Genomic DNA, 144,179 nt, shown 5'->3' with positions numbered 1-144,179 from the left:
TTAACTTTGAAAAGTCCTTTTGTTAGGGTTTGCTGTATCTTGTATATAGTATCTTGTATATAGTTGTGCTATTGGTTGCTTCTGATCTACTTGGTCTAGACTTGAGAGAGTCCACATATCAAATACACAGCCTATATATTAAAAAGACTCAGTCTGTGTTTTAAAAAACTTCGAGACATACAATTAATTTTCCCCCTCTCATACTAATTAACTAGTGATTTATATGACTAAATTTTACTGGGAGTGTACATTTACACCATTCCCACCACCAAAAGACTGTGACCCATCCCTCCCACCCACTCCCACCCCCGAAAATAATGATTATGTAAATAGACTACAAAGTCAATCAATGCAACAGAAGGGGTCTTAGAAGCAGAATTTAGAAGCATACCAACAATCCATGGTGGTTTAGGAAAAAAAAAGACATTCTCATTTAGATTCCTATCAGTTCTGAAGGACAGGTAACCCAGGATGCAGGCCTCTGAAGTATTTCCTTCAGCCTTGCATCTGACAAGATGCCATCCTTTAGGGCAGGCAATGGTACCTCATTTCCCAGCCAGACTGGAGAAACAGTAAAAGAGGAGCAAAGAGGAACACTGCTCACAGTTCCCTGGGGAAAATTCCTCTGATAGATCAGTAGAACTTGTACACAACATCCAACCCCTCCTTTCTCTCTATGTCCTAATTTCAAAAGGTTTCTCTCTGTAATCATCATGGAAAGTCTTCCTATAGAACCTGAGTCTGTGTGAAGGGGGTGATCACATGCCAAGGGCAGGGTTACAGATTTTTTTCTTAATAGCATGGGTTTTAGAGTCAGAACCGGGGCCAAGGTCTAACACCATTATTTCACCACTATGTGACCTTCGGCCTAGTGATGCCATTCTTTTGGATTCCCTCTCTGTAAAATGAGGACTTACTGGGCAGATGACCCCAAAAATATTTCCTGGATCCCAGCTCCCCAGAGCCCCACACCACTAGGGAAAGAGAAAAAGGCTGGAGTATGGATCGAGCTGCCAACTCCCATGTTCAGTGGGGAAGCAGTTACAGAAGCCAGACCTTCCACCTTCTGCACCCCATAATGATCCTAGATCCATACTTCCAGAGGCATAAAGAATAAGGAAGCTATCAGAGGAGGGGATGGGATACCTGAGTTCTGGTAGTGGGCATTGTGTAGAGTTGTACCCCTCTTGCCCTGTGGTTTTTGTCAGTATTTCCTTTTTGATAAATAAAAATTTAAACATCCAACCAAAAAGATATGTGTACACCCATGTTCATAGCAGCACATCTGTAATAGCTAAAACCTGGAAGCAACCCAGGTGCCCAACAACAGATGAATGGCTTAAAAAGCTTTGGTATATATACAAAATGGAATACTACACAGCTATTAAGAACAATGAACCCACCTTCTCTGACCCATCATGGATGAAACTAGAAATAATTATGTTAAGTGAGCTAAGTCAGAAAGACAAAGACGCATATGGGGTGATCCCACTCATAAAAAGAAGTTGAGAAAGAAGAACAGAAAGAGAAACTAAAATCAGAATTTGACTGAGTTTGGAGTAAGGCAAAAAAGTAAAAATCTCTGGGTTGAGGGTGAGGGTGGATGTTCAGCTTTACTGAGGGGGGATGGTGGAATGGGACACAGTCCTTTGGTCGTGGGAATGGTGTTTATGTACAGTCCTATTGACTTGTAGTCATATAAATGATTATTTAATTAATATGAGAGTTGAAAATTGATTGAATGTCTCAAACTTTTTAATGCACAGAACTCATAGGCCGAGTCATTGAAATACTGACTCTCTTTAAAGCTTAGACCAGGGAGAACAGAAGCAACTGGTGGCATTACTCTATAAGACACAGCTATATACAAATCGTGTCAAAGGACATAAATTTTGGTGATTTGTGTATGGTACAGCAAATCCTAACAAAGGAATTTTCAATTAACCCAATTGCAAAATAATTTGATTACAGAGAAAAAACTATCTATTGCCTTCTTAAACTCTAAGACAGCAGGAACTTTCCACTTCCTCTAGGAACCATATATTTCCCCAGTCCTCAAACCTGTAGGGTTGGGCTCATTTTCCTGCATGCTTCTCTCAATTCATACCAAATGATATTGCATCTGCTGATCTGAAGCTAACCAGCTCAATGAGTACCACCTCGGTAAAGTTTCATTTCAGACTGTATCAAGAGACATCAGGTGTGGAATGTTAACCCTTCAGCCTCATTACTTGGGTGAGACATTTAATTTCATAGAATTCTATAATTCTATTTCAGGTGGTTCATTTCCTAACACAGTCCCAAAACCTAGATATAGACCAGGTCCCATGAGATACGGCATATGTTCATGTGTATCCATAAATTAGGGCAAAATATATACCTGAAAGCAAAAGTGTACAATGTCTGCAGTGAGTCAGTATATGCAGCAAGCAAGTAGAAATACCTAAAAAGACACCATAAAGTTCCTAATTGAAATAGTGTGTACTTAAACTTAGATACCCTCCTCACCTTCTTCCTCTTACACTTCCCTCACTCACTCCAAAGCTAACCTTATCAAAATAAGGACAAATTAGGATACAAAGTTAAGCAAAACAAAGTTCCCACCAAGAGTTAACAGTGTGTGGACTGGGTGGTAGCTCAGTGTGTTAAGCGCACATGGCTGGAAGTGTAAAGACCAGCATAAGGATCCAGGTTAGAGCCCCTGGCTCCCCACCTGCAGGGGACTCGCTTTACAAGAGGTGAAGCAGGTCTGTAGGTGTCTATCTTTCTCTCCCTGTCTCTGTCTTCCCCTCCTCTCTCCATTTCTCTCTGTCCTATCCAACAATGATGACATCAACAACAACAATAATAACTACAACAACAATAAAAAACAAGGGCAACAAAAGGGAAAATAAATAATAAAAAAAGAGTTAACAGTGCAACAGAAAGAGATAGAGTGAGTTCTGTAGTATGTTAAAAGGCTGTGTTCTAATTTTAGACACATCAGGATGAAAAGTAATGGGATTGTAATGAAGAGCAGGTTGCACAATTATTTAAGATGATTGAGGTGAGCCTCATTGTGAGAGTTATACTTGAATAATAATGACAACAACAACAACAATAATAATACTAATAATAAACAACTAGATGATGTAATCCACCATACATATAAATAAAGCTGGAGATGCTAGAGTCTCAGATTATAACAGACACAAGAACAATAGCTTTTAATTGGAATGACGTGGGAGCCTTTGGGAGGGTATAGATATAGGATATAACAAGATCTTTGGACTTATTAGTGGAGAATGGTCTGTGGGGACAAGGGTAGAAACAGGAAGCCTGTCAAAAACCTACTGCAGTGACACAAGAATGCTGAAATGGATCAAATGGTAAAAGGAGCTACAATGGATTTTTGTGTGTTTTCCAAAAGCTGAGCATAGAGGCAGGGCCAAAGAAATATTATTACTACAGGCAAGCAGAAGAATTGCCTCAGAAATCCTGGCCAGAAAGGCAGCTATGAGCCAGCCAATGACTACCCACTGGGGCATGGGAAGCTTGACATGTTAGTGTCCTAGAGCCCTTTAATCTAAGGTCAAGTTTCTTTTTTTATTATTATTAGTGATTTATTAATTTAATAATGATTGACAAGACTGTGCTACAAGAGGGGAAAAATTCCATACAATTCCCAACACCAGAGTTCCATATTCCATTCCCTCCATTGGAAGCTTCCCTACTCTTTTATTTGTTTATTTATTTATTTTTATGGGGGGTTAATGGTTTACAGTCAACAGTAAAATATAGTAGTTTGTACATGTGTAACATTTCTCAGTTTTCCACATAACAACTCAACCCTCTCTAGGTCCTCCTCTGCCATCATGTTTCAGGACATGAACCCCACCCCCGCCATCCCAGAGTCACTTACTTTGTTGCAATACACCAAACACAGTTTAAGTTCTGCTTTGTGTTTTCTTATTGATCAGCTTCTATCTTTATTATTATTAGCGATTTAATACTGATTAACAAGATTGTGGGATAAGAAGGGCACAATTCACACAACTCCTGTCACCAGCATGCCATATGCCATCACCTCTACTGGAAGCTTTCCCATTCTTTATCCTTCTGGAATTATGGACCAAATATCTCTATGGGGTGCAGAAGGTCTGGCTTCTGTAATTGCTTTTATGCTGGGCATGGACATTGACAGTTCAATCCATACCCCCAGCTTGTTTCTATCTTAACCTTGTAGAGTAGGGCTCATGGTAGGTATTTTTCTAGGACACATTGGTGAGGTCATCTGCTCAGGGAAGTCAGTTTGGCCTCAATGTAGTATCTGCAACTTGGTGGCTAAAAAAAGTAAGATATAAAGCAGAATAAATTGTTTGATAACTAGGAATTGTAGCAGGTGGCATTTGTGTTCTTCATGTTGGGAGAAGCTAGGAAGTCCATTTTATGTGTATTCCAAGGGGCCCATGACCTTATTAATTTTTGCCTGAGCCCAATAGCTAACATGCAGGTGGGCTAAAGGTATTGTTTGGGAAAATTTTTTCAGAGTTGGGCATAGGACTAAAAATTTGGATTAGGGCATAAAGTAGCTCCCAAATATGAGAAAAGTATATAAATACAATTAACTGTAAATCCCATAGATATGACCTTGGGCCCATGTCTATTCATATTTAGCACAAGAGCCCGTGCAACTTCTGTATCCTTGTAGGTCTAAGCTCACATTCAGTGGGCATAGCTAAGAACATTCTAGGCTGCACTCATTTCAGGACCAGCCTTTCCTGAGTGGCAGAGTATGTTGACCCTACCTTTCTCCTGAGTGGGGCAATTTATACCACTGTTGTTCTACATTGAGGGCAAAATCCTTTAGAGGCCCACAAGAGAGTTTATGATGTTGTTTTTAATGCAATTGATCAGTGATGGTGGAAAGAGGGATCTGGTAGAGGTCTAAGATCATCATATCTATGTGGGAATCCCTGGATCCCCTGACTAAGGTCCCAGAAAATGGGGTAGTCTGGTAGTCACAAAGAGGGCCACTATTAAAGTGTGGTGGTTTCTTGCCCTTACTTTATCTGACAAGGTTAGACATAGAGAGATTGAGGGAAGTGAAACAGAAGTGGATGAGGAGGCTATCTAGGTCTAAGTGGAAAATATTTTATTAAGTACCATATGATGTTCTTTTTAGGTCTTTCTACTTGCTTGCTGTTGGTCTGCTTCTAAATTATGCTTCTAAGACCACTTTTGTTGCATTGCTTGCCACTGTGGTCTATTTACATAATCATTGTTTCCATTGGTTTAATCCCCATTGGTTCTAGCACTTTTTCCTTCTCCCCACCCCCTATCCTACGTACATCCTCTTCTGACCTGACACTTCAGCCTCAGGAGATATATAGGACAGAATTGTGATTAGAGATTAGGTTGTTGAACTACATCCCCGCTCATCAATAAAGATTGAACTGCATTCCCAGATCATCCATGAGTCCCTGGTCATCTCTCTCCCGCCAGCAAAGCTAGACTGGCATCTGGCACCCTGAACAGGGACGTAACCCTCCCATCCACCAGATAAGTAAAGACGTTTGGCTACCTATCCACTATGGATTGCCTTTCTACTTATGAAGAGGTTTCCCAAAGATTTTACTCTTTCTTCATGAGACAGTTTCTCTGTCTCTGGAACATTTTGCTCTGGGCCACACTTTCATTCCCTAACTGGGAACTTTGGTTCCTTATGACTGTGATCATAGAGCTTGTGAGATGCATGGAGATTTCCCCTGGGAATTTCTGGACTCCCTCTCCCATGTTTCCTGAGGAGAAGGACTACATTTTACTCCAGGCCACACTTTGGTTCCTTATGACCAAGATCATAAAGCTTGGGATTGCCTTCTGGCTCTGAGAGTCCCAGAGTATCTCTCCTGCGAAGCTAGCATGGCACGAGTTCCTGATCTATATTTAGATTCTGTGACTTTGTTAGGTGTGCCACCCAAATAGGAACTAAGGAGTCCTATGAGCTAGGAACGGTCTCACTAGAGTATTAGAGTTGGAGGGTTGACATCCCAGGCCTGGTCTCTCTGGACGCAGTTAGAAATGAAACATGGTGCCATGGTGGTACCAGTTGTATTGATTTGGTTGAGATCATCAAATGCAGTATAAAATGGTATGGATCAAGAGAAGCATGAAGTAAAACAAGTAAAGCCTCAGAAGTTTCAGGACTGGGAGAAATATGGGTTTTGTAGCAAATGAAGAAGGTTCCCTGTTGTCTTAGAGGTTAAGAAGGCAATATTATTATTATTATTATTATTATTATTATTATTATTAATTATATCTATGTTATTTGGGAACTTTACTTTGAAAATTCCATGGTTAGAATTTTCTGTACCATACAAGTCCTTATGGAGCTTAAAGGAATTATGTTAAGTGAGATAAACCAGAAAGAAAAAGATGAGTATGGGGTGATCCCACTCACAAACAGAAGTTGAGAAAGAAGAGCAGAAAGGCAAACAGGAGGGTGGAGCCAAGATGGTAACTGGAAAGCAGCTGCTGGCATGAGCTCTGACAACAACTGCTAGAAAGTATTAGGATCCTGGCCTTCAGAGGGACAAGAGGGGGCATTCTAAGAGTGACACCAAGCAGGTGACTATAGCTCAATTTGGGTTAGAAAATAGAGCAAAAAGAAAGGAAATTTTTTGATTATTTCTTTCACCCTCCCCCATAACCAGACCCTGGGGTTAGGGAGCCTATGCTAGCAGGCTCCCCACTGACTTTCTTTCTTTACCAGGATCCCTGCTCACCAGGGGAGCCATTCCAATCCTGCTCCTTTCTAAATACCTTGGCTATTTTTTTTTCTCTGAGTAAGGGACTTAGACCTCATTGACCAAAATTAACTCTTACTATACTTTCCATTGCTAGATGACTAGGTGTCTGACCCATTGTGAGAGGAACTTGTATCACTCTTCATACCTCCTCTATCCACTCTGCCACTTCTCCCTCCTCTTAGCTAATTAAAACACACACACACACACACACACACACACACACACACACACACACACACACACACACACAACTCTCCTTTAACTGATATATATTTTTTACTGTTTTCTTCTTTTCTTTTTTCTTTTCTCTCTTTTCCCCCCATCTTCCTTTCTTCCTTCCTCCTCCCTCTGCTTTCTGAATTCACTGATACTCGTTTGTGAATTATTTCAGGTAAGAAATCTGACTCAGAGTGGACTCTCTTTTTGTGTGTCTCTGCTTTACTTCCATTTTTCTTCTTGCCACCCCTAGAATTTACAGTGGACAGTAGATTTGCATAATTGTCTATTCCTGCTATCCCATTTTTCCTTTATCTTTCTTCTTCATTTGGATTTGGTTGCTATTTTTTCTTGAACTGGAGACATTGTGGGGCTAACTGGTACTGGTTAAACAGCTTCAATACTTGCTTCAGTTACTATTGTAATTTCAAAGGTGGTGATTGCATTTGTCATAAAGGTATTTACTATAGTGTGGCTTGTACACAAAACACAACAACTGAGGAACAACAGAACATAAAAATAAAAAAACACATAATAAAAAATGGGTAGATCAAGAGCAAATAAAACTGCTACTACAATGAATGAAGACAGGAGCCCAGAAGAAACTACAAATCAGCCAGAAGTAACCATAGATAAGAAAAGTATGCATGCAATAATATACATATTCATAACAGAAATGAAAACAACTTTGGAGGAAAGGGCTAGGAGTATTAGGGAAACAACAGAAGAGACCCTCAGGGAAAATACTAACTACCTTGAGGCAATTAGAGAACTGAAAGCTGAAATAGCTGTAATGAAGAAAGAAGCTGAGGCAAGGGAAAGCAGACTAGCAGAAGCAGAAGACAGAATTATTCAGACAGAGGATGGGCTAGAGAAAACTGAGAAAGAGGTAAAAGAGCTCAAAAAGAGATTGAGAGACACTGAAAATAACAGCAGATACATATGGGATGATCTCAAAAGAAGTAACATTCTTATAATTGGCCTGCCAGAGAAATAAACAGAGGAAGGGGAAGCAAACATTCTAGAGGAAATTATAGAAGAAAACTTCTCAGACCTGAACAACAGAAATGACATTAAGATTCAAGAGGCCCAGAGAGTCCCAAACAGAATCAACCCAGACCTAAAGACACCAAGACACAATGTTACAATGAAAAGATGTAAGGATAAAGAAAGGATCCTAAAGGCAGCAAAAGAAAAATAAAAAGTCACATACAGGAGAAAACCCATAAGACTATCAACAGACTTCTCCACTCAAACTCTAAAAGCCAGAAGAACAGGGCAAGATATCTATCGATCCCTGAATGAAAAAGGATTTCAACCAAGGATAATATATCCTGCTAGACTTTCATTCAAACTAGATGGAGGGATCAAAACCTTCTTAGACAAACAACAGTTAAAGGAAGCAACCATCACCAAACTGGCCTTGAAAAAGGTTTTAGAAGACCTCTTATAAACAAGAACATTACTATAATACTTGCCATATATCAGAGCAAATAAAAATTTGTTGAACAATGGCACTACAATACATTAAATCCATAATATCAATAAATATCCATGGCTTAAACTCACCCATCAAAAGGCACAGAATGGGTGGTGGATCAGGAAACAAAACCCAACCATATGCTGTTTTCAAGAATCCCATCAGACCCAACAAGATAAACACAGACTTAAAGTGAAAGGATGGGAAACTATCATACATACAGGCTAACAGAACACCAAAAAGGGCAGGAACAACCATTCTCATCTCTGACACAATAGGTTTTTAATTAAATAAAGTAATAAAAGACAGGCAAGGTCATTACAAAATGATTATATGATCAATCAGCCAAGAAGACTTAATAATTATTAACATATATGCACCCAATGAGGAACCATCTAAATACATCAAGCACCAACACAAAGAACTTCAAAAATACATCAATAGTAATACAATAATAGTGGCAGACTTTAACACTCTACTCTCACACTTAGACAGATCAACAAAGAAACAAGAGAATTAAATGAAAAGATGGACAGACTAGACCTCTTGGACATTTTCAGTGTTCTTCACCCCCCAAAACTGGAATACACATTCTTTACAAATCCACAGAACACATACTCAAGGATAGAGAACACATTGAGTCACTAAGAGAGCATCAACAAATTCAAGAGCACTGAATCCATCCCAAGTATCTTCTCAGACCACAGTGGAGTAAAGCTAACATTTAACAACAAACAGAAAATTATTAAAAGACACAGAATTTGGAAACTAAACAATATACTACTTAAGAACCACTGGGTCAGAGAGACACTCAAGCAAGAAATTCACATGTTCCTGGAAACAAATGAAAATGAAGACACAAGCTATCAAAATATTTGGGACACAGTTAAAGCCGTATTGAAAGGGAAACTCACAGCCATACAATCACATATTAGACAACAAGAAAAACTCAAATAAACGACCTTACTGCACACCTCTAGGACTTAGAGGAAGAGGAAAAAAGGAACCATAAAGCAACCAGAAGGACAGAAATCACTATAATCTAGAGCAGAAATAAACAACATAGAAAATAAGAGAACCATACAAAAGATCAATGAAGGCAAATGTTGGTTTTTGAAAATTTAAACAAGATTGACAAACCCCTATCCAGATTCATGAAACAAAAAAGGGAGAAAACTCAAATTAATAGAATTGTAAATGATAGAGGATATATCAGAAGGACACCACAGAAACCCAAAAAATCATGAGAAGCTTCTATGAAGAACTATACACCACCAAGCTAGAAAATCTGGAAGAAATGGAATAATTCCTAGAATCATATGTCCTTTCAAAACTGAACCAAGAAAAACTACAAAACCTCAATACGCCAATCTCAGACAAAGAAATTGAAACAGTTATTAAGAATCTCCCCAACAACAGAAGTCCTGGACCAGATGGCTTCACAAACGAATTCTACAAAACCTTCAGGAAACAGTTAATACCCATACTTCTTAAGCTTTTCCATAAGATCAAAGAAACCGGAACACTCCCTTCTACCTTCTTTGAAGCTATCACTCTGATACCAAAATCAGATAGAGACACAGCAAAAAAGGAAAACTACAGACCAATATCCTAGATGAACATTGGCCGACCAGATACAGCAGTATATCAAAAAGTTTGTTCATCACAACCAAGTGGGATTTATCCCAGGAATTCAAGGCTGGTTCAACATATGTAAGTCAATCAATGTTATTCACCACATCAATAAAAGCAAATCCAAAAACCACATGATTATCTCAATAGATGCAGATAAGGCATTTGACAATATCTGACACCTGTTCATGCTCAAAACTCTACAAAAAATGGGAATAGACGGGAAATTCCTCAAGATAGTGGAATCCATATATAGCAAACCTACAGTCAACATCATACTCAATGGACAAAAGCTGAAAGCACCCCCCTTCAGATCAGGGACTAGACAGGGCTGACACTATCACCATTACTCTTCAACATAGTATTGGAAGTTCTTGCCATAGCAATCAGGCAAGAGAAAGAAATCAAAGGAATACAGATTGGAAGGGAAGAAGTCAAACTCTCATTATTTGCAGATGATATGATAGTATACATAGAAAAACCTAAAGAATCCAGCAGAAATCTACTGGAAATTATTAGGCAATATAGCAAAATGTCAGGCTACAAAATCAATGTACAAAAATCAGTGGTGTTTCTCTATGCAAACACTAAAACTGAAGAAGAAGACATCCAGAAATCACTCCCATTCACTGTTGCAGCAAAATCAATAAAATACCTTGGAGTAAAGCTGACCAAAGAGGTGAAAGACTTGTATACTGAAAACTATGAGTCACTATTCAAGGAAACAGAATCTGATACCATGAAATGGAAAGACATCCCATGCTCATTCATGGATTGGAAAATAAATATCATCAAAGTAAATATTCACCCCAGAGCCATACACAAATTTAATGCGATACCCATCAAAGTTCCACCAAGTTTCTTTAAGAGAATAGAACAAAAACTACAATCATTTATCTGGAACCAGAAATAACCTAGAATTGCCAAAACCATCTTGAGGAAAAGAAATAGAAATGGAGGTATCACACTCCCACATCTCAAACTATATTATAAGGCCATCATCAGCAAAACAACCTGGTACTGGAACAAAAATAGGCACACAGACCAGTGGAACACAATTTAAAACCCAGATCTAAACCCCTACACCTATGGATATCTAATCTTTGATAAAAAAGCACAAAGTATTAAATGGAAGAAGGAGGCTCTCTTCAATAAATGGTGCTGGGAAAACTGGGTTGAAACATGCAGAAGAATGAAATTGAACTACCTTATCTCACCAGAAACAAAAGTCAACTCAAATGGATCAAGTACCTGGATGTTAGACAGGAAACTATCAAATACCTAGAGGAAAACATTGTTGGAACACTTTCCCACCTAACCCTCAAGGACATCTCTGATGAAACAAACCCAATTGCAAGGAAGACTAAACCCTGGAAGCAACCCAGGTACCCAACAACAGATGAGTAACTGCGAAAGCTGTTATTTTTATACACAATGGAACACTATGCAGCTATTAAGAACTGTGAACCCACCTTCTCTGACCCATCTTGGACAGATCTAGAAGGAATTATTTTAAGTCAGCTAAGTCATAAAGATAAAGATGAGTATGGGATGATTCCGGTCATCAAAAGAAGTTGAGAAAGAAGAAGAGAAAGGGAAACTTAAAGCAGGATCTGATTAAATCAAGATTAGGGCACCAAAGTAAAAACCCTGTGGTGAGGGGGAGGGTAGATATCAGGCTTCCCGTGGTGGTGGGGGTGGGTTGGGGGAGGGGTGGGGGTGGGTGGGATGGGACACAGTCTTTTGTTGGTGGGAATGGTGTTTGTGTACACTCCTATAAAAATGTAATCATATAAACCACTATTTAATTAATATGAGAGGGGAAAATTGATCATATGTCTCGAACTTTCTAAAACACATGCTGAGTCTTTTTAATACATAGGCTGAGTCTTTGATATGTTGACTCTCTCAAAAGCCTAGACCAGGGAGAAAAGAAGCAACCGGTAGCACAGCTATATACAAGATGCTGTGTATTATACAGTACACACTAACAAAGGGTCTTTTCAAAGTTAACCCAATTACCGAATATCAATTACAATTACCAATTACAAAATCTCATAGCTGATAACAATAACTAACCATTGTATTCTTGAACCCTAAGACAACAGGAACCTCACATTTCCACTATAGAGCCTATATTTCCCCCAGTCTTGGAACCTTAGGGCAGGGCCCACTTTCCTGCATGCGTCTCTCAATTCAAGTCAAATAATATTGCATCTGCAGATGGCAACCTAATCAGTGCAGTGAGTGCCACCACCTCAACGTGCTTCACATCAGACTGTGTCCATAGACTTCAAGTGTGGAATGACAACCGTTCAACTTCATCACTCCGGTGAGACCTTTCCTTTCATAGTATTCTCTAATTCCATTCCAGGTGGTCCACTCCCTAATAAAGTCCCCAATCCTAGATATAGTCCAGGTTCCCTGAGATAGAGCATACGTTCACACTTGCCCATATACCAGGGGAAAATATATACCTGAAAGCAGAAATACACAAGAGTCTGCAGGGAGTACCCCCCCAACACTTCATCAGCACTATTCCAGCCTTTAGGTCCATGATTGTTCAACAATTTGTTTGGCTTTGTATGTTGACTCTCTTTTCAGCCACCAGATTCCAGATACCAGCATGATGCCAAGCAGACTTCCCTGGACTGACAACCCCACCAATGTGTCCTGGAGCTCAGCTTCCCCAGAGACCCACCCTACTAGGGAGAGAGGCAGACTGGGAGTATGGATCGGCCAGTCAATGCCCATGTTCAGCGGGGAAGCAATTACAGAAGCCAGACCTTCCACCTTCAGCAACCCACAACTATTCTGGTTCCATACTCCCAGAGAGATAGAGATTGGAAAAGCTATCAGGGGAGGGGATGGGATATGGAGATTGGGTTGTGGTAATTGTGTGGAGCTGTACCCCTCATATCCTAGGTTTTGTTAATGTCTCCTTTTTAAAATAAATAAAAAAGAAGGAAAAATGACAGTCTAGACTAGGGAGATAGCATAATGGTTATGCGGAAATATTTTCAATCTTGAGGCATCAAAGATCCCAGATACACTCCCCAGCAATATTCTCATAGAAATATATTAGTGTAGAAGTTCCCGGAAGATGGAGGACTGAGAAGCTGCTAGTGGCTTGAGCTCTGACCACATCTTCTGGAAACGGTAGAATTTTCTGCCTCTAGTAGGTCAGTCAATAAGGGGTCCTACCGGTGACACCAAGGAGGTGATTATAACTTAATTTGGGTTAAGAAATAGAGTAGAAAAAAAGGGGAAAATTTTTTTCCTTTTAATTATTAAGCATCCCCCTCCCCCCCATACCAGTCCCTGGGGACCAGCTCCTAGCAGGCTCCCCTGCTGAGCTTCTGTCTTTACCAGGGAGTATCATTCATTCTAACTCTATACCCTTCTGAAAACTCTGGCCTTTTTTCTTTCTAAGTAACCAACCCCCCCACCTCACCCTACATATCTAATTAAATAATTAAAAATAAATAAATAAAAAGCTCTTTCCTTTCACTGCTTTTTTATGACTGTTCTTTTTCTTATCTTTTTCATTTCTCTCTCTCTCTTTTTTTTTTCTTTTTCTCATTCTTGTCATCCTTTCTTCCTTAATCCTACAGCTTCCAAAGCCACAGGCCCCAGCCCCCAAACCACCAAACAGTGTGCTTTTTTGAATTCACTGATACACATTTGGGAATTATTTTGGGGAAGAATTCTGACTCAGTGTGGACTCTCACTGCGAGTGTCTCTGCTCAACTTCCCTTCCTATTTTAGCCACCCCTAGAATATACAGTGGATAGAATATTTGCATAATTGTCTATTTCAGCTATCCTTGTCTAGTCCTGAAGTTTTTTTTTCCTCATTCTTAACAACCAGCTGCCTCTGATTATGAGGTTTGACGTAATCTGGGAAAGGGTTTTTTTTTAACCTGCTCTATTTTATTATTAATATTATATAAAGGCATATATCTTCCCCCCTTTAGGTTGATGAGAATTAACTCTTTTTTTATATTTATTTATTTATTCACTTTTGTTGCCCTTGTTGTTTTATTGTTGTAGTTATTATTGTTGTTGTCGTTGTTGGATAGGACAGAGAGAAATGGAGAGAGGGAGGGGAATACAGAGAGGAGGAGAGAAAGATAGACACCTGCAGACCTGCTTCACCACCTGTGAAGCGACTCCCCTGCAGGTGGGGAGCCAGGGTTTGAACCAGGATCCTTATGCCAGTCCTTGTGCTTTGCGCCACCTGTGTTTAGCCTGCTGCACAACAGCCCAACTCCCCAGAATTGTCATAAAGGTATTTAGTACAGTGTTACTTGTACTCAAGACACAACAGCTGAGGAACAACAGACCATAAAAAAAGAAACACAAAAATAAAAAAAATGGGTAGATCAAAAACAAATAAAACTGCTACTCCAATGAATGAAGACAAGAGCCCAGATGAAACTACAAATCAGCCAGAAGTAACCATAGATAAGAAAAATATGCAAGCAATAATAAACTTATTAATCACAGAAATGAAAACAACATTGGAGGAAAGGAATGTCAGTATTAGGGAAACAACAGTTGAGACCCCCAAGGAAAATACTGATTATCTTGAGGCAATTAGAGAACTGAAAGCTGAAATAGCTGTAATGAAGAAAGAGGCAAGGGAAAGCAGACTAAGAGAAGCAGAAAACAGAATTAGTCAGACAGAGGATGAGTTAGAGAAAACTAAGAAAGAGGTGAAAGAGCTTACAAAGAGATTGAGAGACACTGAAAACAACAACAGAGACATATGGGATGATCTCAAAAGAAGTAACATTCAGCAGGGGAGACAGCATAATGGTTATGCAAACAGACTCTCATGCCTGAGGCTCCTAAGTCCTAGGTTCAATCCCCCGCACCACCATAAGCCTGAGCTGAGCAGTGCTCTGGTGTTTCTCTCTCTCTCCTCTCTTCATCTCTCTCAAAAATAAAATTAATTTAAAAAAATTTAAAAAAAGAAGTAACATTCATATAATTGGCCTGCCAGAGGAAGAGAGGAAGGGGAAGCAAACATTCTAGAGGAAATAATAGAAGAAAACTTCCCAGACCTGAATAACAGAAAGGACATCAAGATTCAAGAGGCCCAGAGAGTGCCAAACAGAATCAACCCAGACCTGAAGACACCAAGACACATCATAGTCACAATGAGAAGAAGTAAGGATAAAGAAAGGATCCTAAAGGCTGCAAGAGAGAAACAAAAAGTCACATACAAGGGAAAGCCCATAAGATTATCTGCAGACTTCACTCAAACTCTAAAAGCCAGAAGAGAATGGCAAGATATCTATCAAGCCCTGAATAAAAAAGGGTTTCAACCAAGGATAATATATCCTTCTAGACTTTCATTCAAACTAGATGGATGGATCAAAACATTCTTAGACAAATAACAGTTAAAGGAGGAAACCATCACCAAACCGGCCCTGAAAGAGGTTCTAAAAGACCTCTTATAAACAAGAACATCACTGGAAATATATAAGAGCAAACAAAAAAATTTTTTTTTGAACAATGACACTACAATACATTAAATCCATAATATCAATAAATGTCAATGGCTTAAATTCACCCATCAAAAGGCACAGAGTTGGGGGATGGATCAGAAAACATAATCCAACCGTATGCTGCTTTCAAGAATCCCATCTGACCCAACAAGATAAACACAGACTTAAAGTGAAAGGATGGAAAACTATCATACAGGCTAATGGACCACAAAAAAGGGCAGGAACAGCCATTCTCATCTCAGACATGATAGATTTTTAATTAAATAAAGTAATAAAAGATAGGCAATGACATTACATAATGATTAGAGGATCAATCAGCCAAGAAGACTTAACAATCAATAACATTTATGCACCCAATGAGGCACCATATAATATGTCAAGCTCTTACTGAAAGAATTTCAAAAATACATCAATAGTAATACAATAATAGTGGGAGACTTCAATACCCCACTCTCACACTTAGACAGATCAACAAAGCAGAGAACCAACGAAGATAGAAGAGAATTAAATGAAGAGATTGAAAGACTAGACCTCCTGGACATTTTCAGAGTCCTTCACCCTAAAAACTGGAATACACCTTCTTTTCAAATCCACATAACACATACTCAAGGATAGACCACATGTTAGGCCACAAAGACAACATCAATAAATTCAAGAACACTGAAATCATCCCAAGTATCTTTTCAGACCACAGTGGAGTAAAACTAACATTTAAAAACAAACAGACAATTATTAAAAGTCACAGAATTTGGAAACTAAACAACATATTCCTTAAGAACGACTGGGTCAGAGACTCACTCAAGCAGGAAATTGAAATGTTCCTGGAAATAAATGAAAATGAAGACACAAGCTATCAAAATATTTGGGACACAGCTAAAGCAGTACTGAGAGGGAAACTTATAGCCCTACAATCACATATTAAACACCAAGAAGAAGCTCAAATGAACGACCTTACCGCACACCTCAAGGACTTAGAGGAAGAGGAACAAAGGAACCCTACAGCATCCAGAAGGACAGAAATCACTAAAGTTAGAGTAGAAATAAACAACATCGAAAATAAAAGAACCATACAAAAGATCAGTGAAGCCAAATGTTGGTTCTTTGAAAGATTAAACAAAATTGACAAACCCCTAGCCAGACTCACAAAACAAAAAAGAGAGAAGACTCAAATTAATAGAATTGTAAACAATGCAGGAGATATCACAACTGACACGACAGCAATCCAGAGAATCCAGCGAAACTTCTATAAAGAACTATACACCACCAAGCTAGAGAATCTGGAAGAAATGGAACAATTCCTAGAAGCATATGCCCTTCCAAAACTGAACCAAGAACAACTACAAAATCTAAATGCACCAATCACAGACAAAGAAATTGAAGCCGTTATTAAGAATCTCCCTAACAACAAAAGTCCTGGACCAGATGGCTTCACAAACGAATTCTACAAAACTTTCAGGAAACAGTTAATACCCATACTTCTTAAGCTTTTCCATAAGATTGAAGAACAGGAATACTCCCTTCCACCTTCTATGAAGCCAACATCACACTGATACCAAAAGCTGATAGGGACAGAACAAAAAAGGAAAACTACAGACCAATATCTCTGATGAACATAGATGCCAAAATATTAAACAAGATCTGGGCCAACCGGATACAGTAATATAGCAGAAAGATTATTCATCATGACCAAGTGGGATTCATCCCAGGAATCCAAGGCTGGTTATACATCCATAAGTCAATCAATGTCATTCACCACATCAATAAAAGCAAAGTCAAAAACCACATGATTATCTCAATAGACGCAGAGAAAGCCTTTGACAAAATCCAACACCCATTCATGCTCAAAACTCTACAAAAATGGGAATAGATGGGAAATTCCTCAAGATAGTAGAGTCTATGTATAGCAAACCTACAGCCAACATCATACTCAATAGACAGAAGCTGAAAGCACTCTCCCTCAGATTGGGGACTAGACAGGGCTGTCCACTGTCACCGTTACTATTCAACATAGTATTGGAAGTTCTTGCCATAGAAATCAGGCAAGAGAAAGAAATCAAAGGTATACAGATTGCAAGGGAAGAAGTCACGCTCTCACTATTTGCAGATGATATGATAGTATACGTAGAAAAACCTAAAGAATCCAGCAGAAAACTACTGGAAGTTATTAGGCAATATAGTAAGGTATCAGTCTACAAAATCAATGTACAAAAATCAGTGGCATTTTTTTATGCAAACACTAAATCTGAAGAAGAAGACATCCAGAAATCACTCCCATTTACTATTTCAGCAAAATCAATCAAATACCTAGGAATAAAGTTGACCAAAGAAGTGAAAGACTTATATACTGAAAACTATGAGTCGCTACTCAAGGAAATAGAAACTGATACCAAGAAATGGAAAGATAGCCCATGCTCATGGATTGGAAGAATAAATATCATCAAAATGAATATTCTCCCCAGAGCCATATATAAATTTAGCATAATACCCATCAAAGTTCCACCAAGCTTCTTTAAGAGAATAGAACAAACACTACAATCATTTATCTGGAAAATGAAAACACCTAGAATTGCCAAAACCATCTTAAGGATAAGAAACAGAAATGGAGGCATCACACTCCCAGACCTTAAACTATATTATAAAGCCATCATCATCAAAACAGCATGGTACTGGAACAAAAATAGGCACACAGACCAGTGGAACAGAATTGAAAGCCCAGAAATAAATCCCCACACCTATGGACATCTAATCTTTGATAAGTTTGCCCAAAGGATTAAATGGAAAAAGGAGGCTTTCTTCAATAAATGGTACTGGGAAAACTGGGTTGCAACATGCAGAAGAATGAAATTGAACCACTTTATCTCACCAGAAACAAAAATCAACTCCAAATGGATCAAAGACCTAGATGTCAGACCAGAAACAATCAAATACTTAGAGGAAAAAATTGGTATAACAGTTTCCCACCTACACCTCAAGGATATCTTTGTTGAATCAAACCCATTTGCAAGGAAGACTAAAGCAGAAACAAACCAATGGGACTACATCAAATTTAAAAGCTTCTGCACATCCAAAGAAACTATTAAACAAACAAAGAGACCCCTCACAGAATGGGAGAAGATCTTCACATGCCATACATCAGACAAGAAACTAATCACCAAAATATATAAAGAGCTCAGCAAACTTAGCACCAAAAAAGCAAATGACCCCATTCAAAAATGGGCAGAGGATATGAACAAAACATTCACTACAGAGGAGATCCAAAAGGCTAACAAACATATGAAAAACTGCTCCTGGTCACTGATTGTCAGAGAAATGCAAATTAAGACAACACTAAGATACCACCTCACTCCTGTAAGAATGGCATACATCAAAAAGGACAGCAGCAACAAATGCTGGAGAGGTTGTGGGGACAGAGGAACCCTTTAACATTGCTGGTGGGAATGTAAATTGGTACAGCCTCTGTGGAGAGCAGTCTGGAAAACTCTCACAAGGCTAGACATGGACCTTCCATATAATCCAGTAATTCCTCTCCTGGGGTTATACCCCAAGGACTCCATAACACCCAACCAAAAAGAGGTGTGTTCTCCTATGTTCATAGCAACACAATTCATAATAGCTAAAACCTGGAAGCAACTCAGGTGCCCAACAACAGATGAGTGGCTGAGAAAGCTGTGGTATATATACACAATGGAACACTATGCAGCTATCAATAACAATGAACCCACCTTCTCTGACCCATCTTGGACAGAGATAGAAGGAATTATGTTAAGTCAGCTAAGTCAGAAAGATAAAGATGAGAATGGGATGATCCCACTCATCAACAGATGTTGAGGAAGAAGATCTGAAAGGGAAACTAAAAGCAGGACCTGACCAAATTGTAAATAGGGCACCAAAGTAAAAACCTTGTGGTGAGGGGTAGACATGTAGCTTCCTGGGACAGTGGGGGGTGGGAGTCGGTGTGAGGGATGGGTCAGTCTTTTGGTGGTGGGAATCATGTTAATGTACACTCCTATTAAAATGCAGTGATACAAATCACTAGTTAATTATTATGAGAGGGGTAAAATTAATTGTATGTCTCGAAGTTTTTCAAAACACAAACTGAACCTTTTCAGTATATAGACTGTGTAATTGATATGCAGACTCTCTCAAAAGCCTAGACCAAGTAGATCAGAAGCAACCAATAGCACAAGATACTTTGTACTGTACAGCAAACCCTAACAAAAGGACTTTTCAAAGTTAACCCAATTTCCAAATAATGTGATGATAACATTAACTATCAATTGTCTTTTTGAACCCTAAGACAGCAGGAACCTCACATCTCCACTATAGAGCCTCTACTTCCCCCAGTCCTGGAACCCTTGGATAGGGCCCACTTTCCTGTATGCTTCTCCCAATCCATATCAAATAATATTGCATCTGCTGATCACAACCTAACCAACACAACGATTGCCACCTCAACATGCTTCACTTCAGACTGTGTCCAGAGACTTCACGTGTGGAATGACAACCCTTCGGCTTCATTACTCGGGTGAGACCTTTCCTTTCATAGTATACTCTAATTCCATCTCAGGTGGTTCACTTTCTAACAAAGTCCCAAAACCTAGATATACACCAGTTTCTGTGAGAGAGAGCATATGTTCACATGTATCCATAAACTACTGCAAAATATATACCTGTAAGTAGAAGTACACTAGAGTTTGCAGTGAGTACCCCTCTAACACTTCCTCTCTACTATTCCAAGCTTTGGGTCCATGATTGCTTAACAATTTGTTTGGCTTCACATGTTAAGTCTCTTTTCAGTCACCAGGTTCCAGATGTCATCAGGATGCCGGCCAGGCTTCCCTAGACTGAAGACCCCACCAATGTGTCCTGGAGCTCTGCTTCCCCAGAGACCCACCCTACTAGGGAAAGAGAGAGGCAGACTGGGAGTATGAACTGACCAGTCAACGCCCATGTTCAGCGGGGAAGCATTTACAGAAGCCAGATCCTCTACCTTCTGCAACCCTCAATGACCCTGGGTCCATGCTCCCAGAGGGATAGAGAACGGGAAAGCTATTAGGGGAGGAGGTGAGATATGGAGACTGGGTTGTGGGAATTGTGTGGAATTGTACCCCTCCTACCCTATGGTTTTGTTAATTAATCCTTTCTTAAATAAAAAATTTAAAAAATTAAAAAAAGAAATATATAAGTGTAAATAAAATATACAAAATTTAAAAAAAGAAAGACAAACAGAAGGCAGAATTTGACTGAATTTGGTGTATTGTACTAAAGTAAAAAAAAACTCTGGAGGTGGAAGGTAAATTTTCAGATCAAATGTATGGAGGGGCGTGGGGGTGGGGACACATACCTGTGGTGGCAGAAATGTTGTTAATATACATTCCTATTAACTTATGCTCTTATAAATAACCATTTAGTCAATATGAAAAGAGAAAATAGACTGGATATATTGAGCTTTTTAATGCATGGACTTCAGTTCTGAGTATATATTCTTTTCCCTGTAGGCTATGGGAGCCTGAGGACTTTTAAACTGTAAGTGGGCTACTTAGCTTAATCCCTCACTCAGGTGATTTGGTAGTTTCCTGAAGTCTTTCTAGTCCTGCCTTGTTGTGGTCCAGATGAACTCCTTTGGTATTCCTAGTTGACCGGTGAGAGGAGAGAAACACAGCTGCTGCTGCTCTGTAGCCCTGCCTCTGGAAGTCCATAATCTTTCAATTAAGCACTTAAAGTTTCAAATTAGTAAACTGGTTGAATTTTAAACCTGGACTTACATTTTTAATGAGTTTCTAATAGTAGCTTTTCTCAAGTTTCAAATCACCTATAATCTTAGACCAAGGAGACCAGAAACAAGACTGGTCTTGTAAGCATATAAGATATAGTTATTTGTAAATAGCATCAAATGACACAAAGTAAAGTTTCTAGCTCCATCCTAGGTTCAGAATCTAACTGGTAGTTCTGGGTCAGGTAAAGGATAAATACACACGTTCATCACTATAGTTTAGAAAATCCTAACGAAGTCACTATCTCATAGTCTTGTGCAGTAGATACTCATATCCCCAACTTAATGTGGCAACAATAGCTGGTACTTGCACATAAAGCAGATATACTCAAAATTTGATCTGCGTCAAGTTATTTGATCATTATGACTGTCTTAGTGCTCATGTTGTACAGTACACCTGACTCATAGCTGAGCCGCACTTGATATGCCTCATATTTTTATCCCTTCTTCCATTCTTTCCTTCCTTCCTTCCTTCCTTCCTTCCTTCCTTCCTTCCTTCCTTCCTTCCTTCTTGTTTTCTATCTTTCTTTTTCTTCTCTTCTCTTCTCTTCTCTTCTCTTCTCTTCTCTTCTCTTCTCTTCTCTTCTCTTCTCTTTTCTCTCTCCCTCCCTTTCTCTCTCTCTCTCTCACTCTCTCTCTCTCTCTTTCCCTTTGTTGTCACTGGACTTCACTGCTCCAGCTCTACTTTTTCAGATAGAATGACAGAGACAGAGAGACAGAGTGAAAGACACTACAACACCAACGATTCCTTCAGTGCACTGGGGGCTAAATTTGAACCTGGGTTGTGCTCATAACAAAATGAATGCACTACTCAAATGCCAGCCTGACATACTACATATTGCATGCAACTTTGTACCCTAACACTCCAAGATCATGAAGATTCTGAAAGCCAACTGTTGTCTTTGGATTTCATTTTAAATGTATTCTTCTGCTTTACCCTTTCGTCAATTATTATATTTCTAGGTATACAATAGAAGTACTCATATAAGCCCATGCTTTGAATGGCAGAGGACTGGAAAGAAGGATTTCCACCAAGTGAATGATACTTACTGGAGGCATGTTTTCATTATGTAGGTGTCTTCCTTTCCCAAAGACTAAAGGGGAGACCTGAGGGAGGAATCTTGTGGACCAGGCTGGAACAACTCTTCCCAAGTCTCCATGGGCATTATATTCCTGTTTGAGAGTGCTCACACAAGCATGTAGCTGTGTTTTCACATGAATGCCTGGATGGACAAGGGTGAGTACAGTATGAATAGATGGGCATTTTCCTCTCTGAATTTCCAACTACTCCACTGCAACCCAGTCTATAAGCATTTTTTTCTCGTTTAGCCAGAAGAATGTTTATAGAAAGTTTAAGATTAACCAAAAATATTGAATAATGGGAAAATTGCTTGTCAAAATTGAAATTTTCTGCTCCTCTTGAAAATTTCAGAAATGCTGGCGGCACTGGGCTTGCATTCCAACTTGGCAACAACCAACTATATTAGAGAAGTTATTGCTCCTGGAGATAGGACATGTGACTTCCTCTTTGCCACTGGGAGTCCCTAGTACTCCCTGTTACTTTCCTATTGTCACCCCTCAATCTCCTTATTCTGTGTCTTCTTATCATTTTTTGATCCTCATTTAAAATCCTATTTGAGCTGAATTGACATCTGACCATTGTCATCTGAGACAGTATGTGAGACCAAGGGAAGCTCTGGAGGATAAAAAAAATGGTCTACCTATATGAGCTTTGTAATACTATCTGTGTATATGTAAGTGAGCAGAGAATCAAAGGTTGATTGATCAAAGTCTCATGATAGATTGAAAGAGCTGTAATTACCCTCCAAATAAATTTAATTACCTCAGAAAGAATGAGGGGTGTAGTGTCTTAGAAGACTTTGGGCAAGGAAAATAGTTAGACATGTCATGCCTTCTGGTAGCCAGGTGGGCCAGGGATATGGGAAAAATCTGATATATTTTCTACCTCATACTCCCCCTCCCCCAATTAACTTGTCCAGTCTGTCAGCTCTAGCTCCTAGTCCTCCACTTCACTGCCTTGCCCAAAATCCAAGCTCTATATCCTTCTCCTCTGGACCACAGTAGCAGTCATCTCAAATCACATTTCCCCTTTGTTCTTATTCACTCTTTATTGCAATCAAAGTCATTTTTTCAAAAAGGCAGAGACAACTATCACCCCAACACATGTCTACTCTTTAGTAGTGTATGTACTTTATAGGGTGTGCTACCACCAAGCCCCAAATAAACCCACAGTTTCATTCTGAACTCTCCAAACAACCCCCTATTGCCTGAAGGGTCTCCCACTCTTTCAGTTGCTGGCATACTTCTTGTGTCCTTTAAGACTCAATTCAGTTATAACTTCTTCCTGGAGACTTGCCCTGAATTTCCACTTTATCCTCTGTCTGAGTTAAATGCTTCTCCCCTAGACTTCCAGTGCCTTCTGGGATATTTTCTAACATGACCCTTCCCAGTGCAGCCTTTAATAAAAACACCCTCTTACTTGTTCTCCAACAAGACTGGGCATTCCTCCTAGCAGGACTGTTAGCTAGTTGAGTACAGTAGTTAACAATACCAGTTCTGGACTTAGACTGCCCAACATTTAACACTTCCAATACAATTTAATAGATACATACACTTGAATAAAAGTATTTGATTTCTTATTCCACAGCTTCTGTTTTCTTCTATAAAATGTGACTATAATAGCCCCAACCTGTCAGATGACTTTTGTATGAAAGTGAGTCCATGTTAAGCACTGAACAGCTTGTGACTCACAGTAAATGTTCAATAAATGCCATTACCATTTCTCCTTGCTGTATTTCCACAGGGATACAGATGATGTTTGGTGATTGAATAAGGGACCTGGAGTACCCTAGTTCAGGAATGATTAATCTTTGTGAGGGAAACCTAGGTGTAAGCTGATTCCCATACTATGTGACTCAGAAAAGGTCAAAGAACATGTGACCTGCAGTGGGTTACTTCAGAGTTAATGGCTGCTGCATTTAGTGGTTCCTTTCTGGTCCAGTTGCCAGCTTGCCCCATCAATATGGTTCTATTAGTCAGCTGACATCTCATTAGCCTAAGTCCAGACCCAATTTTGTTGCAGAGCAGTGAGCATGTAAGCCACTGGGGGGCCAGAGTCTTATTAGTGCCAGGACTTGGCCAGGGCCAGAAGGCCCACAACATGATACCAGCTCAGGACCCAGTTAATGTGTTTTCAATCAACAATTAGTCTCTCATTAATGAGGCTATAAATGATTGTTCTCTAGTCTGAATGGCTGACATGGGCAGGGAGCTAGCAGGAATGGTCATCTGGGGAGTGTTAAGCTGGAGTTACAAGAGGAGGAATAAAGAAAGAAACCAAACACCCCAATCTGGGTCAAAATCATGGCCCTGGGCAAGATATATGGCTCCCACCCCAGCAGCAAATGAAAACCAGGCCTGGGTTTCTAGTGGCACCTGTTCTTGTCCAAGCTCCAATGTCCTCAGTGGCTCAGAGGATGACTAAGAGGATAAACCCTTATCAGTTTCCCTAGGTACACCTTGATGAGTTTCCTAGTGTGTCTCTAAAGGTCTCAAAGTTTTGGTGTTCAAGCAGACTTTCCTAAATTTACATGAGTCAATAGGAAAGTTAGTCCTCAGTCATACTCTCTGACACCCCAGTGAGGTCTCATCTCTAAAATAGTGATCATCACTTATATTTCATAAGCTTGTTGTAGTGGAAGGCCTTTCTGTAAATTGATAAGTGCTCTGTGGGCCCCTGGAACCTGAGTCTGGGAAGTAATCCATCAGCTGCTGGAGGTTCCTGTCCCTGAATAAATCTAAGCTTTTTTTTTCATATCTTCTGCTTTCACTCCCCAGAGCAGTGGAAGCTAATGATGGTGGAACTCACCGTGTCATTTGAATAGCTTGATCACTTGTCTACTGCATTATTTAATCATATCTTCATTAAAACACTCTGGGTGGGGTTGCTTTAATTATCCCCATCTTTCAGAAGAGGAACCTGTACTATTGAGCAGATTATTTACTGTGTGTGAAAACTAAACCTGAAGTGCCCTCACTGGGGAACCCATGCTCTTAACCAGTAAACAAGGACTTATGACTCTTTATTTTTATTTATTTTATTTGATATGAGAAACACACACACACACACACACACACATACAGAGAGAGAGAGAGAGAGAGAGAGAGAGAGAGAGAGAGAGAGAGAACTCTGGGAAATGTGGTGTCAGTGACCAAACTCAGAATCTCATGCTTGTAAGTTTAGAATTCAACCACTGTACAATCACTTGGTTCAGCTTCTCTTAATTTTGGCAGATCTCATTTTTAACATCATTTGACACCCTTCCACAATATCTAGAACTACAGGCAAATACCGCCAACCCTGGCTAAGCAACATTTCTAAGGTATGAATAAAGAGTCTGAAACACAGGAAAAGTCAGGGAAGTATCCAGGATCATACAGGAAATTCCTGGAAATTTTGGACCTAAATCTAAGCTACTGTCTCCTAGATCAGCTGAATTGGAACAAAATTTCATTCTCTTGGTATCTCCTTTCTACCTTGTCCCTATTCTATTGATTCTACCTCTTACATATATTAGGGATTTATCAGTACCACTCTATCTCCTCCATGCCTGCTAAAAGTCAATTTCTCTCTTATTGCCCTTGGTGCTGCTGCCTCAGTCCCCCTCAGTGACTTCCAGATGAATCTTCTAAGTGGATACCTTAATCTTGGATACTAATTGGATACTAATTTAAAACCCCTCAGTAGCTCATTATGGCTTTGTGAATGCACAAACTCATCCTAACATTCAAGATCTTATATCTAAAGTTTTAGAATATATTTTTCAGCTTTAATATTAATTTTCCAGTAAAATCTATAGGCTTCAACAAAACTGAAGTCATCAAAGATTGGCTTACCACTGGTGGAAAAGTTGTAAGGATCTAGGTAAAGCTCTTGAAACAGTGCCTGGTATAGAGTGAGGGCCATATTAGTGTTCCTCACAGAAATAAAAATGAACGTGTGGATATGCCTTCCTTATATCAACCTCCAGGTTTCTTTGCTCATTAGTTTCTCTCTAGTTGTATTTCCCTTTTTGCTACTTTCTACCTGAAAAGTCATATCGAGCTGTGCTATCTTCTCCAGGAAGACGTTATTGATGTTTTCTGTCTTGAATCACATGACATTTTCTTTGTCTTCTCCTTTGATAACTATATTTTTATTGTGTGTGTGTGTGTGTGTGTGTGTGTGTTACTGTATAACCTTAAACTCTTTGAGGTGATGTAGGTATGAAAAAGAGCACAGTAATGGACACTAGAATGACAGGAAATTGAATTCCAGCCCTGTCAGATCAACTGTGTGTATGGTCTTAAACATAACTCTCAGTGTCTTCTGCAGTAGAACAGTTATATATTTTTTCATCCAGAGTTAGCACCAGGGCTTCATACCTGCACAACTAACTAAACCATTTTTTCTTTTCTTTTCTCTTTTTTCCTTTTATTTCTTAGGCTTAACAATTCAATATTTACTTCAATTGGATGTTACCCTATTTAATATAATAGAAACATAGCTATTGAACCTTTTATTTATTTATTTATTTAAAAAAGAGACATTAACAAAATCATAGGATAAGAGGGGTAGAACCCCACACAATTCCCACCAGCATAACTCTGTATCCCATTCCCTCCCTTGTCAGCTTTCCTATTCTTTATCCCTCTGGGACAATGGACCCAAGGTTATTGTGGGATAGGTCTGGCTTCTGTAATTGCTTCCCCACTGAACATGGGTGTTGACTGATCAATACATACTCCCAGCCTGCCTCTCTATTTCCCTAGTAGGTTTGGGCTCTGGGGAAGTGGAACTCCAGGACACACTGGTAGAGTCATCTGTTCAGGGAAGTCTGGTTGGCATCTTGCTAGCATCTGGAACCCGGTGGCTGAAAAGATACAAAGCCAAACAAATAATTGAGCAGTAATGGACCTAAAGGCTAGAAGAGTGCAGATGAAGTGTTGGGGGTACCCACTGCAGACTATTGTGTACTTTTGCTTTCAGGTATGTATTTTGCCCTAGTTTATGGGTACATGTGAACATATGCTCTATCTCACGGGACCTGGTCTATATCTAGGTTTTAAGGCTTTGTTAGGAAGTGAACCGCCTGGAATGGAATTAGAATACTATGAAAGGAAAGGTCTCACTTGAGTAATAAAGCTGGAGAGTTGTTATGCCACAGGTGAAGTCTCTGGACACAGTCTGAAGTGAAGCATGCTGAGGTGGTACTCGTTGTGTGGAGTAGGTTGGGATCAGTGGATGCAATATTATTTGGTATGAATAAAGAGAAGCATGCAGGAAAATGTGCCCCACCCTAAGGTTCCAGGACTGGCAGAAATATAGGCTCTATAGTGGAAATGTGATGTTTCTGCTGTCTTAGGGTTCAAGAAGACAATAGATAGTTATTGTCATAATCACATTATTTGGTGATTGGGCTAACTTTGAAAAATCCCTTTCTTAGGACTTGCTGTATAATACTCAACATCACCATAATTTATGTCCTTTGACATTATTTGTATATAGCTGTGCCACCAGTTGCTTCTGTTCTCCCTGGTCTAGGCTTTTGAGAGAGTCAACATATCAAAGACTCAAGATATGCATTGAAAAGACTCAGTCTGTGCTTTAAAAAGTTTGAGACATACTTGTCTCAAAATGGAAATGGTTCCCCTCTCATATTAATTAGTGATGTATATGGCTACAAATGAATAGGAGTGTACATAAACACCATTCCTACTACCAAAAGACTGTGTCCCATCCTACCTCCCACCCCCTTCAAGCCCCCACCCCGCCTCCCTGGGAAGCCAAATATCCACCCTCACCCTCACCCCAGCATTTTTACTTTGGTGAACTACTCCAGATTTAGTCAAATCCTGCTTTTAGTTTCCCTTTCTGTTCTTCTTTTTCAACTTCTATTGATGCGTGTGATCCTCCCATACTTATCTTTATCTTTCTGACTTAGCTGACTTAACATAATTCCTTCTAGCTCTGTCCAAGATGGGTCAGAGAAGGTGGGTTCACTGTTCCTGATTATCTGTGCCGGACTAGCTTCGTGGGTGGGAGACAGACGACCAGGGAATCATGGCTGAGCTGGGCAGTATCTCTTTATTCATGTAGAACACAGCACAATCTAAGCCATCTAAAACTAAACTAAACTAAACCCATCATCACAATCCTGAACTTATATATATACTGGCCAAGTAGGGTGTAAACAGGATATGACATAGAGAGGGTGGAGCGAAAACAGAGTGGTGCAAAGTGGTGCAAATCAGGGTGTACTACGAGAGGGGGCAGAGCAAAAAGACATCATCAACCAATGGGGATTAAACCAATGCCCTGCAGGCAGGCCAGTGCTTAGTTAACAGTGGTTATGTAAATAGAATACAGTGTTAAGCAGGGGGGATTAAACCAATGAAACAGAAGGGGTTTTTAGAAGCAGAATTAGAAGCAGCTACATTGTAGTCCAGTGTGTATATGTACCACAACTTTCTCAGCCACTCATCTGTTGTTGGGCACCTGGGTTGCTTCCAGGTTTTAGCTATTATGAATTGTGCTGCTATGAACATAGGTGTAAAAATATCTTTTTGATTGGGTGTTATGGAATCCTTGGGTAATATTCCCAGGAGAGGAATTACTGGGTCATATGGAAGGTCCATGTCCAGCCTTGTGAGAGTTCTCCAGACTGCTCTTCACAGAGGCTGGACCAGTTTACATTACCACCAGCAGTGCAGAAGGGTTCCTCTGTCCCCACAACCTCTCCAGCATTCATTGCTGCTGCCATTTTTGATGTATTCCATTCTCACAGGGGTGAGGTGGTATCTCAATGTTGTCTTTATTTGCATTTCTATAACAATCATCTACCTGGAGCAGTTTTTCATGTGTTTGTTAGCCTTTTGGATCTCTTCTGTAGTGAATATTCTGTTCATATCCTCTGCCCATTTTTGGATGGAGTCATTTGCTTTTTTGTTGCTAAGTTTGCTGAGATCTTTGTATATTTTTGTGCTTAGTCTCTTGTCTGATGTATGGCATATGAAGATCTTCTCCCATTCTGTGAAGGGTCTCCTTATTTATGACAGTTTCTTTGGTTGTGCAGAAGCTTTTCAATTTGATGTAGTCCCATTGGTTTGTTTCTGCTTTAGTAGTTCTTGCAATTGGGTTTGTTTCATCAGAGGTGTCCTTGAGGTTTAGTTCGTAAAGTGTTCCAATTTTTTCCTCTAAGTATTTGATACTTTCTGGTCTAATATCCATGTCCTTGATCCATTTGAAGTTGATTTTTGTTTCTGGTGAGATAAGATGGTGAACTTTTTTTTATAGATAATATTACAGGTAGGTGGAGATTAAAAAAGATTATATAATGCTATAATCAACTTATTTAGAAGATGGGGTGCATTAGCCTTGGTGTTGAGGAGGTAAGTAGAATCTTTTGTGGTTTTAAACTTACTGTTACTCAACCCACTGCATTTATTTATTTATTTTATTGTGAATAATAACACTATGTCTCCTATTGTTTATTCTTAGTAATCCAGTCACCAAAGGTTTGTGACCCCACCTCAATTTATAAACATTATAGTTCTACCACAGTCTTAGGTATAGTTTGACATTATATTTCACATTCATGTGTTCAATTTTCTATATTCTGAATATGAGTGAAACCTTTCTGTAGTTGACCTTTACCTTCTTAGTTGCTTCACTAAGCACCATATTAATCAGTTCTATCCACTTTATTTCAAATGACACAATATCATCTCTTAATTGCTGAGTATATATCCATTGCGCATATATCTCATAACTTTTTATACAGTCATTTATTGAAGGACATTTTGTTTTTTTTCAAGTTTTAAATATTATAAATAAATCCATTGTGAACATAAGGGTGCATATATCACTTTTCATCAATGTTATTATAATTTTTTGGGTAAATGCCTAGGAGTGAAATTAATGGATCATAAAATATTTCCATTTGTATCTATTTAAGAATTCTTCATACTATTCTTCATAGTGACTGTACCAATTTGCACTCTTACCAGCAGAGTAGTAGGTCTTCTCTCTCCACATCTTTTCCAACATTTATGTTCTCTTGTTTTATTGATGGAGTGTGTGAGGTGGAATCTTAATGAGGTTCTAATTTGCATTTCTCTGGCAATGAGTGAATTGGGGAATTTCTGCCTATGTCTGTGGGCAATGTGTATCTCCACTTTAGGGAACCATCTATTCTTATCTACTGCCCACTTTATTTTTATTTTTATTTATTTATAAAAAGTAAACACTGACAAAACCATAATATGAGGGGTACAACTGCACACAATTCTCACCACCAAAACTCCATATCCCAACCCTCCCTTGATAATTTACCTATTCTTTAATCCTCTGGGAGTGTGGACTCAAGGTCATTGTGGGATGCAGAATGTGGAAGCATTGGCTTCTGTAATTGCTTCCCCACTGAACATGGGCATTGACAGGTTGATCCATAATCCCAGCCTACCTCTCTCTTTCCCTAGTGGGGATAATTTTTTGGATAGGGACAGCCATAAATCAAGAAAGAAGGGCGTGGTAGAGAGGAAAAGTGGCAGAGAGTCACATATAGCACTGCTTCACCACTTGTAAAGCTTTCCCCCTGATGGTGGGGAGTGGGAGCTCAAACCCAGGCCCTTGAGCATTGTAACATGTGCACTCAACCAGGGGTGTTGTTTTCTCTGGGCTGGCTTCATGGGCGGAAGACAGAGACTACCAGAAACTCATGGCTGAGCTGAGAATGCAGGTTAATCTTTATTCATAAGCGGACAAGCAGTCCAACAACCTAATCGCAACACAATGGTCTCCTCCATCTCTCTCCTCTGGCGGCAGAGTCTGGAACCAAGGAAGTACATAGGATAGGGGGTGGGGAGAAGCAAGAAGCACGAAAAGGCAAAGACTAAACCAAAATCTTCCAGAGGCAGGGGGAGTGAGACCAAACCAATGTAACAGAATGTCCACAACATCAAGCAACGTAACAGATGGAATCCCAAAGCAGAACTAGAAGCATACCGACAGTCCCCCTTTTCTTTTTAACTAATTGACCCTAGTATCAGGAGTGTGGGGTGAACAGAAACCTATATTGTACAGGCATTTTAAAAAAAAAAACTGGCACAAACATGGAGGAACAAGTAAGCGAGCAACAAGAACAAGTGTGATGCCAAGGGAAGGCCTAAGGGGGGTGTTTCTTGCCTCTGTGTGCAAGGCTTATCAGCTAAAGAACATTTCCTGCCTCTGTGGGCTTCTCTTGCCTCTGGGGTGTTTTTTGCCTTGACGGGCGTTTCCTACCTCTGTGGGCATTACCAAGCAAGGAGGGGGAATACTGCCTATAGAGTTCCAAGGCAGCTGGCTGCAGTCGGTCTTTGAGAAACCCAGCAGCATAAAGGGAAGCTACTGTAGAGTTGTGTAGCAGTAAGTCCTATAGAAGTGCCAGTCCAAAGCAGGTGTCCACGGAAGAATGCCAGGGGGTGGAACGTTGCATGAGGAAGGTCAGCTGCTGGAATTCCACTTTTCTGTAGAGAACTTGACAGCTGCAATTTACTTACTTGTGAAAAAAATTAAACCTGTAACAAGTTAGGAGTTTACTATAATTGATAACTCGATGATTATAATTGGTTTAAGTATCTTTATAAATTTGGAAGGTCTTTCTCATTTCATTTTAAGGCTGCGTAACCAATTTAAGTGCAATAAGATGTGGTAAGGCAAAGAACCACTGCTAGAGCCTCAGGCATAAGAATAATTAGCATAACCATTGTGCAATCCACCATTTCGAATTGAGAAGTTATTTGAGAGCTTCACATATCAACAACGTCTTTTTTTTTTTTACCCTTTGTTACACCCATACAAGACGGAGACACACCCTAGGTGTGCACAGGTTTTTTAGACCAACTTAGTTAAAATATATAGATTTTTAACTAATTTTTACCTCAGACTTTAAATGTAAGTTAATTTTACCTTTTTGAGAATTATGTTGAAAAGCTTTTTCATTTAACTTTGCCTGGTAAGAATGTAGCCTTAAAGTTACATTTTTAACCTTAAAGTTAATGTTTACCAAACTTCAAACACACACATAAACATGGTCTTCAATACACAAGGAGAAAAACTTGTTACAAAGACATTTCATTTTAAACATGAATTTAGATCTGTACTGTCTTAGTTGTTCGGGGGGGGGGGGTGTGTTGTCCAGCAGCTGCGTATTCTAGCTCCTCTGCCTTCAGAGCCAATCTGGGGATCTCGGCCAAGGGGCCCAGTCCCAGCAGGAAGCCCACAGTCTCTGGGTGGTCTGGGATCAGCCCAGACTTCATAGCAGGAGGGTGTGTGGGCTGGCCTTGCAGAAGGCGTGGGCCGAGGCACCCTGTGGTGGGGGCCGGGATGGGCTGCAGCCCTTCCCGCCATGTCTGCCGCCTTGCTCCTGGCAGCCGAGCAGCACAAAGGGAGCCCGTGGCCAATGCCCCGTGTCCCGCAGTGGTGAGTAGGCTCTGACGGGCCAGCGATGGGTGGAAACCAAAGTGTGGCCCAGATCAAAATGTTCCAGAGACAGAGAAACTGTCTCATGAAGAAAGAGTAGAGGCTTTTAGAAACCTCTCAAAAAAGTAGAAAGGCAGGCCATTGTGGCTTTACTTATCTGATCTTCTTTGGTCTGCTGCATGTGTGTGGAGCCGAGATTCTTGTCCCTGTTCAGGGGCCAGCCACTATGTTGTTATCTCTGGGCTGGCTTCACAGGTGGGAGACCAGAAACTCATGGCTGAGTTGAGAACACAGTTTAATCTTTATTCACGAGCGGAAAAGCAGTCCAACAACCTAATCACAACACAATGGTCTCCTCCATCTCTCTCCTCCAGCGGCAGAGTCCGGAACCAAGGAAGTCCGTAGGATAGGGGGTGAGGAGAAGCAAGAAACGCGAAAAGGCAAAGACTAAACCAAAATCTTCCAGAGGCAGGGGGAGTGAGACCAAACCAATGTAACAGAATGATCATGTCAATATACCACAACGTCAAGCACTGTAACAGAAGGGATCCCAGAAGCAGAACTAGAAGCATATCAACACAGGGGCACCACCACCTGGCCCCTTTAATCATTTTCGTTATTCAGGGGATTAGTGGTTTACAGTCAACAGTAAAATACAGTAGTTTGTACATGTGTAACATTTCTTAGTTTCCCACATAACAATGTAATCCCTTCTAGGTTCTCCTCTATCATCATGTTTCAGCACTTGAACCACCCACCCCCACTCCAGAATCTTTTACTTTGGTGCAATACACCAAATTCAGTTTAAGTTCTGCTTTGTGTTTTCTTATTTTTTCACCTTCTTCTTGTTTATTATTATTAATGACTCAATAGTAATCAACAAGATTGTAGGATAATAAGGGTATAATTCATACAACTCCCACACCATCATGCTATCCCTTCCAATGGAAGCTTCCCTATTCTTTATCTCTCTGGGAATGTGTATCAAAGATATCTATGAGATGCAGAAGGTGGGAAGCCTGACTTATGTAATTGCTTCTCCATTCTGCCCAATTTTTTTTTATCTGAGTGTTCTTTTTCTTTTTGTTGAGCTGTATGAGTTCTTTATAGATCTTTGATATCCACTGCTTGTCTGAAGTGTAGTGTGATAACATATTTTCCCATTTTGGGGTTTCATGTTTATCCTTATGGAATTTACTTTTGATGGGTAGAAACCTTTCAATTTGATATAGCCCTATTTTTCATAATTGATTTTGTTTCCCTTGCTCATGGGGTGGAGTCTACAAATATGCCTGTACTGTTAAAGTCTTCAAATATTTCACCTGTGTATTCTTCTATGTATTATAGTTTTGGGTCTAATCCAGATCTCTGATCCATTTTGAGCTAATTTTGGTGCATGGTTTTAGGTGGTGGTCTGTCTCATTTTTCTACATGTGGGTGTCCAATTTACACTATTAGTTAAACTAACTAGTGTTAACTAGTTAGCTAGTGTTAACTAGTTAGTTAACTAGTGTTAACTAGTTAAATAGTGTTATAGTTAACACTATTAGTTAAAGAGACTTCCTTTTCCCCATTGGACAGTTTTGGCCCCTTTAGCAAATGTAGTGCATTTGAACATGTCTAAGTTTAGTTCTGGATTCTCAACATTTTCCATTATCCACAGATCCATTTTTGTCCCAGAACCAGTGTTTTAATTATTATCACTTTGTAGTATAACCTGAAGTTGAATATTATGATGCCACTGTTTTCTAATTTTTCTTAAGGAGTGCATTTTCTGTTCATGCTTTTTAATAGTTTCACACAATTTTTTAAAATAAGTTGTTCAATTTTCTTGAAATATATAGAGACTTTTTTATTTGTAGAAAAGAAACACTGACAAAACCATAGGATAAGAGGGGTACAACTCCACACAGTTCCCACCACCAGCTCTCTGTATACCATACCCTCCCCTGAAAGCTTTCCTATTCTTTATCCCTCTGGAAGTATGAACCCCAGGACATTGTGGGATGCAGAAGGTGGAAGGTCTAGCTTCTGTAATTGCTTTCCCACTGAACATGGGCCTTCACTGGTCAATCCATACTCCCAGCCTGCCTCACTCTTTCCCTAGTAGTGTGGGCCTCTGGGTAAGTGGAGCTCCAGGACACATTGGTGGGGTCGACTGTCCAGGGGTATCTGGTTGGCATCTTGCTAGCATCTGGAACCTGATGGCTGAAAAGATAGTTAACATTGAAAGCCAAACAAACTGTTGAACAATTATTGACCTAAAGGCTGTAATAGTGCAGATGAAAAGTTGGGGGTCCTCCATTTTGTAGATAGTTAGTAGGCATATTTTAGTTATATTCCAAAGGGCCTATACTAGTTTTTTTGTTTTTGGGCTTTTTCCCTGAGCCTGAAATCTGATATACAGGTCCATACAAGTTATTGTCTTGTGAGATGATGTCATGGCTGGAAAAGGAACAGAAAGCTGGATCAGGGAAGAGAGTAGCTCCCTAATATGGAAAAGGGGTATGAATATTGTTGATTGTAAACCCCATAAATTTTATTTCATCTGGGTCATATATTCATCTTAACAGCCTATGTGACCTCTGCATCCCTGTAAATCCGACCTCACATTCTGTGGTCATGAGTAGGAACATTCCAAGATGCCCCAACATAGACCCATCATCCTCAGGTGTAGCATAGAGTATGTTGTCTATCTTCCATTGAGAGAATGGAACATTTTCTACCCTTGATGATCCAAGTTGAGGGTAAGGTCCTATGGGGGTCCACAAAGGGGTCTATTTTGTTGTTCCTGATAGAGATGACCGGTCATAATGGAGAGAGGGACTTATTTGAGGTCTAGGCCCATCATGACTGCTTGGGAGTCTCAGGACACCCTGAATAGGGCCCCAACTGATGGAGTGCATGATAGTGACTAAAGAGTCATCATTAAAGTATGACAGTCTCTTGCCGTTATTCAACTTTTGCAGTCCTTGCTTTTCTAAGGTTAGCTTTGGACTGAGTTGGAGAATTGTAATAGGAAGTAGGTGAGGAAGGTATCTAGGTTTAATTAGATACTATTTCATTAGTAACTTTATACTGACTCACTGCAGACTATTGTGTACTTTTACTTTCATGTATATATTTTGCCCTAGTTTATGGATACATGTGAACATATGCTTTATGTCATGGGACCTAGTCTATATCTAGGTTTTGGAACTTTGTTAGGAAGTGAACCATCTGGAATAGAATTAGAGAATATTATGAAAGGAAAGGTCTCACCTGAGTAATGAAGCTGAAGGGTTGATATTCCACACCTGAAGTCTCTGGACACAGTCTGAAGTGAAGCATGATGGGGTGTTACTTGTTGCATTGATTAGGTTGGGATAAGCGGATGCAGTATTATTTGGTATGAATTGACACATGCAGAAAAGTAAGCCCCAACCTAAAGGTTGCAGGACTGTGGGAAATATAGGCTCTATGGAGGAAATGGGAGGTTCCTGCTGTCTTAGGCTTAGAAGACAATAGTTATTGTTATAATCACATTATTTGGTAGTTGGGTTAACTTTGAAAAATCCCTTTGATAGGATTTGCTGTATCATACCCATCATCACCATAATTTATGTCCTTTGACATTATTTGTATATAGCTGTGCCACCAGTTGCTTCTGTTCTCCCTGGTCTAGGCTTCTGAGAGAGTCAACATATCAAAGTTTTAGCCTATGTATTAAAAAGAATCAGTCTGTGTTTTAAAAAGTTTGAAACATATAATCAATTTTTCCCCTCTCACGTTAATTAAATAGTGATTTATATGACTAAAATTGTTATGAGTGTACAAAAACACCATTCCCACCACCAAAAGAGTGTGTCGCATCCCACCCACACCCCATACCTCCCCCCCATGCCCCAGGAAACCAAATATGCACCCTTACCCTCACTCCAGGGTTTTTACTTTGGTTCCCTAACCCAAATTCACTCATATCCTGCTTTTAGTTTCCCTTTATGCTCTTGTTTCTTAACTTCTTTTTATGAGTGGGATCATCTCATAGGCATCTTTATCTTTCTGACTTAGCTCACTTAAGATAATTCCTTCTAGCTCTGTCCAAGATGGGTCACAGAATGGGGATTCATTGCTTTTAATAGCTGCATAGTATTCCATTGTGTATATATACCACAGCTTTCTCAGCCACTCATCTGTGTTGGTCACCTGGGTTGCTTCCAGGTTTTAGCTATTATGAATTGTGCTGCTATGAACATAGGTGTAAAAATATCTTTTTGATTGGGTGTTATGGAGTCCTTGGGGAATATTCCTAGGAGAGGAATTACTGGATCATATGGAAGGTCCATGTCTAGCCTTCTGAGAGTTTTCCAGACTGCTCTCCACAGAGGCTGTACCAATTTACATTCACACCAGCAATGTAAAAGGGTTCTTCTGTCCCCACAGCCTATCCAGCATTTGTGGCTGCTGTCATTTTTGATGTATGCCATTTTCACAGGGGTGAGGTTGTTGGTATGCTTCTAAATTCTGCTTCTAAGACCCCTTCTGTTTCATTGGCTTAATCCCCCTTCTTAACACTGTATTCTATTTACATAACCACTGTTAACTAAGCACCACACTGCCTCCAGGGCATTGGTTTAATCCTCACTGTTTTGCATCCTTTTTCCTTCTCCCTACCCCTATCCTACATACATCCTCTTCAGACCTGACTCTTCTGCCTCAGGAGATATAAGGACAAGATTGTGATTAGAGATAGCTTAGATTGCTCTGCTTTCCACATGAATAAAGACTGAACTGCATACCACTCAGCCATGAGTCCCTGGTTGTCTCTCTTTCCTGCCCACGAAGCTAGTGCAACATAATGGTGCCCGAACAGGGACCGGCACCAATGTGGGACCTAACCCGCCCATCCCCCAGATAAATAAACTTGGCTACCCATCTGCAACCCATGGCCTTTCTACTTATGAAGAGGTTTCCCAAAGCTTCTACTCTTTCTTTATGAGACAGTTTCTCTGTCTCTGGAACATTTTGCTCTGGGCCACACTTTGGTTCCCTGACCGGAATCATGGTTCTTATGACCATGATTGTAGAGCTTAGCAGATGCACGGAGATTTCTCCTTGGACTTTCTGGACTTCCTCTTCCATGTTTCCCACAGAGAAGGACTACTCTAACTTGACGAGTATTCTCCAGTACCCTGGCCTTCCCCCAAAATGGAGACACATGGTTAATTCTACCCTCCTAATTCAATTATTTCTTTGATGGGAAGTGTTGGGACCATGTGTAAGCCTGATAGAGCTTAGGGAGAACCACCCCGTCTTTGGATGGAGGTCTGAGAAGATAACCTCTTGGTAAGTCTCTCAACCAAGGTGAGCATAAGGGGGGAAACTCAGACTTGGTTCTTTCCTTCTCGACTCTCAGGCCCACAGAAACCCCAATACTTCCCTCCATTAACTGCAGGCCACATGGCCACAGATTCACTTATTCAAAGTCACCTTCTGATTACAGAAGAACATACCTTATCACACACTTCACCACACACCTCAGATCCCAGACAAGAGAAATTCCAAACTATATGGCTTTTTTATATCCATCTTCTTTCTGTCTCACCCTATGGGTTTAACCCCTATGCTTCTCTCAAATACCTTTGGATAATTAAGTTGCTTGTGTCATGGAGAACAACTGTCTTGTATCTCATCAATTCCTGTGATACCAGCCCCCTACCTTAGGGGCATGCTGACCATTAAGAAACCTGTAATTTCTGTCATATTTCAACAATAATTAACTTCATTGCTTTTCTATTTAACTCATGTCCACTTTGCTAATAAACAGACTCTAGGATTCTGGGATTCTAGGACTCAGATTCTAGGCATGCTAAGAGTCCCCTGGTGTCTTTTACTTCATGCCATCCCTGTCGTGAGCGAGAAAGAACCAGTCCGTTTCCTTTCCCCTAGAGACCACCCTGCCTGAGAGGGAGAGAGATACCCCGAAAGGGAAGATGTTTTTAAAGATGGGTGCCTGCAGCAATCCAGAAGGAACTGTCAGAAGCACCCTACATGTAATTTCAAAGAGTTTTTTGGACTAGGGTACCCTCTGGGGACTCATGATGCTACATGGTGATATCTGGATAATCTGGTTCATGGTGAAAGAAGCAAAAGCTCCCTATGGCTTTTCTCTCGATTCCCCCCCCCCCATTGTTTTCTCTGAATATCTTAAGTTTGCTGTCTGCTTTCAGTTACATTTCGTAAGAGACTGATTTGAATGACTAAATGTATGACATTGACTTTACAAAAAAAATGCTGGACGCAGCCATGATTTCTAGAGACATCCCAAAACAATCCAAAAATTGTTTTTTTCTCTTTTGATTTTTTTTTTTACATCTTGGCATAAATGTGAAATGTTTAATCCTAAAAACTGTATGAATATGGGTGGGGTAGATAGCATAATGGTTATGCTAATGATTGTCATGCATGAGGATTCTAACCATGGTTCTTATATTGAGCTTATGCTGTTTAAACAACCTTAAAAAGTTTTGTTTCACAAGTAAATGAATTACAGTTGTCGTCTTCACATGAAAAAACATCTGCTCAAATGGAACCACCAAAAATCCATTTGCACCCCTGCATTCCCCACAAGATGGAATGACTACAGCAGCCCTCCCAAAACCAATGATGTGACCTGGCACGACTTGAAGAAACTGATTCACAGACTCCAAAGCTCACTCTTGATAGAAAAGCAGAATTACAATGGTTGACCTTCCCCATTGAGACAGACATGCAGCGTTTCATCCCCTGGCATTTCATCTGTGGTCATCTGCTTTAAACTGGCACTTCCATTGGACTTACTATTACACCTCTTGGACACTTTACAGAACTTTATAGCAGTTACCCTTTATGCTGCTGGGTTTCTCAAAGACTGACTGTAGCCAGCTGCCTTGGGAATCTATAGGCCACACCCCCTCACCTGCAGGCTCTGCCCACAGAGTCAGGAAATGCCCTTTGAGGCATGAAACACCCCCAGTGGAAAGATGCCCACAGAAGCAAAAAATTCCCTTTTTCCTGATAGGCCTTGCCCTTGAGGCAAGAAACACCCCCTCAGGCCTCCCCTTGGCATCACACTAGTTCTTGCTGCTCTCTTACTTGTTCTTCCATGTCTTCTGCCAGTACTTTGGAAAATGCCTGTATGATATAGGTTTCTGTTCACCCCACATTCCTGATACTATGGCCATTAGTTAAAAAGAAAGGGGGAATTAGTTAAAAAGAAAGGGGGAATTGTTGGTATACTTCTAAATTCTGCTTCTAAGACCCTTTCTGTTTAATTGGTTTAATCCCCCCTGCTTAACACTGTATTATATTTACATAACCACTGTTAACTAAGCACCCCTGCCTCCAGGGCATTGGTTTAATTCTCACTGCTTTGCACTCTTTTTCCTTCTCCCACCCCCTATCCTACATACATCCTCTTCAGATCTAACTCTTCCGCCTCAGGAGATATAAGGACAAGATTGTGATTAGGGATAGCTTAGATTGTGTTGAGTTCCACATGAATAAAGACTGAACTGTGTACCACTCAGCCATGAGTACCTGGTCATCTCTCTCTCCCACCCATGAAGCTAGCCCAAATCAATTTATATCTCAACAGCAGTGCATAAGGGTTCCTCTGTCCCCACAGCCTCGCCAGCATTTGTGGCTGCTGTCTTTTTTGATATATGCCATTTTCACAGGGGTGAGGTGGTATCTCAATGTTGTCTTTATTTGCATTTCTCTGACAATAAGCGACCTGGAACAATGTTTCATGTGTTTGTTAGCTTTGTGGATCTCTTCTGTAGTGAATGTTCTGTTCATATTCTCTGCCCATTTTTGGATGGGGCCATTTGCTTTTTTGTTGCTAAGTTTGCTGAGCTCTTTGTATATTTTGGTGATTAGTCTCTTGTCTGATGTATGGCATGTGAAGATCTTCTCCCATTCTGTGAGGGGTCTCCTTATTTATGATAGTTTCTTTGGCTGTGCAGAAGCTTTTCAATTTGATGCAGTCCCATTGATTTGTTTCTGCTTTAGTTTTCTGTCACTTGCAGAGGCAGGACGCAGAAAAAGGAGGTTTGGAGCAGAAAGAGAACTCAATCCTTTATTTGTGCTGTCACCTAAGAATTGGGTGAGAGAGCAGCAGTTTGAGCCATGTGGAGGTAGCAAAAATGGTGGCCTTGCACAGCAACCTTCCTTGCGTCTAATCACCAAAGTGAAAGATGGGCAAGAGAAAAAGGGGCGGAAGAAGGAGGGATTTTATGGGAATAGCTCTCACGAGAATGGGAAGGGGGAGGAGTAACCATAGCACTCCAGGGTAGGATAATAACTGTCATGAGAATGGGAAGGGGGAGGAGTAACCAAAGAACTTCAACTATGGTGGGGAATTGACAGTGCCCTGAGGGCACAACATGGCAGATGTGACTGCATCTGCACAATTTCCCAACAGTCTTCCTTGCAGTTGGGTTTGTATCATCAAAGATGTCTTTGAGGTTTAGGTGGTAAAGTGTTCCGTCAATGTTTTTCTCTAAGTATTTGATATTTTCTGCTGTAACATCCAGGTCTTTGGTCAGTTTGTAGTTGATTTTTGATTCTGGTGAGATAAAGTGGTTTAGTTTAATTCTTCTGCATGGTTCGACCCAGTTTTTCTAGCACCATTTACTGAACAGAGTTTCCTTTCTACATTTAATACTTGGTCCCCCTTATCAAAGATTAGATGTCCATAGATATGGGGGTGTAGTTCTGGGCTTTAAATTCTGTTCCACTGTTCTGTGTGCCAATTTTTGTTTCAATACCAGGCTGTTTTGATGATGATAGCCTTATAATACAGTTTGAGATCTGGGAGTGTGATGCCTCCATTTCTGTTTCCTTTCCTCAAGATGGTTTTCGCAATTCTAGGTGTTTTCTTACTTCACCTTCTTCTCTTTGTTCCTCTGCTAGGACAATGATACAAATGTTACTTCTTTTGATATCATCCCATATGTCTCTGTTGTTGTTTTCAGTGTCTCTCAGTCTCTTTTTGAGATCTTTTACCTTTTTCTTAGTTTTCTCTAGCTCACTCTCTGTCTAGCTAATTCTGTTTTCTGCTTCTGCTAATCTGCTTTCCCTTCCCTCTATTCCTTCTTCAGTTCAGTTACAGTATTATCTTGTTCTGCTAGTTGGCCTTTTATCTCATCTATTTCAGCTTTCAGTTCTCTAGGTAGCTTGTATTTTATTTGAGGGTCTCATGTGTTGTTTTCCTAATTCTGATAGCTCTTTCCTCCATAGTTGTCTTCATTTTTTGTGATTATTGGGTTTATTATTGCTTGCATGCTTTTCTTATCTATGGTTACTTCTGACTGACTTGGAGTTTCTTCTGGGATCCTGTCTTGATTCATTGTGGTAGCAGTTTATTTGCTCTTGATTTAACTATTTTTAATTGATGTGGTTTTTATTTTTCTGTTCTGTCATTCTTCAGCTGTTGTGTTTTGAGTATAAGCCACGGTATACTAAATACCTTTATGATAAATGCAGTCAGAAACCTCAGAAATTACAATAGCAACTGAAGCAAGGATTGATGCAGTTCCACCAATACCAGTTATCCAAACAACATCTCCAGTTCCAGAAAAAAGCAAGCAATCAAAGGAAACAGAAAGAGACAGGAAAAAAGTGAAAGAAAAAATACACAATTATGCAAGTCTACTGTATACTATATATTCTAGAGATAGAAAGGGGAGAAAGGGAAGAGGAGAATACACACACACACACACACACACAGAGTCCACTCTGAGTCAGATTTCTTCCCCCAAATAATTCACAAGTGTATCAGTGAACTCATAAAAAAACAGAAGTAGGAGGAAGGAAGAAAAGAATAAAAAAATGGAAGGAAGGAAGAAAGAAAAAAAGAGCAATGAAAGGAAAGAGTTTTTTTTTTTTTGATTAGTTAGGAGGAGGGGAAAAGGAGAGTGGAGGGAAGAGGCAGAGAGAAACAAGTTCCTCTCACAGTGGATAGGACACCCAATCACCTAGCAATGGATAAAACAACAGTTAATTTTGATCAACCTGAAGAAGGTGGATGTAAAAGGGACACTTATATATAATAATAGTAATAATAAAATAAAATGGAGTATAAAACCCCTAAGAGTCAGTGTGCAGCTTGGACCGCTCCAGCACCCTGAGCAAAGACATTCAATTGTAAGAAATATGCAAAAAAAAAAAGTCCAGAGACTTCAGGTGTGGAATGACAACCCTTCAGCTTCATTACTCGGGTGAGACCTTTTCTTTCATAGTATTCTCTAATTACATTCCAGCCGGTTCACTTCCTAACAAAGTCCCTAAACCTAGATATAGACCAATCCTGTGAGATAGAGCATATGTTCACATGTATCCATAAACTAGGGCAAAATATATACCTGAAAGCAAATGTACACAATAGTCTGCAGTGAGTAACCTCCAACACTTAATATGCACTATTCCAGCCTTTAGGTCCATAATTGTTCAACAATTTGTTTGGCTTTGTATGTTAACTTTCTTTTCAGCCACCAGGTTCCAGATGTCAGCATGACGCCAAACAGATTTCCCTGGACATAGGACCTCAACAATGTGTTTGGAGCTCTGATTCCCCAGGGCCCCACCCTACTAGGGAAAGAGAAAGGCAGGCTGGGAGTATGGATCAACCAGTCAAGGCCCATGTTCAATGGGAACACAATTAGAGAAGCTAGACCTTCCACCTTCCGCATCCCACAATGACCTTGGGTCCATACTCCCAGAGGGATAAAGAATAGGAAAGCTATCAGAGGAGGGGATGGGATATGAAGATCTGGTGGTTGGAATTGTGTGGAATTTTACCCCTCTTGTCCTATGGTTTTATTAATGTCTCCTTTTTAAAATAAATAAAGTAGTTAATTAAAAAAAGGGAAAAAAAAAACCTCCAAAGCTCCAACTACTTAAAAAAAGAGAAGTAAAAGGAAGAAGCTTGGAATGACAACCCTGGTGAGCCAGACATCTTGGTAAAGAAAATAGTTCAGCGGGAAGCTTGCTCAAAGCAGCTGTCCAGTGGCTTGTTTTGGGGTGGGGGGTGAGCTCAGAAAAATCAAAAGATTTTCCTTTGTCCCCTGGCCTCTGTTTGTTAGTCCAAGAACTAGTTTTGTGACTGTATTTTGGGTGTCACTCCGACCAGCCCTTGTTCACCCTCCTACAGACAGCCCAGTATCCTACCCTATCCAGAGAATCCCAGGATGCAAGCTGCTGCCTCTTGGAGCTCATGGAAGCAGCAGCTCCAAAGTCATGATCTTGGCTCTTGTCCCGAATGAATGTCCATAGTTGGGATTTTAATATGATTGAATAGTATTGAATCTATAGATTGCATCACACCACCTCATCATCTGGGGTCCTATTCAGGGAATCCTTGGATTCCTACACAAATATGATGTGCCTAGACCACTAAGGGTTCCCTCTCTCCACCACTACTGCTTACTTTCATAAGGAATATCATCATAATCCCTCTTGTAGGCCTTCCCAGGATCTTTCCCTCACCATAAATCAGCAGTGGTAGGGACTACTCAAATTCCAAAGGGAGGCTGCTCTGCCACTGAAGAAAGATTCATCCTGAAATAAGTGCAGTTTGCAGTGTTCCCATGATCTGTGAGCTCAGTCCTTCTTAGGGAGGAAGTAGATAGCATAATGGCTATGCAAAAAAACTTTCATGTCTGATACTCCAAAGTCCCAGGTTCCGTCCCCTGCACCACTATATGCCAGAGTTGATCAGTGCTCTGGTAAAAAAAAAATCCTTCACTTCTTTACTTCCTTTGTTAGATTTATTCCTAAGTATTTTATCTTTTGGGGTTTGATTGTGCATGGGATTGCTTCTTTCAGTTCCCTTTCCTCTGGCCCATCTTTTGTATAAATAAATGCCACAGATTTATGAGTATTGATTTTCTAACCTACTACTTTAGTAAATTTATTGATGATCTGCAGTAGTTTTTTAGTTAGTTTGGGGGGTCCTTTACATTCATCAACACATCATCCACAAATAGTGATATTTTAACTTCATCGTTTCTTTATTTTACATTTTTTATCTCCAGAGTTATTGCTGGGGCTTAGTGCCTTCACTACAAATTCACTGCTCCTGGAAGCATTTTTCACCCTTTTTTGCCCTTGTTGTTTATTGTTGTTGTTATTATTGTTATTTTTGTTGGATAGGACAGAGAGAAATAGAGGAGAGGAAGAAAGAGAGAGGGAGAGAAAGATGGACACTTGCATACCTACTTCATCACGTGTGAAGTGACCCTCCAATGCAAGTGGGGAGCCAGGGGCTCAAACAGGGATCCTTATGCCTGGTCCTTGCACTTTGCACTATGTGCACTTAACCCACTGCGCTACCACCCAGCCCCCAACTCCATCATTTCTGATTAGGATTTCTTTGATATCTCTTTCTTGCCTGACTGCCATGTTAAGGACTTCTAGGGCTATGCAGAACAGAAGTGGTGAGAGTGGGCATCCTTGCCTTTTTCCTAATTTTAGAGAGGAAGCTCTCATTTTCCTCCCACTGGTTATGTTAGCCATGGGCTTGTCATATTACAGTGAGGAATTTTATTTTCCCACCCAATTTCTTGAGGGCCATTATTATTAATGGGCTTTGGGATATATCAAATGCATTTTGTGCATAAATTGGCAAGATCATGTGATTTTTATCTTTCTTTTTGTTGATATGGTAGGTTACTGTGGATTGACTGTGGATGTTGACTGTGGATGTTGAACTGTTCCTGTTTCCCAGGGATGAATCTCACTTGGTATTGATGACTGAGTCTCATAATATGTTGTTGGAATAGATTAGCCAAGATTTCGTCGAGGATCCTTGCATCAGTGTTCATCAGAGATATAGCTGTATAGTTTTCTTTTTTGGTGGATCCTTTTCCTGCTTTGGGGATCACAGTGATATTAGCCTGATAGGATGTGTTTGACAGTGTGCCCTTTTCTAGTTTCTAGAAGAGTTCTAAGAGAATGGGTGTTAGTTCTGCTTTAGATGTTTTATAAAATGCATTAGTATAGCCATCTGGACCATGGTTTTTGTTTTGGGGGTTATTATTATTATTATTACTATATCAAGTTATTTACTAGTGATTCATCTGTTAAGTTTGTTTACTTCCTCTTGTGGCAATGTTGGCAGTTGGTATGATTCTAAGAATGTGTTCATTTCTTCTAAGTTGTAGATCCTATCCTCTCCTCTCTTCTCCTCTCCTCCCCTTTCCTTTCCTTTCTTTTTTTCTTCCCTTCCCTTCTTTCTCCTTTCCTTTTCTTTCCTTTCCTTTCCTTTTCTTTCCCATTTCTCCTTCCTTCCTTCCTTCCTTCCTTCCTTCCTTCCTTCCTTCTTTCCTTCCTTCCTTCCTTCTTCCTTTTCTTTCTTCTACTTTCTTTTCAATAGAAGATACAAAAAGAGATAGGTAGAGGTGGAAGAAAGAGACACAGAAAAGTACATACACCTACATTACTTCCTAACCATTAATGAAACTTTCCTCTTATAGGTGAAGACCTGGGACTTGAACCTGAGTCCTTGCACTTGTGTTCTGCTAATTGTGCCACTATCTGGCAACAAAAAACAGTTCTTAACTAAAATGGTTTTAAAAGGTTTGTCTTGAGAGTATTTTAACTCTATAGGAAATACTGAGGTCATTTACCTCATACTCTTTTGTAACAAGGAGTTTGAAAAAAAATGACAGTTATGATCTGACCATTTTGGGCCTGGGAATTATATCATAAATGACTTTATTGCTTCCTGTGTTTTGAAGCCCTGATGGCAGTGTCCTTTCACAGTCTTTTGCTGGTCTGGCCTGCAGAACTTACAGCATTGTCTGAGTTGGGTAGGAAAAAGCCCCGTGTGATTCTTAAAATGAAATAACTCATTGAATGAGGAAGGATGGTCACTCTGAGTCAGTGTCTTTCAGCAATTTCCTTTCAGTAACCACCATGGGAATCAGAGGACCAAACTTTAGGAATTTAGTGTGGGTCCTATGCTGCTTGCCAACTCTCCATGACCTTGTCTATGCTGTTTCCTCAGTCAGACTGTAGGCCAGTCTCATTCCCATTTCCTGCCTTGAAAATGACTCTATGTCTGACCTTACCTACAGAAAAGGGTATATTTGGGGCAGCCAAAGTTGCCTGGAAAAGTAAGAAGCCTGGTTATGCTTTATATACTACCAATAACTGACTATGAATCCAGGGACAAGTCTCTTTCCCTGTATAGCTTCAGATTTTTGATTTTTTAAATGATAGAATAGGTTTTCATTATCTCTCTCCTGGATAACTCAACTATCCTTGATTTACCATTTCACTTTCACTTCTATGCTCTTCAGGCTCTTCTCAATACACAAGCTAGAAGGATATTGTTTATAAAAATACACTATATCGTGGTGTGTCTCTTTCAGAATCCTTTTGAGTTCGTAGTAACCAAAGTCAGTGCCAAAAAAAAACTGCAATGGTATATAAGACACCACAGCATAGATTTCACAACTTGAGTATATACCATAGTCATATAGGGGGATTAAAATAATACTAATATCTGGGTATCTCTCAGAGGTCTTGGTTTTAAAAGTCTTAGATGCAACAATATTTATATACCTTTCCCATATTTAGGAGCTACTCTTTTCCCTGATCCAGCTTTCTGGTCATTTTTCCATCCATGATAACATCATATCATCTCCCCAGACAATAACATGGGTCTATCTTCATATCAGATGTCAGGCTCAGAAAAAAAACAAAACACTAGTATAACCATTGGCCCTTTGGAATATAGCTAAAATAGTCCTAGTAACTATCTACAAAATGGAGACCCCCAAATCTTCATCTACACTATCCCAGCATTTAGGTTCATTATTAGTCAACAATTTATTTGGCTTTATATGTTAACTCTTCTTTAAGCCACCAGGTTCCAGATGCTACCATGATGCTAACCAGACTCTCCTGGGAAGATGACCCCACTGATGTGTCCTGTAGCCACTCTTCCTCAGAGCCCCAATTCACTAGGGAAAGAGAGAGACAGGCTTAGAGTATGGATTGACCTTCCAATACCTATATTCAGTGGGGAAACAATTACAGAAGCCAGACCTTCCACCTTCTGCACCCTATAATGATCCTGGGTCCATATTCCCAGAGGGATAAATAAGAAAGATATCAGGGAAGGGGATGGGATACAGAGTTCAAGTGTGAAGGTTGTACACATTTTATCCTATGGTTTTTGTCAGTGAAGTTATAGATAAGAAAAATATCCAAACAAGAAGTGACCTATTAATCACTTTGAGGACAACTATTGAGGAGAAGGATATAAGAAATAGGGAAACAACAGATCATCCCCACCCAAGTTAAAATACCAGTTACCTTGAGGTAATTAGAGAGCTGAAAGCAGAAATAGCTGAGCTAAAAGGCCAGCTAGCAGAACAAGTTAATATTGTAACTGAACTGAAGAAGGAATCTGAGGGAAGGTAAAGCAGATTAACAGAAGCAGAAAATAGAGTTAGCCAAACAGAGGATGAGCTAGAGAAAACTAAGAAAGAGGCAACAGCTAAAACTTAAAAATTTAACTGAGAGACACTGAAAATAACAGCAGAGATGTATGGGATAGTCTCAAGAGAAGTAACATTCACATAATTGGCCTACTAGAAGAAGACAGAGAGAAAGAGGAAATAAACATCCTAGAGGAAATGATAGAAGAAAACTTTCCAGCTCTAAACAACAGAAAGGACATTAAGATTCAAGAGGCCCAAAAGTCCCAAACAAAATCAATCCATAATCAAGGACCAGAGTAAGGATCCCGGTTCGAGTCCCCGGCTCCCCACCTGCTGGGGAGTCGCTTCACAAATGGTAAAGCAGATCTGCAGGTGTCTATCTTTCTCTCCCCCTTTATGTCTTCCCCTCCTTTCTCCATTTCTCTCTGTCCTATTCAACAATGACGACAACAACAATAATAACTACAACAATAAAAAAAGACCAAGGGCAACAAAAGGGAATAAACAAATATAAAAAATTTAAAAAGAGAGAATTTGATTTTCATAGATGCCATATTACATCTTTTAAAATCTTCAGTTTTAAGCACAATGAAATTAAACTTGCAAAGTAGCAAGATAATGTGATATATACATAGGGAAATATTAGTCCATACAAACTATCCATAAGGGAGTTCAGACATTGGATTTACTAGATGAAAGCCTTTATAGTAACTTCAAATAACCAAAAGAAACTAAGTCTAAATGTTTAAATAAAATATATTAAAGTGCACACCAAATATATAATATAAAAATAGGTTATACATATGTATATATATTATTGTAAATTACAAAAACTGAAAATTTGATAGTTACAAGGGATATCCATATAAAATTTGAACAAAAAGTTCAAAAAAATTTTTGGAGAAAACAGTTTTGAAGTCTGGACAATTACAATGATTCAGTCTAAAAACCAAAAAGAAGAGAGAATGTTAAGTAATTAAAAAGACAAAAGAGACCTGAAGGAAACCAACTAACAAACCAACATGCTCATGGTGGAAATCTTAAAAGGAACAGATAAAAGGAAAGAAGTGGTAAAAATGGCTGAAGAAATAATGACTGAAATCTTTCTTAATTTGAAGGAAGAAATAATCTATATAGCCATGAAGATCAATAAGTTACAAGTATGATACACTTACTGATCTACACACCTAGACACTTAGTACTCAGTGTCAAATGTCACAGAACTAATGTTTCAGAAACAGCAAGAGAAAAGTGATTCATCACAAAATAAGAATTCCCAATAAAATAATAGTTAATACAACAGTAGAAGCAACACAGTAACATATTCAAAATGCTAAAATAATAATATTGTCAACCAATAATTCTATATCAAGCAAAATAATGCTTAAAAATTTAAAATGCTCTCACATATATATACACATGCACTTGAACACAAACACATATACATGAGAATCCATCACTATTAGACCTTACTATAAAAAATAGTAAGGAGTATAATTCAGGTACAAATGAAAGGGCACTAGAAAGTAGCTTGAATTCATAAGAATAAACTAAAGAATACCAGTACTTTATATTTTTAGGCCTTTTCTCTATCTTTTATAAAGGACAATTGAATAAAACAATAATAATAGATCTGTGCTGATGGACATATAATGTATGATGTAGCAATTTACATGACAATGCAACATAAGGATGGGAGAGGGAATGAAACTACAAAGAAGTAAGGTTTTGTATAATATTAAAACTATTTTTGCATTAATCTTAACTTGATATAACCTAAGTTACTAATTATCATCCCCAAGGGAAACAAATAGGAAAATGAATTTTAAAAGATAGTACAATAATTAAAGAATTGAAACAACAAAGCAGAAAATGCCTGTTTATCACACAAAAAAGCAATAGAGAAATAGAATAAAAATGACAACAAAAAGGCAGTATACTTCAGAGACAAATGTCAGTATCAGATATAAATCCTGTTATTAATTAAAATAAAGAAAATGCATTAAAATTATAATTAAAGGAGAGAGAATGCTACCAGAAACTTAACATCATTATCCAATTGCATAAACTGAACCAAAGAGAAGCACTTTAAATTCAGACAGTAACAGGTTGAATATAAAAGGATGAAGAGTTGTGTATCATGTAGATAATAATTAAAAGAGCCAGAATGGATATTCTGCTGTATAACAAAACAGATTTTAAAGCAAGACTTGTTGTTATATAGTCTTATATTGCATCATAATTCAAAAGTCAAACCATCAAGAAAACATAACAATTATAAACATATACATCTAAAAACAAAGCCTCAAAACACCTGAATCAAAACCAAAAGAATTTAATGAAAAATAATAGAGGGGGTCTTCAATACCTTATTTCATATAAAGGATAAAATAAGACAGAAGATAAAGATAGAAATATAGCATATAAATAGCATTCTAAAGTAACTAGACTTAAAGATATATAGAGAACTTTTTTTTCCCTAACAACATGAAATACATTCTGCTCTAGTACCCACAAGCAAATACCAGGTAAACTATATATTGGATAAATAGAATACCTCAATAAATTTAACAAAATTTAACTAATTCAAAGTATATTCTACAACCACAGTGATATGAAATTAGAGATCATAGAAAAATTGCAATATCACAAATATGTGGATATTAACAGTTCATTATTAAAAAACCAATAGGCAAAAAAAGAAATCACAGGAGAAATGAGAAACTATCTCATGATTAATGAAAAACACAACCCATTAAAACTCATGAAGTGCAGCCAACACAATGTTCAAAGAAATATTTAGGATCTGGGTAGCAGTGCAGCTGATATAGTACACACATTATACTGTGTAAGGACTGAGATTCAAGCCCCAAGTCCCCACTTGCAGGGGAGAAGCTTCACAAGTGGTGAAACATTACTGTAGGTTTCTTTCTCTTGCTCTCTCTCCTCTCAATTTCTCTCAGTCTCCATTCAAAATAAATAAATTAAAATGCTTTTTTAGGGGGTCGGGTGGTAGAGCACTGGGCTAAGTGCAAGTGGCAAGGACGACCAGAAGGATCCTGGTTGGAGCCTCGGCTCTCCCATCTGCAGGGGAGTCACTTCACAGGTGGTGAAGCAGGTTTGCAGGTGTCTATCTTTCTCTCCTCCTCTCTGTCTTCCCCTCCTCTCTCCATTTCTCTCTGCCCTATCCAACAACAACGACACCAGTAACAACGCTAATAATAACCACAAGAATGGTAAAACAACCAGGGTAACAAAAGGGAAAAAATGGCCTCCAGGAGCAGTGGATTCATGGTGCAGGCACCAAGTCTGGCAATAACCCTGGAGGCAAAAAAAAAAAGTTTTTTTTAAAACTTGGAGGAGTAGGCACAGAACATTGGTGGTATTTTAAATCATATAATTTTGTAAACCATTATTATATGGCTAATATATTTATAATAAAATGTAGCTAGGAACTGGTAAGATATCTCAACTAAAAGAGTATTTTCTTTTTCATGAACACAGTCCAGGATGTAGCCCAATCTGAGCTGCCTTTATCTCTTTTCCACTGTCTCTCTTTCTCTTTGAAAAATTTGGGCCAGAGTTGTGAATTTCCAGAGACTGAAAAAAATGGAATTTTTTTAAAGTAAAGATTTAAAGTCAATAAACTAATTTTCAATCTGAAACATCAAAAAGACAGAAAACTAAACACAATGTAAAAACAAAGAGAAACAAACATTAAAAGTGAGAAATGAATGAATGAATGAATGAGCAGAGAAATTGTAGAAAATGTTTAGAAAACAAAATACTTTGCAAAGATCAACAAAGTTCAAAGTTGTCCAACCTTTTCTTGGACTAACCAAGAAATAATGATGGAAACCTCGGATTATTAAAATCAGCAATCGGGAGTCGGGCGGTGGCGCAGTGGGTTAAGCGCACGTGGCGCAAAGCACAGGGACCGGCGTAAGGATCCCGGTTCGAGCCCCCGGCTCCCCACCTGCAGGGGAGTCGCTTCACGGGCGGTGAAGCAGGTCTGCAGGTGTCTTTCTCTCCCCTCTCTCTGTCTTCCCCTCCTCTCTCCATTTCTCTCTGTCCTATCCAACAGCAAAGCAACGTCAACAATGGCAATAATAACCGCAACGAAGCTGCAACAACTAGGGCAACAAAAAGGGGGAAAAATGGCCTCCAGGAGCGGTGGATTCATGGTGCAGGCACCGAGCCCAGCAATAACCCTGGAGGGGAAAAAAAAAATCAGCAATCAAAGAGGCTATGTTACTACCAATAAGCAGAAATAAAAATTATTGTGGAGAAGTACCATGAAAATTTTTTTTAAATATTTATTTTATTTATTTATTCCCTTTTGTTGCCCTTGTTGTTTTATTGTTGTAGTTATTATTGTTGTTGTCGTTGTTGGATAGGACAGAGAGAAATGGAGAGAGGAGGGGAAGACAGAGAGGAGGAGAGAAAGATAGACACCTGCAGACCTGCTTAACTGCCTGTGAAGGGACTCCCCTGCAGGTGGGGAGCCGGGGTTCGAACCGGGATCCTTATGCTGGTCCTTGTGCTTTGCGCCACCTGCACTTAACCCGCTGCGCTACAGCCCGACTCCCCCATGAAAAATTTTTATACTGTTAATTTTCCTGATTTTTCTTTTAACTTACTCAAGACCCTGTGGTCTTTGCAGTTCTAAACAACAGTACCAAGCTCCCTGCTTAAAGCCACTCAGCTGCTGAGCAGCTATGCAGATTCTTTAAGACTCAGAATGTTCCTACTGATGACCACAGAATGCAAGTTCAAACCTACAGGGATGTAGAAGTTACATGCTGAATATGGGCCCCAGATCAGCTCAAATAGATGGGGTTTACAGTCAATAATATTTATACACTTTTCCCATATTTAGGAGCTACTGTTTGCCCTGATACAAATTTCTAGCCTCTTTTCTAGCCATGACATCATCTCCCCAGACAATAACTTGCACCCACCTGCATATTAGATGTCAGGCTCAGGCAAAAACTATTAAAGTCATGGCCCTTTGGAATATACCTAAAATAGACCTACTAGCTATTTCCAAAATGTAGACACCAAATCTTCAGCTACAGTATTCCTTCACTGTTCAGTAAATGCCTTTAGGTTCATGATTAATCAACAATTTGTATGGCTTTATATGTTAATTCTTTTTCAGCCACCAGGTTCCAGATGCTACCATGATGCCAACAGGACTTCCCTGGACAGATGACCTCACCAATGTGTTCTGGAGCGCTGCCTCCCACAGATACGTGCCTCACTAGGGAAAGAGAGACAGACTGGGAGTATGGATTAACCTGTCAGTGCCCATGTTCAGCGGGGAAGCAATTGCAGGAGCCAGGCCTTCCACCTTCTGCACCCATGGTGACCCTGGGTCCATACTACCATGGGTTAAAAAATAGGAAAGCTATCAGGAGTCAGGCAGTAGCGCAATGGGTTAAGCGCACTTGGCGCAAAGCACAAGGACCAGCATAAGGATCCCGGTTCCAGCCCCTGGCTCCCCATCTGCAGGGAAGTCGCTTCACAGGCGGTGACGCACGTCTGCAGGTGTCTGTCTTTCTCTTCCCCTCTCTGTCTCCCCTCCTTTCTTCATTTCTCTCTGTCCTATCTAACAACAATGACATCAGTAATAACAACAATATTCACTACAACAACAATAAAAAATAAGGGCAACAAAAGGGAAAATAAATAAATATTAAAAAATTTAAAAAGAATAGGAAAGCTATCAAGGGAGGGGATGGTATATGGAGCTTTGATGGTGGGAATTGTACCCCTGTTATCCTAAAGTCTTGTCAGTGTTACCACTTTATAAATAAATAAATTTAAAAAGAGAAATGCATTTCATTTTCATTAATAAGACTTAATATTGCCAATAACCAGTACATTGTTCTATAAACTTAATTAAAGCCTTATGAAAATCCTGGCTATCTTTTTGTTTTAAAGAAATTAACAGTTCTGAAATACAAATAGAAATACAAGGTTAACACTAGCCAAAAGAATGTGATGTGTGAATCTGACTGGGCCATGGAATGCCCTCATAGCTGTCAAACATTTTTTTCCGATTATGTCTATGAAGATAATTCTGGAACATAATATTAGCATTTAAATTGATGGAGTTTGTGAACAGTTGTCTGCAATGTGATTGGGAATCATCTAGTCTTCTGAAAGCACAAATAGGATAAAAAGGTAAAGAAAGATTGAATTATTCTTCCTGTCTGCTGAACTGGAACAACAATCCCCTGCTCATTTTAAAAATATATATTTTACAAACTTTATTTATTAATTGGATAGAGACGGTCAGAAATTGAGAGAGAATGGGGTGATAGAGAGGAAGAAGGACTGAAAGACACCTGCAGCCCTGCTTCACCACATGTGAAGCTTTCCGCCTTCAGGTGGGGACTGGAACCTCTAACCAAGGCCCTTGTGCACGGTAATGTATGTGCTCAACCAGGTATGCTACCGTCTGGCCCCATAAGCATTTATTTTTATTTTTATTTAAGTTAATTAATTAATTAATTAATTAATTAATTTTTGCTTCTAGGGTTATTGCTGGGGCTCGGTGCCTGCACTACATATCGACTGCTCCTGGAGGCCATTTTTTCACTTTTGTTACTCTTTTTTTGTTGTTGTTGTTGCCGTTGTTGCTGTTGTTATTGTTGCTGTTATTGCTGTAGTTGTTGTTGGATAGGATAGAGAAAAATGAGAGAGGAGGGGAAGACAAAGAGGGAAAGAGAAAGAGAGACACCTGCAGACCTGCTTCACCACTTGTGAAGCAACCATCCTGCAGGTGGGGAGCTGGGGGCTCAAACCAGGATCCTTATGTTGGTCCTTGAGCTTTGAGCCATGTGCTCTATTTTTATTTTTTAAATGTCATTTTATTTTGTTTGAACAGAGAGAAATTGAGATGGGGGAGATAGAGAGGGAAAGAGACAGAGAGACACCTGCAGTATTGCTTTACCACTTGTGAAGCTTTTCCCTTGCAAGTGGGGACCAGAGGATTGAATCTAGGTCCTTGTGTATGCTAATACATGCACTTAAACAGGTGTGCCACTGCCTGGCCCCAACAATCTCCTGTCCTTGGTGTTCTTGGTTCTTAGACCTTCAGACTGAACTGGAATCTATAGCAATAATATCTCTAGCTTTCAAATATCAGACTAAACCAGAGGTTTCTACTGGATACCAGTCTTAAAATGGTGGGTTGTAGGACTTCTTAAGTGTGTTTGTAAAGCAGTATCTTAGATTATGGAGGAAAGATATATACTAAGTAAAAGACAATTATTGTACCTATGACAACCTTTATTAGAATCATCTAAGCAAGTAATTACAAAAAACTTCAGGTTAAGTTAGACATCAGTAAAAACTTAAGTCTTGAGGGGGCAGGGCCAAGATGGCACCTTTGAAGCCACTGCTGCCTTGTGCTTCAAGAGGCAGCAGCCTGCAACCTGGAATCCACTGGATCTGGTAGGATATTGGGCTGTCTGTAGGAGGGTGAACATAGGCTGGTCAGAGTGACACCAAAATACAGTACTATAATGCTCTCTTGGGCTTACAAACGGAGGTCAGGGGAACAAAGGAAAATCCTTTGGTTATTTCTGAGCTCATCCCACCCACCCCAATACCAGCCAGCAGGGGCAGCTCAGCCACTCCTAACAGGCTCCCTGCTGAGCTATTTTCTTTAAAAAGATTCCTGGCTCATCAGGGGTGTCATTCCAACCCTCTTCCTTTAACTACTCACTTTTTAAAAAAGATGCTGGATCTCTATTTGAGTGACAAAATACCTGACCAATCAGCCTCATCCCTTTGCCTTTGGTTTTTGGATTCCTCTCACAATTGGCTGTCGTTCTCCAGGCTGTCTGCAGCCAATCAAGCAGTCAAAGCTACAGACTGAATGTTAGGGCTTTTCTACTTTATTTTATTTTATTTTATTACTGCTATTATTATATACAGGTATCCCTTTTCCATCCACCTTCTTCAGGTTGACCAGAATTAATCCTTGTTATTTTTTCCATTGCTAGGCAACTGGGTGTCCTGTCTATTGTGAGAGGAACTTGTTTCTCTCTACCTCTTCTCTCTACTCTCTTTTTTTCCTCCTACTAGCTAATTAAAAAAAAAAAAACTCTTTCCTTTCACTTGTCTTTCTTTCTTCCTTACTTAAAAAAATTTATTCTTTTCTTACTTCCTACTTCTTTTGTTTTCTGAATTCACTGATACTCGCTTATGAATTATTTAGGGAAAGAAATCTGACTGGGAGTGAACTCTGTGTGTGTGGGTCTTCTCTAATTACCTTTCTCCCCTTTATATCCATAGAATTTATAATGGACAGTAGATCTGCATAATTGTCTATTCTTGATCCCCCTTTTCTCGAGTCTCTTTATTTTTCCTTTGGTTGTTATTTTTTCCTGGACTGGAGGTATTTTTTGGCTAAATGGTATTGGTTGAACTCCATCAATCCTTGCCTCAGTTACTATTGCTGTAATTTCTGAGGTTGGTGACTGCACTTGTCATAAAGGTCTTTAGTATAGTGTGGCTTATACTCAAAACACAACTAAAGAAAGACAGAACAGAAAAATAAAAACCACATCAATTAAAAATGGTTAAATCAAGATCAAATAAAATTGCTGTCACAAGGAATCAGGACTGGAGCCCAGAAGAAATTCCAAATCAGTCAGAAGTAATCATAGATAAGAAAAGTATACAAGCAATAGTAAACCCAATAATCACAGAAATGAAGACTACTATGGAGTAAAGGGATATCAGAATTAGGGAAACAAAAGAGGATAATCTCAAAGAATATATTAGCTACCTCAAGGTAATTAGAGAACTGAAAGCAGAAATAGCTGAACTAAAAGGCCAATTTACAGAACAAGGTAATGCTATAACTGAAATGAAGAAAGAAGCTGAGGGAAGGGAAAGAAAATTAACAGAAGCAGTAAACAGAATTAGGCAGAGGATGAGCTAAAGAAAACTAAGAAAGAGGTAAAATAGCTCAAAAAGAGATTTAGAGACACTGAAAACAATAACAGAGACATATGAGATGATCTCAAAAGAAGTAACATTAGTATAATTGGCCTACCAGAGGAAGAAAGACAGGAAGTGGAAGTAAATATTCTAGAGGAAATAATGGAAGAAAACTTCCATGACCTAAACAACAGAAAGGATATTAAGATTCAAGAAGCCCAGTGAGTTTCAAACAAAGTCAACCCATACCTGAAGACACCAAGACACTCACAATGAGAAGAAGAAAGGATAAAGAAAGGATCCTAAAGACTTCAAAAGAAAACCAAAAGTCACAGGAGAAAACCCATAAGACTGTCAGCAAACTTCTCCACTCAAACTCTAAAATCCAGAAGAGAATGGCAAGATATCTATCGAGCCCTGAATGAAAAAGAGTTTCAACCAAGGATACTATATACTGCTAGACTTTCATTCAAAGTGGGTGAAGGGAATAAAAACTCTCAGACATACAACAGTTAAAGGAGGCAACCATCATCAAGCCTTCCCTGAAAGAGGTTCTAAAAGACCTCTTATACACAAGAACATCAATATAATACTTGCCATATATCAGAGCAAATAAAGAATTGTTGAATAATGGCACTAAAATACATTCAATTCATAATATAAATAAATGTCAATAGATTAAATTCACCCATTAAAAGGTAGAGTGGAAGGATGGATTAGAAAACACAACCCAACCACATGCTGCTTGCAAGAATCCCACCTGAGCCAACAAGAGAAGCATAGACTTCAAGTGAAAGGATGGAAACCTATCATACACACTTATGGAACACAAAAAAGGCAGGAACAGCCATTCTCATCTCTGACACCATAGACTTTAAATTAAATAAAGTAATAAAAGATAGGCAAGGCCATTACATAGTGATTAGAAGATTAATCAGCCAAGAAGATTTAACAATTATTAACATCTATGCACCCAATGAGAGACCATCTAAATACATCAAGCAGCTACTGAAAGAACCACAAAAATACACCAATAGTAATACAATGATAGTGGGAGACATCAACACCCTACTTAGAAAGATCAACGAAACAGAGAATCAACAAAGAAACAAGAGTTAATTGAAGAGATGGACAGACTAGACCTCCTGAATATTTTCAGAGTCCTTCACCCCAGAAAAAACTGGAATACACATTCTTTTCAAATTCACACAGAACATCCTCAATGATAGACCACATATTAGGCCAAAAAGACAGTATTAACAAATTCAAGAGCATTGAACCCATCCCAAGTATCTTCTCAGACCACATTGGAGTAAAGCTGACATTCAACAAACAGAAAATTATTAAAAGTCACAGAATTTAGAAACTCAAAAACATACTGCTTAAACAACCGCTGGGTCAGAGAGGCACTCAAGCAAGAAATTCAAATGTTCCTGGAAACAAATGAAAACAAAGACACAAATTATCAAAATATTTGGGACACAGCTAAAGCAGTACTGAGAGGGAAACTCATAGCCATACAATCACATATTAAACAACAAGAAAAACTCAAATAAATGACCTTACTGTACACCTTAAAGATTTAGAGGAAAAGGAACAAAGGAACCCTAACTCAACTATGTTGGTATGCTTCTGGATTCTGATTGTGAAGCCTTCTGTTTTTTATCATCACATTGGGTTCTCTTGTGTTGCTTGCTATGTGTTTTGTTTGCATGTCCACTGTTGGCTGGGCACCCCCCTGCCTCCGGGATATTGGTTTGGTCTTCCCCCCCGCCTCTGGGCCATTTGGTTTAGTCATCACTGGTTCGTGCTTCTTTCTTCTTCCCACCTACTATCCTATGTACTTCCTTGTTCCTGACACTTCTGTATGAGGAGGGAGGTAGGAGAGTTACAGGACAGAATTGTGTTGTGATTAGGTTGTTGGACTGCATCCCCACTCATGAATGACTCACTGAACTGTGTCTCTTGAAACTTTACATCAGGCTCAACCTGACGCTGTTGACTGGCTACGGAAGAAGGGCAAACGCTAGAAGAAAGCTCAGCCATGAGTCCTTGGTTGTCTCTCCCACCTGCAAAGCTAATCTGGAAAAATGGTGCCCGAACAGGGACTATCACCAACATGGGACCTAACCCGCCCATCATGGCCCCCACCCCGGGACACCTCGGCCTGCGCCTTCTACACTGCTGGTCCACCTGCCTTCCTGCTATGATGTCTGGGCAGATCCCCAGCCCCCCAGTGACCGCAGGCTCCCTGCAGGGACTGGGCCCCCTGGCTGAGATAACCAGCTCGGCTCTGATGCCAGAGGAGCTAGAATATGCAGACATCCGTGAAGTGATCGCACCCCTGCACTTCCTAGAGGTGAAGTTGGGCAAGAGGCCACCACCAGACAATGCACCCCCCGAAACCAATGATGTCACCTGATGTGATCTGAAGAACCTGATTCACAGACTCCGAGGACAGAACTTTCTTACTGCCTGTCTGCCTTTCCTGCTTCTGCTTTGCCTCTGTTTTGGTGGTTTCAGCTCACTCTCTACAGAAAAACAGAATTCCAGTGGCTGACCTTCCTGATGGAGATAGACATACATCATTTCACCCCTTGGCATTTCTTCCATAGTCATCTACTTTGGACTGGCACTTCTATTGGATTTACTGGTACACAACTCTACAGCAGCTTCCCTTTATGATGCTGGGTTTCTCAAAGACTGACTGAAGCCAGCTGCCTTGGGACTCTATAGGCAATAACCCCCCCTCCTTGCTAGGTAATGTCCAGAGAGGCAGGAAACGCCTGTTGAGGCATAAAATGTCCTCAGAGACAAGAGATGCCCACAGAGGCAGGAAACGCCCGTTGAGGCATGAAGTGCCCCCAAAGGCAAGAGATGCCCATAGAGGCAGGAAATGTCCTTTAACCTGATAAGCATTGCACTTTGAGGCAAGAAACACCTCCCTCAGACCTTCCCTTGGCATCACACTGGTTCTTTCTGCTCTCTTACTTGTTCCTCCATGTCTTGTGCCAGTTTTTTTTTCTTTTGAAAATGCCTGTACGATATAGGTTTCTGTTCACCCCACACTCCTGATACTATGGCCATTAGTTAAAAAGAAAAGGGAGAATTGTTGGTATGCTTCTGGATTCTGATTGTGAAGCCTTCTGTTTTTTATCATCACAATGAGTTCTCTTGTGTTGCTTACTATGTGTTCTGTTTGCACGTCCACTGTTGGATGGGCACCCCCCTGCCTCCAGGATATTGGCTTGGTCTTCCCCCTCACCTCTGGGCCATTTGGTTTAGTCATTGCTGGTTCATGCTTCTTTCTTCTCCCCGCCCCCTATCCTATGTACTTCCTTGTTCCTGACACTTCTGCCTAAGGAGGGAGGTAGGAGAGATACAGGACAGAATTGTGTTGTGATTAGGTTGTGGGACTGCATCCCCACTCATGAATAAAGATTGAACTGCATTCTCAGCTCAGCCATGAATCCCTGGTCATCTCTCTCTCCCACCCGTGAAGTTAATTCGGCACAGCTAGAAGGACAGAAATCATTAAAATTAGAGCAGAAATAAACAACATCGAAAAAAAGAGAACCATACAAAAGATCAATGAAGCCAAAGGCTGGTTCTTTGAAAAATTAAACAAGATTGCCAAACCCCTAGCCAAACTCACTAAAAAAGAGAAGTCTCAAATTAATAGAATTAACTGAATTGTAAATGATAGAGGAGATATCACAACTGACACCACAGAAATCCATAAAATCATGAGAAATTTCTATGAAGAACTATACACCATCAAGCTAGAAAATCTGGAAGAAATGGAAGGATTCCTACAAACATATGCCCTTCCAAAACTGAACCAAGAAGAACTACAAAACCTAAATGCACAAATCACAGACAAAGAAATCAAAACATTTATTAAGAATCTCCTCAACAACGAAAGTCCTGGACCACATGGTTTTACAAACGAATTCTACAAAACCTTCAAGAAACAGTTAATAACTATATTTCTAAAGTTTTTCCATCATCAACAAAACAGCCTGGTGCTGGAACCAAAACAGGCACACAGAACAATGGAACAGAATTGAAAGCTCAAAAGTAAACCTCCTCACCTATGGGTATCTGATCTTTGATAAAGGGGCACAAAGTATTAAATGGAGGAAAGAGGGTCTCTTCAATACATGGTGCTAGGAAAACTGGGTTGTAACATGCAGAAGAATGAAAATGAACCACCTTATCTCACCAGAAACAAAAAACAACTTCAAATGGATCAAGGACCTGGATATTAGACCAGAAACTCAAATACTTAGAGGAAAACACTGGTGGTACACTTTTCCACCCAAACCTCAAGGACAACTTTGATGATACAAACCCAATTGTAAGGAAGAATAAAGCAGAAACAAAGCAATGGGACTACATCAAATAGAAAAGTTTCTGAACAGCCAAAGAAACAATTACACAAACAAGGAGACCCTTCACAGAGTGGGAGAAGATCTTCACATGCCATAAATCAGGGAGAATACTAATCACCAAAATATACAAAGAGCTCAGAAAACTTAGCAACAACAACAACAGAACAAATGATCCCATCCAAAAATTAGCAGAGTATATGAACAGAACATTCACTACAGAAGAGATCAAAAAGGTTAACAAACATATGAAAAATTTCTCCAGGTCACTGATTGTCAGAAAAATGCAAATAAGGCAACACTGAGATACAAATTCACCCCTGTGAAAATGGCATACATCAAAAAAGACAGCAGCAACAAATGCTGGAGAGGCTGTGGGGACAGAGGAATACTTCTGTACTGCTGGTGGGAATGTAAACTGTCCAGCCTCTGTGGAGAGTAGTCTGGAGAACTCTCACATGGCTAGACATGGACCTACCATATGATCCAGCAATTCCTCTCTTGGGGATATACCCTAAGGACTCCATAACACCCAACCAAAAAGACATTTGTACCCCTATGTTCATAGCAGCACAATTTGTAATAGCTAAACCCTGGAAGCTACCCAGGTGCTCAACAAAGATGAATGGCTGAGAAAGCTGTGATATAAAAACACAATGGAATACTATACAGATATTAAGAACAATGAACCATTCTCTGACCCATCTTGGACAGAGCTAGAAGGAATTATGTTAAGTGACCTAAGTCAGAAAGATAAAGATGAGCATGGGATGATTCCACTCATCAACAGAAGTTGAGAAAGAAGAACAGAAAAGAAAACTAAAAGCAGGATTTGACTAAATCTGGAGTAGTTCACCAAAGTAAAAACTCTGGGGTGAGGATGAGGGTGGATATTTGGCTTCATGGGGAGGCAGGGGTGGGTTGGGCGGGAGGTGGGATGGGACAAAGTCTTTTGGTGGTGTGAATGGTGTTTATGTACACTCGTATTAATTTGTAGTCATATAAATATCTCTTTAATTAATATGAGAGGGGAAACTTGATTGTATGTCTCAAGCTTTTTAAAACACAGACTGAGTCTTTTTAATACAAAGGCTGAGTCTTTGATATGTTCACTCTCTCAAAAGCCTAGACCTGGGAGAACAGAAGCAACTCAGTGGCACAGCTATGTACAGATAATATCAAAAGACATAAATTATGGTCATGTTGGGTATTATACAGAAAATCCAACAAAGAAATTTTTCAAAGTTAACCCAATTACCAAATAATGTGACTATGACAATAACTATCTTCTTGAGCCTTAAGTCAGCAGGAACACCACATTTCCCCTATAGAGCCTATATTCCCGCCAGTCCTGGAACCTTAGGGTGGGGCACATTTTCCCACATGCTTCTTTTAATTCATACCAAATAATATTGCATCCCTCGATCAGAACTTAATCAACACAACGAGTACCACCTCTGCATGCTTCAGTTCAGACTGTGTCCAGAGACTTCAGCTGTGGCATGACAACCCTTCAGCTTCATTACTCGGGTGAGACCTTTCCTTTCATAGTATTCTAACTCCATTCTAGGCAGTTCACTTCCTAACAAAGTCCTGAAACCTAGATATAGACCAGGTCCCATGAGATAGAGCATATGTTTACATGTATCCATAAACTAGGGCAAAATAATACCTGAAAGCAAAAGTACACAATAGTCTGCAGTGAGTACCCCCAACACTTCATCTGCACTATTCCAGCCTTTAGGTCCATTACTGCTCAATAATTTGTTTAGTTTTGTATGTTAACTCTCTTTTAAGCCACCAGATTCCATATGCTAACAAGATGCCAACCAGACTTCCCTGGACAGATGACCTCACTAATGTGTCCTGGAGCTCCACTTCCCCAGAATGCCACCCTACTAGAGAGGCAGGCTAGGAGTATGGATCAACCAGTCAACCCCCATGTTCAGTGGGGAAGCATTTACAGAAGCTAGACCTTCCACCTTCTGCATCCCACAATGACCTTGGGTCCATACTCCCAGTGGGATAAAGAATAGGAAATCTATCAGGGGATAGGATGGGATATGGAGATCTGGTGGTTGGAACTGTGTGGAATTGTATCCCTCTTGTCCTATGGTTTTGTTAATGTCTCCTTTTTTAAATAAATAAATAAAAGTCTTTTGCCTCCCTAATTCAAGGCCTGATTATGTTGGTTTTTATTAATATTTTTTTCATTTTTATTACCTGTATCTGTTGGATAGAGGCAGCCAAAAATTGAGAGAGAACAAGGTGATGAAGACGGAGACACCTACAGCACTCTTTCACCACTCACAAAGCTGTCCCCCTGTAGTTGGGTACTGGGAGCTCGAATTTGGGTCCTTGTGCACTGTAATATGTGTAGTCAACCAGTTGCACCACCAACAATCCCCCTGATTCTTTAAATCAAGTACTAGCATGGATACATCAAATGGAATTCAAGGCCTGCCAGGCTGAGCTTCACAGGTGGGAGACAGAGACGACCAGGGACTCATGGCTGAGTGGTATGCAGTTCAGTCTTTATTCATGTGGAACGCAGTGCAATCTAAGCTATCTATAATCACAATCTTGTCCTTATCTCTCCTGAGGTAGAAGAGTCAGGTCTGAAAAGGATGTATGTAGAATATAGGGTGGAGAGAAAGAAAAAGCTCGAACCAGTGAGGATTAAACCAATGTCCTGGAGGCAGGGGGTGCTCTGTCAACAGTAGCTATGCAAATAGAATACAGTGTTAAGCAGGGGGGATCAAACAAATGAAACAGAAGGGGTCTTAGAAGCAGAATCCAGAAGCATACCAACAATTCCCCCTTTCTTTTTGACTAATGGCCATAGTATCAGGAGTGTGGGGTGAACAGAAACCTTTATTGTACAGGCATTTTCAAAAGAACTGGCAGAAGACATGGAGGAACAAGTAAGAGAGCGGCAAGAACCAGTGTGATGCCAAGGGGAGTCCTGAGGGGGGTGTTTCTTGCCTCAAAGGGCAAGGCCTATCAGGCTAAGAGATGCCTCTGTGGGAATCTCTTGCCTCTGGGGGTGTTTCATGCCTCAACAGGAATTTCCTGCCTCTGTGGGCATCTCTTGCCTCTGGGGGTGTTTCCTACCTTTGTGGGGAGGACCTAGCAAGGAGGGAGGTGTGTGGCCTATAGAGTCCCCAAGGCTGCTGGCTGCAAAGTCCATGGACTACTGTGGTTATTCTATGAAAAACCAGCAGCATGAAGGGAAGGAAGCAGCTGTAAAATTGTGTAGTGTCCAAAGGGTACACCAGCAAGTCCAATAGAAGTGTCAGTCCAAAGTAGGCAACTAGGGGAAGAAATGCCAGGGGATGAAATGCTGCACGTCTATCTCCATCAGGAAGGTCAGACACTGGAATTCCACTTTTTCTGTAGAGAGTGAGCTGGAACCTGTGAATCTGTTTCTTTAAGTCGTGCCAGGTCACGTCATTGGTTTTGGGAGGTGTGTTGTAGTCATGCCATCTTGTGGGTGATGTCAGAGAACAGAGGTCCAAATGGATTTTCAGGGATTCCATTTGAGCAGATGCTTTTTAAGGTGAAGACTTGACAGCTGTAATTCACTTACTTGTGAAACAAAACTTGTAGCAGGTTAGAAGTTTACCACAATTGATAAATCTATGATTATAATTGGTTTAAGTATGTTTATAAATTTAGAAGGTCTTTATCATTTCATTTTAAGGCTGCTTAACCAATTTAAGCACAATAAAATGTGGTAAGGCAAAGAACCATTGCAAGAGCCTCAGGCATGAGAATCATTAGCATAACCATTGTGCAATCTATCGTTCACCTGGGTTGGTTCTACCTCTAATTGAGAAGGTATTTGAGAACTTTACATATCAATAATGTCTTTTTTCTTTTGTTACACCCATACAAGATGGAGACACACCCTAGGTGTGCGCAGGATTTTCAGACCAAATTTAGTTAAAATATATTGATTTTTAACTTATTTTTACCTCAGACTTTAAATGTAAGTTAATTTTACCTTTATGAGAATTATATTGAAAACTTTTTCATTTAACTTTGACTGGTAAGAATGTAGCCTTAAAGTTACCTTTCTAACATTAACATTAAAGTTAATGTTTACCAAACTTCAAACACACACATAAACATGGTCTTCAATACACAAGGAGAAAAACTTTTGTTATGAAGACATGTCATTTTAAACACGAATTTAGATCTGTACTGTCTTAGTTGAACCGGTTTTACTCACACGGTTTAAGACTACTGAAAGCATAGAGGTTAGACAGAAGCAGGCTTAAGGTATTTAGAGAGAACAAGGGGGGGATTGAGAGAAAAGCCGTAGGCAGCTTTTGCTTCTTTAACCTTGAACCACATTATCCAGATCTCACCATGTAGCATCATGAGTCCCCGGAGGGCGTCCTAGTTCAAAAAGCTCCTCGCAATTCCATTTATGGTGCTTCTGACGATTTCTGCTGCATTGCTGCAGGAACTCATCTTTAAAAATGTCTTCCCGTCGAAGAAATCATCGAATCAGGATGGTAGAACTAACCACGTATCTCCATTCTTGGGGACTGCCAGGGTAATGGAGAATGCTCTTCAAGTTAGAGTAGTCTTTCTCTGCAGGAAACATGTGAGAGGGAGTCCAGAAAGTCCCAGGGGAAATCTCTGTGCATCTCCCAAGCTCTACTATTACGGTCATAAGGAACCAAAGTTTCCAGGCCAGGGAACCAAAGTGTGGCCCAGAGTCACGCCATAGAGGAGGCAGTGGGACCCGTGTTCTCATGGACTCCATGGCCCGTGGCAGCCCACGGGTCAGGCAGTGGCTTCAGCAGTGATGCTGAAAGCTGGGAGGGAAGAGACACAGAGAGCGAGAGAGTAGCAGGACTGTGTGCCACACCCGCCTCGCCAACTGCAGCCCATAGTGGATAGGTAGCCAAACGGCTTTACTTATCTGGTGGATGGGCTGGTTAGGTCCCACATTGGTGCCTGTCCCTGTTCAGGCACCATTATGCCAGGCTGAGCTTCACAGGCGGGAGACAGTCGACCAGGGACTCATGGCTGAGTAGTACATAGTTAAGTCTTTATTCATGTGGAACGCAGCGCAATCTAAGCTATCTCTAATCGCAATCTTGTCCTTAATCTCTCCTGAGGCGGAAGAGTCGGGTCCGAAAAGGATGTACATAGGATAGGGAACGGGGAGAAAGAAAAAGCTCGAACCAGTGAGGATTAAACCAATGTCCTGGAGGCAGGGGGTGCTCAGTCAACAGTGGCTATGCAAATAGAATACAGTGTTCAGCAGGGGGCATCAAACCAATGAACCAGAAGGGGTCTTAGAAGCAGAATCCAGAAGCATACCAACAAAGGCCTTAACAATGGGCAATTGAACTTTGTCAAAAAAAAAAAAAAGGACAACAAAAATGGAAAACAATAAGAGATTGCCTCACTTAGTGCTGGCTATTTTGGCCAGTACCAGGCCACTTCATCTCCTGGCTTACAGTCAAGGAATTCTAGGATCACCCCATAGATACTATAGGCCAGGACCTCTAACATATTCCTATCTTTACCACCACTGGTCATCTTAGTCATTTTGTAGGCCTCTAAAAAATCTTACCTTCACTAAAAGGTTCCAAAGGTAAAGAATCAGGGGGCTTGTTGGTGGTGCACTGGTTGACCACACATATTACAGGGCACAAGGACCGAGGTTCAAGCCCCCAGTCCCCAACTACAGGGGGATAGCTTTGTGAGTGGTGAAACAGTGCTGTTGGTGTCTCCTCTTGATCACCTTGTCCTCTCTCAATTTTTGGCTGCCTATATGCTGACTGTGATCTCATGTGATGAAGTGGCCTGGTATGGGCAAAACAGCCAGCATTATGTAAGGCAATTTCTTATTGCTTTCCAGTTTTTGTAGTCTCTTTTTGTTTGACTAGGTTAAATTTCCTGTTGTTAAGACCTTGAATGCCATTTGTTGTATCCATGCCAGTACTGGATTTACAGAATAAGACCTCGAGTTGGAGAGGTAATAGATTTAAGATTTTTACTGGTTAACTTAACTTAAAGTTTTTTGTAATTACTTGTTTGATTATTCTGATAAGGGTTGTCATAGGAACAATAATTGCCTTTTATTTTACACACACACACACACACACACACACACACACACACACACACACATATAATTTCCAGAATCTAAGATACAATTTTACATCCACTGGAATGGTTGGAATCAAAATAATGAAAAATATTTGTGATGGCCAATAGGTGTTAACAGTGTCACATTTTGCTAGTGAGAATGTAAAATGATGCAGCTTCATTGGAAAACTATTCCTCAAAAATTTAAACACAATTTATCATACAACTGAACCATTCCAATCCTATTATAATTAACTAAGGATATTGGAAATATATGTCCACACACAAAGTTATACATGGATGTTCATGATAATATTACTCATAATAGGCCAAATTTGGATACCTATACATAAACCAACCAATGAATGAATAGAAATAAACCTGATATATAAATAAAAGGGAATAATATCTAGTTATAAAAATAAATTATTGATAATTACCATAGTAAAAAATTTAAAATAATATAGTAAGTGAAAGAAAATATTCAAGAGGACCACAGATTATATTATTATATTTGTAAGAAATATTTAACACAGACACATCCTTAGAGACAAAAGGTAGCAATTCTCAGGATCTGGGGAGTTTAGAAATAAATAAGGAGAGACTGTTGTGGTACTTGTTGAGTTTCCACTTGAGGTAATGAAAATGTTCTGGAATTATATGTTGGTGATGTATGTGTAATACTGTGAATATAAAAAATTGCTAAAATGTACACATTTTAGTCATCCCTAGGGCTTCAATTCTCTAGGAAACTTTTTTCAGAGGCAGAGAGAGGGAAGGAAACCCCAATGTCAAAACTTACTCTAATGTAATGGAGAGTAGGCTTGAACCTAGATCAAACATATTGAAAAGCAGCATACTGTCCATGTGAGCTGTTTTGCTGGTTTTAAACTGTATAATTTTATTTATTTTAAGTGTGAATATTATGGTACATGAATCATATCTCAATTAAATTTGTATAAATTATAAGACATAAAAAGGGTTCCAAGCTACCTCAATTTCAGAACCCATCTTCCTCAGGAGGAACATAGAGTATGTTGTCCAGCCTCCCTTTGGAGTATGGAACATTCTCTACCATTGTTAATCCACTTTGAGGGCAAGTTCCTATGGTGCCCCCCAAAGGGGACTATTGTGTTGTCTATTATATTCTGTTGTTCCTGATAGAGATAGCCAGTAACAATGGAGAAAGGGATTTTTTTGAGGTCTAGGCCAGACATGTCTGTTTGGGAATCTCAGGACTCCCGAATAGGGCCTCAGCAGATGGGGTGGCCTAATGGTGACTAAAGAGTCATCGTTAAAATATGTCAGTCCCTTACCCTTAATCAGATTTTGCAGTCCTTACTTTGATAAGATTAACTTTGGAATTACTGAAGGAAGTGTAATAAGAAGTGAGGAGGGTATCTAAAGTGTAAGTAGACGCTATTTCATTAGGAACTTTATCGTGTCCTTTTAGGTCTTTCTACTTGCTTGCCGCATATACTGACTCACTGCAAACAATTGTGCACTTTTGCTTTCAGGTATATATTTTGTCCTAATTTATGGATACATGTGAACATATGCCCTATCTTATGGGACCCGGTTTATATCTAGGTTTTGAGATTTTGTTAGGAACTGAAACACTTGAAATGGAATTAGAGAATCCTATGGAAGGAAAGTTTTCACCTGAGTAATGAGGCTGACGTCTCTGGACACAATCTGAAGTGAAGCATGCTGAGGTGGTACTTACTGAGTTGATAAGGTTGGCTATTGTTTTATCTGGGCTGGCTTCACGGGTGGGTAACAGAGATGACCAGAGACACATGGCTGGGCTGAGAATGCAGTTTAATCTTTATTCACGAATGGGCAAATCACCACACCATGTGCTTTTCTCCATCATCCTCTCTCTGCCACTGCTGCTGGGACTCTGCCCATCCTTAGCATAGGGGGCAGGGAGAAAGCGGGGCGCAAAACTAGCAAAGGGCAAACCAATTCTTCTCAGAGGTTGGGGGGAAGGGAACATACCAACAATTCCCCCTTCTGTTTTTAACTAAATGACCACAGTATCAGGGGTGTGGGGTGAACAGAAACCTATATCGTACAGGCATTTTCAAAAAAGAAACTGGCACAAACATGGAGAAACATGTAAGCAAGTAACAAGAACCAGTGTGCTGCCAAGGGAGGGCCTGAGGGGGCCATTTTTTTGCCTCTGTGGGCAAAACTTTATCAGCTTAAAAAAACATTTCCTGCCTCTGGGGGGCGTACTTGCCTCGACGGGCATTTTATAGCATGGGGGCGGGGAACGGCCTAGAGTCCCAAAGGCAGCTGGCTGCAGTCAGTGTTTGAGAAATATAGCAGCACTTTTGCACTTTTGTGCAAAGTGTCTAAGGGTGTACCAGTGAGTTCAATAGGAGTGCCAGTCGAAAGCAGACATCCATGGAAGAATGCCAGGGGGTGGAGCATTGTATGAGGAAGGTCCGCTGCCGGAATTCTGCTTTTCTGTAGAGAACTTGACAGCTGCAATTTGCTTACTATGAAACAAACTTGTAGCAAGTTAGAAGTTTATCACAATTGATAACTATTACAATTAGAAGTCTTTTTAAGAATGATTTTAAGGTTGGTTAAAGTTTAAACAATAGAATGTGAAAAGGTAAACATGAGAATCAAGGAAAGAAAACCTCAGGCATGAGTATCATTAGCATAGCCATTGTGTAATCTACCATTTCTAATAGGGAAGGTAATCGAGAGTTTTACATATCAACAAGTCTATTTAACCTTTTGTTACACCCATTTAAGATGGAGACACACCCTAGGTGTGCGCAGGTTTTGTTTAGACCAACTTAGTTAAAATATATTGATTGTTAACTGATTTTTACCTCAGACTTTAAATGTAAGTTAATTTTATCTTTATGAGAATTACATTGAAAACCTTTTTCATTTAACTTTCCTGGTAAGAATTTAGCCTTAAAGTTATATTCTTAACCTTAAAGTTAATGTACCAAACTTTAAACACACACATACACATGGTCTTCAATATACAAGGAGAGAAACTTTTGTTACGAAGACATGTCATTTTAAACATGAATTTAGATCTATACTGTCTTAGCCGTTCTGGGAGTGCGTTGTCCAGTGGTGGCCTCTTGGGCAGCTTCACTTCTAGGAATTGCAGGTTGTGATCTCTGGACTAATCTCTGCATATTTTAGCTCGTCTGCCTTCAGACCCAAGCTGGAGATCTTGGCCAGGGGGCCCAGTTTTGGCAGGGAGCCCACGGTCTCCAGGTGGTCCGGGATCTGTCCAGACTTCATAGTATGAGGGCGGGCGGGCCAGCCATGCAGAAGGTGAGGGCCAAGATTCCCCGGGGTGGCGGCCATGATATGCTGCCGTGGCCCTGCCCCATGGCCCTGCCATGTCTGCTGCTCTGCTCCCAGCGGCCAAGCAGCGTGGAGGGAGCCCATGCCCAGTGCCCTGTGCCACGTGGTGGAAAGCCGGCTCCTGCGGGCTGGCATTGGGCTCCTGCGGGCTGGCGTTGGGCAGAAGCCACAGAGTGGTCCAGAGATATATGTTCCAGAAACAGCAAAACAGTCTCGTGAAGAAAGGGCAGACGCCTTTGGAGATCTCTTCACAAGCAGAAGAGAAGGCCATAGTGCATAGGTAGCCATATTGTCTTCACTTATCTGAGAGATGTGCAGGTCCGGCCCCATGTTGGGTGCCATATGTTGTTTTGTCCAGGCTGGCTTCATGGGTGGGTAACAGAGACGACCAGAGACACATGGCTGGGCTGAGAATGCAGTTTAATCTTTATTCACGAATGGGCAAATCACCACACCATGTGCTTTTCTCCATCATCCTCTCTCCGCCCCTGCTGCTGGGACTCTGCCCGTCCTTAGCATAGGGGATGAGGAGAAAGCGGGGTGCAAAACTAGCAAGGGGCAAACCAATTCTTCTCAGAGGTTGGGGGGAAGGGAACATACCAACAGTTGGCATCAGCAGATGCAATATAATTTTGTATGAAATGAGAGAAGCATGCAGGAAAGTGAGACCCACTCTAGAAGTTCCAGGACTGGGGGAAATATAGGATCTCTAGAGGAAGCAGGAGGTTCCTGCTGTCTTAGGGTTTAAGAAGACAGTAGATAGTTATTGCTGCGATAAAATTATTTGGCAATTGGGTTAACTTTGAAAATCTATTTGTTAGGATTTGCTGTAGCATACACAGCATCACCATAATATATGTGCTTTGATATTATTTGTATATAGCTGTGTCTTATAGAGTAATGCCACTGGTTGCTTCTGTTCTCCCTGGTCTAAGCTTTTAAGAGAGTCAACATTTTCAAAGACTCAGCCTATGGTATGTGCATTAAGAAGTTTGAGCTATTCAATCAATTTTCCCCTCTCATATTAATTTAATAGTGATTTCTTTGACTACAAGTTGGAACTTTCCTGCTCATGGCCACATAATGTGAGCTCAGATCTACAGGGATGCAGAGATCACAAATTCTCCTAACCTAAATGTGGATCCCAGATCAGATCAAATTGATGGTGTTTACAGGGAGTAATATTTGTACATACTTCCCATATTTAGGAGCTATTCTCTTCCCTGATCCAGCTTTCTGGTACTTTTTCCATCCATGACATCATCTTCCCAGACAATAACTTGAATCCACCTGCATATCAGATGTCAGGCTCAGGAAAAAAAAATCTAGTATAGTCATGGGCTCTTTGGAATATAACTAAAATAGGACTAATAACTACAAAATGGAGATTCCCCCAACTCTTCATCTGAACTATTCTAGCCTTTTGGTTCATTATTTGTTAACAATTTGGCTCTATATGTTAACACTTTTTTCAGCTACCCAATACTAACATGATGCCAACTGGACTTCCCTGGGCAGACGACCCCACCAATGTATCCTAGAGCCATGCTTCCCCAGAACCCTGCCCCACTAGGGAAAGAGAGAGACAGGGTGAAGATATGGATCATCCTGTCAATGCCCATGTTCAGCAGGGAAGCAATTACAGAAGCCAGACATTCTACCTTCTGTACCCCATAATGACCCTGGGTCCATACTCCCAGAGGGATAAAGAATAAGAAAGATATCAGGGGAGGGCATAGGATACAGAGTTCAGGTGGTGGGAATTGTGTGAGTTTGTACCCCTCTTATCCTATGGTTTTTGTCAGTGTTTCCTTTTTCTAAATAACTTTTTTTTTTTTTTAGCCTCTAGCATTATTTCTTGGGCTTGGTGCCTGCACTGCAAATCTACTGCTTCTGGAAGCCATTTTTCCCTTGTGTTTTCTTTGTTGTTTATAGTTGTAGTTGTTATTTCTCTCATTGTTGTTGGATAAGACAGAGACAAATTGAGAGAAAGGGTGGGAAGACAGAGGGGGGAGAGAAAGATAGATACCTGCAGACCTGCCTCATCACCTGTGAAGTGACCCTTCTGCAGGTGGGGAACCGGTGGCTCAAACAGGGATCCTTATGCTGGTCATTGTGATTTGTGCCATATGAACTTAACCCGTTACACTACCACCTGGCCCCCTAAACAAAAATTTTATAAAAGGGTTCCATGTATATAAATACAACTAACTGCTTATTACATCAATCTGACCTGGTGCTCTTATATATTCATATTTAGCACAGGAGCCTTATAACCTTTGAGTCCTTGTCAGTCTGACTTCATAGTCTATGATCACAGCTGCAAACCTTCTAGTTGCAGTCATTTCAGGACCAGTATTTAAGTGTCAGAGTAGGATAACCCAACCTCCCTTCAGAGAATGGAGCAGCCCCTACCATTGCTAGTTCATATTGAGGGTACAGTTCTAAAGAAGAACACAGATGGGCTTATAATGACATTCCTGATGTAAGTGAATAGTGATGGTGGAGGGAGGGGCCAATTAGATAGCTACATCCATTGTATCTATGGGGTACCCCAAGGATTCCACTACTAGAGCCCCAGGTGATGTGGTTCCCTGGCAGTGACCAAAAAAGCCATTTATTAGGTGAATCAATCTATTCTCCTCTAGCTTTTGTAGTTCCTTCTTTATCTGACCAGTTTAGCCTTTTTTCCCAGTTGTTAAGGATTTGAGTGTCATTTATTACATCCAAATAGTGTTAGGTTTATGTAATCTGGCCTCAAGTTAGGTAAGAACTACACCTAGGATTTTTATTGCATTTTAATTTTTATTGAGTTTTATTGCATTTACTTGTTTGGTGATTCAAATAAAAGTTGTCATAGAGACAACTTTAGTTAATAAATATTTTTGCCCATGCAATTCTTGGCCAATTATATACAGTAATCCTTCTCAATATTAAAAGGTGCTACAATAATGCTGTTGCTGTCAGAAGAGATTAAGAGATTTATCTTCCATGCCTTTCTTTTGTGTAATTGAGTAGAAGTGAATTAGGGGGTAATAGAGGAGGGATCTAAGCCTGAGTAATAAATATTTGATTAGAAGTTTATAGTTGGGAGTCAGGCAGCAGGGCGATGTGTTAAGTGCATGTGGTGCAAAGCACAAGGACCAGTGGAAGGACCCCGGTTCTAGTCCTCAGCTCCCCATCTGCAGGGGAGTCACTTTACAGGTGGTGAAGTAGGTCTGCAGGTGTCTATCTTTCTCTCCACCTCTCTGTCTTCCCTCCTATTTCCATTTCTCTCTGTTCTATTCAAAAATGATGACATCAATAACAAAAACAATAACTACAACTATAAAAAAACAAGTGCAACAAAAAGGGAAAATAAATAAATATACATATAAAAATTTAAGAAATTAATAAATTTTATAGTTATTTCTTTAGGTCTTTCTACTAGATTGCTGAGCTACTTAGTTCCAAATCTAATCAGAGAGGACCATTAAAGCACTGTTGGTTTGAGGTATATAGTTGCTCCTAATTTACGGATATGTGTATACATATACCAAGTCCCCTAGGCCATAGCCTTTATCTAGGATCTGTCACTTTGATAGAGAAAGCACCATCTGAAGGGGAACTAAGTAGTTCCATGTGGTAGGAAAGGTCTCACCAGATTATTGGAGTTGGAAGGTTGCCATTTCTGGTCTGGCATCTCTGGATATATTCTGAAGCAAAAAGACAGTGGGATGGTGTCACTCGTTAGCATTGGTTTAATTGGGGTAGGCGAAACAGTACAATGGGGTATGGGATCTAGAGGCAGGCACCAAGAAATACAGGTAGTATATATTCCTACCACCAAAAGGTCTGTGTCTTGACCCCCATTCCCCAAAGTAAAGCTGAAGATCTACCCTTCCCCTGCAGGGTTTTTAACTTTGGTGCAACACTTCAAACTCAATCAAATTCTGCTTTATAATTCCTTTTCTATTCTTCTTTTTCAACTTCTGTTTATGAGTGGGATCATCCCATATTCATTTATGTCTTTCTGACTTATCTCACTTAACATAATTTCTTCTAGATCCATCTAACATGGGTCAGAGAGGTGGGTTCATTATTCTTAATAGCTGAGTAGTATTTCATTGTGTGTATATACCACAAATTTCTCAGCCATTCATCTGTGGTGGACACCTGGGTTGCTCCCAGGTTTTGGCTATTACAAATTGTGCTGCTATGAACATAGGTGTACACATATCTTTAGGATGGGTTTGATTGAGTCCTTAGGATATATTCCCAGGAGAGGTATTACTGGGTCATATGGTAGGTCCATGTCTAATCTTGTGAAGCTTCTCCAGACTGCTATCCACAGAGATTGGATCAATTTACATTCCCACCTGCAGTGTAGGAGGGTTCCTTTGTCCCCACAACCTCTCCAGCATTTGTTGCTGTTGTCATTTTTGATGTATGACATTCTCACAGGAGTGAATTGGTATCTCATTATTATCTTTATTTGCATTTCTATAACAATCAGTGTCCAGGAGAAACTTTTCATGTTTGTTGGCCTTTTGGATCTCTTCTGTAGTGAATGTTCTTGTTTATATCCTCTCCCTACTTTTGGATTGAGTCTTTTTTTTAAATTTTTTGGTGCTGAGTTTGTTGCACTCTTTCTGTATTTTGGTTATTAGTTTCTTGTCTGATGTATGGCATGTTTAGATCTTCTCATCTTCTGTGAGGGGTCTCTTTGGGTGATGGTTTCTTTTGCTGTGCAGAAGCTTTTTAATTTGATGTAGACTCATTGATTTGTTTTAGGTTTAGTTTTCCTTGCAATTGGGTTTGTGTCATCAAAGATGCCCTTTAGGTTTAGAAGTGACAGTGTCCCACCAATATTTTCCTCTAAATATTTGAAGTTTCTGGTCTAACATTCAGGTCTTTGATCCATTCAGAGTCTTTTGTTTCTGGTGAGATAATGTGGTTCAAGTTCATTCTTCTGCATGTTTCAATCCAGTTTTCCCAGCACCATTTATTGAAGAGAGCCTCCTTCCTCCGATGAAAAATTTGGGCTCCTTTATCAAATATTAGATGTTCACAGGTCTGAGGGTTCATTTCTGGGCTTTTAATTCTGTTACACTAGTCTGTGTATCTACTTTTGTTCCAGAACAAGGCTGTTTTGATTATGATGGCCATATAGTATAGTTTGAGAACTGGGATTGTGATGCCTCCATTTCTATTTCGTTTCCTCCAGATTGTTTTGACGATTCTAAGTGTTTTCTGGTTCTAGATAAATGACCTTAATTTTTTTTTAAATTTTTTATTTAAGAAAGGATTAATGAAAAAAAACATAAGGTAGGAGGGGTACAACTCCACACAATTCCCACCACCCAATCCCCATAACCCACCCCCTCCCATGATAGCTTTCCCATTCTCTAGCCCTCTGGGAGCAAGGACCAGGGTCGTTGAGGGTTGCAGAAGGTAGAAGACCTGGCTTCTGTAATTGCTTCCCCGCTGAACATGGGCATTGACTGGTCGGTCCATACTCCCAGTCTGCCTCTCTCTTTCCCTAGTAAGGTGTGTCTCTGGGGAAGCTGAGCTACAGGACACATTGGTGGGGTCTTCAATCCAGGGAAGCCTGGCCAGCACCCTGGTGGCATCTGGAACAGGTGATTGAAAAGAGAGTTAACATACGAAGCGAAACAATTTGTTGAGCAATCATGGATCCCAAGCTTGGAATAGTGGAGAGGAAGTGTTAGGGAGGTACTCACTGCAAACTCTAGTGTACTTCTGCTTTCAGGTATATATTTTGCCGTGGTTTATGGATACGTGTGTACATAAGCTCTCTCTCACAGAAACTGGTGTATATCTAGGTTATGGGACTTTGTTAGAAAGTGAACCACCTGAGATGAAATTAGAGTGTACTATAAAAGGAAAGGTCTCACCCGAGTAATGAAGCTGAAGGGTTGTAATTACACACGTGAAGTCTCTGGATACAGTCTGAGGTGAAGCATGTTGAGGTGGCAATCGTTGCGTTGGTTAGGTTGTGATCGGCAGATGCAATATTATTTGGTTTGGATTGGGAGATGCATACGGGAAAGTGGGCCCTATCCAAGGGTTCCAGGACTGGGGTAAGTAGGGGCTCTATAGTGGAGATGTGAGGTTCCTGCTGTCTTAGGGTTCAAAAAGACAATCGATAGTTAATATTATCATCACATTATTTGTCAATTAACTTTGAAAAGTCCCTTTGTTATGGTTTGCTGTACAGTATCCAGTATCTTGTATATAGATGTGCTATTGGATGCTTCTAATCTACTTGGTCTAGGCTTTTGAGAGAATCCGCATATCAAATACATAGCCTATATATTAAAAAGATTCAGTTTGTCTTTTGAGAAACTTTGAGACATACAACTGATTTTCCCCCTCTCATATTAATTAACTACTGATTTATATGTCTACATTTTGCTAGGAGTGTACATAAACACCATTCCCACCACCAAAAGACTGTGACCCATCCCTCCCACCCACTCCCACCCCCCACTGGCCCAGGAAGCTGCATGTCTACCCCTCACCACTGGGTTTTTACTTTGGTGCCGTACTTACAATTTGATCAGGTCCTGCTTTTAGTTTCCCTTTCAGATCTTCTTAGTCAGCTTCTGTTGATGAGTGGGATCATCCCATACTCATCTTTATCTTTCTGATTTAGTTCACTTAACATAATTCCTTCTAGCTCTGTCCAAGATGGGTCAGAGAAGGTGGGTTCAGTGTTCTTGATAGCTGCATAGTATTCCATTGTGTATATATACCACAGCTTTCTCAGCCACTCATCTGTTGTTGGGCACCTGGGTTGCTTCCAGGTTTTAGCTATTATGAATTGTGCTGCTATGAACATAGGAGTACACACCTCTTTTTGGTTGTGTGTTATGGAGTCCTTGGGGTATAACCCCAGGAGAGGAATTACTGGATCATATGAAAGGTCCATGTCTAGCCTTCTGAGAGTTTTCCAGACTGCTCTCCACAGAGGCTGTACCAATTTACATTCCCACCAAAATGTAAAAGGGTTCCTCTGTCCCCACATCCTCTCCAGCATTTGTTGCTGCTGTCCTTTTTGATGTATGCCATTCTTACAGGAGTGAGGTGGTATCTTAGTGTTGTCTTAATTTGCATTTCTCTGACAATCAGTGACCTAGAGCACTTTTTCATATGTTTGTTAGCCTTTTGGATCTCCTCTGAGGTGAATGTTTTGTTCATTTCCTCTGCCCATTTTTGGATGGGGTCATTTGCTTTTTTGGTACTAAGTTTGCTGAGCTCTTTATATATTTTGGTGATTAGTTTCTTGTCTGATGTCTGGCATGTGAAGATCTTCTCCCATTCTGTAAGGGGTCTCTCTGTTTGTTTAATAGTTTCTTTGGATGTGCGGAAGCTTTTCAATTTGATGTAGTCCCATTGGTTTGTTTCTGAGATGTCCTTGAGGTGTAGGTGGGAAAGTGTTTCTGAGATGTCCTTGAGGTGTAGGTGGGAAAGTGTTTTACCAATGTTTTCCTCTAAGTATTTGAGGTGTAGGTGGGAAAGTGTTTTACCAATGTTTTCCTCTAAGTATTTGATTGTTTCTGGTCTGACATCTAGGTCTTTGATCCATTTGGAGTTGATTTTTGTTTCTGGTGAGATAAAGTGGTTCAATTTCATTCTTCTGCATGTTTCAACCCAGTTTTCACAGCACCATTTATTGGAGAGAGCCTCCTTTTTCCATTTAATCCTTTGGGCCCCCTTATCAATGATTAGATGCCCATAGGTGTTGGGATTTACTTCTGGGCTTTCAGTTCTGTTCCACTGGTCTGTGTGCCTATTTTTGTTCCAGTATCATGCTGTTTTGATGATGATGGCTTTATAATATAGTTTAAGGTCTGGGAGTGTGATGCCTCCATTTCTGTTTCTTTTCCTTAAGATGGTTTTGGCAATTCTAGGTGTTTTCAGGTTCCAGATAAATGACTGTAGTGTTTGTTCTATTCTCTTAAAGAAGCTTGGTAGAACTTTGATGGGTTTTGCATTAAATTTGTATATGGTTCTGGGGAGAATATTCATTATGATGATATTTATTCTTCCAGTCCATGAGCATGGGATATCTTTCCATTTCTTGGTATCAGTTTCTATCTCCTTGAGTAGCTACTCATAGTTTTCAGTATACAAGTCTTTCACTTCTTTGGTCAACTTTATTCCTAGGTATTTGATTGATTTTGCTGAAACAGTAAATGGGAGTGATTTCTGGATGTCTTCTTCTTCAGATTTAGTGTTTGCATAAAGAAATGCCACTGATTTTTGTACATTGATTTTGTAGCCTGATACCTTGCTATATTGCCTAATAACTTCCAGTAATTTTGTACTGGATTCTTTAGGTCTTTCTATGTATACTATCATATCATCTGCAAATAGTGAGAGCTTGACTTCTTCCCTTCCAATCTGTATTCCTTTGATTTCTTTCTCTTGCCTGATTGCTATGGCAAGAACTTCCAATACTATGTTGAAGAGTAACGGTGACAGTGGACACCCCTGTCTAGTCCCCGATCTGAGGGGGAATGCTTTCAGCTTCTGTCCATTGAGTATGATGTTGCCTGTAGGTTTGCTATATATGGATTCCACTATCTTGAGGAATTTTTCATCTATTTCCATTTTTTGTAGAGTTTTGAGCATGAATGGGTGTTGGATTTTGTCAAAGGCTTTCTCTGCATCTATCGAGATAATCATGTGGTTTTTGGCTTTGCTTTTATTGATGTGGTGAATGACATTGATTGACTTACAGATGTTGAACCAGTCTTGCATTCCTGGGATGAATCCCACTTGGTCATGATGAACAATCTTTTTGATGTGTTGCTGTATCCGGTTGGCCAAGATCTTGTTTAATATTTTGGCATCTATGTTCATCAGAGATATTGGTCTGTAGTTTTCCTTTTTTGTTGTGTCCCTATCAGCTTTTGGTATCAGGGTGATGTTGGCTTCATAAAGGTGGAAGGGAGTATTCCTGTTTCTTTAATCTTATGGAATAGCTTAAGAAGTATTGGTATTAACTGTTTCCTGAAAGCTTTGTAGAATTCGTTTATGAAGCCATCTGGTCCAGGACTTTTGTTGTTGGGGAGATTCTTAATAACGGTTTCAATTTCTTTGTCTGTGATTGGTACATTTAGATTTTGTAGTTCTTCTTGGTTCAGTTTCGGAAGTGCATAGGTTTCTAGGAATTGTTCCATTTCTTCCAGATTCTCTAGCTTGGTGGCATATAGTTCTTTATAGAAGTTTTGCAGGATTCTCTGGATTTCTGTGGTGTCAGTTGTGATATCTCCTCCATCGTTTACAATTCTATTAATTTGAGTCTTCTCTCTTTTTGTTTGGTGAGTCTGGCTAGGGGTTTGTCAATTTTGTTTAATCTTTCAAAGAACCAACATTTGGCTTCATTGATCTTTTGTATGGTTCTCTTATTTTTGATGTTGTTTATTTCTGCTCTAACTTTAGTGATTTCTGTCCTTCTGGTTGCTTTAGGGTTCCTTTGTTCCTCTTCCTCTAAGGCGTTGAGGTGTGCAGTAAGGTCGTTCATTTGACCTTTTTCTTGGTGTTTAATATGTGATTGTATGGCTATAAGTTTCCCTCTCAGTACTGCTTTAGCTGTGTCCCAAATATTTTGATAGGTTGTGTCTTCATTTTCACTAGTTTCCATGAACATTTGAATTTCCTATTTGAGTGAGTCTCTAACCCAGTGGTTCTTAAGGAGCATGCTGTTTAGTTTCCAAATTCTATGTCTTTTAATAATTTTCCGTTTGTTGTTAAATGTTAGTTTTACTCAACTGTGGTCTGAGAAGATACTTGGGATGATTTCAATGCTCTTGAATTTATTGATGCTGTCTTTGTGGCCTAACATGTGGTCTATCCTTGAGTATGTGTTATGTGGATTTGAAAAGAAGATGTATTCCAGTTTTTTGGGGTGGAGGAGTCTGAAAATGTCCAAGAGGTCTATTCTGTCGATCTCTTCATTCAATTCTCTTGTATCTTTATTGGTTCTCTGCTTTGTTGATCTGTCTAAGTGTGAGAGTGGGGTATTGAAGTCTCCCACTATTATTGTATTACTATTGATGTATTTTTGAAATTCTTTCAGTAGATGCTTAATGTATTTAGATGCTCCCTCGTTGGGTGCATACATGTTAATAATAGTTAAGTCTTCTTGGCTGATTGATCCTCTAATCATTATGTAATGTCCTTGCCTATCTTTTATTACTTTATTTAATTAAAATCTATCGTGTCTGAGAAGAGAAAGGCTGTTCCTGCCCTTTTTTGTGGACTATAAAGCTGTATGATAGTTTTCCATCCTTTCACTTTAAGTCTGTGTTTATCTTGTTGTGACAGATGGGATTCTTGCAAGCAGCATATGGTTGGGTTATGTTTTCTGATCCATCCCCCCCCCCGTGCCTTTTGATGGGTGAGTCTAAGCCATTGACATTTATTGATATTATGGATTTAATGCATTGTAGTGCCATTGTTCTAAAAATAATTTTGTTTACTCTGATATATTGCAAGTCTTATAGTGATGTTCTTGTTTATAAGAGGTCTTTTAGTACCTCTTTCAGGGCTGGCTTGGTGATGGTTGCCTCCTTTAACTGTTGTTTGTCTAATAAGGTTTTGATCCCTCTATCTAGCTTGAATGAAAGTCTAGCAGGATATATTATCCTTGGTTGAAACCCTTTTTCATTCAGGGCTCGATAGATATCTTGCTACTCCCTTCTGGCTTTTATAGTTTGAGTGGAGAAGTCTGCAGATTATCTTATGGGTTTTCCCTTGCATATGACTTTTTTTTTCTCTCTTGCAGCCTTTAGGATCCTTTCTTTATCCTTACTTCTTCTCATTGTGACTATGATGTGTCTTGGTGTCTTCCGGTCTGGGTTGATTCTGTTTGGTACTCTCTGGGCCTCTTAAACCTTGATATCCTTTCTGTTATTCAGGTCTGAGAAGTTTTCTTGTATTATTTCCTCTAGAATGTTTGCTTCTTCTTCCTCTCTTTCTTCCTCTGGCAGGCCAATTATATGAATGTTACTTCTTTTGAGATCATCCCATATGTCTCTGTTGTTGTTTTCAGTGTCTCTCAATCTCTTTTTAAGCTCTTTCACCTCTTTCTTAGTTTTCTTTAACTCATCCTCTGTCTAATTCTGTTTTGTGCTTCTGTTAGTCTGCTTTCCCTTGCCTCAGCTTCTTTCTTCATTACAGCTATTTCAGCTTTCAGTTCTCTAATTGCCTCAAGATAATCAGTATTTTCCTTGGGGGTCTCAACTGTTGTTTCCCTAATACTGCCATTCCTTTCCTCCAATGTTGTTTTCATTTCTGTGATTAATAAGTTTGTTATTGCTTGCATACTTTTCTTATCTATGGTTACTTCTGGCTGATTTGTAGTTTCTTCTGGGCTCTTGTCTTCATTCATTGGAGGAGCAGTTTTATTTGTTTTTAATCTACCAATTTTTTAATTTATGTGTTTCTCTTTTATTATGCTCTGTTGTTCCTCAGTTGCTGTGTCTTGAGTACAAGTAACACTGTACTAAATACCTTTATGACAATTGCACTCACCAACCTCAGGAATTACAGTAGCAACTGAAGTAAGTATTGAAGTAGTTTAATCGTTACCAGTTAGCCAAACAATTTCTCCAGTCCGTGAAAAAATAGTAACCAAATCCCAGTGAAGAAAGAGAGGATAGCAAGAATAGACAGTTATGCAAATCTACTATCCACTGTATATTCTAGGGGTAACAAGAGGGGAAAGGGAACTAGAGTAGAGATACACACATAGAGAGTCCACTCTGAGTCAGATTTCTTCCCCAAAGTAATTCACAAATTCAGAAAGGCAAAGAAGAAAGAAGAAGTGTATGACAAGATTAAAAAAAAGAGAGAGAGAGACAAGAGAGAGAAAAGGGAGAATATAAGAAAAAGAGTTGTAATTAAAGAGCAGTGCAATTACTTCCCAAATGTGTATCAGTGAATTAAAAAAAAAAAAAACACCCTGTTTGGTGGTATGGGGTATCCTGCTAGGAGCAGGTCCCCAGGGACTGCTTATGGGGGGGGCTGGAAGGATGTATGCTTGAAAATTAAAAGGAAGAAAAAAGAATTTTTCCCCCTATTCTAGTTCTTAACCCAAATTAAGTTATAGTCATCTCTTTGTCACCGCTATGACACCTTATTGGCTGGCCTGCTAAAGGCAGAAAATCCTATTGTTTCCAGGAGATGTGTCCGGAGCTCAGAGGTTAGCAGCTTCTCAGTCCGCCATCTTCCAGGAAACCCCCTCCCCAGACTTTTTTAAAGGATTTCTCGAAAATGAAAACTATCTCCAAGTCCTTTGATTCAATGAGAGCTATACTCAAGAAGTCTTTGGATCCGCCCTCAGGGTCACGGTGGTCCCTGGAGACTCCCAAGAGAAAGCCCCCGAGCTAAAGTGCTCTCTCCAGGTCCTCTGCCCACTGCCCAGCAGCGCTCTGCAACCGGCGGAGGAGCCGCCTTCCTGGGCGGAGGATAATGCCCGGTGCACTCGCCTTTCCCAGTGCCGGCGCCGCCTGGGAAGTCTGGAGCCCCGCTAGTCCGTGTCACCTTTACTCTAATTCTTAACCCAAATTAAATTATAATCACCTCTTTGGTGTCACCCCTTATCGACAGGCCTGCTAAAGGCAGAAAATCCTACCGTTTCCAGAAGATGTGATCAGAGAACACGCTGTTAGCAGCTTCCCAGTCCGCCATCTTCCGGCTTCCTCTGAACTTGTATTTCTAAGTCCCTGAAGAGCAAGGTCCTTATGATCTTATTCTGTGCCGCATCTCAAAACATTGCACATTGTCCAAACAATCGCTCGTTTTCAATATTCAAAAATGGAAAAGCATGACCTTAATTTTTATTCTATTATCTTAAATTAATTTGGTGGGGCTTTGATGGCTATTACTCTGATGATCATCTTTGATGGCTATTATTATCAGCTTTGATGGCTATTAAATTTGTATATGGCTCTGGGTTGAATATTAATTTTGATTATATTATTTCTTCCAATCCATGAGCATGGGGCATTTTTCCATTTATTTATATCATTTTGTATTTCCTTGAAAAGCTCAGTCTTCTTCTTCTAGCGTTTGCCCTTCTTCCATAGCCAGTCTACAGTGTCAGGTTGAGCCTGATGTAAAGTTTCGAGACCTCCTTTGAATCTGGAGAGGTGGCAGTCATTGACTATGTGGGTCATAGTCTGTCTGTAGCCGCAGGGGCAGTTCGGGTCGTCTCTGGCTCCCCAGCAATGGAACATAGCGGTGCACCGGCCATGGCCTGTTCAATAGCTGAGGAGGGCCCAATCATAACGTGCTAGGTATGAGAGGGGAAAACAGATTGTGTATCTAAAACTTTTTGACGCACAGACCCTAGTTATATGTACATATTCCTTTAATCTAAACATGTATGTCGTCAAATTAATAACCTGATTGAATTTTAATTGTGGACTAACATTGTTAATACATTCATAATAATAATTTAAAAAATATTAAATCACCTATAGTCTTACCCAGAGAGACCAAAAGTAACTAGCAGTATCAGTATATTAGATACAGCTATGTGTAAATAGCATTAAATGACATAAATCATGGTCAGTTATTATGATATAAAAAATCCTAACAATGGGATTTTCAAAGTCATCCAAATTTCCAAATAACTTGGCTCTAATAAAAACTATATATTTCCTTCTTAAACCCTCTCCATTGTCTATAAAACCCATATTTCTCTCAGTCGTGAAACCTCTGGGGTGTGGTTTATTTTTCAGCAGGATGCTCTGGACCCATACCAATTGGTACTGTATCTGCTGTTCTCAACCTAATCAATGCAACCAGTGTATACATGTATGCAACCAGTATACATGTTTCACTTTGGACTGTGTCCACAGTCAACAGGCCTGCAATGTCAACCCTTCACTTCTAGTACTCTAGTGAGACTGTTCCTAGCTCATAAGACTCATTAATTCTATTTTATGTAGTGTACTTTCTAACAAAGCCCTAACACCTAGATATGAACTAGGGCCCAACAGAGCACATGTACACAAGTATCCACAAGTTAGAGGAAAATATATACCTTAAAGCAAAAGTACACAATATTTTGCAGTAACCCAGTAAGTGCAGCAAGCTAGTAGAAAGACCTAAAAAAAAGCAACATAAAATACTTAGTCAAATATGTTCTACTTAGACCTAGATATCCTCCTCATCTACTCCCTTCAATCACTTCAAGGCCAACCTTATCAGACAAAGAACTACAAAATCTGGATAAGTGCAAGAGACCAGCATACTTTAATGATGGTTCTTTTGCTTGCTATGAGACCATCTCATTTCCCAGGGCCCTAGTCAGGGAATCCTTGGATTCCCACATAGACAGAATGGGCCTAGATATCTTACAGATCTCTCTCTTCCCTGCCACTGGTCATCTACATCAGGAACAGCATAATGGACCCCTTTGTGGGCCCCTACAGGACATTTTCCTCAATGTGAACCAACAATGGTAGGGACTGCCATATTCTCAGAAGACAGGTTTGGCCAAAATCCTCTACCACTCCAGGAAGATGTGTCTCATAATGGGTGCAGCCTAGAACTTTCCTAGCTATGACCACAGACTTTGAACTTAGACCTATAGGGATACAAAGGTTACACAAGCTCCTGCACTGAATATAGGCTCCAGATCAAATTGATGGTGTTTACAGTTAAAGGTATACAGTTAAAGGTTTACAGTTAAAGGTTTACAGTTAAAGGTATACAGTTAAAGGTATACAGTTAAAGGTTTACAGTTAAAGCTACATATTTGAGATCTTTCCTGATCCAGCTTTCTAGCCCTATTTCCAACTCTGACAACATTTCCCCAGATAATACCTTTGGTTCACCTGAAAATTAGCAATCAGGAAAAGTAAAGTCATGGGCTCCTTGGTGTATATCTAAAATGACTTATTCTGCTTTATATCTTAATGATTTTTTTAGCCATCAAGTTGCAGATGCTACCATGATGCCAACCTGACTTCCCTGGGTAGGTGACCTCACCACTGTATCCTGGAATCCCACCTCCCTAGAGCCCTGCCCCACTTGTGAAAGGAAGGGACAGGCTGGAAATATGGATTGACCTGCCAACACCCATGTTCAGCAGAGAAGCAATTATAGAAGCCAGACCTTGCACTTTCTGCACCTCATGATGTCCCTGGGTTCATGTTCCCAGAGGGATAAAGAACAGGGAAGCTTTTAAAGGAGTGAATGGGATATGGAACTCTGGTAGTGGGAACTGTGTAGAATTGTACCCCTCTAATCCTATGGTCTTGTCAATATTTTTTATTTTATAAATTAATTAAAAAAGAATAATCTTCTTCAGTCCCATCCATTTTGTCCTGAAGAATAAAATATCATATTTTAATTGCTTTTAACTAGATAAATATAAATTCAAAACACAGTGAGATGACACCTCAATCCTATAGGAATGGCCTACATAAAAAAAAGTGTTGGTGAAAATGTGGAGAAAAAGGTCTTCTGTTACAGTGTTGGTGGGAATGAAAACAGATTTATTATTGTTGTTACTGATGTCATTGTTGTTGGATAGGACAGAGAGAAATGGAGAGAGGAAGGGAAGACAGAAAGGGGGAGAGGAAGATAGACACTTGCAGACCTACTTCACAGCTTATGAAGCAGCTCCCCTGCAGGTGGGGAGCTGGTGGCTCAAACCAGGATTCTTAAGGCAGTCCTTGCACTTTGTGCCACCTTCGCTTTACCCACTGTTCTACTGATCGACTCCCGAAAACTCCAGTTTTATGGCTTATTTTTTCTCTTTCTCGTTGAATGATAAAAAAATATTGTGCATGTGCAAGGTCCCAGCTTCACAAAAGAAATACATGAATGTTGTAGAGCCAGATGTTGTAGTGCACGTGCCGCAGAGAAGAGAGAGAGAGGGTCCGGAGTGAAGAGGAAACACAAATCTTTATTCGCGCTGGCACCTCAGAGTTGGGTGTTAGAGAAGCAGGTTGGGCCACGTGGAGGTAGAGAAAATGGCCGCCTCATGCAGTAACCTTTCCTGCGTCTGAACACCAGAGTGGAGCGCCGGCAAGAGAGTGAGGTGCAGAAAATGAAGGGTTTTTATAGGAGTAGCTTTCACGAGAATGGGAAGGGGGAGGAGTAACCATAGCACTCCAGATATCGCGGGGATATAGACAATGTCCTGAGGGCACAACATGGCTGAACAGGCACTCCGAGAATGTCCCAACTCTCCAGGGAACTAGCAGTAGCCTGAGGGGACAACATGGCAGATGTGACTGCATTGGCACAATTTCCCAGCATCTCCCCCTTTCTTTTTATCTAATGCCCAGGGCAACAATGTGTAAAGTCTATGAACTACTCAGGGTCAGTCTATGAAAAACCAGCAACGTGAAGGGAAGGAAGCTGCTGATAGAAGTCTCAGTCCAAAGTAGGCGACTAGGGGGAGAAATGGCAGGGGATGAAATGTTGCATGAGGAAGGTCAGCCTCTGGAATTCTGCTTTTCTGTAGATTGTGAGCTGGAACCGCCAAAACATGACATGTCAAAGCAAAAGCAGGAAAGGCAGACAGGCAGTAAAAAGGTTCTGTCCTTGGAGTCTGAGAATCAGATTTTTCAGATTGCGTCAGGTGACATCTAGGGTTTCGGGGGGTGTGCCACTGTAGTCGTGCCATCTAGTGGGTGATGTCAGGGTGTGTAGGGGTCCAGATGTTTTTTTTTTTCTGGGGTTCCTGTGGAAGAAACATAAACAATCTGCTTCTCGTGGTTAGCAGGGCATCTGATTTGAATGCTTTACAGAAAAAGAGGTTTGGTGCCTTGAGCAACTGAGTATTGGGGGATGTATCTTTCCTATTCATTTATGATTATATTTTATATTATTTGTCATGGTAGTCAGCCATTTATCTGGAAGGTCCTGGGTGATTCATGGGGAAAAAGACCTTATATTTTAACAAAGATTCTAAGGTGTAGGGAAGCGGGAACTATCTTGTCCCTTTTTTTTTTTTTGTATCTTGCCTTTTGTTGCCCTAGTTGTTCTTGTTGTAATTATATTGTTGTTATTGCTGATATTGTGGTTGTTGGATAGAACAGAGAGAAATGGAGAGAGGAGGGAAAGACAGAGGGAGAGAAAGATACCTGTAGACCTGCTTCACCGCCTGTGAAGTGATTCCCCTGCAGGTGAGGAGCCGGGGGCTCAAACTGGGATCCTCAAGTCAGTTCTTGCACTTAGCGCCACCTGCGCTAAACCCACTGCGCCACCACCCGATTCCCAGGAACTATCTTTTAACATAAACTCTATGGCCATGTCAATAGCAACCTTGAGGGCACATGTGACTCCCCACTTGTCCCCCTGTCTTATATCATGTTTTGATGTTTGGCGGACTTTGTTTTGTGGAAGGGTGGACTGTGCCTGTCTTAGGTTTGGGATCAGCCTTCCGTTTTACTCGTCATTGGAACACCTGGTCATTTTTGCCCAGTAGTACCAGATGCCCTGTCTTAGGTTGACTGGATAGCACTAGTTTCCTCTTACCCATCATTGGCTAGCCAGCCCTCTACATGGTGGATGTTCTGATGGAGGGGTGCAAATCCTCCACAGCAACTTAATATTCTGTCATGTCCAGCCTATGATAGTGAGTTTGTATAGGTTGCATCTTTATGGCATCAATCTGTTGCCGCAAAAGGCCATGAGCTTGTTAAGAATTATAGGACTGTGGTCCAGGAGGTGGTGCAGTGACTAAAGCCTTGGACTCTTAAGCATGAGGTCCTGAGTTTGATCCCTGGCAGCACATGTACCAGAGTGAGTCTGGTTCTTTCTCTCTTTCTCATTAATAAATAAATTTAAAATGTTGAAAAAAAGAATTATAGGACCTATTGTGAGCAGAAGAAGTAAAACAAGCTAGGGTCCCACAACTTAATTATTTTGTATTTTACATTTTACTTATTTATTGAATAGACACAGAGATAAATTGAGTGATAAAAGGAGATATGGCAGGAGAAAAAATTTAGACACTGCAGCACAGCTCATTGATCTTCTCCCATGGAAGTGGGGACCAGGGACTTAAAGACTGGGCCCCTGTGTACTTTAATGTGTATGCTCAACCAGGTGTGCCACTGCATGGTCCCATTATTGATCTCTTTAAGAAACAACTTTCTATTCACTGTTTTTTTTCCTACTCCTTTTTCTTTTGTCATTAAATTTACTGTTGGGGCTCTGTTTATGTTTATTCTACTATTCCTGCCTTCTCTTTCTTTCTTTCTTTCTTTCTTTCTTCTCCAGGTTTATCACTGCGGCTTGGTGCCTGCACCATAAATCCACTGCTCCTGGAGGCTATTTTTCCCTGCCATTGACCTTGTTGTTTATTGTTGTTGTTGCCATTATTGCTGTCATTGTTGGATAGGACAGAGAGAAATGGAGAGGAGAAGAAGACAGAGAGGTAAAGAGACATAGAGACATCTTCAGACCTGCTTCACCACTTGTGAAGCAACCCCCCTGCAGGTGGGGAGCTGGGCCCCAACTGGGATCCTTATGTTGGTCCTTTAGCTTTGTGCCATGTGAGCAATTTTTATTTTTTAAACGTCATTTTATTTTGTTTGAACAGAGAGAAATTGAGATAGGGGAGATAGAGAGGGAAAGAGACAGAGAGACACTTACAGACCTGCTTCATCGCTTGTGAAACCACCCCCTTGCAGGTGGGGATCCGGGGATCGAATTGGGATCCTTATGCTCTTCTGTGCGTTTTGAGCCATGTACGCTTAACCCACTGCGCTACCGACTGAGCTCATAGTCCACAATCACAGCTGGTAACAGACCCCACTAAAATCCTAGGTCTATTTTCTCCCTAACTTGAGACCACATCACATAAACCTACTAATGAGTTGGATACAACAAATGCTACTCATCAATTTAATAACTGGGAGAAAGTCTAACTTTTTAAGTTAAAGAAGTGACTATAAAAGCTGGATAGAGGCAAAAGACTGGCTCACTTTAATGAAGGCCTTTTTGGTCAATTTCATGCTACCTCATCATCTGGGGCTCTAGTCAGGGAATCCTTGGGTTACCAATAGATATGATAGGTCTAGACCTCTTAATATACCCCTCTCCCCACCATCACTGGTCACTTCCATCAGAAACATAAGGCCTCCTGTGGGCCTCTCCATGACCTTGCCCTCACTGTAGAGCAGCAATGGTAGGGACTACCCAACTCCAAAAGGAGGCTACTCTACCACACAAGGAAGACTAGGCCTGAAATGAGTGCTGCTTAGATTGACAGGCATGCAGAGGTTACACATGCTACTATGCTAAATATGAATAAACATGGGCCCTAGGTCAGATTAATGGGGTTAATAGTTAATGATATTTATATAGTATCCTCATATTTTGGAGATACTTTCTGCCCCAGTCCAGTTTCCTAGTCCTATTCTCAACTCTGACATCATCTTACCAGATAATACTTTTAGCCAAGATGCGTGTTAGCTGTTGGGCTCAGAAAAAATTAATAGTCATAAGCCCCTTGTAATATACCCCAGATAGACTTCCTAGCTTCTTCCCACATGAAGACCTCTAATTTCATCTGTTTGATTCATACCTTTGTGTTTCTGTTTATTAAACAATTTGCCCTTCTTTATATCTTACTGCCTTTCAGTCACCAAGTTGTAGATGCTACTAGGATTTCATTCTTACTTCCCTGTCCAGACAACCTCACTGATGTGTCCCAGAAACTCACTTTTCCAGAACCTTACCCACTAGGGAAAGATGAAAACAGACTGGGGGGTTGGATCTGGATCAATCTACCAAAGTTACAGAAGCCATAACTTCCACCTTCTGCTCTCCATAAAGAATTTTGCTCCATGCTCCCAGAGGGATAAAGAATAGGGAAGCTTCCAAGGGAGGGGATAGGACACAGAACTCTTGTGGTGGGAACTGTCAGGGATTATACCCCTGTTATCTTACTCTCTTGTTAATAATTATTAAATCACTAGTATTTTTTAAAGATGGCCTTTTGGGGCACTATCAGATCACCCTCCCCCTAGAATCCTAGATAGGGAAACCTTGGATCCCCCCATAGGTACAATGGGGCTAAACCTTCAATAGATGCCTCTATCATTACTAGCCACATCTATTGGGAATGTCATCATAAGCCCTTCTATGGGAGGACCATATCTTCATTATGAAGTAGCGATGGTAAGGCCTGCCCCACTCTCCAAAGTGAGGATGGTTCATCCCACTCTGACACCTGAGGAAGACTGGTTCTGAAGAAGGATTGGACATTTCCATCAATGTTTCTGTTTACTGGCCTCTTCAACATTTGAGGGTCTCACTGCCATATTGTTCCATTGAGTCCCAGATTCCTTAAGTACTTTTCTTTCTTTCAGACTTAGTTTCTTCTTAACACACACACACACACACACACACACACACACACACACACGCACACACCACCTCACATCACATTGTTAGATATAATTTAGCAGAATTAATCAAGAAAACGTTGTCTACTTCACTTAAATGGAACAAGTACACCCTCCTTAGCTACCTTTTTCTTCCAACTAAGAAAGACAATAAGAAGAATGATGGATCTACTAGAATTAGTTTTTATAAAAAGAAAATACAGGAATTAATTTAAAAGTTTCATTCTTTAACTATAATTAGTGAGTAACAAATAGTTGAACATACCCAGAATTACTTGATGATGAGTTTATGAAGGAAGGATGATTGGGTGAAGTGATTTATTTTCAATACCTGTCAAAATCACCCTATCTCACATTCTTAAGTTGCTATAACATTTCATTATACCCATTCCTACTGCATTTCTGGTTGAGGAAAATCTTAGAAATGGACCTAATTCCCCTGACTACTGTGACCTCTAAATATGGGCATAGGAGGCAGATGATAAAGTTGAGGTCTAATACATCTTTCTTGACCCTAGGCTACTGCAATAGACTCCCACAACCAGAGGTTTTAACTCTTGGGAGAGTCACTCTTTTCCCTTTCAGTATTTTATTTTATTTTCAATGTTTTACATTATTTTATTTTTCTCTTGTCATAGTTTAATTCTCAGCTTGATCCTTCCCTGAAGGACTCCCCAACCCACCCCCCCCCAATACTATCTGCTTCATAATGGCTCAAGGAAGCACATTACACACTTTTTTGGGGCTGAGTCCAGTGAAATGGTGGCTGCTATTCAAGAATGCAGGGTGTGTGTGTGTGTGTGTGTGTGTGTGTGTGTGTGTGTGTGTGTGTGTGTGTGTGTTTAGGACCTGCCTGCCTCATGGATCTGAAACAGAGATTGAGAGGGGTTTCCAAAAGTGTCACAGTTTTCAGAGATGTTGGAACAGCTGGTGGTTGAAATTCAAGAGAGGGCAGCAGTATGTGGCATCTCTAGTCCTAGTCTGAGAGTGCAGAGGTTTATTCTCTTTCTACGTCAGTCCTAGAATTACAAAGACTACTGCACTCTCCTTGTAGAATACTTAGCTAATGCCTACCATGGGGCATTTTGATTCAATTCAGTGAGACCAATTCTCTTTTCATTGTGGTCTGTTTTTACATTAGAACACTGGAGAAAATATAAGAAATTTCATGTTTTAGTTTCTAGTGATTCTTTAGAGACTATATAAAACCCCCAATTATTAGAAGTTCTGATGGCACTTTGGCTTGATAAAAAACTATTCTTGTAACTGTGCATAAAATATAAGCAATGTTGTGCTGGGGAGATAGCACCTGTGACTCTGATGTCTCAGGTGCTGTCCTAAATGCCACCACCAGCCAGAGCTTATTAGTGCTCTGGAATTTATCTATCATCTATTTATATCTATCTATCATCATCTAGTTTATCTATACACCTATCTTACATTAAGATAAAAAGATAAGGATTTTTTATTTAATTCTAAGTACTGTTGGTTTTTAAAATGCCTTATCAATCTGCCATAGAACAGATACTTTTGAACACTCAAACATGATATCAGAGTGACAACTGAGCATGTTGAAAGAGAGAACTTACATGCCTGAAAACCCAGAAGGCTCAGATTCAGTCCCTGGTTCAATTCCATCTTATGCCAGAGTTTAGCAGCAGTACTCTGGTATTGCTATTTTTTCTATCCATTTTATAATAAATATATCTACTTTCAAAAGCTTCCCTCACCTTTGTAACTAATACATCAATTAGTGTTTGGATATTGTATTCATTCATTAAAAAACTTATTTTAGGAAAGAAGCCGGAAGATGGCGGACTGAGAAGCTGCTAGTAGCTTGAGCTCTGATCACATCTTCTGGAAACGGTAGGATTTTCTGCATTTAGTAGGCCAGTCAATAAGGGGTCCAAGTGGTGACACCAAGGAGGTGACTATAACTTAATTTGGGTCAAGAATTAAAGTAGAGGTGGTGCGGACTAAAGGGCGGGCTGATCCAGACTTCCCAGGTGGCGACAGGCAAGGTGGGTGCGCCGGCACTCTCCTCGGCCTGGGAAGGCGGCTCCTCCGCCGGTTGCAGGGCACTGCTGGGCGGCCAGCAGAGGAATGGGGGGGAGCACTGTAGCGGGGGCTTTCTCTTGGGAGTCTCCAGGGACCACCGCGACCCTGAGGGCGGATCCAAGGAAATCCTTGAGTACAGCTCTCATTGGATTGAAAGGACTTGGAGCTAGTTTTCATTTTTGAGAAATCCTTTAAAAAAGCTTCGGGTGGGGGGTTTCCCAGAAGATGGTGGACTGAGAAGCTGCTAGTGGCTGAGCTCTGACCACATTTCCTGGAAACAGTAGGATTTTCTGCCTTTAGCAGGCCAGCCAATAAGGGGTAACAGCGGTGACACCAAGTAGGTAACTGTAACTTAATTTGGGTTAAGAATTAGAGTAGGGAAAAAAGGGGGAAAATATTTTTTTTCTTCCTTTTAATTTTCAAGCATACCTCCTTCCCGGTCCCCCCAACCCCCATAACCAGTCCCTGGGGACTGGCAGCTCCTAGCAGGGGAGGGGAGCTCCTTTTCTTTACCAAATTCCTGCCCCACCAGGGAGTATCATTAATTCTAAGTCTATACCCTTCTGACACCTCTGGCCTTTTTTCTTTTTAAGTAGCCAACCCCCCCACCTCACCCATCATAGCTAATTAAATAATTAAACATAAATACAAAAAAACCCTTTCCTTTCACTGCCCTTTTGACTGTTCTTTTTCTTATCTTTTTCTTTTTTTCTCTCTCTTTTTTCTTTTTTCTTTTTCTCATTCTTGTCATCCCTTCTTCCTTAATCCTACAGCTTCCAAAGTCACAGCCCCCAGCCCCCACACCACAGTGTGCTTTTTTGAATTCACTGATACACATTTGGGAATTTCCTTTCACTGCTCTTTAATTACAGATCTTTTTCTTATCTTTTTCCTTTTCTCTCTCTCTCGTCTCTCTCTCTCTTTTTTTTAAATCTTGTCATACACTTCTTCCTTCTTCTTTGCCTTTCTGAATTTGTGAATTATTTTAGGGAAGAAATCTGACTCAGAGTGGACTCTCTATGTGTGTATCTCTGCTCTAGTTCCCTTTGCCCTCTTGTTACCCCTAGAATATACAGTGGATAGTAGATTTGCATAACTGTCTATTCTTGCTATCCTCTCTTTCTTCACTGGGATTTGGTTACTATTTTTTCACGAACTGGAGAAACTGTTTGGCTAACTGGTAACGATTAAACTACTTCAATACTTGCTTCAGTTGCTACTGTAATTCCTGAGGTTGGTGAGTGCAACTGTCATAAAGGTATTTAGTACAGTGTTACTTGTACTAAAGACACAACAACTGAGGATCAACAGAGCATAAAAAAAGAAACACATAAATAAAAAAATGGGTAGATCAAAAACAAATAAAACTGCTACCACAATGAGTGAAGACAAGAGCCCAGAAGAAACTACAAATCAGCCAGAAGTAACCATAAGAAAAGTATGCAAGCAATAATAAACTTATTAATCACAGAAATGAAAACAACATTGGAGGAAAGGAATGGCAGTATTAGGGAAACAACAGTTGAGACCCCCAAGGAAAATACTGATTATCTTGAGGCAATTAGAGAACTAAAAGCTGAAATAGCTGTAATGAAGAAAGAAGCTGAGGCAAGGGAAAGCAGACTAACAGAAGCACAAAACAGAATTAGTCAGACAGAGGATGAGTTAGAGAAAACAAAGAAAGAGACATATGGGATGATTTCAAAAGAAGTAACATTCGTATAAATGGCCTGCCAGAGGATGAGTTAGAGAAAACTAAGAGGTGAAAGAGCTTAAAAAGAGATTGAGAGACACTGAAAACAACAACAGAGACATATGGGATGATCTCAAAAGAAGTAACATTCGTATAATTGGCCTGCCAGAGGAAGAAAGAGAGGAAGAAGAAGCAAACATTCTAGAGGAAATAATACAAGAAAACTTCTCAGACCTGAATAACAGAAAGGATATCAAGGTTCAAGAGGCCCAGAAAGTACCAAACAGAATCAACCCAGACCGGAAGACACCAAGACACATCATAGTCACAATGAGAAGAAGTAAGGATAAAGAAAGGATCCTAAAGGCTGCAAGAGAGAAACAAAAAGTCACATACAAGGAAAAACCTATAAGATTATCTGCAGACTTCTCCAGTCAAACTCTAAAAGCCAGAAGGGAGTGGCAAGATATCTATCGAGCCCTGAATGAAAAAGGGTTTCAACCAAGGATAATATATCCTGCTAGACTTTCATTCAAACTAGATGGAGGGATCAAAACCTTCTTAGACAGACAACAGTTAAAGAAGGCAACCATCACCAAGCCGGCCCTGAAAGAGGTACTAAAAGACCTCTTATAAACCAAAACATCACTATAATACTTGCAATATATCAGAGCAAACAAATTTTTTTAGAACAATGGCACTACAATACATTAAATCCATAATATCAATAAATGTCAATGGCTTAAACTCACCCATCAAAAGGCACAGGGTGGGGGGATGGATCAGAAAACATAACCCAACCATATGCTGCTTGCAAGAATCCCATCTGTCACAACAAGATAAACACAGACTTAAAGTGAAAGGATGGAAAACTATCATACAGGCTAACGGACCACAAAAAAGGGCAGAAACAGCCATTCTCATCTCAGATACAATAGATTTTAAATTAAATAAGGTAATAAAAGATAGGCAAGGACATTACATAATGATTAGAGGATCAATCAGCCAAGAAGACTTAACAATTATTAACATGTATGCACCCAACGAGGGAGCATCTAAATACATTAAGCATCTACTGAAAGAATTTCAAAAATACATCAATAGTAATACAATAATAGTGGGAGACTTCAATACCCCACTCTCACACTTAGACAGATCAACAAAGCAGAGAACCAATAAAGATACAAGAGAATTGAATGAAGAGATCGACAGAATAGACCTCTTGGACATTTTCAGACTCCTCCACCCCAAAAAACTGGAATACATCTTCTTTTCAAATCCACATAACACATACTCAAGGATAGACCACATGTTAGGCCACAAAGACAGCATCAATAAATTCAAGAGCATTGAAATCATCCCAAGTATCTTCTTAGACCACAGTAGAGTAAAGCTAATATTTAACAACAAACAGAAAATTATTAAAAGACACAGAATTTGGAAACTAAACAGCATGCTCCTTAAGAACCACTGGGTTAGAGATTCACTCAAGCAGGAAATCCAAATGTTCCTGGAAATTAATGAAAATGAAGACACAACCTATCAAAATATTTGGGACACAGCTAAAGCAGTACTGAGAGGGAAACTTATAGCCATACAATCACATATTAAACACCAAGAAGAAGCTCAAATGAACGACCTTACTGCACACCTCAAGGACTTAGAGGAAGAGGAACAAAGGAACCCTAAAGCAACCAGAAGGACAGAAATCACTAAAGTTCGAGCAGAAATAAACAACATCGAAAATAAGAGAACCATACAAAAGATCAATGAAGCCAAATGTTGGTTCTTTGAAAGATTAAACAAAATTGACAAATCCCTAGCCAGACTCACCAAACAAAAGAGAGAGAAGACTCAAATTAATAGAATTTTAAACGATGCAGGAGATATCACAACTGACACCACAGAAATCCAGAGAATCCTGCGAAACTTCTATAAAGAACTATATGCCACCAAGCTAGAGAATCTGGAAGAAATGGAACAATTCCTAGAAACCTATGGACTTCCAAAACTGAACCAAGAAGAACTACAAAATCTAAATGCACGAATCACAGACAAAGAAATTGAAACCGTTATTAAGTATCTCCCCAACAGCAGTGTGGAAAACTCTCAGAAGGCTAGACATGGACCTTCCATATGATCCAGTAATTCCTCTCATGGGGTTATACCCCAAGGACTCCATAACACCCAACCAAAAAGAGGTGTGTACTCCTATGTTCATAGCAGCACAATTCATATTAGCTAAAACCTGGAAGCAACCCAGATGCCCAACAACAGATGAGTGGCTGAGAAAGCTGTGGTATATATACACAATGGAATACTATGCAGCTATCAAGAACAATGAACCCACCTTCTCTGAGCCATCTTGGACAGAGCTAGAAGGAATTATGTTAAGTGAACTAAGTCAGAAAGATAAAGATGAGTATGGGATGATCCCACTCATCAACAGAAGCTGACTAAGAAGATCTGAAAGGGAAACTAAAAGCAGGACCTGATCAAATTGTAAGTACAGCACCAAAGTAAAAACCCTGTGGTGAGGGGTAGACATGCATCTTCCTGGGCCAGTGGGGGGTGGGAGTGGGTGGGAGGGATGGGTCACAGTCTTTTGGTGGTGGGAATGGTGTTTATGTACACTCCTAGCAAAATGTAGACTTATAAATCAGTAGTTAATTAATATGAGAGGAGGAAAATCAGTTGTATATCTCAAAGTTTCTCAAAACACAAACTGAATCTTTTTAATATATAGGCTGTGTATTTGATATGCGGACTCTCTCAAAAGCCTAGACCAGGTAGATTAGAAGCATCCAATAGCACAGCTATCTACAAGATACTGGATACTGTACAGCAAACCATAACAAAGGGACTTTTCAAAGTTAACCCAATTAACAAATAATGTGATGATAACATTAACTATCGATTGTCTTTTTGAACCCTAAGACAGCAGGAACCTCACATCTCCACTATAGAGCCCTACTTCTCTCAGTCCTGGAACCATTGGACAGGGCCCACTTTCCCATATGCGTCTCCCAATCCAAACCAAAAAATATTGCATCCGCCGATCACAACCTATCCATCGCAACAATTGCCAACTCAACATGCTTCACCTCAGACTGCATCCAGAGACTTCACATGTGGAATAACAACCCTTCGGCTTCATTACTCGGGTGAGACCTTTCCTTTTATAGTACACTCTAATTTCATCTCAGGTAGTTCACTTTCTAACAAAGTCCCATAACCTAGATATACACCAGTTTCTGTGAGAGAGAGCTTATGTTCACACGTATCCATAAACTACTGCAAAATATATACCGGAAAGCAGAAGTACATTAGAGTTTGCAGTGAGTACCTCCCTAACACTTCCTCTCCACTATTCCAAGCTTGGGATTTATGATTGCTCAACAAATTGTTTGGCTTCATATGTTAACTATCTTTTCAATCACCAGGTTCCAGATGCCACCAGGATGCTGGCCAGGCTTCCCTGGATTGAAGACCCCACCAATGTGTCCTGGAGTTCTGCTTCCCCAGAGACACGCCTTACTAGGGAAAGAGAGATGAGGACTGGGAGTATGGACCGACCAGTCAACGCCCATGTTCAGCAGGGAAGCAATTACAGAAGCCAGACCTTCTACCTTCTGCAACCCTCAATGACCCTGGGTCCATGCTCCCAGAGGGCTAGAGAATGGGAAAGCTATAATGGGAGGGGGTGGGTTATGGAGATTGGGTGGTGGGAATTGTGTGGAGTTGTACCCCTCCTACCTTATGTTTTTGTTCATTAATCCTTTCTTAAATAAAAAATTTAAAAAAAAAGAATCTCCCTAACAACAAAAGTCCTGTACCAGATGGCTTCACAAACAAATTCTACAAAACTTTCAGGAAACAGTTAATACCCTTACTTATTAAGCTATTCCATAAGATTAAAGAAACAGGAATACTCCCTTCCACCTTCTATGAAGCCAACATCACCCTGATACCAAAAGCTGATAGGGACACAACAAAAAAGGAAACCTACAGACCAATATCTCTGATGAACATAGATGCCAAAATATTAAACAAGATCTTGGCCAACTGGATACATGAACATATCAAACAGATTGTTCATCACGACCAAGTGGGTCCCAGTAATACAAGGCTGGTTCAGCATCTGTAAGTCAATCAATGTCATTCACCACATCAATAAAAGCAAAGCCAAAAACCACATGATTATCTCGATAGATGCAGAGAAAGCCTTTGACAAAATCCAACACCCATTAATGCTCAAAACTCTACAAAAATGGGAATAGACAGGAAATTCCTCAAGATAGTGGAGTCTATATATAGCAAACCTACAGCCAACATCATACTCAATGGACAGAAGCTGAAAGCATTCCCCCTCACATCGTGGACTAGACAGGGCTGTCCACTGTCACCGTTACTCTTCAACATAGTATTGGAAGTTCTTGCCATAGCAATCAGGCAAGAGAAAGAAATCAAAGGGATACAGATTGGAAGGGAAGAAGTCAAGCTCTCACTATTTGCAGATGATATGATAGTATACATAGAAAGACATAAAGAATCCAGCAGAAAATTACTGGAAGGTCTTTGGCAATATAGCAAGGTATCAGGCTACAAAATCAATGTACAAAAATCAGTGGCATTTCTTTATGCAAACACTAAATCTGAAGAAAAAGATATCCAGAAATCACTCCCACTTACTGTTTCAGCAAAAGCAATCAAATACCTAGGAATAAAGTTGACCAAAGAAGTGAAAGACTTGTAGGCTGAAAACTATGAGTCGCTACTCATGGAAATAGAAACTGATACCTAGAAATGGAAAGATATCCCATGCTCATGGATTGGAGGAATAAATATAATCAAAATGAATATTCTTACCAGAGCCATATACAAATTTAATGCAATACCCATCAAAGTTCCACCAAGCTTCTTTAAGAGAATAGAACAAACACTAAAATCATTTATCTGGAACCTGAAAACACCTAGAATTGCCAAAACCGTCTTAAGGAAAAGAAACAGAAATGGAGGCATCACACTCCCAGACCTTAAACTATATTATAAAGCCATCATCATCAAAACAGCATGGTACTGGAACAAAAATAGGCACACAGACCAGTGGAACAGAACTGAAAGCCCAGAAGTAAATCCCGACACCTATGGGCATCTAATCTTTGATAAGGGGACCCAAAGGATTAAATGGAAAAAGGAGGCTCTCTTCAATAAATGGTGCTGGGAAAACTGGGTTGAAACATGCAGAAGAATGAAATTGAACCACTTTATCTCACCAGAAACAAAAATCAACTCCAAATGGATCAAAGACCTAGATGTCAGACCAGAAACAATCAAATACATAGAGGAAAACATTGGTAAAACACTTTCCCACCTATACCTCAAGGACATCTTTGATGAATTAAACCCAATTGCAAGGGAGACTAAAGCAGAAACAAACCAATGGGACTACATCAAATTGAAAAGCTTCTGCACATCCAAAGAAACTATTAAACAAACAGAGAGACCCCTCACAGAATGGGAGAATATCCTCACATGCCAGACATCAGACAAGAAACTAATCACCAAAATATATAAAGAGCTCAGCAAACTTAGCACCAAAAAAGCAAATGACCCCATCCAAAAATGGGCAGAGGATATGAACAAAACATTCACTACAGAGGAGATCCAAAAGGCTAACAAAAATATGAAAAAGTGCTCTAGGTCACTGATTGTCAGAGAAATGCAAATTAAGACAACACTAAGATACCACCTCACTCCTGTAAGAATGGCATACATCAAAAAGGACAGCAGCAACAAATGCTGGAGAGGATGTGGGGACAGAGGAACCCTTTTACATTGCTGGTGGGAATGTAAATTGGTACAGCCTCTGTGGAGAGTAGTCTGGAAAACTCTCAGAAAGCTAGACATGGACCTTTCATATGATCCAGCAATTTCTCTCCTGGGGTTATACCCCAAGGACTCCATAACACCCAACCAAAAAGAGGTGTGTACTCCTATGTTCATAGCAGCACAATTCATATTAGCTAAAACCTGGAAGCAACCCAGGTGCCCAATAACAGATGAATGGCTGAGAAAGCTGTGGTATGTATACACAATGGAATACTATGCAGCTATCAAGAACAATGAACCCACCTTCTCTGAGCCATCTTGGACAGAGCTAGAAGGAATTATGTTAAGTGAACTAAGTCAGAAAGATAAAGATGAGTATAGGATAATCCCACTCATCAACAGAAGTTGAGTAAGAATATCTGAAAGGGAAACTAAAAGCAGGACCTGATCAAATTGTTAGTAGGGCACCAAACTAAAAACCCAGTGGTGAGGGGTAGACATGCAGCTTCCTGGGCCAGTGAGGTGTGGGAGTGGGTGGGAGGGATGGGTCACAGTCTTTTGGTGGTGGGAATGGTGTTTATGTACACTCCTAGCAAAATGTAGACATGTAAATCAGTAGTTAATTAATATGAGAGGGGGAAATCAGTTGTATGTCTCAAAGTTTCTCAAAACACAAACTGAATCTTTTTAATATATAGGCTGTGTATTTAATATGCGGACTCTCTCAAAAGCCTAGACCAAGTAGATTAGAATCATCCAATAGCACAGCTATCTACAAGATACTGGATACTGTACAGCAAACTATAACAAAGGGACTTTTCAAAGTTAACCCAATTAACAAATAATGTGATGATAATATTAACTATCGATTGTCTTTTTGAACCCTAAGACAGCAGGAACCTCACATCTCCACTATAGAGGCCCTACTTCCCCCAGTCCTGGAACCCTTGGATAGGGCCCACTTTCCCATATGCATCTCCCAATCCATACCAAAGGATGTTGCATCTGCCGATCACAACCTAACCAACTCAACGATTGCCACCTCAACATGCTTCACCTCAGACTGTGTCCAGAGACTTCACGTGTGGAATTACAACCCTTCAGTTTCATTACTCAGGTGAGACTTTTCCTTTTATAGTACACTCTAATTTCATCTCAGGTGGTTCACTTTCTAACAAAATCCCATAACCTAGATATACACCAGTTTATGTGAGAGAGAGCTTATGTTCACATGTATCCATAAACTACTGCAAAATATATACCTGAAAGCAGAAGTACACTAGAGTTTGCAGTGACTAACACTTCCTCTCCACTATTCCAAGCTTTGGGGCCATGATTGCTCAACAATTTGTTTGGCTTCGTATGTTAACTCTCTTTTCAATCACCAGGTTCCAGATGCCACCAGGATGCTGGCCAGGCTTCCCTGGATTGAAGACCCCACCAATGTGTCCTGGAGCTCAGCTTCCCCAGAGACACACCCTACTAGGGAAAGAGAGAGGCAGACTGGCAGTATGGACCGACCAGTCAACGCCCATGTTCAGCGGGGAATCAATTACAGAAGCCAGACCGTCTACCTTCTGCAACCCTCAATGACCCTGGGTCCATGCTCCCAGAGGGATAGAGAATGGGAAAGCTATCAGGGGTGGGGGTGGGTTATGGTGATTGGGTGGTGGGAATTGTGTGGAGTTATACCCCTCCTACTTTATGGTTTTGTTAATTAATCCTTTCTTAAATAAAAAAAAGTTAAAAAAACTTATTTTAACATTTATTTATTCCCTTTTGTTGCCCTTGTTGTTGTTATTACTGTAGTTGTCATTGTTGGCTAGGACAGAGAGAAATGGAGAGAGGAGGGAAGACAGAGAGAGGGAGAGAAATTAAACACCTGAAGACTTGCTTCACTGCCTGTGAAGTGACTCCCCTGCAGGTGGGAAGAGGGGGCTCTAACAGGGATCCTTATGCTGGTCCTTGCACTTTGTGCCATATGCACTTAACCTGTTGTGCTACAGCCCGACTCCCTTGTATTCATTCTTATGTGCTTCTAACTTTTGGAGGATATTATCTTTTTTTTTTTTCTGGTTCATTCCTCCAATGTTGCTTCTTGGTTTAACATTGTATGTGGTGTGTTATAAGGTCTCTTTCTCAGTACTTTTCAATTCACGAATCACAGTAGCCTGGATTTACTTCTGTCTAAATAAGGTACTTAGTAGTTCACAGTTGTAGTATATATACCACAGCTTTCTCAGCCACTCATCTGTTGTTGGGCACCTGGGTTGCTTCCAGGTTTTAGCTATTACGAATTGTGCTTCTATGAACATAAGTGTACACATATCTTTTTGGTTGGGTGTTATGGAGTCCTTGGAGTATATCCCTAGAAGCAATTACTGGGTCATATTGAAGGTCCATGTCTAGCCTTGTGAGAGTTCTCCAGACGGCTTTACACAGAGCTTGGATCAATTTACATTCCCACCATCAGTACAGAAGGGTTCCTCTATTCCTACAGCCTCTCCAGCATTTGTTGTTGCCGTCCATTTTGATGTATGCCATTCTCACAAGGGTGAGGTGGTGTCTTCATTTGCATTTCTCTGACAATCAGTGACATGGAGCAACTTTTCATGTGTTTATTAGCTTTTGGATCTTTTCTGGAGTGGATTTTTTGTTCATATCCTCTGCCTACTTTTGGATGGGGTCATTTGCTTTTTTGTTGCTAAATTTGCTGAGCTCTTTGTATATTTTGGTTATTAGTCTCTTGTCTGATATATGGCATGTGAAGATCTTTTCTCATTCTGTGAGGGGTCTCCTTGTTTGTGTGATAGTTTCTTTGGCTGTGCAGAAGCTTTTCAATTTGATGCAGTCCCACTGATTTGTTTCTGCTTTAGTCTTCATTGCAATTGGGTTTAATTCATCAAAGATATCCTTAAGGTTTAGGTGGTAGAGTGTTCCACCAATGTTTTCCTCTGAGTATCTGATATTTTTTGGTCTAACATCCAGTTCCTTATTTCATTTGGAGTTTATTTTTGTTTTTGGTAAGATAAAGTGGTTCAGTTTCATTCTTCTGCATGTTTCAACCCAGTTTTCCAAACGCCATTTATTGAAGAGAGCCTCTTTCTTCCATCTGATATTTTGGGCCACTTTATCAAAGATTAGTTGCCTATAGGTGTGGGGGTTTAGTTCTGGGCTTTCAATTCTTTTGCACTGGTATGTGCGCCTATTTTTGTTCCAGTACCATACTGTTTTGATGATTATGGCCTTATAGTATAGTCAGATCTAGGAGTGTGATACCACCATTTCTGTTTCTTTTCCTTAAGATTGTTCTGGCGATTCTAGGTGTTTTCTGGTTCCAGATAGATTATTGCAGTTTTTGGTCTATTCTCTGAAAAAGCTTGGCGGAACTTTGATGGCTATCACATTAAGTTTGTGTATGACTGTGGGGAGAATATACATTTTAATTATATTAATTCTTCAAATCCATACTATGAAGCTCTTAATATCAATGAACCCACCTTCTCTGACCCATCTTGGATGGAACTAGAAGGAGTTAGGTTAAGTGAGCTAAGTCAGAAAGATAAAGGCAAATATGGGATGATCCCACTCATAAACAGAAGTTGAGAAAGGAGAACAGAGAGGGAAACTCAGAGAAGGATTTGACTGAATTTGGAGTAGGGCATCAAAGTAAAAATCTCTGGGTTGTGGGTGAGGGTGGATGTTCGGCTTCATGGAGTGAGAGACAGCAAGGAAGAAGGATGGGATGGGAAGCAGTCTTCTGGTGGTGGGAATGGTGTTTATATATACCCTTCTTAATTTGTAGTAATATAAATAACTATTTAATTAATATGAGGGGGGAAATTTATTGAATCTCAAACTTTTTAATGCACAGATAATAGACTGAGTCTTTGATAGGCTGACTCTCTTAAAAGTTTATACTACGGAGAACAGAAGCAACCTGTGGAACAGCTATATACAAATAATGTCAAAGTATATAAATTATGGTGATGTTGTGTATGATACAGCAAATCCTAACAAAGGGATTTTTCTTTTCTTTTCTTTTCTTTTCTTTTCTTTTCTTTTCTTTTCTTTTTCTTTTATTCTTTTTTATTTCTTTATTGGGGAATTGTTTTACATTCAACAATAAATACAATAGTTTTATTTTTAAAAGTTAACCCAATTGCCAAATAATGTGATTATAGCAATAACAATCTATCGCCTTCTTAAACCCTAAGACAGCCAGAACCTTCTGTTTCCACTGTAGAGCCTATATTTACCCCAGTCCTAGAACCTCTAGTGTGGGGCTCACTTTCCTGCATGCTTCTCTCAATTCATACCAAATGACATTTCATTTAATGATCCCAACCCAAGCAACACAACGAGTACCACCTTGGTATGCTTCACTTCAGACTGTGTCCAAAGACTTCATATGTGGAATGTCAACCCATCAGCATCATTACTCAGGTGAAACTTTTCATTTCATAAGATGCTCTAACTCCGTTCCAGGTGGTTCACTTCCTAACAAAGTCCCAAAACCTAGATATAGACCAGGTGCCATGATACAGGGAATATGTTCATATATATACATAAATTTGGGCAAATTATATACCTCAAAGCAAAAGTACACAATAGTCTGCAGTGAGTCAGTATAAACTTCATAATGAAATAGTTTCTACTTAGACATAGATACCCTCCTCACCTATTTACTATAATACTTCCTTCACTCGGTCCCAAGCTATCTTTATCAAAGCAAGGAATGCAAAAGCTGAATAAGGGCAAGAGACTGGCATACTCTAATGATGACTCTTTAGTCACTATCAGGGCACCCCATCAGCTGGGGCCCTATTTGGGGAGTCCTGAGATTCCCAAATGGACATGATGGGCCTCTACCTCAAGTAAACCCCTCTGTCCATTATTGCTGGTCATCTTTATCAGGAACAACAAAACAGACCCCTTTGTGGGCTCCCATAGGACCGTGCTCTCAACTTGGATCACCAACAGTAGAGAATGTTCTATCCTCAGAAGGGAGGATGGATAACATACTCTATGCTACACCTGAGCAAGGTGGGTCCTGATATTGGGTCAGCCTCGAGCATTTCTACTGATGACCACAGAATGTGAGCTCAGATCTATCAGGATGCAGAGGTCACATAGGCTGCTATACTGAATATGGGCTCCAGATCACATCAAATCGATTTGGTTTACAGTCAACTATATTTATACACCTTTCCCATATTTAGGAGATACTCTCTTCCCTGATCCAGCTTTCTGGTCCTTTTTCCAGCCATGACATCATCTCCCAAGACAATAATTTGGGTCCACCTGCATATCAGATTTCAAGCTCAGGGGAAAAAATCTAGTATATCCAGAGGCCCATTGGAATATAACTAAAATATGCCTACTAGCTATCTACAAAACAGAGACCCCTCAAACTCTTCACCTGCACTACCCCAGCCTTTAAGTTCATGATTAGTAAACAACTTGTTCAGCTGTGTATGGTAACTCTTTTTTCAGCTATCAGGTTCCAGATGCTACCATGATGTCAACCAGACTTCCCTGGACAGACAACCACACCAATGTGTCTTGGAGCTCTGATTCCCCAGATCCCTGCCCCACTAGAGAAAGAGAGAGGCAGGCTGGGAATATTGGTAGACCTGTCAATGCCCATGTTCAGCGTGGAAGCAATTACAGAAGCCAGACCTTAGATATTCTGCATCCCAAAATGACCTTGGGTCCATACTCCCAGAGGGTTAAAGAATAGGAACACTATAGAGAGTTGGGGGGTAGTGCAGTGGGTTAAGCACATGTGATGCAAATCACAAAGATAGGCATAAGGATCCTGGTTCGAGAACCCTGCTCCTGACCTGCGGGGGTCACTTCACAGGCATTGAAGCAGGTCCGCAGGTGTCTTTCTCTCTCTCTCTCTGTCTTCCCCACCTCTGTATATTTCTCTCTGTCCTATCCAACAATTATGACATCAACAACAACAATAACTATAACAATAAAACAACAAGGTCAACAAAAGGGAATAAATTAAAAAAAATTTAAAAAGAATAGGAAAGCTATCAAGGGAGGAGATGGGATATGGAATTCTGGTGGTGGGAATTGTGTAGAGTTGTACCACTCTTATCCTATGGTTTTGTCAGTGTTTCCTTTTTATAAATAAAATAAAAGAGGTCACAGTTGTGAAAATTAACAGTTGTTTCAATGTCATGTCAATCCCCGTGGCTTGTTGGGTTCCTAGAGTGATGTTAGTCTTATCTTTTTTCATTCTCAGGATCACCTGATATTTGATATTTCTAGTTCATGGGGAGAGAAAAATGCATCTTCTGGTATTTCTTAGCCACAAATATATCTTTATAAGAAAAAAAAATCACAAACATCTTATCACACATTTTTCCATGCCTTGATTTTTAAACCTGTGCATGGGACATTTCAAGGTTCCATGGTTCACTGGACCACCCCTGGAGGATATAAGTCCCATATGAAGTCCGTGTGTTGTTCTTAGAAACTGAGGTGGAATTGGGGTAAGTGACTTGGTAAGGGTGTTGTTCTCAGGCTAAAAAGTGAGTCGTATTGGCAAAAAATAGGTAAGAATGTTAGCAGTTTCTAGGCCTACTCAGATTAACCTACTGGGAAATGGTCTGGGTAGCTTTGACTAGAGGTCATACTTGGAATAGAAGGAAATGACAACAGAGGATGAAGACCCTAGTCTCTTCATGTTTAAAGGCGGACCTAAGGGTGAGAAAATTTAAGATGAAAACCTAACACCCCAATCCTTGTAACCTGTGGTACAAATACCCCCAAATCAGAATTGTGGATCGGACTAAAGAAAAGATCTGAGTCAGTATTTTCCAGTCTTTGGGAAAAGTTATTCCATTTCTCCTGTCTTCAAAGAAGTATCGATCCATTTATTCACTCACCAGCAATTTACCCTTATGAATCATGTGTTGAACCTTGGGTTAAAAACCCAGGGTAAAGCTGTTAGTTAAGCAGAATCAGCCTCAAGGGACTTATCATTTAGTGCATAAGGCAGGTAAACACAGAAAAGTCTGGCCAGAGAGCAATGGGAACTTAAATGGAAGTACCAAACCCAGATGCAGGGTACAGGAGGATTCCAGGAAGAGGTGAAAATTGAATTTAAAACTGAAAGATAAGATAGAATTAGCCAAAGAAAAATGCATTCAGGCAAGAATGGTCTCAGCAGAAGGATCAGACTTTACAAAGCCTAGAATCTACAGAAAGCATTACTGATCACAGATGTACATATGGCACTGTTTCAGCATGCCTTATCCTCTGGTCTTTGGGTTACCTTTCAGGGATTTTAGAGCCTATAGCCAGTCTTGATTGAACCTGACTCCACAGTATAATGACAATGACACTTAACAGGACCAAGGAACCTTGGAGATGAGAGGGGAAAGGGACTTCTGGGTGGCATGTCTTAGAGAAGGAAGGTCAAAGCTTTTATGATAACACTTGATTGGTGAGGAAGTGGGTTAAGCAATTGGTTGGGAGAAAGTGGCATTACTTGTAGTGGTCCAGTGCCATTTCTTGGCATGGTATTGTTCCATGTGCAAGGGCTACAGCCAGCATTGTCTTTAAAACCTACAGTGGTCCTGGAGGATTCACCTAAACCATGACTGAAAGAGCATGGGGAAGAACTATGAGAGCTCGTTTGGAGGTTCTAGCAGGGGAGTACAGCTACTTGTATTCCCTTGACTGAAGACTGGTCCGTCTCTATTCAGGAAAGGCTGTCTCTTCTATTGAGCAAAAAGCTTTGTGAGGGATGCACATGGAGTGATGAGGGATGAAGGGAATACCCACCTAGCCAGCCCTATGTGCCGAATCATCCCTAGTGATCAATGGGATGACAGGTGTTGCAGCCAGATTTCTCTCATATCCAGGGAAGAACTTGAGATGAAATATACAACAACTGTTTAGGCTTCTCCAGAAAGAAGTGGTGGGACTGGACTTGCCCCAAGCCTTCCTGAGTTACTCAAAATCATGGTTGGTACATTTGAGGAGCTCAGGAACAAGATGTGAGCATGTTGTTTTTATAAGGCTTCTGGAGGAACATTCCAGCTGCCTCTGGAAGCTGCAAAAAAAAAAAAAAGTACCTAAACCCTTCTAAACCCTTTCTTGTGCACTGGGAAGAGGGAGGCCCAGAGAACAGAAATAGCTTACTCATGGTTATACTACAAGCCCACATCGGAGACTGAGTTGTGTTTCTGTTTCTTGGGTTAAATAGTTAACTATGGGTTACAGATGTGAGATATCAGTTGATCCTGATTAGACAGCAGCCTGTTAGGCAGACAACTTCAACTCAATCCCTGGCTTGGGTTCCCCTTAAGTGTGTAATTTGAACTTCAGTTTTCTACTCTAATAATAATAATAATAATAATAATAATAATAATAATAATAATAATAATAATATAAACAGAACTAAAATTCTAAGGCCATGAGGTTCAAATATGACAAATGACAGGAACTATGTTAAGAAATATAGTGCCTCACTTTAATTATGGCCCTTTTGGTCACTACCAGGCTACCCCATCATCCAGGGCCCTAGTCAGGGAATTCTGGGTTTCTCACATAGATATGATGGACCTAGACATCTAACAGATCCCTCTCTCCACCATCGCTGGCTCCCTCCATCAGAAACATCATAAACCCTCCTGTGGGCCTCTATAATACCTTGCTTTCAATGTAGAACAACGATAAGGACTGTTCCACTCTCCAAAGTGTGGATGTGTCAACATACTCTGCTATTCAAGGAAGATGGGTCCTGAAATGAGTGCAGCCTAGAATGTCCCCAGTTATGACAATGGAATGTGAGCTCAGACCTACAGGAATGCAGAGGTTACATAAGCACCAGCAATGAGTATGAATAGACATGGGCCCCAGATCAGATTGATGAGGTCTACAGTTATCAGAATTTATATATATTTTTTCTACATTTGGGAGCTACTCTCTGCTCTGATCTAGATTTCTAGTCCTATTCCCAATTCTGGCACCATCTCCCAGTTAATAACTTTAGTCCACCTGCACGTTAGTTGTTGAACTCAGGCAAAAATTAGTCATGGTCCCCTTAGAATATACCTCCTATCCTACGGTTTTGTTAATGTCTCCATTCTTAAATAAATAAAAAAAGAATATACCTAAAATAGATTTCCTAGTTTTTTCCAAAATGGAGACCCCAAATCTCATCTACTATATTCTTATCTTTAGTTTCATAATTATTAAACAATTTGTTCTGCTTTATATTTTAATACTTTCCTGACACCAAGTTGCAGATGCTACCACGACACCAACCTACCTTCTCTGGGCAGATGACCTTATCAATGTGTCCTAGAACCCCACCTCTCCAGAGCACTATTCCACTAGGGAATGATAGACTGGGAGTATGGATAAACCTACCAACACCCATGTCCAGTGGAGAAGTAATTACAGAAGCCAGATCTCCCACCTTCTGCACTCCATAATGATCCTGGGCCCGTACTGCAAGAGGGCTAAAGAATAGGGAAACTTCTAATGAAAGGGATGAAATATGGAATTCTGGTAGTGGGAACTGTATGGAACTGTACCCCTCTTTTACTACAATCTTGTCAATTATTATTAAATGAATAAAATTTAAAAAAGAAATATAGTGCCTGACATAATAGATGGTTAATACACTGAGCTGTCATTATGATTCTCCATACCTCCATTTCTCTACATCACCCTCACCCTATTTGGACCAGCATAGACACAAAACCTCTATGCCAATCCAGGTGACTCTCTGGCTTCACAGAGAATAAAGGGGTGAAAGGAGGGCCCATTCACAGGGGGCTGATAGAGGACTGCAGGAATCTTGCCATCCTGCTCTTGTTCATACTGGTCTGGGGTCACTGAGTTAGACACTAGGACTTGAGTACGAGGAACAGTTAGTGTGGTCTGGACTCTGGATGAGTGTGGCTGGGGTCCTGAGGCCTGGATGCCAGCCTCAGATTTAATATTTGCCCTTAAACAAATAGTGCTGGGAGCTGAGGGATGAATATACCAGTGGCCTTTGAGATCCCTCCCAGTTTGCCACGTTGTTTGTATGAACACATGGTAGAAAATGTTCTGAGGGAGCAGAAATTTCTAGATTTGACTCTCCAGCAGGGGACAACATAACCAGAGCTTGGTTCCATACTCTATAGGGCAGAAACTACCACGGTAGCATAGCAAGTAGGACAAAGGTTGTATGTATCAGAGCAGGAGCCCAGGGAAAACAATGACAGATGTCTCTTCTGTGCCTCCTTCCAGAATATATTTTCTTTGCAGGAGTAAGAATCTGCAGAAAATCTGATGCATGTAGAGGTTTCTAGGACCAAAATGTGCTCCTGTGAACTCTAGTATAGTCTAAGCAACTACTGAGCACACTTGCATCCACCTTTGCACTTCTTCCTCCTGAAGTGCAAGGGAAAGCCACAATGGTTTCTGTCCCTGTTCTTGTGTCACACTTCTTTCTAGTCCATGCACACAAGGCCCAAACTTTTCCCTCTCTGAATCTTTCATCAACACAAGAAAGCTGGTTTCTTCTGGTGTTGTTGGACTGGCTGACTACACTCTAGGACTGCTGACCCAGATTTGTTCTTGTTTCCACTGGGTCTCATTTCCTCATCAAAAACTTGATAATAGTAAGAGGATCACTTGAGAAAGCAACAAGATAGGGCTAGGGTTACTTTGGGAACCATCCAAGCCAGGGGTGAGTTCAAACAAACACATGTGGCTCATTGACAGAGAGGGGAATAAGGAGAGATTCCTGGGGCTAAAAGCCCATACCTACTTGGGAGTTGCTCATACCAGTCTGGCAGTTTTCCAGATTATGCACAACCTCCTATCTGAGTATTATCAACAAAAAGAGTGCTGAAGGCAGGAGAAATTCACCTAAACCTCACCAATGTATAACTGTGGGTCTCCATCACTGTTGCCCCTCAGGGGCTGGAATAGCAGCAGGGAAGCCCTATATTTACATGTGGGGCTACAGAGAACTGGCTGGGTGACTCAGGACAAAATCTACATTCCTGGTGGCCACAGGTGTGACTATATCGACTATATAGACTACATAGACTTTTTTCATTCTTCTCCAGATAAATTAGGAAAAAGTATGAATAATCCCTTCAGGAATCAGGATTTATTGAGAAACGGGCAACAGAGCACTGGTTGGCTCAGCTCTGGCTGGCGGTAGACTGGGAATTGGGTCCAGTACTTCTTACCCTCTGGGTGTTGGAGTATCTTTGCATAAACATTGTGCTCCTACCCTCCTTTTTTATCTCTTGATAACAAGTGAGTGACTAAGGTAAAAAATAGATTTAAAGTTAAAAAGTCCTCAGTCTCCCATAGCCTGCAGGGAAGATAAAAGCATAAGAAGATTTAAAAGCAACTGTACTTCACCTCAGGGACTGAGATAACATTGAAAAAACTGTTAATTTTCACAACTGTGAACTCTTAAGTATCTTACTAAGACACGATTCAATCCAGGCAAGTGTGATTAGTGGATTGGAAAGTACTGAGAGAAGGCCCTCATAAGACACTGGATATAATGGTTAAACCCAGAAGAAACATTGGAAAAATGAACAAGAACAAATGCCAGGTAATCCTCCAAAAGGTAGAAGAAGCATATAAGGATAAGGACAACCTCCAAACACTAATTGATGCAATGGTTACAGGAGTGAAGAAAGCTTTTGAAAGTAATATCATCAAAAATAGGGAAACAATAAATGAAACTCCAAAAGAAAATGTTAATTTTCTCAAGGTTTTTAGAGAACTGAAAGCTGAAATAGCTGAACTATGATCACAAATAACTGAGCAAGCTAATACAGTATTGGAACAGGGTAACAAAGTAGTTGAGCTAAATAAAACAACAGAGGGGAGAGAGAACAAAATAACTGAGACAGAAAACAGAAGACACAATAAAGTACCTAATGAAATAGTTTCTACTTAGACCTATATATCCTCCTCACATACTTTCTATTTCTTTCCTCAGTCACTCCAAAGCTAATCTTATCAAAGTAAGGACTACAAAAGCTGAATAAGGGCAAGATACCAGCATAGTTTAATGATGACTCTTTAGTCACTATCAGGCCACCCCATCAACTGGGGCCTTAGTCGGGGAGTCCTGGAATTTCCATATAGACACAATGTGCTTTGACCTCAAACAGATCATTCTCTCTATTGTTACTAGTCATCTCCACCAGGAACAACAAAATGGACCCCTTTGGGGGGCCCCCATAGGACCTTTCCCTCAATGTGGATCGATGTTCCATCCTACAAAGGGTGGCTGGACAACATATTCTATGCTACAACTGAAGAAGATGGGTCCTGAAATTGGTGAAACTCAAAATGTTCCTACTCATGACCACAGAATGCAAGTTTGTACCTACAGGAAGGTAGAGGTCACATAGACTCCTATGCTGAATATGGCCCTCCGGATAAGATCAAACAGATGGGGTTTATAGTCATTTATACAATTTTCCCATATTTGGGAGCTACTCTCTTCCCTGATCCAGCTTTATAGCCTTTTTTCAGCCATGACATCATCTCCTCAGACAATAACTTGGGTCCACCTGCATATCAGATGTCAGGCTCAGGCAAAAACTAATAAAGTCATAGGCCCTTTATAAAATGCCTAAAATAAACCTACTAGCTTTTTCCAAAATGGAGAGCCAAATATTCATCTGCAATTTTCTTGCCTTTAGGTTCATGATTAGTCAACAATTTATATGACTTTATATGTTAACTCTTTTTCAGCCAACAGGTTCCATATGCTAACATCATTCCAACTGAACTTCCCTGGACACACGACCTCATCAATGTGTCCTGGAGCTCTGATTCTCCAGAGCCCTGCCCCACTAGGAAAAGAGAGAGACAAGCTGGAAGTATGGATCGTCCTGTCAACACCCATGTTCAGCAATTACAGAAGCCAGACCTTCCACCTTCTGCAACCCATAATGGCCTTGGGTCCATACTCCCAGAGGGTTAAAGAATAGGAAAGCTATCAGAGTAGGGGACAGGATACAGAGTTCTGGTATTGGGAATTGGACCCCTCTTATCCTTTGGTTTTTGTTAGTGTTTCCATTTTATTAATTAATTTTAAAAAGTAAACAACAAGATAGAGGATGAATTAGAGAAAACTAAGACAGAAGTAAGATAACACACAAAGAAGTAGAATGACATTCCATGGTCATGGGTTGGAAGAATTAACATCATCAGAATGAATATACTACCCAGAGCTATATACAAATTTAATGCAATCCCCATCAAGATCCCAACCACATTTTAAAAAATAAAATAAAAGCTACAAAGGTTTATATGGAACCAAAAAAAATCTAGAATTGCCAAAAAATTCTTGAGAAGAAAGAATAGTACTGGAGATAACACGTTCTCAGATCTCTAATTATATTATAGGGCCATTGTAATCAAAACTGCTTGGTACTGGAACATGAATAGACACACTGACCAGTAAACAGAGTTGAGAGCCCAGAAGTAAGCTCCAACCCCTATGGACATCTAATCTTTGAAAAGGATGTCCAGAATATAAATGGGGGAAGGGGAGCCTTTTGAAAAAATGGTGTTCAAAAAAGTTGGTTGATACATGAAGTAAAATGAAACTGAATCATTATATTTCACCAAACACAAAAGTAAATTACAAATAACCAAGGACCTGTATGTTAGACTAAAAAATATCAAATGCTAAGAGGAAATTTTTGGCAGAAATCTTTTCCATCTAAATTTTGAAGGCATCATCCATGAAACAAATGCAATTACAAAGAAGACTAAAACAAAATAAAACAAGTGGTACTACATCAAATTAAATAGCTTCTGCACAACAAAAGAAACCACCACCCAAAGAGACCCTTTACAGAATGGGAGAAATGTTTAAATGTCATACATCAGACAAGATGCTAATAACAATAATATAGAAAGAGTTCACCAAACTCAGCAACAAAAACAAAAACAAAAAATTACCCCATCAAAAAATGGGAAGAACATATGAACAGAATATTCATCAGAGAGGAGATACAAAAGGCCAACAAACAAATGAAAACTAAAAAAAACACTCCAGGTCATTGATTGTCAGAGAAATGCAAATCAAGATAACAATGAGATACCACCTCATTCCTGTGAGAATGTCATACATAAGAAAAGGTAGCAGCAACAAATGATGGAGAGCTTGTTGGGCAAAAGAACCCTCCTCCACTGCTGGTGGGAATGTCAATTATTCCAACCCCTGTGGGGAGCAGTCTGGAGAACTCTCAGGCTAGAAGTGAACCTACCCTGTGACCTTGCAATTCCTTTCCTAGGGATATATCCTAAGGAACCAAACACACTCAACCAAACAGATGTGTATATACCTATAACAGCATCATTTGTAATAACCAAACCTGGAAGCAAATCAGGTGTCTAACAACAGATGATTGGCTAAAAATGTTATGGTATATATATATACACAATGGAATACATCTCAGCAATTAACAATGGTGAAGTCACCTTCTTCACCTCATCTACGATGGAGCTTGAAGGAATTGTGTTAAGTGAGATAAGTCAGAAAGAGAAGAATGAATTTGGGATGATCTCACTCATAAAAGTTGATATACAAGAACATAATGGGAAGTACAAAGCAGAGTTTGCACTGTATTTGGTATATTGCACCAAAATAAAATAATCTGGGGTCGGAGGGGAGTGTTCAGGCACTGAGACATGATTGCAGAGGAGGACCTAGTAGGGGTTGAATTGTTAGGTGGAAAACTGAGAAATGTTTTACATATATATATATATATATATGTATACATATATATGTATTATAATATTTTACTGTCAACTGTAAACTATTAAACCCCCAAAAGAAACTTTAAAAATAGAAAAATGAAACAAAATAGAACAAACAAACAAAAAACATGTTGAGAGGTGATCCTGGTGCACTCCAAGGGCACTTCCAATTGTAATACTCCAGGAGTTGGGATTATATTTCATATTCTTTCCTATTTTTGCTCACTTTCTTAGGAGAAAACTGATTCTGAACTGCCTTCTAAGTTCCTTGCTTCTGGGCTGAGCATTCTAGTTAGCAGCATTCACTTCCCTAGAAGAGTTCTCCTCCGCTATGTGGATTCAAAACTTTCCTTGTGTTTTTCAAACTTCTTCCACTTCTGGGGTAAATTAGATCTCTTGCACGTGTGTGTGTGTGTGTGTGTGTGTGTGTGTGTGTGTGTGTTAGTGTTTATACAAGTACTTATACACCTATAGACACCTCTCTTTCTAACCATATCTGTACCTGTAAATTAAGAAGCAAAGCCATATTTTGACTCCTTTTTTCCCATATGTTTGTTCAAAGCTTGTGAACACATCCCCATGGCAGAAATTCTTGACTATTAGACTAACTACACAAGGACCTTAGCATTTCTTAGCCTCAGTTTCCCCATCTGTAGAAATCCCCACTTCAGTGGGTTTCATTTAGCAGGTATGGAACATTTTCTGTGGGCCAGCTATATAGCAATCTTTATGGGAGTTAGATAAGTCTATAAAGTACTGTAAAGTACAGATGAGACAAGACTGTAAAGTAAAGGCAGAGGTGGATGGCACAATGGTTACACAAAGAGACTTTCATGCCTGAGGCTCCAGCATCCTAGCTTCAATTCCCGTTGCCACCATAAACCAGAGCTTAACACTGGTAGAAAAACAAAATTAAAAAAAAGTGATAAGTAAATGACAAGAGCCCAGTCTACAGACATATTTTTCTTTAATTTTTTTTAGAAACAACTAACTTCTATGGATTATCTACTATGTTCCATGGACTACCCTGAGTACTTTTACTTGTATTACAGTTACAACAATAACCTAAACAGGATTTTTTTTTTTATCACTCCTATACTGCAGGCAAGGAAACTGAGGCTAAGAAAAAGCAGTTATTTGGCTCATGGGCATGTAGCTAGTAAAATGGCAGCATGGCTAAAAATCCACACCCTTGGCCACTCTAGCATACTGCCTCTGAATAGAGCTGACAGCTTTTGAAATTAGGGCTAAACTTATATTCATACAGCTACAATATAAATAGTGTGTTTGCACATGCATACATTTGTGCTGAGTATACTAATGCTTATGTTTGGTAACCTAGGCCTTATGCAAGCCCCACATATGTGAGAATGCACACATTCTAGATATATTTGCAGTGCCTCCTCCACACCATACTCCAAATGTACAGCCTCTACCACACATGACTGACCCATCACTGCTGGATACATAAACATGTGTGTAAATACATACACACACACACACACACACACACCTCAGCTTTCATGATCATGGTGACAAGGGTGAAAAGAAAAGGAATGTTATGCAATTTGAGTCTTTGTTATGGGTTCAGCTTTGGTAAGCAAGGTCAGAAGGCAGGTAGTTAAGGAGGATTTCTTTGACTAGAAAAAAGGGAGGAGGCAGTGGCAGTAGGAGGAGAAGGATAAGGAGGAAGGGGTACCAATGTCTTGATAAAGCATGGAATGTTGAGAGGGGTTATGCAGGACTGAGCTTTGCAAGAACCTTCTCAACCCATAAATTTTCCCTGTCCGCCTAAAGCCTGGGACCTGGAGGCCAGAGGCCAGAAAGCTGAAAAATTTCCGAGAGAACCAAACTCTGGAGCAATAGGATTGAGGCCCAGTCCCATGGGAGGAGAAGAACAGTGCTGCTTAGCCTTCTGGGCTCTAGTCTGTGCTCTCAAAAGGCATATAAAGGTGACATCCTGCTCTGTAGTCTCTACACTGTATTTTCCAGATTATTTTAGAGTGCTAGATGCAGTGGACTGGCATAGTGGTTTAAGAACACACAGTTTGGAGTCAGGTAGAATGAGTGCCCAAGTTTTACTCCCCAGATTACATGCTCTATGACCTTGGGCATATTAGACACTCTCTCTGACACTGTTTCCTCATGTATAAATGGAGATCATTGGAGTGGTCTTAAGCAGTTGCAAGAGTGAAGTGATAGACATGGACCTTCCATATTAACCAACAATTCCTCTCCTAGGGATGTACTCCACAGACTCCATAACACCCTTCCCCTCCAAAAAAGATATGTGTACACCTATGTTCATAGCACAATCCGTAATAGCTAAAACCTGGAAGCTACCCAGGTGCCCAAGAACAGATGAATGGCTGAGAACGCTGTGATATCTGTAAACAAAGGAACACTATGCAGATATTAAGAACAATGAACCCACCATCTCTGACCCATCTTGGATAGACCTAGAAGGAATTATGTTAAGTGAGCTAAATCAGAAAGACAAAGACAAGTACGGGATGATCCCACTCACAAAAGAAAGTTGAGAAAGATGAACAAAAAGGGAAACTCAAAGCAGGATTTGACTGAGTTTGGAGTAGGGCACCAAAGTAAAAATCTCCGAGTTGAGGGTGAGGGTGGATGTTCAGTTTCACTCAGGGGCCGGGGGTAAATGGAATGGGACACAGTCTTTTGGTGGTAGGAATAGTGTTTATCTAAACTCCTATTAACTTGTAGTCAAATAAACCACTATTTATTTAATATGAGAAGGTAAAATTGATTAAATGTCTCAAACATTTTACTGCACAGAACATAGGTTGAGTCTTTGAAATGCTGACTCTCTTTAAAGCTTTGACCAGGGAAAACAGAAGCAACTGGTGGCATTACTCTATAAGACACAGCTATATACAAATAACGTCAAAGGACATAAATTATGGTGATGTTGTGTATGATACAGCAAATCCTAACAAAGGGATTTTCAAGGTTAACCCAATAGCCAAATAATTTTATTACAGCAATAACTATCTATTGCCCTCTTAAATCATAAGACAGCAGGAACCTCCTGCTTCTTCTATAGAGCCTATAGTTCCCCCCAGTCCTGGAACCTCTAGTGTGGGCTCACTTTCCTGCATGCTTCATTCAATTCATACCAAGTGATATTGTATCTGCTGATCCCAACCTAATCAGTGCAGTGAGTACCACCATGCCATGTTTCACTTTAGACTGTGTCCAGAGACGTCAGGCATGGAATGTCAACCCTTCAGCCTCATTACTCAGGTGAGAACTTTCCTTTCATAGGATTCTCTAATTCTATTCCTGATAGTTCACATCCTAACAAAGTTCCAAAACCTAGATACACACCAGGCCCATGAGACCTATCGCATATGTTCACATGTATCCATAAATTAGGGCAAAACATATACCTGAAAGTAATAGTGCACAATAGTTCTCAGTGAGTCAGTATATGCAGCAAGCAAGTAGAAAAACCTAAAAAGACACCATAAAGTTCCTAATTAAATAGTGTGTACTCAGACTTAGATAAGCTCCTCAACTACTTCCTATTACACTTCCTTCAGTCACTCCAGAGGCTAACCTTATCAAAGTTAGGACTATAAAAAATTAATAAGGGCAAGATGATGTCACATTTTAATGATGACCCTTTAGTCACTATCAGGGCACCCCATCAGCTGGGGTGCTAGCAGGGAAATCCTGAGATTTCCAAACAGACATGACTGGCCTAGACCTCGAATAGATCCATCTCTTCATCATTACTGGTAATCTCTATCAAGAACAACACAATAGTCCCCTTCGTGGGCCCCAATAGGACCTTGCCCTAAATGTCGATCAACAATGTTAGAGAATGTTCTATCCTCAGAAGGGAGGATGGACAGCATACTGTATGCTACACCTGAGGAAGATGGGTTCTGAAATTGGGGCAGCTTAGAACGTTCTTATTCATGACTACAGAAAGTGAGCTCAGATCTACATTGATGCAGAGGTCACATATTCTCCTACACTCAATATGGGCCCCAGATCAGATCAAATAGATGGGGTTTATAGTCAACAATATTTATACATCTTTCCCATATTAGGGAACTACTATCTTCCCTAACCCAGCTTTCTGGTCCTTTATCAATCCATGACATCATCTTTCTAGACAAAAACTTGGACCAACCTGCATATCAGACGTCAAGATCAGGAAAAAAAAAAAAACTAGTGTAGGGAGTCAGGCAGTAGGGCAGTGGGTTAAGTGCACATGGCGCAAAGCACAGAGACTGGCTAAGGATCCTGGTTTGAGTCCCCAGCTCTCCACCTGCAGGGGAGTCCATTCACAGATGGTGAAGCAGGTCTGCAGGTGTCTATCTTTCTTTCCCCCTCTCTGTCTTCCCCTCCTCTCTCCATTTCTCTCTGTCCTATCCAACAATGAGGACATCAATATCAACAATAATAACCAGAACAATAAAAACAACAAGGGTAACAAAAAAGGAATTAAATAAATACAATATTAAAAAAACTAGTATGGTCATGGGATCTTTGGAATATAACTAGAATTAGGACTGCTAACCATCTACAAAATGAAGAACCCCCAACTCATCATCAGAACTATTCCAACCTTTAGTTTCATGATTTGTCAACAATTTGTTTGGCTCGATATGTTAACTCTTTTTCCAGCCACCAGGTTCCAGATGCTAACATGATGCTGACCAGACTTCCCTGGACAGACAACCCCAACAATGTGTCCTGGAGCCCTGCCTCCCCAGAATCCTGCCCGGATAGCTAGAGAGAGAGAGAGAGAGAGAGAGTATGGGTTGACCTGTCAAAGTCTATGTTCAGTGGGAAGCAATTATAGAAGCCAGAACTTCCACCTTTTGCACCTCATAATGACCCTAGGTCTATACTTCCAGAGGGATAAAGAATAGGAAAACTATCAGGGTAAGGGATAGGATATGAAGTTCTTGTGGTGGGAATTTTATGAAGTTGTACCCCTCTTATCCTATATTATTTTGTCAGTGTCTCCCTTTTATAAATAAACATTTTTTAAAATGTGAAGTGATATGATATTATAATAATATTCATAATAGACTGAGTATAGGACCTTACATATAGTAAGTATTCAAGGACTTATGGATAATGCTGATGACAATGATTATGTTGGAAGCAAAAAGTTAAGAGTTTCCTAAACTCAGGCCCAAAGACTGTCTTCAGCTCCCTTAGTGACGACTATCTCCAGGCTCCATCCAAAATCCTATGTCTGGGCCTGGCTGACCTTCTCGTACACTCATTCACTCAAGATCCCACTGGGGACTTGGTTTTTAGGCCATAATAACACATGCACATATGAAGATGCATGCACATACATGTACAAGACATTCATCTCTCCATGTGCCTGCATACATCTGCATGCACAAATGTATCCACATTCCTATGCATCTGCATGACATATACATGTGATCATATACGATTGCATGGACATGCAGGAACCCATAATGTTCTCAGGAGCACATGCATCAGCAGGAACACATATATTTGTAATTGTAATCCTGAATAAAATGTTATTTTTCTCTAGAGCTTAGTTTTCTTACTTTTGAAACAGGGATCAGATTGAGTCTTGCTTAATCTACTTGAAAGGGACATTTGCTGTATCCAATTAAACAGTATCTGCAGAAATAGGAAGTGCTATGCAAGTATTATTACTGATTCTGTCAACTCCACATCCAAATAACTTCCAAATTCAGCCCACTGGGCAATTTTTAATATTTATTTTATTTTAACAATAGAAAAAAATACAGAAAGAGTGATATCAAAACACTGCTTAGCTGTGCTTTATAATTGTGCTGAGATTGAATCTGGACCTCAAAGTCTCAGGTATCAAAATATTTTGTAGAAACATGCTGTCTCCCCAGCCCTGGACCAATTCTTCTGATCTCTCTTGCCTGAGTCACTACTGTTTCACATCTGGCTCTCTGAACAATCATCTTCAGTGGGTTTCTTGTTTCTAGTCCTGTCACCCTGAAGAATCACTGGTCACCTTGTCAGTATATGCTGTTATGAGTACATAGCTTCCATGTCCTAACCCATTAATGGGTTAGGACATGGATACCCACTGTATCTTTTTCCATTGTGTTTTAGGAAGTGTTTCCCTAAATCTTAGTGTTTATATCTCAGATAAAGATTTAATAAAAGACCTTGATCTTGGGATGGCTGAGAACATTGAAAAGTTGTAAGATTATAAATCTGGGTTTGCCACAAAACTGTTTCTTTTGGGACACAAAACTGAATCTAGAATTCTAAGGTTGATTTTAAGTAGCACTTTCTCTAAGAGATCACCCCAGGCAGAGAATTCTGGGATTTCTCTACTGTCACTCATTCTAGTTGTCAACTTTTTTTAGTATCTGTCTTCCTCACTGTCCATAAAGCTCCATGAGGATAGAACCATATTTATTTCTGCCTAGCAGTCCTGGCCCATAGTAGATCTTTTAATTTTTGTGAAATGGGTGGACTTTCTAACATGCCTCATGTACCTTTACAAGAGGACAAATGTTTGCAAGGAAGGAAACAGAAATGTTGAGATAGAATTTGTATTGGGCTAGGGAGGTGAATCTGTGGTATTATGCATGTAAGAGGTCTTGGGTTCAATTCCTAGTACAGAGTTACAAACAGCAAAAGAAAGAATACAGAAGTAGAACTCATGTCTCTTGAGCACAGGCACCATCCTAGAAATAATTCCTTATTTTTCACATGTTGTCCTTTGGAGTATGTGGACCCTTAAAACTGCTGCAAGCCTAGACTACTCATCTAGATTATGACATATACTTACTCCTAGTAAAGACTAGGCACTACAATGAAGACAAAAGTTGAAGATAACCAAAGAGATAGTAGTCAAGATATAGACATGAGAGTATAGGCCATGCAAATAAGGAATCAGGGTATAAAGAAGAAAGATCAGAGAGGAAAAAAAGAGGGAAAATGAGTGTGTGGAGGAGTAAACTGGAAGAAATATGCAAGTATCCACAAGTGGGTGATATCCTCTCCTTACAAACCCCTTCTCTGTTCCCTCACTGGTGAAGAGGTGGTGAGGTTGAGCAAATATACTGAAGTATAATTCTTCCAAAACATGGGTTAATCTACATGCAGAGCAAAAGGAGAAAATTGGAATCTGAGGCATACAACATTTCCTTTTTGGTTCAAAACAAGCATGTAACGACTGTGGTCACTAGCTAGAGGCAACTTGGGAGACATATGCCTATATTCTGACCAATAGTTTACATTCATTGTGGAATTAATAATAATAACTATTATTATTGTTATTATTGCCACCAGAGTTATGCTGGGTTTTGGGCTTGTACCTCTCCATCATTCCTACTGACCATTTCTTCTTTTATATTTCTTTTTTTTTTGGAGAGTGAGACAAAGAGAGAACTAGAGAGAGGCAGAAAGACTCATAAAAGAAGAAATACCTGTAACAGATCTCATGCTTACCCCTGCAGTAGGGAACCAGGGACTTGAACCCAGGTCCTTATGTATGGTAATGTGTATAGTCTACTTGATGAGCCACAAACCAGCCCCAGAAAGAAACATTCTTCCTTGCTTGGTGCTCCCCTCAGGGAGATGGAATGATTGATATCCCATAACTTCCTATCTTCTGAGAGTCCTGAGAGCTCAGATAGCTCAATTTGTGTAGTTCCTGGGCCCTTGCTCTGCTCTAGGCCTGGTACTCATTTTTGACTCAGTACATGCTTTTTCTTTTGTTGAAATCAATTTAAAGAGGATTCTAGTAGTTTAATTTTAGAGTTGAGGATGTGACACTCAGATCGAAAAGTGACTTTGTTAGTCACACATTCAGGAAACAGTGGGCAGGATTTTGGTCAAGATCTGCCTGGTTGCATAGTTGATAGTTTCAACCTCAAGTCACTTGGACAAGATGGGCCAAGAGTTCAGAAGTCCTGTGCTTGGCAAGTTTCAATGTCACTTACAAAGTGACACTCAAGGGAGTAATTAATTTTTAACATAGTTCCTCAGTTGAAAGAGGAGGAAAATAGAGCCAGTGAAATAGCTCACTTAGAGTGTGTGCTGCTTTGCCATGTGAGTGACCCAGGTTCAAGCCTAGCCTTTACTACATTAAAGCAAGCTTTGGTGGGGGCCGGGTGTTGGCACACCTGTTGAGCACACATGTTACAATGCTCAAGGACCTAGCTTTGAGCCTCCAGGCCCCACCTGCAGGGGGAAAGCATTGCTCATGGTGAAGCAGGGCTGCTGGTGTCTCTCTGTCTCTATTCCTTTCTCCCATCCCTTTCTCTCTCAATTTCTGACTGTCTTTATCCAGTAAATAAAGATACTCTTAAGAAAATAAAAAGGAAGCTTTGGTGCTGCAGTGTTTCTCTCACTCTCTCCATATTAAATAAATAAATAAATAAATAAATAAGGAATAAAGTAGTATCTGAGGAAGGAAAGGTTTTAACTTTCCCAGAGACACATGGCCTAGTAGAACAGAGCATTTTCATGGAAAGAACTCAGAATCAGACTTCAGAGTGAGTACAAGGGTGTCAGAAAGGGCTTCTACATTCATATTCATAATTTCACCATTTGAGGCTCATTTTGATGTCCTTGTTGAATATACATTGGGATTTCTCCAAAGTCTCTTCTGCATATGTGTGATTTTGATTCTGGAATCCTAGTCTTACAGCCTGGAATTGAAAGGAGGGTGGGTGTCTTGATCAGAGACATCTCAGAATCAAGGTGGCTCTGAAAGCTTCATCCAAGAGAAGCATCCCCTATGAGAGCAAGACCTGTAATTAAGATCAGTCATAGAATGGTAAAGGGACACTCTGACACTCCTCAGTTCTCTCCTCAATCAGTTAACACAGGGAGATGAATCAAAGAATGCAGTCCTGGTTCAGACAACCTCTGCCTGTGGCTCTCAATCTGAGAGCACAGCCTCATAAGCGCCTGCCTTTGAACGTCACTAATCAGGCAGCACTGTTTTTAAGTTCTTGTAAATGTAGGCTAGATGTTTCCAGTCCACTTCCCACATGGTGGTTGAGACATACCCCACTGGGGAGAGAAAGAGTTGTGTAAAAGGGTCAGTGAGGTATCCTAAAGCCTGCACCAGTAGGAATCTCCCATGTCCTAAGACCTGCTGAGAGGGAAACTACCATTCTCACCACAGCCCCCAGAGCAGAGCCCAACCAGGAGATTTCCCTGGTTAGGCTAGTCAAAGCTCCTCCACTCCTTTTGGCCTGAGGAGGTGACAACCCTATGGATCTGCTCCTCCTGGCCTCCATTTACATCTTGATTACATTCCTTGGGAAAGCATCCAGGCCACATTCTGCCTGGCAAGCTGCAGGAAAGACCCACAGAGCACTATGGCAATGCTGCAGGGGCTAGGTCTGTTGGCCAGCAAGCAATAACTGGTGGGCTGGGGAACCTCCTGTTCCAGACTACTCTAGATTCTTCACCCCTACTCCCTTCCTCTCCCAGCTGGCCCCTATTCATCCAAGTGATCTCCTACCTCAATCCTACTTTTCTCTTATCTCCAGCCACACCCTATGCTAGACTTCAAGTATAAAGTTCAGTGTTCTGCTCCCCATCCCCAAAGCCCTTCTTTCCTCTTCTCCCCTCTTTCCCTTATCTTATTTTTACAGTAAAAAAAAAAACTTTCATTCAAGCTGTAAATTTGGTGCTTACCATCATGTGTACAGAGGCCCTGGAGCCAGACATTCCTACCCTGCCCTTTTTATCTGTAATCAGTATCCAATAGTAGCATCCACACCAAAGGGTAACTGGGGATTTTTTGTTGTTGTCTTGAGAGACTATGGAAGATCAAGAACAGTATCAGGTTCATATACACTCTTGGAGAGAAAATCATTTTCCTCCTATTATATATAACCCGTGGAGCAACATAGTTGAGCTCGTTAGGGACTGCAGTCCTACATAGAAGTCCAAGTCCTCTAAAGTGATAATCTGCCATGGAACTCTGCAGAAAGAACTTATGGAAGGGCTCTGTTCCACAACAGCAGGAAAAACAAGGGTTTTTAGAAGCTGAGTGCCAACATCTGAGTTCAGAGCCTACCCTGGCTTCCTTGTGCCCAGTATGGCTCCTGTCACCTGGACCACTGACCTGGAATGAGTACTATTTGCTAGGCTTCATGCCAAATGCCTACTTATACAGCTGTTAACAAATAGGCTCTAATACCTGCCCTCCTGGTATCTGACATCCTAGTTAGGGGAGACAGATAATAAACAATAGAGACATACAGATAATGAAGTAGACATTGGAGAAAAAAATTAAACAGGAAGAGGCAAGTGGAAGTTGGGTGCTATTCAGGGGTCTTACTAAGATGATGCCACTTCAGCAGAGGGAGCAATGATTGATACAAAGACCTCCTATGATAGAAAATTGGGGGTAAGGGCTGGGTGTTGGAGAACCTGGTTGAGTGCCCATATTATAATGTGCACAGACCCAGATTCAAACCTCCTGTCCCCAACTGTAGATGAAAAACATCATAGGTGGTGAAGCATAACTGCACATGTCTGTCTGTCTCTTCCTCTCTATCTTCTACTTTCCTCGTGATATATGGATGTCTCAAATAAATAAAAATAATTTTAAAAAATTTAAATATTTTATTTTAAAAAAGAAAGAAAACTGAGGCTAGAGACAAGTGTGAATTCATAAGTTCGATATCTACTGGTATATTTGAGGAGGCGACTCTAGAGGTGGGCAGTGGGAAATAAAACAGTAGAAGACAAATGATAATATTGACTATAATAGGTAGAATGAAGGGATGGAGCATGCAGACTTTGTGGGTAATTCTCAGAGTGGGATAGGAATCAGTGTAGGATTTTGGAGGCATGAGAGGGAAATATTAGACTAACCACTTAGTTGTGTTTCTTTTGCCTGTTCAGATGAAGGTAGACACTATAGTGCAAATAGAGTAGCTGGAAACTAAGAACTAAGCAGAGCTCTTCTGCAGTGATACAGGCTAAGCATAGTGAGGTCACAGACTAAGTAAGACTTCACACATCTGTTAATTGACTGGTACAGGACACTGCCAGCAACTTTCTGTTATCTCACTTCACACGCTTGCGACAAATAATCCCAGGCTCAGGAGGACCAAGTAACAAGATGAATCATATTAAAACAGCTTTCATTGATTGATTTCTTCTGTACATTCATGTTATGCTGGATGCTTTACACATATTAACTCACTTAAATAGCCAGAAGTCAATGGGGTGTATTCCCATTTTAGAGATGAGGACATTAGAATTGAGAAAGGTTCAATTTCCTTCCCAAATCACATAGCTAGAAAGGAGTAGATCAGAAACTCAACGCAATCCAGGAGCATATTCCCATTTTGATTTGAGACTGATAGCTATGAACCAAGACTTAAAAAACCAGTGTCCCTGATTGTTTCTGATGGGGAGTAGGAGATAAAGATGGTGGTCCTTTGTGATGAAACTGTCCTCACCTCTGGTCCTCTGACCTACACAGGTTGGTCTTCCCTCTTCATTTCTATCCTTCATTTTTGCTGCTTGAACTGAGGTTGTTGACATTTAGCAAGGGACCCTGAATCTATCAGATACAAAGATTTAAGGACTGGGGAAAATGGATCTCAGAGGGAAAATATTTGGACTTGTAAATTCTTGAGAGGAGAGAAAAAGAGAGAGAGAGAGAGATGAGGGGGTTGGCATGTGGGAGGGGGTGTCCAACAGAAGGAGAGTTATGCCACAGATTTGGATGAAGTCTCCTCAAAGCTGCAGCAACAGTCTGACCTGGCTCCAAACCATTGTGGTCTGGCTTCTTCTAGTTAGCAATGAATGATTAATTTGAGAAATTATTGGAAGGATTAGAGGAAACAATGAATTTCCTCATCTGCACTCAGGGTGGGTCTGGGGAATGGAAACATCTCCCCGAAGGTCTGAAGCCCAATTCCTCAAAATTCCTCAATAAACTTTAGAGGGTATACTCTATGGTTTTATATTTGTTTAAGATGAGGACAGACATGGAGAAATCTAGGAGCTTGTCCAAAACTGCACAATAAGTAGCAGAGTCCAGGTCTTAACATTGGTAGATTTCCTCTGTTTTCATCCACTTGACCTTGCTCTGTGGCCTAGTGGTTGACAAGCTGGGAGGAGATAACTGAAACATTGTTGTTTTTTCTTTTATTAATGTATTAATGAAAGGAGCTAGGAAAGGAGATGGGATATATATATATATGGAGAGAGAGAGAGAGAGAGAGAGAGAGAGAGGCCAATACATCAATCCTACTCTGGTACAAGCAATGCCCAGGATCAAACTCAGGACCTTATGCATGAAGTCCAGTGCCTTATACACTGTGCCACCTCTCAAGATGCCTGAGATATATCTTAAGATTTTCCTTTAGTAGACAGAGGAATGGGACAGAATCACAGGAAACTCAGTCCTACCACTCTATCCATGTGTAGAATTATGGGCAAGCTACTTAATTATCTGAAATTTTGTATCTTCTCATTTGTAGATTGGGGCAGTAAGATGATTCCAGCAAGGCTGTATATGAAAGTTATCTTCCTTTTTCCCCAGAAAATAAGCCTGCCACACAAACATTCGGTTCCACATTGTTAGCGTTATTCAACTCAGCCTGACTTGAAGCTGCTTCTTGAATCCCTCAGAGGTCCTGGTGAAAACTTTTCTGCTGGGACTGGCATCACAGTTTAGTTGGATGTCAAACAAGGGGTCTAGCAAGGATGAGGTTCAAGGTAGACCTTTTTTCCTTATTCTACTTCAGGATTCTGACTGGTAGACCCTAATCCCAACCTTGCCCACCCAGACTCTGTCACCTTCCTAGTGCCCTGATTAACTATACAGACCTCTGAAGTCCTGAGGATCAAGCTCTGTCTTGCATTTTGCTAGTCCCATCAAAGTGTAAAGCCCAGTTTCATCACTCCCTGCTACAACCTCCTGTCCTGACCCTGGGATCCTTTCTGGCATTATCCTTGGGTTCTCCTGTGGACCACAGCTCCTTGTAGATTCCTCAGTGCTGTGCCTAGATGTCTCCAGAGAGTCTTATGCCAAGGAAAACTTAGTTCTTATTATATTCTTTCAATGCAAGTGGGGGAAAGCATTTCATCAAAATGAAAAACAAAGGAATTTCCCTAGCCCAAGTGAAATGATTCTTTCTGAACTAAATCAGAGAAGCCTTCTATCCTTCACTGTCAGTCCTGCCAATTTCATCCCCCTGGCCCATGATGTGGAAGGAGCAAGGAGTGCTGGAGACTGCTACTCTGCCCTGTAGACCCAATTTAGTTTGTGCCTGGCTCCAGAAGTTAGAGGTCAAACCCTAACCACAGTGTAGCAAATGAAAAGAAAGAAGAAGAAGAAGAAGAAGAAGAAGAAGAAGAAGAAGAAGAAGAAGAAGAAGAAGAAGAAGAAGAAGAAGAAGAAGAAGAAGAAGAAGAAGTAGGAGGAGAAAATGTGATGAGTCCAGTGCTGGGGAAACTCTGGCTAAGGCATGCTGGATGGAGGGAAGCTAGGCCCAGGGCTATTTCTGTACACTATACAATAATACAGGGAAGAGGGCCAAGTTGACAGGACAGTGATTAGTCTTCAGGGAGCAAAGGCAAAGACTTTGCTGGAGAGCCTGAAGTTGAAGGATCTGGCCAGAGGCCCACTCTGGTGGGCTGGAGCAATGATTTCAGAGGCCAGGAATCTGAGACAAGCTGGGCGAATGGACTAGGGAGCAGAGAAGGTGGAAGCAGGGGTGGAAGAGTAAACCATCCTACTAGCCTTACCGCCAGCACAGGCAGCTGGGAAGGGGTGTGAGCTGGTCTGTTCAGGCTGTCTGTCACCATGAGGTTATCTAGCTGAGCATAGGGGCAGAGTTTCTGCAATTCACACTCCTGGGCTCTGGTCTGTGAAGAAGATAGTGTGAGAAAGAGCCAAGAGAAGCCTCAGGAGGAAGAGTCAAGCATTCTTTTCTTTTCCCATGGAATTTTCAAGTCATGGGGTCCCGGAAAGGATGTATTAAAGGTCAGGGACAGGACACTCATATTTCTGAAACACCAATTCTGTACTGTTCCTCTTGCTATGTATTCATACGTCCTACAGACCAGTGACACAAGAACGGTAAGATTTCATCTACACTGAGGAAGTAGAGACTCAGGGAATGAAGTGAATTGCCTAATATCATGTAGCTAGGAAGAGGCAGAGGTGGACTAAAACCTAGGTCCATTGTGATTCAGAGGCCTGGCTCTGGAAATTCTGGCATTCTACTACTTTGGCTACTTTGGAAGTAGGTGGCTACTTCCACCTGTACCCTGTCAGATGTGTGACCCTGGTCACTTCACCTTTCAACCTCAGTTTTCTCATCTGCAAAGGAGAACTGTGAATAAATAGCTTCTCCTAAAATTGTGAAAAATTAAAGAAGTTACTATGTGTAAAATGTCAAGAACAATGCACAGTACATAGAAGTACATCTGTAAGAAGAGTCACGTGAGAGGTCAGATGGTGACACATCCAGTAGAGTACATACATTATCATTTTCAAGTATATTGGTTCAAAGTACAGGTCCCCACTTGCAAGGGGGAGGTTATGAGCTGTGAAGAGGTGCTGCAAGTGTCTTTCACCCTCTAGAAATAATGAAGGGGAGAGGAAACTGGCCACCTGGAGCAGAGGCTGAGTCATGTAGGCACCAAGCCCCAGCAAGAATCCTGATGGCAATTTAAAAAGAAGGAGTAGGAGAAGGAAAAATAAGAGGAAAAGGAGAACTCTCTGAGAGGAAGAAGTCTGGAAAAGTGCATATGGGGAAACCAGGGCATTGGGCTGCTCCAACTTCTTTAGAATTGGAGTCCTACCAAATTCAGACAATAATATCAGGAGTCTTCTAATGGGAAGAACTTGTGACTCAGTAAGTCTACTTGTGTGAATTCATTCCTAAGGAAATACTGGGTCAAGACAGCAAAAATATATATACCTAAAAAGCAGGGACTGGCCCAGATAAATTAATATATTGGTACACAGCATGCATCCACTAAAAACAGTGATGCCACTCATTAGTTATTGATATGGAAGATATGTCTAACACACCTGTTAAGGGAACTAAAGCAGCTTGTCACACTACGGGCAAACAAGATTTGGGCTCTTGGAAATGTTAAAGGGTCAGGGTAGCTAAGAAGAGTTCATTCATATTTAGAGAACATCCAAAATTTATTTATATGAACACTTGTTATTTTCACAATTAAAAGATGACAATAAAATTATTTCCATAAAAAGAATTCAGGTTCAGGTGATAGCTCATCAGGTAAACCTTACAAATGTGAAGTCCAAGAATGGATGATTTGAGCTCTGGTGACAACTGGGGATACCACAACACCTGTATGGTGGGACACAAATGAAGTGTCACTCTTTCTCTGGTTCTCTCTTACTCTCCTTTTCTGTTTTTAACTCCCTAAATTAAAAAAAAGTATGGGATTAAACTAACTGAGGAGTGATGGGATGACACATGTGCAGGACACGCTCAATAGTCCTAGATTCAGAGTGTTTGGTGTGTTCAAGTATATGTTAATGTCCAAACAGAGTTATATAAAAGAAGAGGAGGCTCACTACAAACAGTGAGTTAATCATCAACCCCAGCCTGATCCCAGGGCCCTGCCCACCCTTTAACCTATACCAAATGCTCAGTGAAGGTAACGTGTTTTGTCTGTTTGGTTCAGCCCACCATACCTCCAAAGCCTTTGATAGTGTCTGACATTTACTCATAACGGATGGATAAATGGATGGATGGATGGATGGATGGATGGATGGGTGATGGATGGATGGAAGGATGGATGAATGATGGATGGATAGATGGATGGATGAATGGATGAGTGTGTAAATTAATGATGGATTGACAGATGGGTGAGTACACAACAAATATTGTGAAAGTTTAGAATGTGGGGGCTATTCAACTAAATAATGAAAGGAGAAGGTAGGGACTAGTGAGCATATTTGATTTGTTTCCTCAGTCAGGAGGGTACCTCTGATCCTCAAAGCATACATGTGGGCACAAATGATCCCTTCCTCTCTCAACCTGGCTGTGAATGTGATTGTGAATACAGATTATCACATTGTCTAATTGCAGGAAAAAGAAAAGTAGCTCTCTACTTCCTGCTTGCTTAAGGTTCTTTCTATACTTGGAATTGGGGAATGTATCTACGAGAATAGATAGAGATGATGGTCTTTACTGTGGGCCAGGAAATAGGGATAGGAAGCCTAAAGAGACAGAACAATATCAGAACAAAAACTAGAAATTAGAAAATAAATAATAGGTTGGCTTCATATGTTTCAGGGAAAATGATTTCCAACTCAGGATTTTATTTTATTTATTTTTATAATTTTATTTCATTTTTGGAAAACTAAAATTTCAGAAATTTAATATGACATTTTTGATCTGTTATTCTTTTTAATGATTTAATATTGATTTACAAAACTGTAAGTTAATAGGGTATAATTCCATACAGTTCCCACCACCAGAATTCTTTTTTAACTTTATCTATTTATTTTCCCTTTTGTTGCCCTTGTAGTTTTATTGTTGTAGTTATTATTGTTGTTGTTATTGATGTCATTGTTGGATAGGACAAAGAGAAATGGAGAGAGGAGGGGAAGCCTGGGTGGAGAGAAAGATAGACACCTGTAGATCTACTTCACCACCTGTGAAGCGACTCCTTTGCAGGTGGGGAACCAGGGGCTCAAACCGGGATCCTTATACCAGTCAGTGTTCGAGCTTTGTGCCACATGTCCTTAACCCTCTGCATTACTGCCCGACTCCCCCACCCCAGAATTCTGTGTCTTCATTTTCTCCATTAGAAACTGCAGTGGTTCTCCCAAGGTCACAGATATGGGCTGACTATTATTTCAACAACTATTTGTCTGTCTGTCTATCTATCTATCATCTATCTATCTATCTATCTATCTATCTATCTATCTATCTATCTATCTATCTATTTGTAAATTTTATCTGTGGTCTTCTCTCTCTGATGGAATTGGATTTCAGAGCCCTCTAATCATCTTCCCCTAATATTTCTCCCCTTCCTATACTCCCTTGGGAGTATAGGCCAAAATTCTTTTTGAGATGCAGAAGATGGGAGTTCTGGCTTCTGTACTTGTTTCTCTGCTTGAAATGGGTGTTGGCAGATTGATCCATAACCCCAATCTGTTTCTATTTTTCCCTAGTGTTTTCCCCATTTCCCCACAAAGGTCTTGACTTCACTTCCTTTATAAGTCACCCTTGCACCTGTTACTACTTCTAGGTATCTTTCTTATTTTTCCCCTTTCTTCTCTCTTAGATAAGAGAAACTGTGTCTGGCTTCCTCTTGTGTTTTCCAGATTTTCTTCCCTATCACTGATGGTCCTAGTAGAATGGGGGAATTAAGCACTCTGGTTTTCTTCCCCTATTATTTACCCTTTTTGGGGTGCAGAAGGTTGGACTTCTCTACTTGATTCTCTGCTGGACATGGGCATTGGCAGGTTAATCTATATCCCAAGCCTCCAACTTATAAATCTATACTTTAATTATTAATCAAATGTAAGTGTAAATAACTACCACTGTAGACTAACAAGTTGTCTAACAAGTTGTCTAACAAGTTGTCCCTCCTTATGAAACTACTGGGACGATTGCCACCTCAACATGCTTCACCTCAGACTATGTCCAGAGACTTCACGTGTGGAATGACAACCCTTCAGCTTCATTACTTGGGTGAGACCTTTCATTTTATAGTACACTCTAATTTCATCTCAGGTGGTTCACTTTCTAACAAAGTCCCATAACCTAGATATACACCAGTTTCTGTGAGAGAGAGCTTATGTTCACAAGTATCCATAAACTACTTCAAAATATATACCTGAAAGCAGAAGTACACTAGAGTTTGCAGTGAGTACCTTCCTAACACTTCCTCTCCACTATTCCAAGCTTTGGGGCCATGATTGCTCAACAATTTGTTTGGCTTCGTATGTTAACTCTCTTTTCAATCACCAGGTTCCAGATGCCACCAGGATGCTGGCCAGGCTTCCCTGGATTGAAGATCCCACCAATGTGTCCTGGAGCTCAGCTTCCCCAGAGACACACCCTACTAGGGAAAGAGAGAGGCAGACTGGGAGTATGGACCGACCAGTCAATGCCCATATTCAGCGGGAAAGCAATTACAGAAGCCAGACCTTCTACCTTCTGCAACCCTCAATGACCCTGGGTCCATGCTCCCAGAGGGATAGAGAATGGGATAGCTATCAGGGGAGGGGGTGGGTTATGGAGATTGGGTGGTGGGAATTGTGTGGAGTTATACCCCTCCTACCTTATGGTTTTGTTAATTAATCCTTTCTTAAACAAAATAAAAAAAAGAAAAAAAGAAAATATTTAAATTTAATAAGTAATGAACCTTTTATTAAAGTTTTTCATACAATAAAAAAAAGAAACTACTGGGTGGTCTGACTAAAGGAAAAAGTGAATCAAAATGAGGTAGATCTGGAACACAAGAAATGGAGACACTAACACAAGGTGAAGGTGGAAATGTTAATCATTGGATAGGTAAAATAAAACCACTGGACAACAATCAGTCAAATGCAATCCTAGTGTTCATGAAAGCCAGATGGAATGAACTGTAGAAGACTCCAGGAAAGACAGAAAGACATATCCAAGAAAAAGATGTTTAGACAGATTGAAATGAGATTTACATAGTCTTCTGCCAGACAGTTTGCTGAAGAATTAATTCTAGGTACACAAAAAACCAATCAAATACACACTAACATTGAAACAATGATTTATTTTGGGTAATACAATATTATTCAAGAAAGAATATTATTCATGGGGCGCAAGCGCTTCCACACTACGATCATCATCTCTGGCATTATGCTATTCCACTGCAGAATACTGTGCCCCAGTATGGTTCCTCAGCCCCCATGTCCACTTGGTCGATTCCAAATTATATTCCTCCATGAGGATAATTTCTGGAACCATCCGTTCCACCCCGGTTCCATGGCTGCCAGTTCTTAGCAACATCGCCCCGCCAGATATTCGTCGGGATGCGGCATCATCAAAGTTCATTTCCCACGTTTACGCTCGACCAGACCTGCCAATATACGCGGATATCTTCGCCCAACCTGTCCAACGCTTGACGTCTCGTCACCCAATCTGGTCCCCTATGCCTACACTGAACTTCTCTGTTCCAGTCTCTTGGAAGCAGAGTTGGCAGTCAGCTGAGGTAAAGAACAAACACCTCATCACAGACCCCTGCAAGCATCAACCCGGCTTTGACCTAGCACATTATGATTGGGCCCTCCTCAATCGCTATCGAACAGGCCATGGCCAGTGCGCCGCTATGTTCCATCGCTGGGGAGCCAGAGATGACCCGAACTGCCCCTGCGGCTACAGACAGACTATGACCCACATAGTCAACGACTGTCACCTCTCCAGATTCAAAGGAGGTCTCGAAACTTTACATCAGGCTCAACCTGACACTGTTGACTGGCTACAGAAGAAGAGCAAACGCTAGAAGAAGAATTCAAGAAAGGGCTTGGAATAACAACATACTCCAGAGTTCATAGTAGTACTGAATATGAATATAGCTAAATAAGAATTATGGGAAGAAGGAATATGCTTGTTTATAATCAGGTGGAGGAGTAGAGTATAGAATTATTTTCTTCTAAAATGGAAAGCCAATATCCATTGTGACATGTGAACCTGAAAAATCAAGGCATAATCTATGAATAATTTAAAAACAAAGAGAAAATATTTTCTCCCATTCATTAGGGTGTTCCTTTGTTTTTGTGATGGTTTCTTTTGCTGTGCAAAAGCTTTTCAGTTTGCTGCATTTCCACTGGTTCATTTTACTTTTATTTCTTTGCTGTTGAACTCAAGTCTCCAAAGATATTTCTGAGGAAGATATAATAATAATGGAGTGTTCAGAAAATATATTATCCTATGTATTTTGTGGTTTCCAATACAATACCTAAGTTGTTGGTCTATTTTGAGCTTACTTGTGCATGGTGGGATGTGATAATCTTTCATTCTTTTGTATGTAGTTATCTTGTCCTCCACAAACAAATTATTAAAAAGACTCACCTTTCTTCATTTTATGTTGTGGTTTGTACTATAAAACTTACATTACTCTGATACCAAAAGCTGACAGAAGTAATACAAGAAATACTGTAGACTAATATCCCTTATGAACATAGATGTTAAGATTCTGAAACACTTGTAGCAAGTAGCATTAAATGTGACATTAATAATATTGTACATTTTAATCAAGTTTCAGCCAAGTTGAGGCGAAGAAGATGACATTTTCATTTTTAACTGCAGAACAGTATTCCATTGTCTATGTATAGCACAATTTTCTTAGCTACTCATCTGTAGTTATGCATTTACTTGATTAAATATTATAATAGAACTTGAAGGAATCATGTTAAGTGATATAAGCTACAAAGAGAAAGATAAATACCATATTATCTCACTTATAAGTGAAACATAAAGAACAAGAACAGAAAGAGAAAACATAAAGTAAATCTTGGACTGGGTGTAGTGTATTGTACCAAAGTAAAAGAATCTGGGTGAGAAATGAAAAGGAGAGGTTAGAGAGGGCATTAGTAATCTGGTGAATGATGATAGAATAGGACCTAGGTTGAGGGTGAGAATGTTCTGTAGACCTCTATCATAGGGTGATGACAAATTTTATCCCTATTTGAACAATTATATTGTAAACTATAAACACCCAATAAAATGGTTTGTAATACATAAATGAAATAGATAAACCATGGAATACGTTCACAAAGAATAAAAGATAAAAAGCTATGATAAGAACCAATCAAAGAAGTGAGATTATAACTGATAATACATATATATAAAGAATTACAGGAGTGTATGATCTGTATGCAGACAAATTGAACAACCTAGATAAAATGAACACATTCTTTTAAATATAATTTTATTAGTGATTTAATAATGATTGACAAGACTGTGGTATAAGAGGGGTACAATTCCATACAATTTCCACCACCAGAGATATTTTCCATATACCCTCTCCTCCATTGGAAGGTTCCCTATATTTTATCCCTCTGGAGTATGGACCAAAGATATTTATGGGGTACAGAAGGTGGGAGGTATAATTCTATAATTGCTTCTCTGATGAATATGGGTGTTGACAGGTTGATCCATACCTCCAGCCCATTTCTTTTTTTTTTATTTTTAAATTTTTTATTTAAGAAAGGATTAGTGAACAAAAGCATAAGGTAGGAGGGGTACAACTCCACACAATTCCCACCACCCAATCCCCATAACCCACCCCCTCCCATGGTAGCTTTCCCATTCTCTATCCCTCTGGGAGCATGGACCCAGGGTCGTTGAGGGTTGCAGAAGGTAGAAGGTCTGGCTTCTGTAATTGCTTCCCCGCTGAACATGGGCGTTGACTGGTCGGTCCATACCCCTAGTCTGCCTCTCTCTTTCCCTAGTAGGGTGTGTCTCTGGGGAAGCTGAGCTCCAGGACACATTGGTGGGGTCTTCAATCCAGGGAAGCCTAGCCAGCATCCTGGTGGCATCTGGAACCTGGTGATTGAAAAGAGACTTAACATATGAAGCCAAACAAATTGTTGAGCAATCATGGATCCCAAGCTTGGAATAGTGGAGAGGAAGTGTTGGGGAGGTACTCACTGCAAACTCTAGTGTAATCCTGCTTTCAGGTATATATTTTGCAGTAGTTTATGGATACGTGTGCACATAAGCTCTCTCTCACAGAAACTGGTGTATATCTAGGTTATGGGACTTTGTTAGAAAGTGAACTACCTGAGATGAAATTAGAGTGTACTATTAAAGGAAAGGTCTCACCCGAGTAATGAAGCGCTCCAGCCCATTTCTATCTTTCCCTAGTGGGGTAAGGCCCTGGGGAGGTGGGGTTCCAGGGTACATTGGTGAAGTCTTCTGCTCAAGGAAGTCAGGTTGGCCTCACGGTAGCATCTGCAACTTGGTGGCTGAAAATAGTAAAATATAAAGTAGACCAATTTGTTCAAAAATCATGAACCTAAAGGTAAGAATATAACAGATGAAATTTGGGGTCTTCATATTGGAAGGACTTAGGAAGTTTATTTTAGGTATATTTGGGGGGGCATGACTTTACTAATTTTTGGCTAAGCCCAACAGCTAGCATGCAGGTGGGTTAGGGATATTGTCTGGGAGGATGGTGTCAGAGTTGAGGATAGGACTAGATAACAAAAAGTAGCTCCCAAAATATGGAAAAAGTATATAAATATCATTATCTGTAACTCCCATTGATTTGACCTAGGGTCCATGTCTATTAAAAGCACATGAGTTTGTGTAATCTATGTATCTCTGTCAGTCTGAGTTCGCATTCTATGATCATAGTTAGGAACATTCTAGGCTGCACTCATTTCAGGCCCAGTCTTCCTCTAGTGGCAGAATATGTTGACCCAGCCTCCCTCCTGAGAGTGGGGCAATTTTTTATTTTTATTTTTTATTTAAGAAAGGATTAATTAACAAAACCATAGGGGCAATTTCTACCACTGTTGTTCTACATTGAGGACAATGGAAATGGACACATTTTTTAAATTTTTTTTATTTAAGAAAGGATTAATTAACAAAACCATAGGATAGGAGGGGTACAACTCCACACAATTCCCACCACCCAATCTCCATATCCCACCCCCTCCCCTGATAGCTTTCCCATTCTCTGTCCCTCTGGGAGCATGGACCCAGGGTCATTGAGGGTTGCAGAAGGTAGAAGGTCTGGCTTCTGTAATTGCTTCCCCGCTGAACATGGGCGTTGTCTGGTCGGTCCATACTCCCAGTCTGCCTCTCTCTTTCCCTAGTAGGGTGTGGACATATTCTTAGTATCACACTGAAGATGGGTGTTCCCATAGAGTTCCCTCCCAGGGTTTCCCTCAAGTTTCTGTGGAAAAGAATTTCAAAAGAATACAGGTGACAGATGTGCAGTTTCATAATTTTTCCTTTATTAAAGTTGAAAACAAGACATGCAAAAGTGAAGTTAGAGTTAAAGCTCAGGAGATAGGTTCCCCAAGGGTCTCTGGAATAAATCCAAAAGATCTTTCCTTTTTACACTCTCCTTTTATACCCCTCTTATGTCACATCAGGGCCAACTTTCCATTGGCTGTATGAAACAAACTCCTGCCACTTCATATGGTGCAGTTAAAAGAACTTTTTAGCATGCATCTCAGTTCCAAGTGTGCAAACTCAATGAAAAACAAGTGTGTTAGTGTGCATCACAGTTCCACCTGTGCAATTCCAGTGAAAGTAAAGTTTTCCTGCTCCTCTGGACTCCCTGAGCCCTGTGTTGTCCTTTAACAATACCATCAGCAAATCCTGACTCAAGAGAAAGCCTGAACAGGTGCAGAAATTGAAGTGGTAATCAAAGGTCTTCCCATAAATGGAAGTATCATCTCCCCAACTTCAGTTTATACTACAAAGCAATAGTAATTAAAACAGTGGGGTACTGGGATAAAAATGGACATTTGGATCAGTAAAATAGAAGTGAGAGCCCACAAACGAGCCCACATTTATAGAGCCACCTAATATATGACAAAGGGGCAAAAACAATATAATCAGGTAAAATTCTCTTCAACAAATGGTGCTGGGAAAACTGTGCAACCACATATAGAAAAATGAAACTGGCCCAGCCCTCAATGCTATACACCCACATCATATTTTGTCTTTTAATCCATCTTGAGTTAATTTTGGTGTGTGGTTTTAAGTGACGATCTATTTTCATTTTTCTACATGTGACCATTGAGCTTTCCCAACGTTATTTGTTTGAAGGCTTCATTTTCCCATTGAATGGTTCTAATACTTTTGTATTTATTGCATGTTTAATAGTAATTAAACACTGTCACATTGGAAACAAAAACTGAAACTCAGACCAATGAAACAGAATAAAGTTCAGAAATAAAGTTACACATATACAGACACCTAATAAACAACAAAGGTATCAGAACCATTCAATGACAAAATATTAGATCTGAAATTTGGCTGGTGAAACAACTCACTTGGATAATAAATCAGTTTGTCATATTCGTGACCCAGGTTTGAGTCCAGCCACCACCGCTTTGAAGGAAGCTTTGGTACTGTCATCGAAGTCACTCTTTTTTTTTCTTTTTGCTTCTTTGTCTCTATAAAAAAGATATTAGACCTGAAACTATTTAATACATAGAAGATACATCTCTGAAAGACTACAGAACTTTAGCATCAAAGATGTGTCCAGAGACTCCAATCCAAGAGGAACGGAAACTAAATAATAAATAAATGGCATTACATCAAATGAAATTTTCTTTTCAAATTTTTTTCCTAGAGTTTGTAGCTCTTTAGTGTTTTATTTCTTTTTTAAATATTTTTTATATTTATTTATTTATTCCCTTTTGTTGCCTTGTTGTTTTATTGTTGTAGCTATTACAGATGTCATTGTTGTTGGATAGGACAGAGAGAAATGGAGAAAGGAGGGGAAGACAGAGAAGAGGAGAGAAAGATAGACACCTGCAGACCTGCTTCACCGCCTGTGAAGCGACTCCCCTGCAGGTGGGGAGCCAGGGACTCAAACCGGGATCCTTTCTCCAGTCCTTGCGTTTGGCGCCACCTGCGCTTAACCCACTGCGCTACCGCTGGACTCCCTAGTGTTTTATTTCTTTCTTTCCTCCTTTATTTCTTTTTTGCTTTCTTTCTTACTCTCTCTCTTATTTCTCTCTCTTCTTTCTTTATTGGATGTAGAGAGAGAAATTGAGAGAGAATGGGGAGATAGGGAGAGAAACAGAAATATGCTTGTAGCACTGCTTCACCATCTTTGATGATAAAAAAACCAGTTGCAAGGAAGACTAAAGCATAAAACAAATCAGTGGGACTACAGAAAATTCTAAAGCTTCTTCAAAGCCAAAGAAACTATCACAAAAACAAAGAGACCCCTCACAGAATGGGAGAAGATCTTCACATGCCATACATCAGACAAGATGCTAGTAACCAAAATATGCGAAGAGATCAGCAAATTCAGCAACAAAAAAGCAAATGACCCCATCCAAAAATGGGCAGAGGATATGAACAAAACATTCACTTCAGAGGAGATCCAAAAGTCTAACAAACACATGAAAAGTTGCTCCAGGTCACTGATTGTTAGAGAAATGCAAATAAAGACAACACTGAGATACCACCTCACTCCTCTGAGAATGGCATACATCAAAAAGGACAGCAACAACGTATGTTGGAGAGGCTGTGGGGACAGAAGAACCCTTCTGCACTGCTGGTGGGAATGTAAATTGGTCCAGCCTCTGTGGAAAGCAGTCTGGAGAACTCTCACAAGACTAGACATAGACCTTCCATATAACCCAGTAATTCCTCTCTACAAGGACTCCATAACACCCAATAACCAAAAAGGTATGTGTACACCTATGTTCATAGCAGCACAATTCGCAATAGCTAAAACCTGAAAGCAACCAAGGTGACCAACAACAGATGAGTGGCTGAGAAAGCTGTGGTATATATACACAATGGAATACTACACAGCTATGAAGAGCAGTGAACCCACCTTCTCTGACACATGTTGGATGGAGCTAGAAGGAATTATGGTAAGTGTGCTAAGTCAGAAAGATAAAGATGAATATGGTATTCATTCATCAACAGAAATTGAGAAAGAAGAACAGAAAGGGAAACTAAAAGCAGGATTTGACTAAATATAGAGTAGGGCATCAAAGTAAACTCCCTGTGTTGAGGGGGAGGGTGGACATTCGGCCACCTCATCTACTGGGGACCTACTCAGGGAGTGCTGAGAGTTCCAAACAGACATGATGGCCCTTGAGCTCAAATAAATTCCTCTCTCCTTTGTTACAGGTCATCTCTATCAGGAACAACAAAATGGACCCCCCGTGGTGGGTCCATAGAACCTTTTCCTCAACTTGTTTCAACAAAGGCAAAGAAAGTTCCATCCTCCGATGGGAGGATGGACAACATATTAGAATATGTTATTATTAGAATATGCTATACCTGAGGAAGATGGGTATATATTGGAGCAGCTTGGGATGTTCCTACTCATGACCACAGAATGTGAGCTCAGATCTACAGGGATACAGAGGTCACATAGGCTCCTAAGCTGAATATGGGCCCCAGATCACATCAAATTGATGGGGTTTACAGTCAACAATATTTATACACTTTCCTATATCAGGGAGCTACTCTCTTCCCTTATCCAGCTTTCTGGTATTTTTTCCAGCCATGACATCATCTCCCCATACAATAGCTTGAATCCACTTGCATTTCAGATTTCAGGAGCAGGGAAAAAAAAAACTAATATAGCCACAGGCCCTTTGGAATAGAACTAAAATAGGCCTACTAGCTACCTACAAATTGGAGAGCCCCCAACTCTTCATCTACACTATTCCAGCCTTTAGGTTCATGATTGGTCAACAATTTGTTTGGCTTTGTATGTTAACTCTCTTTTTAGCCATCAAGTTGCAGATGTTAGCATGATGCTGACCAGACTTCCATGGACAGACAACCCCACCATTGTGTCCTGGAGCCGTGTTTCCCCAGATCCCTGACCCACTAGGGAAATAGAGAGGCAGGCTAGGAGTATGAATCTACCTGCCAAAGCCCATGTTCATCGGGGAAGCAATTACAGAAGCTAGACCTTCCACCTTCTGCATCCCACAATGACCTGGGGTCCATACTCCCAGAGGGTTAAAGAATAGGAAAACTTTGAAGGGAGAGGATTGAAGATGGAGTTTTGGTGGTGGGAACTGTGTGGATTTGTAGTCATCTTATCCTATGGTTTTGTCAATATTTCCTTTTTATAAAAAAAGATAACAGAGATATATTTTCATTTCACACCATCAAAATTCTGTAAGCCAAGCCTCTCTGATAATCTCCACAGTTCTCAGAAAGTCAGAGAAAGTTTGAAGTGAAGCATACTGAAGTGGTACTTGTTGCATAGATTAGGTTGGGATCAGCAGACACAATATCATTTGGTATGAACTGAGAGAAACATGCAGGAAAGTGAGCCCCACCCTAGAGGTTCCAGGACTAGGTGAATACAGGCTCTATAGAAGAAGCAGGAGATTCCTGCTGTCTTAGGGTTTAAGAAGGCAATAGATAGTTATTGCTATCTATAACCACATTTTTGGCAATTGGGTTAACTTTGAAATATCCCTTTATTAGGATTTTCTGTATCATACACAACATCACCATAATTTATGTCCTTTGACATTGTTTATATATAGCTCTGCCACCAGATACTTCTGTTCTCCTTGGTCTAAGCTTTTAAGAGAGTCAACATATAAAAGACTCAGGCTATGTATTAAAAAGACTCAGTCTGTTTTTTTAAAAAGTTTGAGATATTCAATCAATTTTTCCCCTCTCACACTAATTACATAGTGATTTATATGACTACAAATTAATAGGAGTGTACAAACACCATTCCCACCACAAAAAGACTGTGTCCCATTCCATCCTCCCCCCCTCTTCCTGTGAATAAATCCCTCTCTACATTGTTACCAGTTATCTGTATTAGGAAGAACAAAACAGACCTCTTTGTGGGCCTCTCACAGGACCTTGCCCTCAACGTGGATCAACAACTGTAAAGAATGAATGTTCCATTCTCAGAAGAGAGGATGGACAACATATTCTATTCTACACCTGAGGAGGATGGGTTGATATTGGCGCAGCTTGGAATGTTCCTACGCATGAACACAGAATGTGAGCTCAGATCTACAAGGATGCAGAGGCCACATAGGCTGCTAAGCTGAATATGGGCCCCAGATTACATCAAATCCATGGGGTTTACAATCAACAATATCAAAATACATCTCGCATTAGGGAGCTACTCTCTTCCCTGATCCAGCTTTCTGGTCTTTTATGACCATGATATACTCTCCTCAGACAACAACTTGAATCCACCTGCATTTCAGATTTCAGGCTCAGGGGGAAAAACTAGTAAAGCCACAGGCCCTTCGGAATATAACTAAAATATACCTACTATCTATCTACAAAACAGAGACCCCCCAACTCTTCATCTGCACTATTCCAGCCTTTAGGTCCATTACTTCTCAATAATTTGTTTGGCTTCATGTATTAATTCTCTTCTCAGCCACCAGGTTCCAGATGCTAGCATGATGCCAACCAGACTTCCCTGGACAGACAACCTCACCAATGTGTCCTGGAGCCAAGCTTTCCCTGAGTCCCTACCCATTAGGGAAAGAGAGATGCATGCCAGGAGTATGGAT

The sequence above is a fragment of the Erinaceus europaeus genome, chromosome X (assembly GCF_950295315.1).
Source record: "Erinaceus europaeus chromosome X, mEriEur2.1, whole genome shotgun sequence".
Taxonomy (NCBI): domain Eukaryota; kingdom Metazoa; phylum Chordata; class Mammalia; order Eulipotyphla; family Erinaceidae; genus Erinaceus; species Erinaceus europaeus.
The sequence above is the reverse complement of the archived record's forward strand: the minus strand, read 5'-3'. Positions refer to the sequence as shown.